Source organism: Cuculus canorus, chromosome 6, assembly GCF_017976375.1.
Source record: "Cuculus canorus isolate bCucCan1 chromosome 6, bCucCan1.pri, whole genome shotgun sequence".
Lineage (NCBI taxonomy): Eukaryota > Metazoa > Chordata > Aves > Cuculiformes > Cuculidae > Cuculus > Cuculus canorus.
The window spans coordinates 26,173,636-26,317,814 of NC_071406.1; the positions used below are offsets into that span (position 1 = coordinate 26,173,636).

General features: G+C 40.8%; 1 protein-coding gene across 1 annotated transcript; it reads left to right on the forward strand.

Moving 5' to 3' along the window:
• The first annotated feature begins 6,756 nt into the window (after positions 1–6,756).
• UBE2E3 (ubiquitin conjugating enzyme E2 E3) lies at positions 6,757–65,537 on the forward strand. Its single transcript, XM_054070362.1, has 6 exons — positions 6,757–6,977; positions 8,028–8,230; positions 10,363–10,413; positions 59,963–60,095; positions 61,862–62,009; positions 63,063–65,537. The coding sequence occupies exons 2-6, from the start codon at positions 8,037–8,039 to the stop codon at positions 63,158–63,160; spliced, it is 624 nt and encodes a 207-aa protein (XP_053926337.1). The 5' UTR covers positions 6,757–6,977; positions 8,028–8,036; the 3' UTR covers positions 63,161–65,537.
• Positions 65,538–144,179: the final 78,642 nt, after the last annotated feature.

Genomic DNA, 144,179 nt, shown 5'->3' on the forward strand with positions numbered 1-144,179 from the left:
GCTACTTGAAGAGAGTCATATCTTTACAACACACAGATGGGGCTGATAAAAACTACTGCAACACTAAAAGCAGCTCATTTCTACTTCTGCACCACTTCACCACTCAAACAGTTCAGGGAACCCTTTCAACACGCTCAATGACAAGCATAAACCCTCTACCCACCCTGCAGGCCTCTATTCAGTCTAGTCCTTGAGTTTTTCCCGTGTATCCTCAGGCCCTGGCTTTCCAACCTGGATGGCTTTAGCTACAATTATTTAAGATAGCAACACCCAGGCTCTCCGCACAACTGCTGTAGCAGTGGAGGTAACACAGCATATACGTGAAAGCAATTCAGCCAGAGCTGTCCTCCCCTTTCAGCCCTCACCACTACCATGGAGATCCATTCCTGAGAAACATTTGCTCCTGCTGCAACTGCTATGGGAACAACTCCCATTGACCATGACACAAGAGAGATTGTTGGGAGTGGCAACACCTATTCCTATTGCAGAGACTGTCCAGCATGCTCAGGAGCCCAGGCTGTGGAAGACAGCCCTGTCCAGTTATTTCCAGTGGCGATTTATCACGATCAGGCCCTGACCCGATCTCATGCCTTTGTGGGAGGTTAGGGCTCCTACAGCAGGAAGGGAGTGCATAAACGCAGACAGTAAAGTTCTTGGTCAGAAAGCAAGATGCCACAAGGTTGCTCCACAGGACTCTTTCGTAACCCTGATCTTTATATGCCAAAAAAGGCATTGCTCCTTTATTGTAGAACAGGTGACCAAGCTGGCCTTTTACCCAATGCAGACATGAAAATGGGAAATATGTATGGGCTTTACCCCATAATTAGGGTGCATTCAGAAGTGTCATAGGCTTTCCAGGCAGGCAGGTGTAAAGCACTGTGACTCATCAGCAAAGGGTGTGATGGCTCTTAGGGATTTGGAAGATTTTCTTTAAATGCTGACCGGTTCCTTCCTCCTTGTTGTGATGTCAGAAACAAGAATTTGAAGAGCCTGCTGGAGGCTGATGTGTCAACCCACTGAAAAATCAGATAAAGCTGTTTGTGCTAACTGTAACCAGTCCTAATGATGAAGGAATGATTTCCTGATGAAGGAAATCTTTTACTCATCTAACCCAGGGAAATAGATTAGCCAGACTGTACCAGTAGGGAGCTGTCCAGGATCCTTTTGTTTCAGTAACACCCTCAGGATGGGCCAATTTAGTCATGCAAATTTTAATTATTTGGGGTTTTTTTAAATCCACCAATCACCTTATGAACAATGCCTGCCCCATGTGTTTGTTTTTTGGTCAAGTGAGTTTGGTTTTATAATTATCTTGCCTTCTTCTAGCTGGCACGAAAGAGGATACTAGCTCTATTACTACCAGCCCATTAACTTTCTGCTTTCACTCCAATGGTACAGACTGGTCTTTCAGAGCCAAAGGTTTTACAGAGCCAAAGTCTTCCAATCAAAGCAGCCTGGAAATTCCACTAATATATATGCTTCTGTATATACATATAGATAATTTAATCTGAGATGGTTTAGGGGTAGAATAGCTCTATTTGTAGCAGGGAAAGTAGATGCTTACCAGGCCTCCAACTTTGTTCACTACAAGAGCCACTACTTTCACAGCAGAATATCATGCACAGAGAATGACAGCGGTGTGACATTCTCACACTGAAAATTTTCAGAGAATGATGGTCTGCCAGGGCCGTATCTGTAGGGTCAAGCTCTCTCTCTAACTTATGATTTACACAATATACTGTCAAATATACACCATAAAATCGCTTTATGCAGTTCATGAAGTTGCTTATAGACCTACTGCTCTCACACTTCGCTACAGTTAAAAGTCTGGCAGTATTTGCTAACAGTATTTGCATTTTACTCTACTAGGGTCAGACCTTCATGATACCATACAGAAAATCAAGCTGAAACTACCCACATATATACATGAAAGATATTTTTTCAATTAAAATTTTAAGGAAAAAAACTTATCTTCATGACACTGCTTGCAGATGAATACTCACTGAAATAATGCTTTTTTATAGATGGAAACGTTTACGAAATACAACTTACTATTGTCTGGTAGATAGACCAATCCCACCCAATTTTTCTCTATTTAATTTTTCTTACTTTTCTTATAGTTTTCCAAGTAAAATGAAACTACAGAGGTTACAAACTGGCTCATACAAGCTGCTTTCAACCAAAAAAAAAAAGTATGGATTTTTTTTAAAGCAGTAATACTAACTTGATATGCACAGACACTGGATTCATACAAATGACTGCAGGAACTCCAAAGGGGCCATTATGTTTTCTTCTTGCATCAATAACCCACGCACAAGGAAAGAATTTATACAGCAGAATACAAGGACTTCATGAGAACACTGAAAGAAAAATAATTCCACATGACTTTGTGCTTCAAAAACATGGATTTACCTGTCATGGTTTTTAAGTGCCTAATGCTAATCTGCCCATTAAAAACCAGTACCCAACTCATCATTTAGGCTGTCAGTGTGTAAAAAACAACTGTCAAATGCAATGTACACTGTAAACTAGAACTCACTACCTACTTCATAGGATTATGATGAAGATTAATTAATATCTGTAGTACTTTAATGTATATTAATATACATTAATGTAATGTATATTAAATATTTTTCTATGGATTTAGACACAGCAGCGTTCGAGTCCCTGGCTAGGTAGCTAACTTACTCCTGTGTTAAAATACAGTTGCTAAAACTCTCCTATGCACCCTGAGTTCCAGGCCTCATGACAGTCTGCATTAGAGCAGACTCAGGACTATTGCTGAGCTACAACAGCCTCCAAAAAGTAGTTCTTCACAGAACAACTGAAGCACAGCAGTGTTCTGGCTCTTGCCTTCATCTCTTCTGCCCAGAACCCCACTCCCCTCCTTCCTCCACCTTATTGCTGTGCCAGGATTTGTAAAGTGGCAATACAAAAGCAACAGATGGGCTAAACATCAGCTGTCAAAGGGATCGAAGAAGTCCTAACGGTTGGTTCCTGCCCACTGCCACACTTACTTTCTATCTCAGTTTAAGGACAAATAGAAATACCTATGCTTTTCTTGTAAATTCTTGAGGATACAAATTAATTGAAAAATAGTAGGAACATTGTTCTCTAGGGCCTTAGTGTTCCTTCATAAACCCATAGCATCACAAGGTCAAAATAATCCTATTTATGGTAGTGCTTTAAAGTTTAAAGCACAACTGCAATGTGAATAGCTGCAGTTACCGATTCCGCAGCAGGTTTCCTGCACTCTCTTCTGTACGTCACTACATCTCTTCCTGGCCTAAGGTTTTTGCCTAACTTACTTTCCTAGCAATCTCTGTTAAAATTGTGTATTATCTTGGGAAAAGACACGGTAGATATTTCTACATGGTCTACCTCACATTAGTAGCATTAGTTGCTACTATAACACTAAATACCAATAAAAATACAATATAAGTTTTACCCCATCTACTTTTAAAAGAAATATTTTTATCATTTTCTGGTTCTGCAGTTTGTGCCCATCCAACTGTGGCGTTGCAGCAGAGCTACCACAGGTGCTTTAGCAACACAGCCTGGTATGGGAACACAGGTAGAACAGAGAGATGCACTGCCAGGTGGAAATACATTTACTGTCAGGAAACAATGATTTTGTGATAAAGAAGATGCACTATAGGACTGTAAACTTTAAGTAGTCCTTTCAATTGAACTGGTCTTAATCATGAAATATGTGTGCTGGCATTATTTTACCACCTGTACACTCTTAAAATGGTAAGGGCAAGGACATCAAGCAATGATTTTTCCAACCCTCATAGTTTTTTTGTGAGAAGCGAATAATGCCTTTCACCCTAGTTCTGGTGCCAGACATCAAGTTGTTTGCAATCACAGCGTTTCATGTCAGATGGAGGAGACTGAACTCTGAGTTCCTAAACCTAGAAAAGTATTTTCAGATGTCTGTGCAGCCCAAAGCAGCTGTTAAATCTCTGCCCACTGACAATAACTTCATACTTATGCTCTGACACAACATGGATGGAGACATACCCAAAAAGATACTGGACTGCTGAAAAAAACATCAGTTGCCCTTGTGAGCAAGTTGTGGGGAAAAGCAAAACAAAACAAGCAAACAACCCAAAACACAAAGGCAGCTGATTGGGGAAAAATAATGCAGGCCTCAGCCACTTCTGAGTGCCCAAGACTGTTCAGACAAGTCTTAACCCTCCTTAGGAAGGCTCTGCACTTCAAAATACCAGCTGCACGCTGCACTTTCCCAGCTCAAGTACCTAATAAACTGTCAGAGAAAAAGCGTTCATGATGGGTATATCAGTTAAAACTACACTGATGCCAAATCACAAGGGATATGAAAAGCCAGAGAGATCATGATATGCAGCTCTGCAACAATGGCTATTAAAAATGGCACTTCTCCCTCTCTTTCAAACTGTACCATACCTCCCAGCACAGTACTTTTGCTGTGGTTTACAACATAACAAACATACTCAAGCAAAGTACAACCTCTAAAGAAGAAAGTGACATCCTTTGAGACCTGATGCCAAATAAAGGAATATTCATTCAAAAAACCATCTGTTATATCCTCGCGTTGGTGTAGTGAATCTGTTTTAATAAGGTACAAAAGGCTGGGGGAAAAAAAATACAGGCTGGCTTTTCAATTAGTCTCTGCTAAATAGGCTTTCTTTATTTTCACTTTGTATCTTGAAAGCCACAGAAGCCACACAATGCATAGTAGCTGACATGGTGTGCAACCCTTGATGGATCTACTTACTTCTATTCTGTAGATGCACACCCTCCTAGTACTTTCTTTTTTTTATGACCTATGCGTTAATTTTCACCTGAAATAAAATATAAATTTAAACACTGTATCCTGACTTCGAAAGCTCCAGCAAGCTTCATTTTGAGCTTCATCAACAGAATAGCGAAGAAAAAAAAAAAAAAAAGGCTCTCTGATAGATTTTTGATATTGCCATGCTTCCCTTTTACTAATTATGCTCAGATCACTCATCATGCCAGATACTGTTTATGCTAGGAATCTTCTACAGCACACCTCAGGGGCAAATTGCCTGTAGTGGTGATCTGGCAATTCTCTATAGCCTACTTTAACAAACCAAAAAAACTCTAGTACTCGTCTACATCACACTATCCCACTCTGTCACCAAATCTTCACTATACTTTTCAATTGAGCTAACTTCAGCTACCCAGAGAAAGGTATTCCTCGGCACACCAGCTGCTTATTCCTTCTAGAGCACAATACGCACTCTAACCCCTCGATGCTGCACAAGCTAAGAAAACACAGTAGTTTTAAGTCATTAGGCTGTTGATAATGAAAGCCCTTGAGGTAAAAGCCATCCAGGCGAAAGCCCTTCTGCTGGACAGCAACATTAGCCTCAGATTTCACATAAATTGCACGAACATTTACAGTAATCGTTAATCCCTTCCCTGCTGAAGCCAGTTATCTATAACCCCATCCACTTTTCACAGCCAGCATAAATGTTCTTTTAAGAGAGGATTTTTTTGCCAGTATGACCAGGCTCTAAGTTTGGAAACTTTCAGATCGCTTTGCCACACGGCATGCAGCATGGAAAGCTGTTCAAGTACACACCGGAATGGTGCATTCATCGCAGGCCAGAAATTAACCTACATCCCACACCACCTTCTGTGACACCTACTGCAACCACCATTGATTACGCCCTTCGCACTTTTCAGCTTTCAGAATTTGGTACGTTGGCAGCTTTTGGAATGTGGCACGCTGGTGCCTCGTGGGATAACTCCTGTTTCTAATCCTGCACCAGGCACGGTGAGGCAATGGGGTGCAGCACGGTGTTTGTGATGCCGGCTCTCGGGTACAGTGGGTTCCTGTGCCTCATGCAGGGCTTGGCTGGGGGGGACAGCAGGGTGGCCGCCCCACCTCCCGGGGAGACACCACACCAGACACTGGAGTTTCATACAATCACAGAATCGCTAGGTTGGAAAACACCTCTTGGATCATTGGGTCCAACCGTTCCTATCCATCACTAAACCATGTCCCTGAGCACGTCGTCTGTCCGTCTTTTAAGTACATCCAGGGATGGTGACTCCACCCGCTTCCTGGGCAGCCTCTGCCACTGCCCCATGACCCCTTCTGTCAAAAAGTTTATTCTGATGTCCGTTCCGACTCTCCCCTGGCGCAGCTCGAGGCCATTCCCCCTTGTCCTGTCCCCGGCCACTCCGGAGAGGAGGCCAACACCCGCCTCTCTACAATAACCTTTCAGGCAGTTGGAGAGAGCAATGAGGTTTCCCCTTTCTTCAGTCCCCGCAGTCAAAGATGTGCCAAGGGCGGCAGTGTTTTTTGGAGGGCACTGCATGAGGAAGGCTTCGGCGTGGCGAGAAGAACCAGGGCCGCTGGCGGGCGGCGCCTGCCTGGCCTCGACGCTGGGGCGGGAGGTGCGAGGCGAGGCACGAGGCCGCGGGCCGCCCCGCTTTGTCCTTGCCCGGCCCGGAGCGCGCGCACAGACACCCCCCCACCCCGGGGCCGCGGCGGGAGAGCGCGTGCGCGCGTGCGCTCGGCCCGCGGCGGGAAGGGGGGCGCGGGAGCGCGCCGGCGCGGGAGCGAGCGCCCCCTCTCCCCGCTCACTGGGGCCGCGGGAGGCCGGGGGCAGCCGGGGCGCCCGCCCCCTCCTCCATCCCGCGCCGGCGCGTGCCCGCCGCACCCCCCCCCCCCCCCCCACACACACACTCCTCATCCCATCGCCCCGGGCCGCCGCGGGAGCCCGCGCCGCAGAGCCGCGCCCGCCAGCGCCACCCGGCGGCCGCGGGGCCGCACCGCGCCTCCCCCCGTCCCCCCCTGCTCCGGCTCTCAATGTTCCACACCGCCCGGCCACAGAGCCGCCGCCGCCGCCGTAGAGCCCCCCGGCCGCCTCCGTCCCCTCCTCGGGCGCCGCGGGCCCGGCCCGGCCCCCCGCCATCCCGGCCCTCCGACCCAGCAGCGGGACAGGACGCGGGCGAAGGTAAAGGGAGCGGCGGGCGAGGCGGCTGGCGCGGCGGCTGGGCGAGCGCGGTGGGGGGGGGGCGGGGAGGAGGCGGGGGGGGTGTGGGGGGAGGCTGGGAGAGGAGCTTTGTTCTTGTTTTCGGCGCTCGCTGCCTGCCGGCGGCCGGGGGCGCGGAGCCGGCCCGAGTTCACGCCTCACTTGGTGCACACGCACGGGTGCGGGGCCGAGCCGAGCCGAGCCGGGCGCTCCCCACAAAGCGCGGCCGGGCGGGCGCCTCCAGCCCTGCGGCAGCTCCCGCCGCGCCCCCGGGGCAGCCCGGGCCCCCCCCGCCGGCCGAGCCCTGCCCGAGGGGCCGCTCGGACCGTGCCGGTCCCCCCTCCGCGGGGGCCGAGTGCAGCTCTCGCTGCTGGCCGTGTAAATAACCGGGGCTGCTGCTGTGGCTTTAAATGCGTCCTGGGGTTCGTCCCTTTTTTAAGAAGACACCGCCGACCGCAGAAAAAACCCTTCGCCCCCCCCCCCCTCCCCAACCCAGTCCTTTAAACGCACAGAGCGAGTGTACGTTTCCATCTGAAATAAACCCAAGTGTTATTGGCAATATGTTTTCTCGGAGAGAGGGGGAGAGGGGGGGATCTGGCGTTTGGTCCCAATAAAATGCTCTGCTCCAGTGTAAATATTTACAGGGTATTAGTGACTTTTTAAAAAACGTTTTCAGTGAGGTCTGTTATTTACAATGTGTCATAAGTTATTAATGTTCATTGCCTAAGTACCCAGCTAAATCTGTCTCATGCCTTAGAACAAAGTCGACAATTGGCATATTGTTTAAAGTATGAAAAAAATGCGAGTGGGTTTAAAAATCGGGAATATCTGTATTTTCGGAACTGTAAATATTGCTTTGTAGCTGTCAAACTGCAGCCTTTGGGGACCAGACAAAGAAGTATATTTTGGTTAATTTTTCAGTGAAATGGAGTTGTCACTGCCTGAAGTGTTCTCTGGAACTTGGGGAATGGCACGAGAGAATCCTGCCTGTTGGATTAACTCTGCCTCTTTTCTTCTCCTTCCCCCCAAAAGTTCCCCACGATGTCCAGTGATAGGCAGAGGTCAGATGATGAAAGTCCAAGTACCAGCAGCGGTAGTTCAGATGCCGATCAGAGGGATCCACCTGCTCCTGAACCTGAAGAGCAAGAAGAACGAAAACCCTCTGCCACCCAGCAGAAGAAGAACACCAAACTGTCCAGCAAAACTACTGCAAAGCTATCTACTAGTGCAAAAAGGTAAAGGGGACACTATGATGTTCTGTAGTATTTTCGCACAGTATTTTGAGGCGCAGTGCTTGCATTGCGCTTTTCAAAGCAGATAAGTTCTTCTCTTAAAGCTATGTGGAAGAGGTTGAAGCACCAACTTTTGTAGTACAGGAGACTGACAGGCAGTATCTTCATTAATCCAAGTCTTATTGGGGTAATAACTACACAGAGTTGTCACCTATCTCTTGAAGAGTAGTTTGAGGACTTGGTGACTTACAGGCTGGCTGAGATGGTACCCAAATACATTTCATATATGCAGAAGTGTGCGTGAGAGTGTCAGTTTAAGCTATCTTTTTCAGAGCTAGGTTTCCATGCCTGATTGTTATAGGGTGGAGTCTTGGTGTATTTTATTATGGTCCGTAGACTAATGACAAGCAATGCACTTTAATTAAAGAAATCACAAAACCCCAGTGGCTTCTGTGGGCCTTTTGACTACCTTTTCATGTCAATGCACAGGAAAGCCTTTCACACCTTGGACTAATGGGTTCATTCTGCAGTGCTTTCAGGAGAAACTTGGGCAAGTTTTCTCCCTTAAGATTTGCAGATTCAAACCGTGGGTTCTACAGGTAGCCTCTACTTTTAAATATCAAAATCTTCAGAAGCTGAATTTTTGTTTGCATATAAAGTTTCTGGTGGTCCAGCTCTCAAGGCATAGGCTCTGATAATTGCCTGTAAGTTCAGCTGTGTGAAATAAGTTAACTTCAAATCCCTTGATTCCAGTGGTCTTCGGAGATGAAACGTAACTTTCCAGTCATTTCCCTGGAGTTGCTTTTCTTTACAAGTAATCCTGTAATTAGAAAAGGTGTAGAGTAGCCACAGTAACTTCAAGTTTTGCTTATTCAGTGTGAATACTATAGTTCTTACTTTTAGAAACACTTCAGTAATTTTGTGTTGAGCTTAAATTCAGTACGATCTTTTTGAAATGTATTAGAATTGCTGCAGAATATGACTCTGTAGCTTTGATGACTTTTGAGGGTGTTAAACCTTTTGAAGTAGAACTGGCTAAAGAAAGCAAAGTTCTGGAACTATTGTGTAGGCTTACTTATCTTTTTGGAAAAGCCTGAAATGCAGGCTTTTTTGACTAAGTTTTCCCCTCTAATCTCTATTTCACTTAATTATTGCAAGTCTCATTCCATACATTTCAAATCCTTCAGTAGTCTGACTGAACTTATTGGTACTAGTGCAAGGGCATTCAGAGCAGTTCTGTTAGCTCATGTTTTAACACTTGCTTTTCACATGAAATTCAGTCTTGCTCATATGGGTCCTCTTCTGCGGAGAAGTCTTATTTGATATTTTAAAGATGAATTTACTATGCGCCTTTTGAAATTACACCTCTTATGTGTCTGAATAAACTATTAAATTGACGAAAAGTTTTCAGTATTTGTCTTCTAGCTCTTAACACCTGGGGAATGGCTGTAATAGAGTAAAGCCAAGCACAGATTATTTCAAGGTTTTCTATCACTTTTTATCATGTAAATACAGCTACTGTATAAGAAAGACTAGGGGAGAAAAGGCAGCAGAAGGTGTGGAGAAAAGCAAAGTTGATTCAGAGAGATTATTCCAGTAACAGAGACAGCCTGGCAGATCTGCAAATCCACTTTTTAAACACACTGCAGAGTAGTAGGTAAAATATTGTGAAAAGAGCGTGTCTGTGCCAGTGCCGTTCACTCCTTCAGCCTCAGTTACAGGTCTGCAGCGCTGGTTTAAAGTCCTTGTCAAATCTGTCTGTACAAGCGCCCCCCCCCCCCCCCCCCCCCCGGCGCCTCATTTGCATATTAGCTTGAAAAGAAAATCTCTCTGGTAAAAAGTGCTCCGATGTGGAAAAGAGTTACTTTTCTGCATACTTGTGGGAAATCTCTACCCAACTCAGTTGTAAGTGTTCTGTTTATATACAGCGTGGAGCAGGAAAAAGGCTGCAAAGTTTCTCAGCTGTGGGATTTGGGTTATGCCTCTGAGAACAAAGAGGAAGCAGCCATGTTAGCATTACTGAAGGCAAAGCCAATCTTGCATTTAACTGCATGGTGGTAGAGGGCAGTGTAATTCCCCGATTTATTCTATAGACTATCTCAAATGCTTTGTGTCTGTTCTCATTTCACCAACAGAATCCAGAAGGAGCTAGCTGAAATAACCCTTGATCCTCCTCCTAACTGCAGGTATGTAATGGCTTCTTAAATTGTGGATGGTGGTAGGAGATTAACGTGCTCAGGCTAACAAATAGGAAACTTGGTGTTTACAGCCGGTGACTGTTAGACAGAAATTGTGTACAGCAGATTGAACAAACATAGGGGACGTTTGATGTGGAAGTTTGCTATTTTGTCTGCACGTTGGAGGCATAGTCATTAGTGATTAATGTACTTAGTAAAGAGTATTCAGTTTGTTCTTTGAAGCTGGTCACTGCCTTTGTGAAACATTAATTAAATGAACTTCAAAATAAGCCAAAGCTTTCAACTTAATGTCTGCATGTAGTTTGAACTAGATGTTTGAGTGGTAGGTTTATAGAGTTATCGTTTCATTCTGAAGTAAAGGTAAAGAGCCATATGTGATCTTTATGTGCTTTCTCTTAGTTTGTTGCTTAACAGTTAGATAACCTGAAGTATTGCTTTTAAATTTGTGTGTTGGTCATAGCTGTAGTCTCTTGATAGAGAATATTTTTAAGGGAGTTCCCAATATAGCAGACAGTTCTGTTAGGTTTTAGAAAATGAAATTGTAAGGTTGGAAGATTGAGTGATTCGGTCTTGGATAAAGTGACGGTAACTGGACCACTTGATCTGTAGGGAAGTTAAATAGTAGCATAGATAGCTAATTTCTTTAAGTCTTTTGGATGTTTTACCTGTGGTTAAAGGATGCATAAAAATTCTCATTAGCTGTGAGAATCCAGTGTTCAGATTTGCTGTAAAGCTACATTTAAATAATGTTGCTTTCATTTGATGTGTCTCAGTAAGATTTCTGACTGCAATGTATCCTCAGATTAATAGCTTGTGTGTAACAGGGAGCCTTGAATGCGCTTTAAAAAATGGTGGAAGCACTTTCTGATTTTAAGTTGGAATTGTTCGACTTTTTGAGTAATTGGAAAGGTTTGGTGCAGATCTTGTGACTTTAGTAAACTGTGATTTACGCTCTCTGACTAATCTGTGAAAGTGGGTACTAACAGACCTGTGTTTTATTGAATTTGTGGTAGCGGTGTCTTACCCTGAGGACTGTCCTGTAGGTTGCCGATGGTCTAATGTATTTGTATGTAAGGTCAGCGGCTCTTCCTCTTCAGTTGAGGCAAGCTCTGCCCAGACAGCAAATGTCTGTTTGGTTTGGTGTTTTTTTTTGGGGGGGTGTGGTTTTCTTTTGGTTTTAAACAATGGTTTAAATAACTTTCAATAAATTACTGGAATCGTATTCTGTATTAGTCATGCACTTTGTACTTGGACCCTCAAAGGAGATGTGATAGGAGAGAAAGTATTTGTGTACAATAGAACACCAGCACTTTGCCTTATAGTTGCTAAAAAGATAATTGTAGCAGTTTCAGGTACAGCAAGTTACAGCTTGGCTTTTGGAAGAAGAAGCCTCCCCTCTCACACTGTCTGATACTACCTGATATTTAGCTCTTTGTGAAAGCATGTTCCGTTTGTATTAGCACAAGAGTATTGCAAAGAATTTTTTTTGTGAGCTGGTACTATCAGGTGCCCAGGGACAGTACTGACAATGATGAACAACCCTCCCATCCCCCCAACGTGTCTAAAAATATTCAAGTTTCTCTCCTACAGAGCATAGGGGAAAAGATTATTTTTTTTGCCAGTAAGGAAGTCAGTGCTTCAGTTCCCATGGCTATTTTTAAGAGGATTTTAACCATTTTACTGAATAACAACTGTATGATTGTGTTTTTACCTATTGCAAGATAAAAAAATATTTACAAGAGATACTAGCTGCTGTAACAGAAATTCTGAGTTTTCTGGATGAACAGTTTGAACAGTTTTAGTGCCCGAAGGATTACCATTACATTGGAATTGACTTGTTAGAAGGACCCTTTCTGGTATCGGGAGGTAAATGCAGTTGTGTTATTTGCAGAGCAGTTGAAGCTTGTAACACACTTTCTTATGGGTTGCAACAGCAAAGATTGGGCAACGACTGACACAGCAGACATTCATTGCTTGCTGTGCAACAAGCAGCAAAGCACTACTTACTACATTTCTTGTGAAAGAAAAAGATTTGTAAAAAAAAATTCATTTAAAGGCTTGTATAACTTGGGCATATTCACATGTGCTTTAAAAGTAAAACCCCTTGTGTCTTAAGTTCTCCTGAAGAGATTTCTTCATGCAGTGTTGTTCCTCCTCCACTAGTAGAGCACACTGTAATCATATGCAGTCTGCATGTTGCAGGCTTCAGAAGAATACAACTGCTGACCCATGCTCTTGGGTATCAATAGTCTTTCTGGTTACTCAATTACATAAGTAATAAAAAGTAAGCAATTTTTAAAATATGATCATGGCAGGTATAAAAATTAAATGTTACTTTAACAGGATACAGTATAAATAGTGACATGTTTAGCTCTCCTGTATCATGTTAAACACTGATGGCTGCTGCCTCTTCTCACCTGTCAGTGTAACTGTGCGAAGAGTTACTCCATGGGAATGATCTGGGGCAGATTTAGAAACTTTAAAATTACACCAATTGGTTGCACTGTGATTCTTGTGCAGAAGAGGGGTAGGTTTCCTTAGCAGTTAAATTTCCCACAGTAACATCTATTGCTATAACATCTGTTTTATAAAAATGCCAGAGCCCCAAGAAAGCCCTGTTCCTGGGTGTGCTGAGGTAGGCCTGTGCTGCACGTCGGCTTCTGTTTTAGGCACTGGGGTAGCATAATGACAGGCACAGTAAAAATATCTAAATAGCAGGTTTTTGCTTGCTTGTCTCAACAGTAGAGATTGATTTCGGATTCTGTTAATTATGAACTGTTCTAACAATGAACTGTTAGAAAAGTTGTATCTTCTTGCATCATGTTGCCATGTTTGTGAGCAGTGAATATGAACTGTATCTTGTGGGTACCATGTATGAAAACTTAATATCTTTATGCTGATAGCTTTACTCTTTAACATACAGTAATAGTCTGTGATTTCCGTGATTTTGGTGTGATTTCAAGAAAAATAGAACGTCAAAACCAATAAAATTAGAGGGACATTAAGTATTGCTTTCTCCTCAAGGCTGGCTACTGTCTAACATGCACTGTCGCACAGATAGGTAAACTAAGGGCACAGGTATCTGATCCTGTTTTTTTCTTGCTTTTGCTGTCTTACCTCAAAGCTGTGCTACTTGGTGCAGTGTGCTGTATTTAATTTCTTTTATGCTTTTAATAGCATGAAGCAAAGCTAAAAAGGTCTCGGTCCTATTGCTTCCAGGCAGCTCAGTTTCAAACCATGGCCAAGCGCTTTATATATACTTCAAGATATGGAACACCACTGTTACACATTCATTCTCAGGAAAATGCTGGAGAGATCTTGCATCTAACACGTGGTAAATCTGGGCTGCCAAGATGCTCTTAAATAGCTCTGACATATCTGGAATAACTATTTTCAGTTCATAGTATAAAACTGTTTAGATCAGAGGTCACCACTCTATAGTTAAGGTTGTATCTGAGGCTGCTGTCCTGACCTGCCCAACTTGGAGGCGATAACTCAGGTGTAGTGGGGCATAGCCAGGTCCAATGCTCATTGTACTTCCTGAATTTTAGAGTTGGCAGAAGTGAGGCTATTTCCAGGGGTACCGTGATTTATAGCAGCTTCCTTTACCTGTTCCTGGCTGCCTTGCTGATCCACCATAGTAAGAATACGTACTTCCCTGTCTTCTTTCCAAACTCCACCTCATTTCAGTTCCAAAATTATTCATTATTCATCTTGGTGGGAAAGTTTTTCAAGTTCAACCCAGTATTAAGTAAGTTTGCAACACCCATGCCAGTTTTGTTTATAGCTTACAACCCATTTTCAACAAATCTGGTTTGGTAGAAACTTTGTAGCAAATGAGAGCAAACACCTATATTAGTATGTCCACTGAGAGCTTAATTCGTGTGGTTTAAAAAACAGATGTGTTAAACTGTGCAAGTGGGAGAATTTAAGCATTTTATAGTCTGTTCTGTCAGTTGGCTTTAATCTCTTCTTTGTTAAATTAATGATCAGATATCTGAAAGCAAGTGATTAGAGAAAAAAAAAGAAAAGGCCATGCAAAACTCATGCCTTAGAGCACTGCTCAGAGAAACAGCTTTCCTCCTTCATAGCTGCTGAGAAATGGGAATTCTTACCAAGGGAGAGCTGCTTGGTCATCCCAAAGGCTTCATGCTCTGTCTGATCCTCTAACTAGTGAATACCTGACCCCATAGGTCTGTTGAAAAGGTTTTCCTTAATAGGGATTATTATCTCAATTACTGTTTATTTTCAGGCCTTGTATACTAATACATACTAATGTGATTTCTTGAGCAATACTACAAAAGGTAGCAGTTGATGATTTTGCTGTTTGTAGCCTCTCCTAGGTGTGCAAGTAAGTTAAAAATTTATGACTGGTTCGTTTTAAAATTACTTATTTTAAAATAACACTCCAAAGGGGTTTTGCTGTACTACAGCATTCTTCTGCTTCCCAAGGACTGCATTTGTCCCTTTCATTACTGCCACATCTTGGGCTAATTCTGCGCTGCAAAGTGTTGCCAACCCAACCCCACAGTCTGGAGTTTGACACAAAGAAAAATGCTTCCAAAACCCTGGCAGATGAATGCTATTACTGGTTTAGTTATGGACCCATGAATCCAGATGTTTGTAACTGTCTCACTGTGGTTATTACCCCATCAGTAGGGAAGCGTTGCACTATGTATTTAAAGCAATAGTGTGAAGGTATTTTTCAGACCAGCAATTTAGGCTTTTTCAGTTGAGCTGTCTGAAACAATGAGGGGCAATGAACAATTGTGCTGGTGGTGCAGGCTCTTCCATGTGAAGATGTAGCACTGGATTGGAGCTAACACAACTGTGTTAGCAAGGAAGGTGCCACAATTAAGCTAGTAGAAGCCTTCTTTTTGTTAACATACTCTATCTACAGTAAGGTTATAGGCAAATGTTTACTGTGCAAACAGTTGTGCCTGTTGAAGATGTTACTCCGCAGCTGTGGTTTGTTCCAGTTCTGCCACGGAGGTGACTATTCCAGTCAGTAAGTGAAGCAGATTCATGTGATTAGTCCATAGTGCTCCCCAGGGAAGGGGGAAAAAAAAATAAAAAAATCATCTAAGTTTGCTTAAACGGTTTAAATATGTGGTTCAAACTAACTCTGCTGGATTTTTCTACCTCCCTTCAGAGCAGGCATTGTTCACACAAATCATTTTGTCAGACACACCAGGATATGAATAAGTCAATCCATTCCTTTGTCTCTCAAATGTTATGTTTCCATCTCTCCTTTGTCAAAGCCAGGCGTTAGTTCTGTTGCTTTTTTGAAATCAGTAGGAGGAAAAACCTTCTGAATGCAGTCAAATACCAGGTCCCTGTACAGTAGCACAAATGTGTGCCCAAGTCTTCCCATGCAGGTTTTTTTTTTCCTGGTCAAGCTGCTGACTTTTCAGATCAGTGGCAGTCCCTCAGTGTTGTGTTTATTACGTTAGTTTCTTGTTAGGCAGACATCTTCATATTGCTAAATACTGACTCTCACTGAGAAAAAAATAAATCAGTTTTGCTGGTTTTCACCTCTGCAGTGGAAACCCCAGCTGTGAACACTAAATAGTTCTCTATAGAAGGAGAAGTTAATTAACGTGTGTAAGAGACAGTATATCAGGAGTAGGTGCAAAAATGCCTGTGCTGAAGCTGAGTGAGCAAAATTTAAAAAACATCATCCAAACTCTACTTGATAAAATATCTTGTGATAATTACATTTTGCTTTCTATTGTTTCTTATTCCCCAGCACTTTCTTACCACCAAGTGCAATAAATGCATGCTACAAGAAAAGAAAGCTGAAGTTTGCAGAGTGGTTCTGAGAACACAAACCCACACAATTATTTCTAACTCCTCCTTCCCTATAAAGAAGTTTGCAGTTGCAGTTACAAAAATACAATGAAGAGAGTTCACAACTCCTGTGAGAACACATGTGAAATAGCTCTTAAGTGAATATTGACATACTACTTTTTAGTGTTGTCCAGCTCTGAACATGGTCCTGTGGTTCCTTCTAAAGCAGTTCCTTCATTGTTAGTCACTAAATGTACATCAGTGCCTCGCAGTGATTTAAAGAAATGATTTTCTAGTAATAGCCTTGATTTATCTAGAATTATTTCTACTAAGTGTTTTTATCCATTCTCATTCTTCCCTCCCACTTTCTTACAAGAAAAGTATAGTCTAGGTCAGAGTAGGAAGGAGTGGTGTAACTTAGCACAGTAATCAGAAGTCTGGTATTTTTGTATTTGAGTCCATTTGTAGTAACAGCCTGATTCTGCCATCTTCATGTGTACAGAGTGTCTTTTACCTTTTTTGCCAGTAGTTAGTGAAACTGCTTAAGGAATAGAGATGAAACAAATTTAGAAAGGCATTTCAATAAAACATTGAGGTGTTAAGGAGAGCTAGAGTGCCCTGTTATTTAACATGCTTTTATTAAAAAAACATGCAAGAGTGAAAGATTGTGTAACTCCTGGATGTTTTGATTTGTGAGAATATTGAAATTACTTTCTTTTCAGCCAAGAGTAGATGACAGATCCGCTAAGTCAAAATGCCTCATTTGTTTTGCATTGTGCTAGTATTGACCTCTTGCTATAAACCAAAGTTTTTTACCAAGCCCCGCAGACTGAATTTCTTGTGCAAGTGATCCAAGTGGCATAATTAAGACAAAGTTGTGTAACACAAATATATCTACTCACGGGAATAGGTTTTCATGCCTACAGATTTGCAGGTTAGGCACTTGTGTAAGCAGTGTCCACAGTGCTGTCGTACATGCTCTTAAATGTATGTGTGTTAGTCAAAAGGTGGTATAAATCTTTCAGCAGTTTTCATTAGCATTACTGTCAAAATGAAAGAAAAGAAATCATGGCTGTCTATCTGGCGTTGTAGGAATAGTTCAAACACTTTTCATTCAGCTACTGGTGTTAGAGAACTGACCCTCATTATGTGTGAGTTTTATCTGGGAACAACAGAAGAGCCTGGACCAGCTTTTTAAACAATTCTTTAAGCATTGTTGTGCAAAAACTTGTAAAAACCACAAAGTAATGTGTCCTTAGACTTAAAGACAAATCTGCTTTTCAGATATTTGTTTGTGTAACTATACAAAGACCCTTCAGGCTCTCTAATGAAACTAATTAAAATATGCTTTTTATGGGCGAGTATGTGTATGTATATATTGTTTTTTTACACTCGCATTGTGCATTGCTCACTACTACCAGCCTGTCATATTTAATTTGTGATGAACAGTATGTATGGCAAAGTCCTAGCAGACTGAATGATTCCTCATTGGACTCATTTTTCTGTGTCCATCAGTTATTTTTCTTTGATTTTATCTTTAATTTTACAGGCTTGGGACACCTCATTTTATTTCAAATTAACATCGGCTAAACTGCATTAAGAAGTTTAGTTGACTACTTCATATAAAACTGATGTGTGGAGATTAGCTGGAGCTGGTGTAACTAGGATCTGCATAGATGTGGAACAGGTAATGCAGACATCATGAAAAATACATCTGGCATATTTTCTGAGTTCAGGGCTAAGTAGGCAGGAACAAGGATATGCAACTGCCATATAGGACAGGAACATACATAACATTAAGCTAGCCAGAAACAATGCTGTAACTTTAAATTGATGCCTTACTTTGAGCCAGTAACTGCTAGTGCTAAATGAGTCCTAGACTGTTTGCATTAATTTGGATTAATTTTCCCTGTGCAGAGAGTGCACTATACTGTTATCTAGTTCAGAACTGTGGCAGAAGTAGTTGTTAATTTTATAGCACTTACTGTAAAACAGACTGGCCGGATCTTTTAGGAACTCAGATACAGATATAGTTGACAGTATTGCGACTACTGTTGTAAGCATCACTTTGAGAAACAAATGAGGGGAGAGCTTGCCTTGATGAAATGACACAGTGACCTGTAGTTACCAGTGGGTCACTTTCAGCGTGGAAGAATTTGTAGAGAGGGTCTGCAGAGGACCATCCTGCAGTTATTAGTAATTGATGTTTTCATTATTGACATGGCCACTGGACTAGAGCATATAAATATTGCATTTGCAGGTATCAGTGAGGAAGAAGGGGTTGTAGGCACGGTGAAGGACAAAACTAGAATACAAAGTGATGCAGGCGAATATAGGAAGTGACCTTAAAAATAGCCTGTAATTTAATAATGGGAACTGCAAGGCACAGCACTTCAGTAGACATAATCAGCTGCACAAATCCATGGGGATAAAAGGACTGGATGAAAGCAGTTCTTCAGACAAGGTGTAGTCCTCCAAGGATCATGTGCTTTCCAGGAATCAACAATATGAGGCCTCAGCAAGAGAACTAAGTAGAACAGCAATCACAACAGGGGGATGTCTTTTCAGGGGAAAAAAAAAAATTAAAAAAAAAAAAATATCCCCAAAAGTGGTGGAAAAAGCCATTGCATTCAGTTCAGCACTAGTAAAGACCAGCTGGGGTGTCTTATCCAATTTTAAACACAGCACTGCAAAGTGTTATGAGGTAGCTGGAAAGAATACAGATTAAAGGAAAGAAAGAATGAATAATCTTTGGATTGCTTTGAAGGAAATGAGGCAATTGTTGCTAGTCCTGTCTGGTGGTTGTGGAAAGCAACTTAAATTGCCATAACAAAGACGTAATTTAGGTGTGAGGAATACCTAACTATCAAGGCAGCATGCGTAAGGAGGTGGTGAATCTGTGTCACCAGACATTTTAAGGACAAAGTTGAGACAGATGACTGGCAGGAGCAGTTTAGATACAGTTGATTCTATCTTTAAGCAGGGGAAGGACTAAGTGACCTCCTGAGGACCTGTTTGACCAAGCTGTCTGTGATAACAGATTTGTATGACAGTGTTACAGAAAGCTCATCAGGAAGTGATTTTCCCTTATTTTAGTCAGAGTTTTGTAGTATTTTCACCCTGGAAAATACACAGGTTCTGTGATTTCAAACAACAGCAGTAACAGCAATTAATAAAAAAGTCATTGGAGGCGCACAGGTTTTGTCCTATTGTCAATTAAAAAAAACCAAACATATTGATTTTTCTGCCGATTTATTTTTTTTTCTCCCTGTTTTGGGTTTGTTTCCATTTTGAGTCTAATCCTAATTTCCTTGAATAAAGTTCTGCTAACTATAAATCAAGTAGGCATGTGTCATCAGTTCTCCAGGGGTATATCAACCTTTGTGAGAAACTAATAGCACTGGTTGTGCAGTAGATCTTGATTTTTGATATATCATATGCTCTGTGCTTGGATGCTCTGCTTTTGTTCCACAGGCTCATAAGTACCTCCAACAATGAGATAAAAGCAAGGGACATTTTTTTCCCTACTTCGTTGAGGCAGTTCCCACTAGATATATAAGCCCTCATGCATCTGTGCGCAACACCCTGAGCGGATCTAAGCACCTTAGAAAACAGGTGTATAGCATCCTGCCTCTGACCATGGATCCTATCTCTAAGCACCCTCTGGAGCCAGGGTTCAGAAGATTGTAGTGAAAATGTAAGCAGCCTGGCAGGTTTCCAGCTGATGAGTTGATGCTGCTATAAACTTCAGTCATTCCTCTCCGAGGCATGCAGAAGGGTGCAGGCACTGGGAAAGCAGCCAACAAAGGCAAAGAGCAGACAGCAGAGCTAAGGGCCAGCCTCAAGGATTCACAACACGATTGTCTTTGAGGTGGCTTCCTCCCTTGCCAGAAATCCTTCCTGTAGCTTCAGTGGCAGGGCTGGAAATCAATGAGCAAATTAAGATAGACATTCAGTGCAAAGCCAGCCTGACTTGTGGATGCTTGATTAGCATAGTCTGAGCAAAGGTAGCCATGCCAAGCACTCAAGCCACCCCATGACTGGATTAGCAGTACAGGGTGCTGCAAAAAGCTGAGGGTTGTCAGTCATATCAGCTCAGTTCCTTGAGCTTGAAGCTACAGTGAGATGGTTTAGGTTTGAATTCGGGTAATCACTTCAGTCTGAAGCCTAGACATGAAATTCACCAAAATATTGAAGACAGAGTAAATCAGTAGAGCATCAGCTGGTCAATTTCCATGGGACAAATGGAAAACAAATGGCAGAGAGAAAGGTTGATGTTTTCCTGTTTGTAAGGCAAAGTTAGCAGCAGAAAGCTGGTTTTGTTTGCATTTTAAGTAAATTATTTAGACTGTAAATGCTTTGAGCAGAGTGAGTTTCGGGGGTGAGGGGAGCATTACAATAGATTAGTAGCTGTACAATAGGAGATATGTTCAGCTGATGGTGATTCTTGCTGAGACACTGCAGTTATTGTAGCAGACAATGGACAGGCAGATTCTTCCCCGCACACAGGCACCTATTCAAACAGACAAAGGACTTGTCTACTGTGCAGTCACTGCCTGAGGTATGCTCATACTTAAACTTTTGTCCTTTCCGCTGGTATCTTAACATCAGAAACCTCATCCGGGCTGAAGGACCAGTGGGAAAAGTGAAGTGGTGCAGGGATAGTTAGTTGACATTGAGCTCTGTGTTATCACTGTACATCAGCCACATCCTAACTTGTTCATACATACCTAGGGCATATCTGTATTTCCCTTAATAGCAATGGCAGAAGCTATGGTGGGATGTTACAGTGGTAATGGGACATTACAGATTTAGTGACACCTCCCTCTACAGATACCTTAAGGGCCAAATCCATTATGCCCAAGCCAAGTTCTGTGTTTCGGACGTCAGCGTCTTGGGGAGAAAAAAAGAGATTTGGTTTAATTTCTAGCCTGTAAAGCAAAAGCAAAGAGAGGTCTTAAGAGACTAAAATAAACTTGTAATGAACTCTGTAACAAACACAATATTCCCATGGAAGCAAATTTAAGTGATCTAAGTTACACAGCACAAGCTACTGCATATTAAGCATAGTCTGAGTGACTAAACAAACTTCTTATACAAAAGGCAGAAATACTGTACAAAGTAAAATTGTACAAGCATGATTAAGCAGTAATTAAATCGGAGAGGGTGATCTTCACCTGATGAACTATTTGAAAAATAGTCTATGGTTGCAAAAGTGTTTTCTTGTCTGGAGTAAATACTTTGTATGATACCCATAAGAATTTTATGCTGCCAGGTAGTGCCTAGCTCCATGTTCCTCTCCCTCCACAGAGTGCTGGGATTGCTGGAGTAGTGTGTATAGTTGAAGTAGCAGCCTGGCCGCATCATTTTCATCATTTTTTTCAGTTTGGTTTGCCTTTTTTTTTTTTTTTTTTGAAGTAAGTGACTGAGAGCCGGAATTGCAGCTGGGCTGCTGATTTATACCAGAGCAAACACACCATAACTCATTTCTTGTAAAAAAAAGAACCAGTTACTAAAGTAAAAGGGACATCACTGAAACAGTGGTAAGAGAGCTGTGATTTGTTTGATAATATATGGTACCAAACCTTAAATAGATCAATGCATGAAGAAATCAATTACTTTCTAGGTTCTCGGAGAACAAATACAGTGAAAGCATTTTTCTTTCAAGTATTTTGGTTGACTATTTTTCATGGTAATACTGCAGGCTAGCACTATTTGAAGCCTTTGTTTTTTGTTAAGCCTGCTTGGGTTTTTTTGTCTTGGGAACAGAAGACACAAAATAATTCTGTCAGTTAGAAGGCAAGCTAACAGTAGTTGCCAGTTGTAGGCTGAGCACTGTGTGGTTCTCCTAGATATGAAGGGCATTTTAGGCCAAGTTCCTGTACAGTGACGCGTGCTATACTGGAAATTAGTGAAGGTCTGGGATGGGGGAAATAGAGAGATGGGAACTGTACTGATCAGATAAATGTTTTGTTATCACTTTATTTTCTTTCTGTGCAAAAAGCAAGCTCTGTAAGAATATGTGTTCAGCTAGACTTCAATAATTCTGATCCAGGGAGAAAGAATTGGGAACTGTTACTTCCTGTGAATTGCACTTGTTAGTCTTTTGTGTGATTTTTCTCTGCTTTACATAAGATGTTTAAATAAAGCTAGGAATAATCTTTTGCTAAAGGTCAAATAAACTTAATTTGGCCTGACATTGTGCAATGGTGGTCCTTAGTGTTCTCTGTAGTGTTTTAGTGGAGGTGAAAAGGAGAAGCTGATTCTGCAAGTTGATAACCAAGGTACAGAAAGACCTGTGACACATTTTGAGCCTGTTTCGTGGAACTATGAGTTTGTAGCAGTAAAGCTGTAGTTACCAAATATGTAAAGTTGTTTTCAGTAATAGATTCTTTTAAAAGGTATTAGAATGGGGGGGGGGGAAGGCAACAGTTGGTTTTAGGTTGTTTTTTTTTCCTTTTTAACAGTTAAAGGGGTAGCTTCTTTAGGCACTTCTCTTTAGGCAGTTGTTAGCTGGAGAGACGGAAAAAGTTTCTTCTTCAGCTAACCTTCGTCACCTTTAGCCTTCCATCCCTTCAGACGCCACCAGTGAGAAATCGCATTACTGTTGGCTTGTTAATACAGTTACCAGGCCTTTTCAGATTCTCCTTAAAGTTTGGGGTTTGTTTTTTTTTAATCTCTTTCCTAAAGGGAATTAGTGACTGTAACGAACTCTTTTATTTGGATTGTGGAGGTTTTCCGGCTCAGTGCTTTGTTTCTTGCAAGGGAGCAGAGAGACCGAGCACATCGGTGCTGTGCCCTGCACCACCAACATCCCGGTTCCTGTGGCCAGGAGTGTTAGCAGAATTGTGCCTGCCAGAAGAATTCAAATGCAGGAGAAATTGATGTAAAATTTTATATTTTTTGTTAAATCTGCATGGTGGCACCTTCCGCTTTGCATGGAGCAGGATTAAATTTTGTGCCTTACATGCTCATATCTGCATTGGAGCTTGATGAGAAAAGTTGAAGCACGTGAAGGATTGAGTTAGGCAGGGGAGATGTGGAGTGGGTCAAACGTGATTCTGGCTGCTTCTGTGAGGTGATCACTAGTGAAGCATTTACATGCTGATATTTTAACTCTCTCACTGAGATTTTGTTAGAAAATTTTGAATTCCCTGTATCTCTATCACATTTAAGCACGGGGAGGGAGTTCTGTAGTCTGAGGCAGATCAAGCTTCGCTAGCCTAGAAATTCTAAGCCTAAATTAAGCTGTCCTTGCAAATATCTAGGCTGTATGTAGCACTGGAAGAATAAATCTTTGAATTTGGGCTCCAGCTTTCTGGTTTCTTGGCTGCACATTTCTTGTGGCTGTGGGCACATTGCTTCATCAAGCTCCCTGGTATGATGCTGCTGACTGAAATAGCCTGAGTTGCGGCAATGTGGTTGGGCTGTCTCCTAGCAAGTTGCTCCCCTTTGACCGGTACCTATACCTTCTGCAGGCTGCTTAAGCACAGGATTGTGCCATTCAGTGAATGAATGTGACTCCTTGTCCTGATGGATGTTATTTAGGCCATTTGCACTGTGTTGTTACCTGAGGAGCAGGCCATGCTTGGTATTTGTGCTGTAAATATCTACTGCCTACTTTTGACATAGACAAGACTGTAAGAGAGGTTTTGGTAACTTGCTGCTTTGTTTTCTGACAAATGTAAATTCGGTGTGCTTAATTTTTCTTTACTCCTGTGTTCAGATTGTGACCTTTGAAGAGGAAATGTAAATAAAATCTCCTATCTGTATTGTCAGACTCAGTTGCTTACACTATTCTTTTTGTTTTTAAACATGGGAATAAGGAAATAGGAGTAACGGCGAATGTGTACCTCTTCCTACACCTGAGATAAACTGAATACCTCCCCTCTATAGTCCTCCATCCAGACTGGGCAACTTTTTAGTAAAAATGACATGTGCCCACCAATGAGGTAGCAGCTACTTTCAGGAGATGAGCAGTGAAGAGTGCTGTTTGAAAAACACTGCTGCACCCATGCAAACATCACTCTGTTTTCCTGCTTCTTGAAAGTGAGTGAAGAAGAATAGGAGAGAATGTATTGCCCCAGGTGTTACTCCAAATCCATTTATGCCCAGAAGCATCCAGGTTTGTTAACTTTGAAAGAGCCATTGACTTTTGAAGGCTGAGGGGGAAAAAAAAGGCAACACTAAATTGTGTAGTGAGCAGTCCATGCAGTGCACTGAAAGTTATTTCTGGCAGTAATTCTGTCGGTCTTTTTTTTCTCAAGTCAGCTGCTGATCACAGAACTGAGGGGTCAGTTCTCATTGATTTTGCAGTAGATGTCATTAGCAGTGAGTGCTTGATGAGCAGTGCCTTTGAGATGCTGTGCTGCAATTGCTTGTGCTTTCCATATGCGACATCTCTGTTCACTACAAAGTCAGCTGGCAGAGTGCACAGCACCGTGAGTCATCCTGACACTGCTGGAGTATGTAACTACGGTCTCTAAGCAAGGTGCAAGCCAGGTCCTGGCTTCTATCCAGTCTGTATGCAGAGGGGGACAGAGAAATAGTGCAGAACAGGACAGAGAAACACAACTTTGCACTCTTCTGCCTTCGGATGGGTGTATAAACTGCAATACTTGGGTGCTGTTTGAAGTTACACCAGCTGCATGTGGTCCAAAGAGGCTGAAATCTCATTTAGGAGTGAATGTGTTTCTGGGGTGCCCTAACTCTGTTCCAGAGACAGCAGTGTGTCACCAGACAAGGGCAGCTCTTTCTTCTGGGGAGGAACAGTGTTGACCCAGCATGCTAGTGCTAATGGTGCAGCCATGCTCTGCGTGTAGTGTGCCTCAAAATGACTGGTAGCGTGCCTCTCACTCTGTTGGTTAGTAGTTTCTTTAATTTCTGTCTGGCCTCTAAAGGTTTGATGTTGGAATCTGGATCACCACTGCAATAAGAATTCTGGGGAAAAAAAATCTTGCTAAGTGAAGTTTCAAAGACAGAAGCTTTACTATGAAACCGTTCTGTTCTCATTTTTTGTGGCTGCAATAAGTTGTTACTGATGTTATTAATTCTTCTGGCTGGTGGAATTAATTTTTTTGTGTATTAGTCTTCATGATGCTGAATGAATTACAGATTTAATTATGGTTCAGGTGCTCAGAGCTTTATTGTTCTAAATGTGAAATATAAAGAAAAAATAAGTTTGAGTTATTTTTTGGCTTATTGAATAAATGTAAACATTGGGAAACTACACCAGCGTATAAATAAAGAGAGGATTTACTTCGCAGAGAATGTTATTATCTATTCCAGGGTATTCTGCTTTGTGGGGAGGATTAGTACTCTGTTCTATACTGGGACATACCTTTTTATAGCTACTACTATATGCAGCAGAAGATTAAAAACTGTTACCAATAATTCATTGTATTTTCAGACAAAGTTTCTTCTGCAATTACAGCTGGTTACTAGTGGCCAGAGGTTGAATGGAGTTAATATAGTCATAACAAGAAACTCTCCCTGATTCCCTGGTAGGTGTATATAAACTACCTACTGCTTGTAATATTCCTCTTCGTCTGTGTTAGTCAGTCTTTCCTTTCCTTTTCTGCCTGGCACAGTTTTATTCACAGTCCTCAAATGTTCTTATACTGCCAAGCTACTTACCTATGTTTGTTTGTTTCTTGTCCCAAAACAGTTTTCCATCATGCTTTCCCTTAATCTTTATGACAGTTTACTTTTTGGATGATACTTAATTCCATGAGAGCTTTTTTCATAAGTGTCTATTCACAATGAGGCTGCAATACAAAATCCATGAAAAGTTCTTTTTCTGCTGAAATTACTTAGGACATTTGGGCAAGGGGCAAGTGTATGAGCTATGCTAATTAACTGGGGCTTACTTCTCTTCATTCCTCTTTTGTTTCCACCTTTTTAGTTACTGCCTTTCTGCTCTGCGTCCCCAAGTCAGAAAAAGCACACCATATCTTTCTCACCTTTCTCAAGAAAACTTGTGTGTATGTGTTTAAATGCTTTTCTGAAGATAGTGTGAATTCGCCCTGTTTCAGCTGCCACTAAACATCACTTAGCAGAGCCTATGGAATAGTATGCCTGTGTAATACTGCTGCAGTATTGGGGATAAAAAAATAAAGACTATGCTTCTTTAATATTTTTCACTATAATAATATGCCATTTATGCATGCAGTTGTATGAAATTTTCAGGTGAAGATCAACTAATTTATTCTTGCAAATGTTACCTTATGTGTTTAATTTGGTGATCAGAAACATTTTTATCATGATTTCTTTTTTCTTTTGGAGGCTGCATAACAGCTACCCTCAGGAGTCTGCTGTTCCTCAGGCAGAAATAACATATTTGATACATCTCCTGAGGAAGCAAACAAAAGTGCATGTTCTGACCTTATCTTTAAGCTTTTCATTTCCTTTACTGATATTTAATGAAGTTACTACTACAATCATTAAAGATAATTTTGTAGAAGTGTATTATGTAATTATTACAGTTTCTTGTTATACTGTTTTTAAAACAAAGTCAAGTATTGATGCTGATTCTTCCTTTTGGCTGAGCATAGCAATGCTGGTTTGCTCCCGTTGTTAGATACGAAGCATGTGTTGGGCATTTGAGTTTGAGGTGGGTAAGGAGTTGGTTTTGGAGAAATCTGCATGATTTAGAGCACTGTAATATTTTTATTTGAGACAAGAAATTAGGTTAAGTTGAAGGGAACCCTTCTTAATTTGTTTATATTTTCCCTCATTTGATGCTCAGTGCAGTGGATAATTTCCAAAAGTTTTGCCACTGTTGCTGGACTCAATTTTGATTTATTGGTATTGACTTTAAGAAGAGCTGTGCAACTGGCTTCCTGATATCACTGATGCTGGTGGCCCTGCAAGCAACTTCCTACAATTTTTTTTAAGATCTCTTGGTAGACTGCAACTTTTGGTTAGGGAAGGTACACGTGCAATTTCTTTATTTGAAAACATCTTTAATGTGGTTAGGAAAAAGATTAGGAAGAAGACTCTTCATAGGGATTTTCCTATTACAGAGCCTAAATTTAGCTTTTTTTTTTATACAAGCTTAATTTTAGATCATGAAGTACCTACACTTTGTGGGAGGTCTGTGAATGAAGGGACTGCAGGCTGAAAACGTATAGGCTTTCAAGTCCTTTATTTGAGAAGGAAATGCAGTTGGTGTCTGCATCATAATTTCATGGAATGCATTTATAGGAGGCTTTATACAGCTGTTGGGTGTTAATTTTAAACTCTTTCTTCATTTGGGTGCATTTGTTCACTTATGTCCTTGGGTTATTTAATAAAACATGCAGGAAAACACTAGAAAAGCTCCTGGACTCTTGTCTTCTGAACAACTATTGCTGTCAGTGTTAAGGTTCTTCATGTCATAAGCAAAACAGTCGTTCTTTACAGCAAAAGTGCGATTCTGAGGAGTTATTTTTCTTTGTGTATTACTATATATTTTTATTTTAAAACTGAATTATATACTTTGGGGCTTTTCCTGGTGTTGAAAGTCCAGTGCAGTGTAATTTCTGGAGATAAGAATGCTACTGTATAAGATCTTTATCAATATAAAAAATATGCAGAGAAACAATTCAAGACAATGCCACATCTCAGGTTCCTGTTGTTTCTCACATAGTCTTTGGGGGCTTCACGCATGTATTTTTGTGTCTGATTGCATGTAACGCTTGCAGTGGTGCAGTGCATTAAACAAGGTTGGCTTTGTACCGCTGAGTTGTAATCAGTCCGATCTCATTATTACTCCTAGATCTTGGTTCACTGTAAGCACACTGTAGATGCTCCCTGTCTAGTGCTCAGGAACTCTTGCCTTGAAAATTGTGTGCCTTTTTAATGTGTCATGGCTCAATTATCACATTTGGTTTTGCCTGCCAAAATAGCCATATATATTGTCTAGCAAGTGACAGCCTGAGCCTTTATCTCTTCCTGGCTGTTTGCCAGCTGTTTAATTGCAGCCCTGTGTTTGCTGTGTGTCACATCTTACGGTGGTCTATTATACCCAGCTAAAACAATATTTTGAAAATGTTTCAAATGTAAACTAATTCTGTGAGACTTTACTTCCTGTTATTTACATGATCTGTTGAGGATGTAATGTAGGTCATTATTTTCCCTACAAATACGATCATTTGTACCTCCAGTTGTCTCCTGAATTTCCAGGGCAGAGAGAAGGCAAGACGGGGATGCAAAAATGCTATCTTGTCCTCTTGAGAGATGTAATTAAAGCTGTACAGTTTTCATGAAATTTTTCATTTGTAGTTTCCGAGGTATTTTTAAAGCCAAATATTCTTTGTTCTACCCTTCAGAAAAAAAAAACAAAAAACCAAGCATATAGAGCTGAGACCTCAGTGGGAGTAGTAAAGCCTGTGGGCCATATTTCTGCTCAAACAGATACTTCAGGTGAAGAGAACATTGGGTTTTGAATGAATGGTGTCCTAGAGAGGCAGAGAATGATGCTGGCACCATACGCAGCATGTTCGATTTGGCAGCTGCCAGCTTTCCATCAGGAAAGACTTAAAGCTCATGTTACTCATGACAGAGCTGAACTGCTGATTTGTGTCCTACAGCCCCACAGTGCTTGGGAGATGGAAACACATGGTGTAAAACCAGGCTGTCAGAAGGCTAAGCGCTCCACAGTGCTTAAGTGTGCAGGGAATCCTTGGACCATTTTACCTGCTCCTTTTTCTACAGCTATTAATCTCTTGCTCACTTGCTCTCTGAAGAGCATATGCCTTCGAGAGTTTCAGCTCCTGGGCAAGATTCCTATCTGGTGGAAACTACTTTAGCCTTGAAAGCAATGAATGTACATTAGCTAACATTATTGGCTGTGTAGATTTTTTCTCAGAAACTTTGCTTTTTCCACTGCTTGAGGAAGAAATCAGAATTTGGTCTATTGCTTTCTTAGTAAGAATAACTTCAACAAGAAAGACATGGAAAAAGACTTGGGAAACAGCTTTGCAGTTTTAGGTCAGAAGAACAGAGAGCAGAGGAGAGCTTAAGAAAGATTCCATTTTTGTGCAAAACACTAGATTTATAATTAATTAGTAGGTGTTGGCTTTTTAAAAAGGAAAGAAAAAGCCTATAGGCTCTTTTCTTCTTAATTGGAGGAGAAGAGATCCCATCTAGCTAAAGCCATCCATGAGTTTTTGCTTGACTAAACTCTTCCCTTTTCCATCAAGGTTTTTGTGTAAGTGCTGTATTTATTAAGTTTTATATTTGAGTTCCTTACATATCCCGAATCACATTCTGGTGAGTCTGGAGACATCGTCGACTCAGTTTTTTAGTATACGAATAAAGTGGGTGCTGAAAGGTAGCCTGACAGAAGTCTTTACTGTGTACGTGCTGCCTGGTTTGATAAGGCAGGTTTGCATGTGTGCTGTTGACATTGAGAGTTTAGGCAGCCCCCTGTTATAGAAGGTTACATGGTAGAAGTTGTTATTTCTGAAGAGTTATTACAACACTCAGTTATAGATATCATCTCATTGAAAACGTTTACTTACATGTCAGATGTGTTCATTGCAAATTAATGGTGGCCTTGGGGAAGTGTTTCTTTACTCTTCAAGGTCTCCTAGTCCCAGGAGTTAAGATAGAAGGAAGTTAAATCCCAGCAGGATTTGCACAAAGGCCAGTGCCAGCAAAGCCATAGTGCCACTTACTGATCACAGCTGAACAATCAGTTTCTGCTAGACAATGTCTGTATGGAGGGGTACAAGATGAGGGCAGGTCACAAGAACGCACAGCCTGTATGCGACTACAGGGCAGTGGAGCCCTGAACGTTGAATAATGAAATACTGATCAAACTGGGGGAAAGCAGTTTGTGCAGCAGGGCTGGGCGAGTGCAGGTCCCTCTGCAGCAGTTGCTGTGGTAAGGTACAACATGGTGCAGCCAAAGTGCAGCACTCTCATGAGCCATGGTGTTTGGAGTGAGTGTGAATGAGCTACAGCACTGCTGTATGAGGGTTTTCCTTGGCTTTCCATGCATGTGTGGATCTCTTGCAAGTCTAGCTACCTATGCTGCCTTTATTCTCAGTTTCTGATTTGTCACATCTTGTCCCACCTTCTCCAGTCTTCACAGCTGTGAAGTGAAATTGATTGGGGCTGAACACTGGCTTTTTTAGAGGAATGTTTGTCTTACACTCGTAGTTACTTTCCTTGGGGATTCAAAAAAAAAGAAAAAACAATACATCCTCTCTAGGAACATGCAGTGTGTTCAGGGTTAAAGCAGACCATGAAAAAGGACACTTCCCTTTCTTGTCAAATTGGCTTTGGTTTCTTAGATCCATCACGCTGGAATGCAGCCCTGTGAAGCCAGTTTTCTTGTAAGGAGGAAGCAGAGCCAATTGATTTAAACTCCTAGTTGTGTCTGCTGGCAATTTCCACCAGAAGTTAATTACAGCTAGCAGCTATCGCCAGCAGATGACCGAGTGAGTGGTTCCACCTCTTAAAAAAGAGAGTTTAAACCTGCACTGAGTTTATTTTTGCCTTGAGATTGTAAAGCCGGGCTAAAATTTTTCAAGCAGATATTTTATATACACCAACAGAAATCTTCAAATATTAGGTAAATTATCACTAAAATACTATCTGTACTAGTAGCAAACCTGGAAGGTAATTTATTGGGATTTGCACTGTATCCCTGTATCATTCCAAGGCTATGTGATGTGTATGTTTAAATTCTGACATGATTAACCTAGTTTGCTTTCTGTGTTGTCAGTTCTGTGAATTACTTTAGGGTAAATTAAATGGTTCAGATGGTTTTGCCAAATTAATGCTGTAGGTTTGAAAATGCTCATAGGTACTGAAAATTTTGCGTCTCTTGAAACTGTAGTTCCACTAACAAGGATTTTTGCAAGAGTGAACCTTTTTAGTAAAGGATGTAGCATGATTTTTTTCAAATACCATCACTAGATGGCGTTGCCTTGTAGTCTAACAATTGAGTGTTAGTTTGAAAATAGCTGAAATTAGTGTAAATCAATAGGAATAATTAAAAAATAAAACTTTCACTGTGTCTGTCTTCATTTTTATCCTTTTGAATCATGCTTCTAATTGTTTAAGAGGAGGCATCTCATTTAAGTGTTACTTCTCCATGTACAGCTCCAAGGCAAACAGTCTGCTGTAGTTTCTGCTGTGGTTCTGCTCTCTTCTTTGGCTTGCTTGAAAACTTCTTGAAGTCACTTTCTGAGGGAATGAGGCTAAGCCAGACCTCGTGTTGCTGCTTCATGCATGGTTCTCTATCTACACAATTAGCCTCTTTTACTTGTATGCTGAAATATTAGCGGAAGGGCTGCTTGGAGGACACTAGATCAGATGCACAACAACAAAAAGCCGTGCCAGTATTACTTTATGGAAAGCTCCTGGGATGGCGTGTTTTTCTAAAGGATGTTGTAGACTGTTATTACAGGCAATGGGAAATCAACCAAAATGTTGTTTGGGGTTTTTATTCTGTTTATTTGTTTTGTGCTTTAGACACCACAAGCTTTCTTTCTGGCTGGTTTCCTCTGTTTTGTTAGTGGTCAGTCATGTTCCTGGCTGCAGCCCTGGCATGATACCACCATGCCTGCATGGAGAGTGTAACCATGCCTGCACACTGTTCTCTGGTAGGCTTTTCCCAGCCAAGGCAAGAGGAAACCTGCCTCTCCTGTCAGCAGCATATTTAGTTAAAGCAGAATGATATCAGGTAGGTGGGTTTATTCAGGGAGGACAGTAAGGAGAAATGATGAACTCAAGCAGCTTTTGTCCAGTGCTTTCTGTTCAGCTGTATCATCTGCTTCTTCTAAAATGTAAGTGGGAGTTTGGCATAACCTACTCTGTTTTCTTGGTTCAGCAGCACTTCTAATTTAAAATGTTCCCTGCTTAAAATTAGAGTGATTTTTTTTTTTATAGTTATTTCTTAACCCATTGCAGTTGTCTTCATCTGTCTACTGAAAACTGAAGAATTGTTATTATCAGGAGTTAGTATAGCTCACTTGTTTGGTTTCTTGGTTTAATTAGTGGTTTTTGTTAATGTCAATTGATAGGCCTGGAATTTTACGTTTTAACGTAGAAAGTGTGCACACCTCTGCTTGCTCTAACGCTACTATTTACAAAACAGTATTTTTTAAATTGTTTTAGTTCTGGGATAATGTTGCTGACTTACATTAACAGCTTAAACACCTATAAAGCAGTACCAGATTTCACAAAAGAATGAGAAATGCAAAAGCCAAGTTAAACAAGCCAACAAACAGTAAGCATATAGCAGAATGTAGTTTGATGACAGCAGGTCGCCAAAACTACTGTCTACTTAAGAGATTTAAAACAAGGTGTTAGACCTTATTTGAACAACTTTCTGACCACCTGTTTCTGTAGATTAATGTAGGGTTTAGTGAAGGCTCACTTTAGAGAAACGGCAAATAAGAACTGGGGGAGAACATGGTTGTTTGAGAACTTCAGTGTGATTGCTGACAGCCTCCTCTTGTGTGCCAGGGAAGTGGCATAAGAATACCATGACAGAAAAACCCTTTATCTTCTTTTGTGTCTATGTGTTTATAGGTCAGAATGAAGGGGAGTAGCTATGAAGTAATCAAATCTGTCATGGGCTAATTTTTATTCATGTAATTGGTAATAAAGGTACAAAATTTGGTACACAAGAGCATTGGTGGGAGAGGTTTACATTCGTTTAAACACCCCATTCACTTAAGCACTGAATCATAGAATCACTAAGTTGGAAAGGACCCACTGGATCATCAAGTCCAACTATTTCTAACAATCCCTAAACCATGCTCCTCAGCACCTCATCCACCTGTCCCTTAAAAACCTCCAGGGAAGGTGACTCAACCACCTCCCTGGGCAGCCTCTGCCAGTGCCCAATGACTCTTTCTGTGAAAATTTTTTTCTGATGTCCAGCCTGAACCTCCCCTGGCGGAGCTTGAGGCCATTCCCCCTTGTCCTGTCCCCTGTCACTTGGGAGAAGAGGCCAACATCCTCCTCTTCACAACCTCCTTTCAGGTAGTTGTAGAGAGCAATAAGGTCTCCCCTCAGCCTCCTCTTCTCCAGGCTAAACACCCCCAGCTCTCTCAGCTGCTCCTCGTAAGACTTGTTCTCCAGTCCCCCCACCAGCTTCATTGCTCTTCTCTGGACACACTCCAGAGCCTCAACATCCTTCCTGTGGTGAGGGGCCCAGAACTGAACACAGGATTCGAGGTGCAGTCTCACCAGTGCTGAGCACAGAGGGAGAATAACCTCCCTGGACCTGCTGGTCACACCGTTTCTGCCATTGGCCTTCTTGGCCACCTGGGCACACTGCTGGCTCATGTTCAGTCACTGCTGACCAACACCCCCAGGTCCTTCTCCTCCAGGCAGCTTTCTAGCCACTCTTCCCCCAGTCTGTAGCACTGCATGGGGAGGACCCGGCATTTGGCCTTGTTAAACCTCATCCCATTGGTCTCAGCCCAGTGGTCCAGCCTGTCCAGATCCCTTTGCAGAGTCTCCCTACCCTCCAGCAGATTCACGCTTCCACCCAGCTTAGTGTCGTCTGCAAACTTGCTGAGGGTGCACTCAATGCCTTTATCCAGGTCATTGATAAAGACATTGAACAAGGCTGGACCCAGTACCAAGCCCTGAGGAACCCCACTTGTAACTGGCCTCCAGCTGGAGTTAACTCCATTTACCACCACACTTTGGGCCCAGCCATCCAAACAGTTTTCAACCCAGGAGAGTGTGTGCATGTCCAGGCCAGAGGCTGACAGTTTCCTAAGCAGAATGCTGTGAGAAACTGTGTCAAAGGCTTTACTGAAGTCCAAGATGAAGCATGTGCTTATCTTCCTCTGAAGTTGGTGTATTTTAAACACATGCAGAAATGCTTTCCTGAGCTGGGGCCTGAGGGAAGGGAATCAGTTAAATAAGGTCAAATGCAGAAGGAAGAGGGGAAAGCATTGTGGCGGTCATGAGTTGGAAATAGCTACTGTGTTCAATATTTGACAGGGTATGCAATGCTAATATTTTTAACAGATCTGAAAGATGTCTGATCCACCAGTGGCTCCACATGAGGTTTAGCCCAGTGTCAGGTCAATGCACTTGGCAAAGGTAGCTTTTCGTGCCTGAGCAGGGTGAAGAGAGGGAAAGCTGGGAAAATTTGACCTGCCTGGTGTCCCCTTGCCTTTGCAAGCTTTCTTGTGGCAGTTTCAGGAATATGCTATTCAAAGGTTATAATATTTCTGCTGCACCTTCATCCCAGTGTACTGTCTGCAAGCAGCAAGATGCGGAAATGTAGTTGTCAGAAACCGCTTCCTATATCACCGTTAGGAAGGACTGTTTTATGAGCATAATGAAAATCAAAGTGCGCATTCAATGCCAGTTTTTTCACCTAATTTTTCGATGACGGCTGAATACTCTTCTAATCCTGTTTATTTGGGAGCATTCAGCACATAATACTAAATGTGCTTGATTTTTTTTTTATTTGCAGGTCACCTTTTAATGGAGCTGTAAAAGTAAGTGTAAACTGCACCTTCTTTTGTCATCAGTAAGTGCTGAAGGGCATAATGCTCAGGGCAGGAGTGTCTCCGGGTTCACATGTGGGAGAAGGGTGGGCAACCCCTAGTGCTACCCAGTAAGTAAGAGGGGTTGGAAGGCAACATGGGCCCTTGTTCATTTGCACTGTTTTTGTACAGGCTTTCTCAATACTGCAGATACCTCGCTTTTGGGGTTTTTTCCTCCCTTGGGAGGCTTGTCATGGGATCCTGTTGTGCTAATCCCAACGCAAACACTTTCAGAAGGACAGTTTTCACTCCGAAGGGTTTACCTGCTGTAGCTGATGGTTCTCCTGCTTGTTTGAGAAAGAAAGCTAGATGGCTTGTCTTGATGACCTCCAGGTCAGATATAATTAGAAAAAAAGAGCTCAGGCTGTTATCCCGCATAAGGAGGTAGCACTTACCTCTTTCAGAGTGTCTTACAGATGATCTTGGTCCTTGATAGAAGTTGATTAAGTACATTTTCCACGTGATGTGGGTAATTCCTGTGGTACCTAACTACAGTGAAGGAAGTATGATCCAGATGCATTCTGCGCATATGCCAGAAATGCAGGTGTGAGCCAGATGAAGTGGTCATAGATCTCGAAGTCCCTTTTTCCCCTGCCTGATTTGCTGCTGTTGCATTTGTTAGCAGAGCACATAAATGGGCAATGACCCAAATAGGTGGGGAAACAGCACCTTGTAAATGCTTTGGGCTGTAATCTGGGTTGGCGGTGGAATAAAATGTTATATCTTGAGTCAGGGGTCTTTCTGAGCAGTCCTCTTCTGTTGCAAGAGCAGCCTATAACCCCTAGCAACTGCTGCTGCAGATCCTTCTCATTCACTCCGATCCTTGACAGCTCCTGTTTGAATAGGCAATGGGAGGAGATGTGCCTTAGGGTGCTTCAGCCCAGAAGATCTGTCCCTTCAGGCATTGGGCAGGAATGGGCAGTATCTGGAAGTGTCTGCCCAGCCGCCAGCGCTCGGTGTATCTGTAGCTGAGTGGCTCTGTGCATCAGTGTTTGAGACACATGGCCTGGGTGCTGAGCAGCATTGTTCCTCTAGTAGTTGTATGATCACTGAAATTAGGATTAAGTTCTCATTTTCAAAAGAAACTTTGTGTGTTTATTTTAAGTCACAAGTTCTTGGGGGAAAAACATTTCACCATGGCATTTCCAGGAGACAGGAAAAAAGGCCAAAAGGAAGCAAATGTAGATTTTAGTGGCTGAGAAGCAAGATTGGGGTTCTGTGTTACAAGTAGCTGCCATAACTGGAGAAGTTGTGTTCCTCCACACAGGCCTGAGCTGTTCAGTGTAGTGTCAGCATTGTAGGAGATCATCTAAGGTAGATCTGATTTGTCATCTCAGTGCCAGGCATGTGAATTTCTTGGTTTGCTTTGAATCAGTTGCAATTAAAATAAACCAAACAACTTTGACTTACTCTCAGTGCCTGAAATGCACCTTTATGAGACTACAGGTGATTTCATTCCACTGCAGTTGTAATTCCACTGCAAAACAGCTTGGATGACATTGATTGGGTCTGTTCTGTAAACATGGAAGAAAGGGTCTGTCTCAATTTGCTGTCTATTCTGGGAGCTGCTCTTCATGTGAACTGGGCTGTGTGGTTTCCAGCAGTAGGAGAGGCAGAGTGGGGCAGGGGCAGCAGCGGTGTGCTTCCCTTCCCATGCGGCTGAGAGAATGGTGAGGATGTAAAGCACACGTGAGCTTCCACGCCTGACAATACACGCTGCAGACTGCCAAAAAGCAAAGCTTCACAGGGGAGTGAATACTGTAAGGAAAAAACAGCTGGCCTGACTTAATCTCAAAGGCCACCTGCTCAGCATGGAAGCGTCCCTGGATCCTTGCAGGGAGCTGTAGGAATACACAAGAGACCAATGCAATCGAGGCAAGATGGCTGGTGCCCCTAAGAGACCCTCTTCCACCAGCTGCGCTCTTGTGGAGAAAGCAACAGGAACAGCCTGGGGCAGGAAGACTGGCAGTTTCTCAGGAGAAGCTCTTTCCTTGCCTTCTGTCTTCTAGTGCTCCAGGAACAATGGTGATACTGAAGTAAAAAGAAAAACGCTTTTTCTTTTTTTTTTTTTTTTAATAAAAGTGAAGTGTTAGGGAAAACAGAAGATTTGACTGGAGCTTGCTTGGATGAAACATCCCTGATTTGTGTGGGGACAGTGATAGGTGTGGGACATTTTGTGTGTAGGGCTGAATAGTGAGGCTTGTGAAAGAGGTTCTCCTCCCCCCTGTTCCCCAGCTTAGAGGACTGTGGATTAGCTTTATTTTTTTCAGACACTGTGTGAATCAATTCTGAAGCAGCAAGACAGCTGTTATCCTTTCCTTGGAGACTGTGAAGTATCAGCATGCCACCAGACCTGCTTATATTACATGTACTAGACACACTCGGTTCCTTTCTTCTGCCTGTTTTTCATCAAAAGATTAGAGCACAGGCTGAAAGAAGAGGGACTTTTAAGGGCAGGGTCCCTTTTCTAATTATGTGTTAGGTGCTTATAATAAACAAATGAGCTGGAGGCTGTCCCTTAAGTTGTCAAATACCTGTTTAAAAACCCACAAAGAAGTGGTAGTGTTCAGTTCCTGGTTTCTTTTGACATTCACTGGTGATCCCGAGCACCTTCTCTGCCTGGAAGCCTGTTGTTAGATCAGGGAGAGATTCTCTCACCCTGTTGGATGTGAGACAGGCAGGGGGAGGATTGCTGTTTCCAGGGAAAGTACATCTCCTTGGCAGTGACCATTTATTTACCTGGGAGAGCCAGGAACAAGCTTGGGTGCCTGCCAGTCCATTCCAAAGCTGTGATTAGGCAAACGCGGGGTACTAGGAGGCAAGGCACCCAGAAAGAGTGTGCAGAGGCACACCTAAAAGACCAGTTTGTCCAGCTATGTCTCCTAGGAGTACTTCGGGCCATCTGAGGCCCAAACACTGCTTTTCAGCTGCTAAGCATGCTACAAGAGCAGCCGTCTACTGCTGAAGGGAAGAGCTGATTTGCATCTTTCTCTCCTGGCAAGATGTGTGCTTTCAGAAGTGAGCTCAGAGAAATACTTCCTAAGCAGTAGGCTTGACAGCTATTTCAGTGGCTGATCAGGACCAAATGAGCATGCTTTCACTTCCAGCTTTGTATGGTGAAAGACGGCCTACCTCTCCAACAGTCTCATCCTCTACATGTTTTCTCTGGCGGGTTCCATCATGGTATCTGTTTGCCTTGCATGTGTTTCATGATCCTGCATTTGGCCAGACAGTGGTAAAAGCAGGCTGGTGCAGGTAGCATGGTTCTGCTCTACTGTTAACTGCAATTGCTGGCTACCCCTGAGGATGACCCATGCTTCACCTTGTTTCCTGACACATTCTCCAGACAACTCGCTTTGCCGCATTGTCCCAGGGTTTCTGGGATCTTTCTTATAACCTTTGACTTTTAGCTCCAGCTTCAGGGTTATTTTTCCTTTTTTAGCTTTTTCAGATAGTCCAGTGGTGGTGCCAGCGTTCTTGGCTGGCTTCCATGTCAGACAGGAATATTAATTGAAATCTCTACTCTTTTCCTTTTGCTGCGGGACAGTCAGGTTGTTGTGCACCTGAAACTCTCACTTCACTGGAGAGACCCCGAGGATGCAGAGAAAGGGCTGAGCAGGGACCTCTGTGTAAGCAGAACAGGAGACAGAGGTGCCCACACAGCTAATAACAGTGACAAATGTTGCAGGAGAAACACCGTATGCATGTTTTTGAATTCAGAGGACAAGGAGGCATTTGCAGAGAAAGGAAAGCAAAGTTCAAGTGTATTTAACATGTATTTGAGTTTAAAAGATCATAAATGTTTATAAACAAATAGATAATTCAAGTTTACTAAAGTACACGTTCAACAAGGAACTGTTGCAGGCTAAGGGGTTTGTGATTGCTGTGTTGATGGAGAGTGGACTTTGGTGAGGCTATTATAGTATTGTCTTGAAGATGCTGCAGTTGCTAACAGGGTGGGGGTGATCCTGTCTGGTCTCAGTGAAGGCAAAAAAAAAGAAATGACAGAAGTTAAGTAAGGAGCTAGTGCCAGCTTGTGGCATTGGATTAGCAGTCTCAAACAACCATACTGATATTGTAGCTTTAAAGTTTTATGAGGGTGAAAAGGAAGATTTCATTCTGTAGACAGGGTAGTGTCAGCCTAAAGAATTAGTTTACTTTTTTATTAGTCATTCTCATTATGGGAATAGGAGAACAAGATTTATATTCTTGTCTCATAAGGCTTATATGGATTGTTTCAGTACTGGGATTCTTAAGCATCTCAAACTAGTGAAAAGATCATTTCAGGGCTCTTGAACTGCCTTATAGCTTGTGATAACAGAAAAGATGTATTTATTTCAGGAAAGATTCTTTAACTGGTAGAAGATTGTGTTCTTGAGCACTGCTAGAGCAATATGCCAGTGGTTGTTACATGCATGTGTAACACAGTAGCTGCATCCGTGGATCTAATCTGTTTACCAAGAAACCCAAAGAATGAGATTGGCGGTTTTGCCTTTGCTCAAAAGAGTAATGAATTAACCAGAAGAGATTTTGCATCTTATGCTAAGAGATTGTATCTGTTTCCAAGAGATGTATCTTATTAGAAGAGATTGTAGAGGTTCTGAGAGACGTTTTTTCTTTAGAACAAATATTAAATCTGAAGAAATTATAAATCAATTTTTATCTAAATCACCGGAGGTCTATTTCATTTTCAATTTTACTGCCTCTTTTTATGCTGTTTATTAATTCATTACTATACTAATTCATTAGCTATACATTATTAATGTTAATTATTGTTAATTGGTAAATCTTAATTATTAATTTTAATTCATTAGCTATATGTTAAACTATTCTTTATAGTTCTGCTATACATTTATAGATAAAAGCACAAGTTGCATTTGAATTAAGTAAATTCATTCTTAGTAGCATTTCTTAGCGTCTAAAACATGATATTGTGTTGTTTAAAGCAGCTCCTTTAACTTCAGTGACATGAGTCAAGCCTCAGATGAGACTGAGAACAGAATTTGTCCAAGGGACTGAGTACACTTGTTCATTTTAATAATACTCTTCATAGCTAGAGCCAGCAAAATATTTTGTATACCGACTAAATGTACTAATCAGAGTATACCCTGCTTATGTCCCCTGAAAAGCTACTGATTAAAGTAGCTTTCCTGAATTTTTTTCCAACTCCTCCATTTACATTTGGGGGAGCATTTATCCAGAAAGCCATTTAAATACAAAAATGTCCAGAGTTTTGGGTCTTCATTGATCTTCATTGCCTCCCTCTCTCCTACACTGTTACACTTTTCTTCGATTTGCAACTAAAAGCCTTTAACAGTTCAAGAGCTTAAACTGCTCATCAGACTGACAGTCAGGGGCTAGCTGTGAAAAACCAGCTCTTCCCACTAGATGCCCCTGGTTCCCCGAGAGCTAGTCAGGGGCTCTGCTACATCTTCAGAGAAGGAGAGAGTAGAAAATCTTCCTGTAATACATTCTGCCTAGGATGTTTCTAACATTATTCTGGGCAATGTAAACGCTATCTCTTTAGGAACAGAAGGTCATACAGGGTATTACGCTGATCTCATTTACCATTTTAAGGCTCCTTTAAGTTGATCGCTTACTGCAGGATTTGTAAAATTTCCCAGATAATAAAACTTAGCCACTGTCTGACTTTCCATAACCACCCGGGAAGTGTTCCTCTCCTTGCTGCTCCTCTCCACCAGTTCCCACAGCGCCGCTGCTCACAGCTCCTCAGCAGCCAAGTGAATTCCCCCTTCAAGTTTGGACCAGAGCATGCGGCTTTTGGTTCATTTTGGACATACTTTTGAACACTGATTTCCTAAGAATCAAGATTGCATCCAGCTGTTCCAGATTATTTAATTTTTTTTCTGAATGTGTGTTTGCTCTGGAACAGCCCCACTGAAAGGAACAGAGGAGTGGGATGTGTCAAGTGTATCCTTGGCGGCTCTGAACAAATCCTTGCCTGGTAACGTCTTTCAGTTTATTGTTCGACAGTGGAGTGGGTTCATTGAAATTTCAATGATTACACTTAGGCTTCAGAAGTTAACTGTGCATCAGCGTGTAGAAGGGAAGTTGAATGTTGTCTTAGAGTCAAATTTCTTGACTTGGTACCATTTGTTGCTGTGTGTGCAGTACTTCTGCCAGGACAAAGACATCTGTATCCTCTCTTCCAAAAGATATTCCCATCTAAGACCAGTAGAGGGTCTAGTATAGAGCACCTCATCCATTCTTTTGGTACAGGCCATGTGAGGGCAGATCCCAGGGCTGAAAGAAAAGTACCGACCACTTTCCTGCCAGATTTATCTTTCCTTAGAATCCCATGTGAATGCCTTATATTGGTTACAATTTCTTGGGATGCAGTGAGTTTGCTGACATAGTCTCATCTACCTCATCAAATAAGCATTATACCCTGCGTTGGTAGAGTTTGGTTTTTTGGTTTATTTTTTTGTATTTCTGAGGGAAGTGTGATTAAAGAAAACAAAAATGTAGAGTTTGGAGGTTTAGTATTGGAGGGTTGGGTCTTTCTTGTTGTAGCTATTGGGTTGTTATTGTTAAAAGTGGCTTTAATATTTATGCGTACTATTCCTGTGCACCACACTCTTGTGGAGTTTTTCTGCTGCTCTTGCTTCTTACTAATTGCTTTTTTCTACTGCTGTAGCCTGATTGTTCTTAAGGATACGATCATAATTCAGTAACTATGCAGAAATCCTTGAGAATAGTTTTTTAGGTTTCAACTGGCTTTCGGATGCTTTTGCCAATGATGGCTTCTGTGGGTGTTTCTGTGCCTCAAGACTGGGATATCTGGCCTCAGGGTGATGAAAAACTTGTTGCCTGTCAGGGAAAGCTGGTTTAGGGTTAAACATGCATTTTGAGTCGAGGTTCTTAGCTAAAGTGAAAGTAAAGTGTTTGACAAAACTGAAGCCAAATAAAGCAAATGTTTCTATTGTTTATATGTTCCAAATTAAAAAGAAAAATGGACAGTTTTATTTATTGAGATAGAAGGATGGTGAGGTGATTTCTTCACAGCTGGAAGCCATTCTCACTCTTGGGGGTCTACAGAATGAATTATTGGATCCTATGTCTTTTTTTTGTGGATATTTGAGTATTGACAGGTGTTCTCTCAAGCTCTGATTTAGCTACAAGTTGCAGAAAAGTAAATGCAGTGTCACCTAGCTGAAAGAATGGAGAAAGCAGGGAAACGGTCTTCTGCTTCACAGGTGTATAAAATGTAATGGTTGGGGGACTGAGAGCAAGCAAGCAAAATCAGAGTGTTTGGCTGAGAATTTACTGTCAAGAAGTCAGGGGGGTTTCTGCTTTAGCGGTTTTCAGCTTTCTTACAAAAAAATGAGGACTCAAATTGCTAAAATCAGAAGGAATGCACCTGTTGCTGCAGCTGCTTGGATAAGTTTAAAAATGCCAAAGCGCAAATCTGAAAGTTTATACATACACAGTTTTTATGTTTAGCATACTTCTTGCAGTATCTCTAAAATTGTGCGTACAACTGTAAAACACTGTATCGTCCTTTTATATTACTATTTCTCAGACTGATGGTGCTGCGTTTTGCCTACATTTTCATTCATAGTTAATATGCCCTGCTGTATTTTCTTTCTTGTACTCTTCTGTTACAACACTGGTATTACTTTGATTATTAATTTTTTTTGAGTATTAATTTTTCTAGGGAAAAAAACCAAACCACCACCACCACCACTCTTCTACAAGACTTTTTCTTTCCTGTCAAGGTTAATAACATGTAATTCATGCAGTGGAACTGTCTTCCCCATAATTGTTTCAGGGGATGCGTTGGGGATGAACTTGGCTCACCATACGAGCCATAGGTGTTCTCTGCTATTTTGGTATTTTTGACTGGCAGGAAGCTGGGTATGAACAGTTTCCTCTGTTAGTTATAGATAGAAGATATTTGTCTTACTGAAAGGTTTCTTTGTTTATAAAGTTGTGGAAAATTATTTAAGATAGAGTGTATAGTCAGATGGTTAAAGGGAACTTCAGGATTTGTAGGAGAGTTTAGAATTAATGTCACCATGTGTAACTTCAAAGTTAGCTTTTCCTAATTTATGAATATTTAATCAATCTCCTCTAATATTTCCATGTCATTCCCCTTTTCTATTTCTGTTCTTCACTATTAAAATATTTTCAGATTAAAAAGAAAGGTTTTTATGGAGAAATAAATGTTGACAGTACAAATCTAAACACTGTTAACAGACCGAAGTATTTCGGGTAACTACAGCAGATTTGCATCGTTATAGTTTTTTGAAATTAACATACGAACAGTATGTACATAGAGACAATGTTTTATCTTCTTTAGGCTTAGTTTATAGTAAAAAGATGATAGATTATTCCTATATTATTATGCAACAGGCATAAACCAGTTAAGGATTATTTTGCCATGCACAGAAAGAGAATAATTGCATTTATTTGACTAGAAATCCAAGAAGAAAAAGTACTCTAGTTTTCAGTAGTTTCTGGTTGTTATGTTGTCTCTCAGGCGTGCTTATAAGAAAAGTTTTATAAAACAAAACTTCTCCAATTTGAATGTGAATCCAGGGTGAATAATTTTACCTGTATTGGAATCAGCAGTGGTGAAAGATTCTTAGGTATTGCTGTCTGTTTTCAGTACATATGAAGCAGATAACTATGCCATTTGTAATTAATAGATCTTTCTTGAGTCTGTTAGATTGTCAAGGAAAATTCATTTTGTCTTCATGAGATGAAGACTGTCTTCATCGTAGGAAGAGTAACAGTTTGAAGGAGTCCTAGGGGCATATTGAAAGGAAGAGGAAGATGGTACCATTGAGACTGGATGAGAGGCATTTGGCTGAGCCGGATGGAGGAGGAGAGGTAGAGCAAATGTAGGCACATTCTGGGAGAACTGCGGCTGGTCTCTGCTAGCTGAATTTTAGCAGAAGACTTATACTTCCCTTTCATTTCTGAATGGGGGTTGAGAAGACTGTGAATGGAGTGGGAAGGTGTAGAAGAGCTTGAAAATTTGACATATGCGGAGGCTGGAAACATACAGTCTCCAGGAGCGGTACATCAGTTTTGTGGACCTAACATCCAAATCAATCGAACAACAAATAGATAACGGTGTGAGGAATTCAGTGTTTGAGAGTTGGGATTTATTTTTCTGTTGGATGCTTTGTGATGCTGAATAGACAGCTATGTTTAGTTTATTTGTCCTTGGCATATTGGGTGTAACATGTTGTTTTGAATGTGGTCCTTATACATACTTGCTTCACCTTGTGTCTTGACTCCATGCTACTCTGCTTGGAGCTGTGCCTAGAGACTATTCGGAAACCAAAATCCAGCCTGCGCCTGTTAGGCACCACTTTGTTGGGAGTGCCAACAAAATTGCTTCCAGGCTCTTAGGTGGATTTGAGGTGGAGCTTGGCTTTCAGAGCATTAGAGATTTTCGAGGCCCAGGTATTTGAGGGATGGCTCCTCTCTGCTCCATACTTGCTGTTTGTGGAGAATCCTTTGTTTTCCAGGGTACATCCCAATGACATTGCTCCTCAGAGCCCATTGAGTTCGCCCTTTTCTGTGCTCCACAAAATTCTTTTCGCATCTGATTGCAGGTCTGGTTAGGATTTCTAACTGCAAATATAATTGAGCTGAATGGATTAGTTTATGACCGTGTAGGCAGTAGATGTTTAAGTGACTAATGTAATTTTGTTTGTAGGGAGGTGTGGCACAGCCACTTAGTTAATCTGAGAAGCACAGAAATGCCAATCTGCAGAGGATATCTAAAGCTTTAAAAATGGAAAGAAAAAAGCTAGGAAGCATCATCAAGAATATATCATCATGATATGCTCCACTTCATATTGCTCATCATTGTCTTTATACCTTCAGTTTTTCAGTGCCTTGTATTAAAGGTGAACTGTGGCTCCTTCCATGGCTCAGATGAGTTGGTGGTTAATGAGGTAGTGCTGGGTGCTGGAGGTCTCTGGGGCAGATCTCTAAGGGGAGGTGCCTGCTCCGAAGTGTTGGAGAGGCACATGGAAGTGTTGTAGATTAAATGTTTTAGAGCTTCTTCGAGCTGGCAAGAGTGTCTGTTCATATTGTATGCAAGAAAAGCATATGGAAAAAGTCAGATAGAAATTATTGGTGTCATCACTTCATCATTGACTCTCAGCAGGAGAATAGCACCAGATTCTGCAGTACTTTCCTTCCTAGAATGTGTTTTAAACAATTTATTGCTTTTAGTCTGATTGGGAAAAATTCCACTTTTGCTGCCTTACCACTGTGGTTTTGGTCTCTGTATGACGTACCCAAATGGACCTCGAGTTTCTCGTTTACATGTAGTTCAGGAGCAGCACAGTATTTCAGGTACTGCCATTGCACTTCTGTAAAGGGGGGGCAACTGTTCTACCCCATTGTCCTGTGTTCTTTTAAATTAATGAGGCTTCTTGCTTCCTTTCCTCTAAAGGCATGAAGGGTATAATGTGGTAGAAGGGTCGAGTCTTCTCTCACTGAGCTTTGCTGCTTGGGAGCTGTGGCCATACTGGTAATGGAGCAATGATGTCATTCTGCACATGCCAGAAAGGAAGCTTCATGTAACCGTAATCCTCCTGGATATGAACACAGACACTAATTATATTTTAGACACTTTTCAGCAACAGAGGCTTTATGGTTAATACAAGTGTTTGTTTGCAAGAGCAGCTCAAATGAAGATTGTGATGTGTCACTTGGTTTGGGGCATAGTTCTATAGTGGCAGTTCCTATATACTTGATGTTTTCTGAACGCTTTTGTGAATACACTCTGCTGAGAACAATATTTTAGGTACTTAAGTTAGTATTTTGGAAGGGAGAAAGGTGGTACTTGTAGCAGATGATCTTCAACCACCAAGAAGTATGGTGTATTTTAGGCTTTCTCTCCAAATGTGGGCATCTAAATACATTTAACATTGAGTGCTGAAAAAGTTTATTTATTTTTACGCCATGTAATCGGCAGGGTAGAATTTGTATAAAATAAAAGTAAAGGTACTGCTTCCAGTTTTAGTCATGACAGAGTTTTTCCAGAGCAGGTGACATCCAGCAGCCTGGGTGAATTGCCTGAGTTGAAAGGTCCTGCTTTGTTTCTTTTGGCCAAAGAGGTTTAGATAAAGCAGCTTTTATGCTTAACAGGACATTCCCACTATACAGCTAGCAAAAAGCAATATGTCACCAATTCCTCTTGGCCCTGGGCATGGGAAACATTTCGTAGGTAGTTCAGTTATTTTTCTTTCCAAGCACATGGTCAGAGCATGACCAGGCATTCGCTTTGCAATCAGTTGTACCTACAGAGATGTTACCAGTCGTCTTCAGTGGTGAGTGGGGTGTCTATATTCCTACTCCATAATAAATCCCTATAGTTACTCAGTATAGATCCCACTGAAATAAGTTAAGGAGAACTGACAGTCGCCTGTGTCAGCAGTGCTGCAGGAGCAGAAGTACTCAACCAACTAACTCTTCACTCTTCATCTTTTTCACTGTATCCCCTGAGAGGAGGCAATGGAAAATCATTTCCATTTATGTAAATTGTAGACTTTAATGCTCATCACTCTGCAGAATATCTCTGCATTGCCCCTAGCAGTTTTTTTAGAGTAAAATTTTGTGGACATAACAGTTGCAAACGAGCAAACATCTGACTTGATCCACTTCTCTTTTCAGCCCCCTCTGAGATTTTCATTTAAGTTGTCCTCAGTAAGTGCAGCATTTGAGTGGCCAGGTGTTTGGCAAAACACAAATAATTTGCAACCATTGTTTCTATTATTTTTTGTAGTTCTAAAATTATTTTAAAGAAACAGCCCAAAGCACTTTTCCCAGAATTTATATATTTTTGCATAAATCTGGAGATGCCTGTACTTCTGCTCAGATTTCCAGAAGTGTGTTTAGTTCATTAGTTTCATGCTGAACTGTTAACATTTTAGGTTGTTTTATTAGGAGAGAACAAAGAACTCCTGGGTTGTTGAAAATTTGTTACACAAAAGGAAGGATAAAAAGGTTCCAGAAGAGATGATGTTAAGCATTGCAAACTGGCTGAAGTTGTGCAGATTGAAAAGATTTACAAGACATCTGGTAATTAACTTCCAGCTCCTATGGAGTCCTGCCCTGTGAAAGCTGTTGCTGCTGCCTGTACTGGAGGGGAAGTGGAAGGGAGTTAAAGCGTAACCCTGAAAAGCTAGATCTTTCAGTTCACAAATTATCAGTGGGCCGTTGAAGAGTCTCCAGGTACCGCTCTGGAAAACTACCTCCTACAAAAAACATTCCCAGCATTTTTGCCTTTGTTGGGGTTGTCTCTTCTGCTGGCATTTGCTTGGTGCAGTGAGGGAGGGGGAACAAGCTATTCAAGAGCTGTTTATGACTTTCTCTGCCTGAGCCAATCTGCCAGTCTGCCCTGCACCAGCCTGCTGTGTTCCCTGGGACTGTGCGTCAACTTGGAATTGCTGGCGTGCGACCAGCTGGTTACCTCCCTCTGCCTGGCCCAAAGTGCCAGTGGTGCTTGGATCTGCTGTTAGACCTGAGCACTTGGTGAGTAACCTTCTCCAGGAAGGTGTGGTAGCACACTTTGGTGCAAGGGACCCAGAGCGAGGCCACGGAGTTTGATCCTTCCTCTATTATTATCATTATTGTTCTTACTATTACTACTGTTATTTTCCAACACTATTTTAAAAATTTCATTAGGGAAATTTTAAACAAGAAAGAAAATTTTCCTTTTGGATTTATTTCAAAAATTGTCTCTCAGGAGAACCTATTTCCACCCTCATCATAGGATAAGGTGTGTTCGTGTGGTTTCTGCAGTTCAGATGTGTGAACCTTCAAGCATTGAAAGGGAATCAGTGAGATCTGGTGCTGTGGTTACTTGTCAGAGACTTGGGAGACTTTGCTTCTGTACCTTGTTCTTTCCCATACCTTAACAGTCACTTTTTGCAAGTCAATGCCCTGTTTCATTTATTTTTCTGTCTGTAAAACAGAATATTGAGATTGTCTTAGACACCTGCACTAAAAATGTTTAAGATCAAAATTATATATTAACTATTACTAGTTGTTGTTGTTGTTGTTACAAATATTTAATCATCTAAACATTGGTAGTCAATCCCAGCAGGCTAACTACTAGGAAAGGTATTTTTCCTTTTAGGTCGGGATCTGTCAAGTACAATGAGCAGGCAGCCTGTCTTAAGTTAATTTTTCTAGCAGTGCCGTACTTTAAAATGAGACGTTTGTAGCAAAGAAATAGCTTTATTGAGATTAGTTATCAGAAAGAACATTATTTTTCCTAGATTGCACATGTAAGCAACTGTGTGGTTAATGTCATTCACTAAACTATAACTGACTGAGAATATGAAGAGAGTAGAGTTATGTATCATTATATAGTATTAGGACATGCTGGAAGGGCTTATACTTTATTTGTATATAACCCAATGATTTTTGCAATGGCAGTCATTAAGCATATTCTTTCTACTGATAAATCATGCTTATAGTCTCAAATAAAACCTGTACACAGTCTGAGCCTTTTCTTCTTGAGATTACAGCCATTCAGTGTCCGTGTTGTAGTGGTATCCAATTCCTGAATGCAGTGCAACTGATGCTGCAGCCTCATCTCTTGGAAGGGATGATTTGGTGCCCAGGAAGAGGTCAGTGCTGTCCATGTGCTTTTGCTTTGCCCCGCCCCAGGGTCTGAGGTGCTGTATCCTTCTGCAGGCAGTAAATTGTCATTTTTCTACCAGCTGCCTACTATTTCTGTTTAATCGTAGTTCTGAACAGTCAGATGAGTAAAAAGATGGAATGAAGTTGCAGTGTATCTTAGACCATTGGTACCAGTGGTTCAAGCTCTACAGCAAAGCTCTGTGCAGGTCACACATTTCTTAGCTCCTCCTTAGTGGTGGCAGAGGGGAGGGGTACAAAGCCCTGCTCCCAAGTAACCCAAACAGCTTCTGCTCCATATATTACAGCTGTCTCCACAGAGAATCTTCATTTAGAAGAGTTCCTCATTAAATTAGCATCATTAGAGGGAGCAATCATTGGGCTGGAGCCGGTTTTTCAATAAACAGATTTTACTGCATGAGACTTGTTTCACTTACATGTTTATTGACTGTTTTTCCCTGGAATGATTATTATTTTCACATTTGTCTTTACTGCACTACACTTTTGCGGAGTAAAAGGAGCTCATATCAGACATTGATTTCGGTATATTTGTATGCACGATGCTTTCTCCGTTCCTTTGAATTTCCGTGCATTTGGAACTAAAGCTGGTATTCACAAGGTTTTTTAATGCTTTTAAATACACAAGTTACATTTTATATCTACTCTGTACCAAGTCTTGCTTCAGCTGTCTCCAATTCTGCATTATACAAAACAGATTCCTATCCTCAGCTGCTTTTATTTTGAAAATCTCCAAATTGTTACATTCAGCTAGTGAAATGTGTGTTATTGGGCTAATGTTTTAGCGCCTGAATCAAATCTGCCTTATGCGTGGTACAGGATAGTTACTGCTTGTAATGTAGGGTCACCATGTGGCTTAAGTACTAAATGGACAGGGTGGAATGGCAAAAGGACAGAGAGAGTATCCTGAGCCTCTACTTTGATAAAAAGGAAACTGCATATTCAGAATTATACTTGCGGAGTGTAGTTCCAGCATGTTTTATGCCAGTTCAGATTGAGCTTCTGCAGACCCCCGCTTGTGCCCTTGGGAGCAGGGCTTTGTACTCTTTTATTGCCTGCTGCAGCTTCCCACTCCTGTTCTTGTGCTGATGCTGGCAGTCTGCAGCCAGCTGCAGCATCCGCGAGCCTGGGTAGCCTGACAGAAACCCTTGGTTACTTCTCAACCCACTCAGCACCACAGGCAATTCAGTATGTCGCAAGCACCACTACAGGTGTCGAGGGAAGGGAAGGAATAAGAGGAGACACGGGTCTGGTTTTTGAGGGTCAGTTGGTTGTGGGACACCACCAGTCAGCTTGCAGTCGGGGCTGTTGGAATGTTTTATACCCCCAAATTTGCTTTATATAGTCAGACTGGCAAGAGCTTATTTGGAGAATTGTTTTATTGTTAAAAGCACAAAGATAAAAAATCTGGTATAAAATAATAGATTAAATATATAAAAATTGTCAGCAATTATAAACTCATGCCCTGCACTGAATGTGAAGCTTGTCATCACTTTGCTTTAAACAGAGTTTAGTGCCTGTAGCGAGAGCTCTGATGATCATTTCAGACCATGAATATTGTGAAAAGTTGCAAATCTCATTTAATTAATCCTCAGTGTAGGAAATTTTGTTAACCAGTGTGGGAACAGAACTAAAGACAGGCCTTCTGAACACTGGACTGTTGTGTTGAACAGGGGTCATGTATTTTGGCTAACTGGATCCATGACCCTTCAAAACAGCTAACTTTTTTCAATTCAGACGAGGTAGCTAGTAACAAAAGCCTTGTAGTGACCCCAGCCATGTTCGGAAAAGAGCTGGACTTGAGAAATCATCTTTATTGTGCTGAAGGTAGGGAAGGTCTTTGTGTATGAACACGGAAAGGTCAATTTTATTTTTGAGAAATGCAGCCTTTTGCTAGTTACAAGTGATTTCTACCAGACTTTTATACTTTTATGGCTTCAAGTTAGGTGTCCAATACGGGGAGCTGTGGCACAGCATGTTCTGTTTTGTTGGGCTGTACAGTGTGGTGTGGAAATGGATGTTGGCAACTAGGAAGAAGTATTTAAAAGTAATAGTAAAATTACATTTGGAAGCAAGCCTGTGCTTGAAGGTTAGGAATGCTGAACCGAGGACTAACTTAGATGATAACAATACAGACTTTTTTTGAGGGAAGATATTCAATGTTTGCTACAGGGCAACATTCAAGAAGTTTGTAGGAAACAGCTGCAAATATGAAACTAATATGCAAGTATTAAAGATCATTAAATCTCTAAATAGGTGCTTATTATTCAGAGTATCGATTTGTTTTAATAGTGGTAGGCGATCTGACCGTCTGGCTGTGTCTTTTCTCCATCACTGTATTGGCAAGCAGTACCTTTGTTCCTGGAGCTGAAAGTGAATTTTTTTAGAGATGGGGGTGGGGTGGGAAGGGAACTTTTAGCTCTGTTGCTGTGAAGTGGTGGAGAAGCCAAATCCTGGACATACGGGAGGAGGATGAGGAGGAGGTTCCACCATGGTAGCACTAGGCACGTTGAGTGTTCATCTTCTTGACAGGTGGATACACCCGCATTTCAGTGAAGGTGACTTCCCAGAAATCCTCTCTTTCGTGGTCCTTCATGAAATACCTGAATAAATCATGTTCACTAAATTGCACTTTCTCCTCTTATGATATTAGAAGAAAGTTCTTTCGCAACATTAACACCATTCAGGAGCTTAATCACAGAGTCTGCTTTGAGGCTTGAATTGTCAGACTGTGGTGACTCTAATTCACTAATGTGCTTTCTGTCTGGAAAAGCTCTGTTCATAGGTGGAGTTCCTTTTATTTTTTTGGCTGAAGACTCATTCATTCAAAACCAAAACATAATCCACAGAGAACAGTGGAAGATTTTTTAATACTTCAGTCAATATTTAAAATTGTCTAATGTGTAGGTATTGGGGCAAATTGATAGCTGGGGACTTCATTGGAACAGCTCTAATTGACTTGCAGGCTTAGTCTGTTGAAAATTTCCCAGTTATTGTTCCTAGGCATGAATCTTTATAAGTTTACTACAGTTTTAAAGCCAGTTGTATTTTTACATAATTTATATCCTTTAGTGAATTTAATTGTTTTAACTGTTCTTTCTTCCTCTTTCCAAAGTACATCCATAAAGGATGTTGGAAGTAATAAATTTTCTTCAGCTTTAAAAGTGTCATTGAAAAATATTGGTAGGAAATCCTAAACTGGATTTCTCGGCGTCACTTAACTTTTTGACATGGAGATTGTGCAGTGAATGATGTAGGTGACCGATGTCTAAAGCACATGGATGCCATAGAACTATTGAATGAGATACTAGTAGCATAATCTCAGTCCAGTGAGTAAGGTGACAGCGTGGGATTTGAGATTTACATTGCAGTCATACTCCACAGCACGTGTTTTCTGGATGACATTAGGCAAACGGACCTGTGTCAGAGTACCTCCATTTTGTGTAGTTCTGGGCAGATGCCTTAAACTATGATTGCATGATTTCTCAGGTATAATGTGATTCTTTCAGTATGGATTGCTAGCATCAGCATGGAGGCTGTAGCACATCAAAGACTAAAATACGTGTGTATCCCAAATGAATTTTGTTTGTGTTTGGCAGTTGAGAAAGATCCCCTCTCATGGAAGAAAAGTAAAGTTTGTAATCAGTAATTTAGGGTGGAAGGAAAGTGTGAACTGTATACCTGGTAGACAAATTTCTTTGAGACATTGATTTGGCCTTAGTGCAAATAGGGCTTTATACCAACAGCAAGAAAATAGCGAATGTTTTGCCACTTGTACTATTAAGTGTTTCAACACTGATGTCAGGGAGCTGGTCTTTTATTTTATCCTAAATTATGGCTTTGCTTTGTTATTATGAACATGGTGAAGTAGCAGGAAATGTTTCCTTTTACTGGCTGTCTTGCTGTGAATTTTAATAACGAGTATGGATATTTTTTTCTAGTTGTGGCATGTGAAGGGGACTTCTATGCAGATTTCAAGAAATATAAAATAAACCAAATGTTCTGCATGAATTTTCTTCATGGTTGTGAGTCCTGTGGCTTCTCTTGCTTTCAAAAACGATTCATGTTTGGTAAACTTTCTGTGTATTGCCTTGGTAGTATATATTTACAAATCCTCTGTCAAGAGCATAGACAGAAAAAATCTCATGTGGTTTGTTACCTGGTTTAAATACAATATTTCTGTTGTAATTTTGCAAACTGCAGTCAGGATTAGTTATTTTTCAAAAGATAAATTACAGGAATTCTGCTTCTGTAATCAGCTATAGTTGTTCTGAGCATACTTCTTACAGCAGCAAAAAAGGTCCTAGGTACTAGCAGGAATACAAAGATGAAAGTAATGTTGAGCTATTGTAGCAATAAACTAATTTAATGGGGTGTTTTGGCAATGGAAAAACTATCAGCTTTCCAAAGTACCCTTCTTGGGTTATCTACATATACAGGTTTGATGGAATTACCAAATGATTTGTTATTCAGCTTCCTTTAGAAGCAACAGTGTATATTCTTCTACTACTGGCAAGTTAAGTGCTGGAGCTTTTAATCATCTAAAACACTACAATCTGGCATCTTTCTCTTTAAGTGTAATTAATAGCAGATCTGAATTGGTGTGATTCCCCTAATGGTGCAATTTGACGTGAACCACACAGTTACGTTTCTCAGCCAGACCATGCCATCTAAAGTTTATGCCCTCTTCATGCTGGCTGCAGGAGGACAAATGATACCTGATTAAGCATAAAGCTGGGTGTTACAAAGCTAATCCATTGATGTTTTCAGAACATGTACGGTTTGGCCAACTTAGTTTACGTTGGATCAGCACTTCGCTTTGAGTAGCCATGCTGCTTTTGATCTGGTAGGAGGAGCTCTTAAGTTGGATTTACTGTTGCGTCAAACCATGGCCTCAGGCACAAGTTCTGCACTGCTTTAAAATGAGCTGAATTAGCAGGGGATCTATAAGTTAAAATTAGGCCTTTTTTTTAGCAGTAATTTCTAGATTTGGTCTCAAGGGCATGATAGACTTTTAAGGAAGTGATAGAAGCAAAGGTTTGTACAGTGAGCTAGACTCCATGTATCCTCAGTTACACAGAGCCTCTGTGAATCTGCTAGAAGCAGTAAATAACCTTTTTCAGCAAACAGATGTAGCAGATAGTTCAGTGGCAGGTAAAATAAGAACAGTTGTAGCTGTATAAAGAACACGATAGACCGAAACATTTTTTTTTGTGACAAATTGCACATAACCTGGAAACCTTAATAATAGTGAGTACCTTACCAAAAAGTGTTTTCAGCACAGGTTTGATATATTGCTGTATACAATCCACATGTGTTCACCCATAGAAGAATGCTATAATCTAAAAATCAGGGCTACTCTTGAGGCTCTTGCCCCTGAAACCGGTATCCTTTCTGTGTATGGAGATGCGCTACCCAGATTCTGTAAGGAGAGGTGCTTAGGCAGTGGTAGTGATAATATGAACACTGAGAATAAGTACTCCAGAAAGCCCTATAAACGAGGCATTGAAAAATAAAGAAAATGGAAATTGGTGTCCATGCTTATTAGTTTTTAAAGGTCACAGGACTGAAAGCCACAAGTGTTTGTCTTTTGATTAATGTTCATTTTGTTTCTTGTGCTCTATAACCAAAAATACAGGAGTGCTTCCATAACTGGGAAAAGAAGTTTAAGAAAAAAAGGTAATGGATAAACCATCTTCAAAATACTGCAAATATCAAAGCAGAAGAATAATCTGAGCATCTTTTCATTCTCATGCTTAAAATTAAAGAAAACTACTGGTAGGTCATTTGTGCTCTCTCCAGGCTTCACAGAGCAACACTGAACTAACTTTCAGACAGCTTGCAGCAGGCAGGTCCTTTAGTTCCTTATGAATTTTTTCTTATTTTTTTTTTTTTAATTAACAGTGTGTATCTGTATCTAAATAAAAAGCTGCTGTGCTACAAAGCAGCATAAGAATACAGAGCTAGATAACCCTTTCTAACTTCATGGAGGGCGAGGAGGATTTTCTAAAGTACTGAGCTCAGAGGCTTGAGTTAGGAGCCAAGCTCCCCACGCAATCAGTAAGATACACTACATGATAGGTATGAGACCCACCTCTGCGATACATAGAAGTTACTTGGGCCCAGGTCTTTTTCCTTCCATTGGAGATGAGTTCCTCAAGCTCAGAAGCTTAGGCGGTGAGACAGGTAGACTCGCTACGCATGGGATCTGTGTATTTGTGTGAATTGTATGTGCTGGTGGAGGGTCTGTTACAGCCTTGTTAACCTCTAGTGGCAAGGTGCTGAAGGAGAACATCATCCAGCAGCTTTAGCTGAGACATCGCTGTCCAAAACAAAGCCTTTCGTGCTGGTAATATGCTGAGTGTCTTTGTTACAGCAGTATTTTGTAAAGCTCCATTTCTGAAGCTGTGTTGTAGATTTTGCAAAAACTTGCTGTGTAGCTTTATGAAGTGAATTTTTCGAGCGTGAGGTTCTGGAACATATTTTAAGGGCATTAATTCTTCCTTTCTTTGGTACCTCGAGTTGAATTAAGAAACATAAAAAAATATTTTTTTCTCCTTTCTTTTAAAAATTACAATTATACTAGTGTGACAGCATCACTGTGGTTGATCAATCTCTGAAGAGCTTTGGGAGTTTTATTTTAGCTGAATCTCATCTAGAGATAAAAATCTGGGGAGGCTGGAGGGGGCTCTTTCCTTAAGTAACTCTCTCACTTCAGGTATTCTGTTTTGTTTGTTAGCTGTTGCCTTTGTGATACCTGCCTGAGTATGAGACCTAAGGATGGGGCATTTGGAAGGAGAATGTAGGAAAATATCCTACCACTTAAATCTGTTCTATGAAGGCACCCTCAGTGGGCATCTGAGAATGTAGACTGGTATCTTTAGTGTTATAGTACCAATGGCTTTTATTTTTTAGACTGTTTTAGAGTCTGACAGACATCACTGTCAAGAAGCTTCCTAAAAAATGGCTGGGTTTTTTCCACCTTCAGTTGCAGCCTGTTACACACTCAAATTGTTTCTCATAAGAATGCATAACAGAGTTAACACCATTTCCAGCTAAATTACATTTTCCTTCACCCTTTTTCTTCATGATTATCACAGTCTCAGTACTATGAAGTTGCATTCTGTCGCCAAATTTAGAGCCCTGTGTTTCAGAGAAGTGCTGTTGACAGGAGAAGCACATTTAGCAAGTGCAGAAAGCAGCATGCTACCAGCATCATGTAGATTGGAAATTTCTTGTCCTAGTTTCTCATCCTGCAGCTATTTCCATATGGGCAGCTTTAATGCATTTTGATGTAGTGAATTGTAACAAATGCTGAATTCTCATTTCTGTAACCACTGCGTCAGGACTCTAGCAGACTTCTTGCTGGTGTGAATGCACTGCATCTGTGTGAAAGCTCATAACACTGTGCTGGAAAAGCTGTTCTTCATCGTCATGAAACCTGAGAACCAGGGTTCAGCAGAGTTAAGTTTAAAGGACCTGATGTGACCCCATGGGTCCCTAGGGTTTAACCTCACATCTTCTCAGATTCACCATCTGAAGTCACACTTGTAAATTAAATCTGTTCAGCAGACTAGCTTGGCTGGAGCGTGGTTATAAATCCTTTGTCTTATCTGGATCAGGTACATATGCCTCTGTGAAGTGGCATAATGAATATTTACTTAGGAATCAGATGTAACAGCTTTGTTCTATCAATTTATCTAATTTATTTAAAAAAAAAATCCCTCTTTTATGTATGGAGTAAAACCCCCTCAGTTTTGCAAAGACTATTTTGTCATTTCAATAAATTTGTTTTGTTATTTTGTCTGAGATATTTTTAGTCCATATTTAAAAAAAACTATTCAAATGGCTCTTATATTGACAATATGCTGGTGGTGCCTTTACTGAGATTGTGATGTTCTGTAAGCTAATTTAGGAGGGCAGCAGGCTGGTCACAATGAACTGCTGTGGAGCCAACACACTGAACTTGTCAGCAGATCTGTCACTCCATCAGGGTTTTGTGTGTTAAGGACAGAATGGAGGAGGATTTTGTGTCCATATGGATTCCATGGGGGAAGTAGAAGGAGCTGGATCTTTCAGTGATGAAAAAAGGAAAGGGAAGAAAACCATGGAAATCTCCCCTGGTAGCACTCTGCCTGGATATTCTGTCCAGCGTGGCACGCAGCAAGAGAGGTTGTCACTCACCACAGCTGTTAAGGTTTAAGGTGAGATGCCAAATCCAATGTTTGCAATAGGAGAGTGAGTCTCCTGAATAGCAGGAGCACTTCCGGGAGTAAAGAGCTCAAGTACGGCCCCTAGAAGCATCTCCCATGTCAACCTTTTTAGTGCCTAACAGAAGGAGGAGAGCATTTCTTCTGGGTGTATCAATAAAATACGAAATTGCAGACACAGTAGAGCTTCCTTATTCCCAGTTTTCAGCCTGGGTTTTTTGCTGTCTTCTGTGGCAATGGAGACATTAGTTTTGCAGCAGGGAAGTGACAGTTCCCTCCTTGAGGCTTTATGCAGCACTAGGGCAGTGCTCCTCAGTGACAGAAAAGGCAGTGACTCCAGCAGGGCTCTCCACTCGCTCACAGTCCTGTACACAATGGCAGCATTGTCTGGGACACGACTGCACTTTCTGCTCTTCTCTGCAGTCTCCAAGCACGTGTAACCCCACTGTCCTGTCCTTATGGAAATCGCTGCAGAGGCTGCTGTGAATAGGTCTGGTATGTTTTGCTGAGCATTAGAGAGTGTGAGTTTGTTTACTTCCAAAAAAGATTACCTCAGTAGGTATACAGAAGCAAAAGGAGGGTATGGGTGGCTGAGGGTGACCCCAGTGGAAATACACAGGTGGTAGAAGCCAAGTGTGATGTCTCGCCTCTGCTCTTTAATCTCGCATCTCCTTACGCTAATAAAGTAGTAATGGTGGGGATTTTCAGGGGGCTAATGAAGCAGGGGTGTCTTTTACATCACTTGGAAGTGAGACACTGCTTAGACTGTTAAATAGAAATTTCACAAAGCTCAATCAGTTGTAATGAAATTGTTTGATTTAACCGTTTTCTCCTTTATCTGAGTGTGATTATTGTTACAGCTTTGTATTACTTTTGACATTACAGCAGTCTTTTCTCAGCAGTAGGGGAGAGGTTTTGAACACCTTCCTCTTACAAGGTTAGGAATTCCCCTTCTAATGTTATAGCCCGATCCTTTCATATATTGCTAGCAGTAGCACAGAAGAGGATAGCAGCTATAATAGGCAGAGTGTTATTGCACTGAGCTTCTGGCTACTCGCTGATAGATGCCCTTGCTCTGACTCAGTGAGTGGTTACTAGATAGTTTGGTATCAGGCTGGTGCCACACTTAATCATGGCTGATTTATTAGGCTGAAATATGTCACTAATTTAATTCAGCTATTTCATTAACATAGTCGAATTGTATCCAGATGTTAGAGGCACATGAAAGAAAGGTACCTGACACACAAGGCAAGAGTGCTAACCTCTGCATTAAACTATAAAACCTTTATTAGGACATCTAATGTTGAAATTGAATTGTTCCATGGAAATTTGGTTTCCAAGCACAATACTAATTAGCTATAAGCTTGATGAATATCAAGGATTAATTGAAACATTTCAGTGGCTTGTGCGGGTTTTAAATATTGTCATTGTTGCCCTAATATTTTGAGTTCTTACACTAATTGCTTTTGAGAGACCATGAATGGAATTATCTTCTGGAGTGACTGAGGGTACGAACGGTTCATTACATCACCAAAAGTGGACATCCTTGCCTCTGGATTTCCTTTTTTACTCCTAAATGTCTACTTTTTTTTTTTTTTTCCCCCCACTTTCATGCATGCATTGCAAATAGAAAGTTAAGATCAGTGATTTTTAGATCCTACTTTATTTTGAGAGCACTTCTAGTTTTTCTTTCTTAGGTGAACTCTGGAGGCCATTGTTACCTATTTCCATTTTGACAACAGGAAAATAGCTACAGCTCCATCAAATAATTTTTTGTTTTAATTAAATAGGATGTCAGCCAAAATCCATGATTATTTTGTCCTGTTATTGAAAGGCCTGCAATAGTTTAAACATTTGGTACACAAAAAGTCTGCAAGATAATAAACATGTTGGGAAATTATTAATTGAAAGTGAATTCGTAATCAAAATCAGCTTTTGGTTGTTTCTCGAATATGATCTTAATGTAAAAATAGCTTAATTTTTGTTGCAGACTGCTTATATTCCTTGTCTCAGATGACTGTTTCCACATGTTTGGCTACATAGTAAGGAAGACTGTCCAACATGCCATGTTATAGACTGCAGACATATGTATGACAAATACTTGAGGTGACATGACATAGAAGGAACCATAATATGTGGAGGGTTTGTAGAGAGAGGGGCTTCTCTGAGTGCTCAGCAATGCCAGAAACCACAAATTCCCAGGCCACAGCTTAGTGCCGTGCCCTGTCGCTTCCTTCATGTGCAATCACATATGACGGTCCTCGGTGCCCATTCCTTGGGACCAGAGGGAGAAGGATGGGGATACTTCACCATGTGTTTGCAAGATGTAGGTGGTGCCTGGGAGGCTTCTGAGTTTGGGAGAATTGAAAGAAACTTTTACAGTGCCGTGTTATTGACTTGTCTGTGATGAATCCACTGTGCCTGGGTGAGCTCAGCAGTGTTGTGTTCCATTGCAGTCAGTTTGGATGTCAGTGATTCAGATTCAGGACTTTTTGTGGGTGTTAGATTAGTTATTACCCTGAGTTTTACTTAGAGAAATCAGATTGTGCTTTGATTTTGTTTTTTTGGGGGGGATTAGATGGTTACTGTGTGGTAATAGCATTAAACATGATGTCTCAGAAATGGAGAAAATGCTTGTTCATTACCCTTCTTTCAAAGCTTTACTTTAATGATTTATTATGCAATAACCCTTCCCCAAGTGAGAAATGTGTTCAGTATTCTGCTTATTAAAATAAGCTATTTTTGGTTAGTAGTCTCAATGCTGACTGCCTGGAGGCTTAACTCAAAAATATCCTGAAGAAAACAGCTATTTGGATTAACAGTCCTGTAAGAAGCTCAATTCCAGGTTGCTTGATTCTGTCCCTCTGATCCCCAGTTTTCCTGCCCAAGGATGTAACATTTCACTTCAGCTTGTGGAACCAGTGGCAATGAGTGTGTATCAATATACATGTAAACCACATTTTGTTAGAAGATATGATCCGCTTAATACCTGGAGAAGATGAATGTGGTCAAGATAGACAAGTCCTTCTGTGTACAGATATGATGTCATTGGAAGGACATAGTACAGAAGTTGAGAGCAACTACATTCTCAAGAAAGCAGATCTGGGGGTGTGTTTCAGACAGTGACAGTCCAGTAGTTCACAGTCAATCTGTTTCATTGCTCTACATCCAGAGGGACAGCAGACTGTCCAACTTTCGTGCCTGTTTAAAACACTGAGCCCAACAAAATCAGTTGGAAATTAGGCAGATGTTAAAGACAGGCAAGCGTTTCATATTAAGCAAAATTAATCTAGAAGAAAATGCATAAAATGCCTCTCTCAAAGATCCACCTGACTCTTCCTTTCTGTCTCCTCTTCTTTTACACAGTGCCGGTCCTAAAGGGGATAACATTTATGAATGGAGGTCTACTATACTTGGACCTCCAGGTTCTGTATATGAAGGAGGTGTTTTTTTCCTGGATATCACGTTTTCATCTGACTATCCATTCAAGCCACCAAAGGTAAGGCTAAGAGGTTTACTGTGTTTATCATTTTTTCACATGTGAGAAGAATGCAACTTGCAGTGAGTGCTCATCGCTTTCCGAATATCAGATTTGTTTGTGGTCTCTTGAAAACTGCAAGGTCCAAAATCTTGGCTTGCAATCTCAGAAAAATCTGGTGTCTAATTTATTTCCCAATTACCAGTCAATACTGATTTCCAAGCTTTACCAAGCAATAAATGAGATAATTCTGATCAAGAGTTAAGATTCAAGAGGCTTTAATTTTAATACAAGACAGTACAAGACATTCTTACGTCTCCTTTTTTGCATTCTAGCTACTAATATATATATATATAAAATAAACATTTTTCTGTTATGAAACAGATTCTATATTACATACTTTCATGTAATAACAAAAAATAACAGAAAATAACAGAAAGATAAAATAAGTTTAGATACACCAGTGGAGTGCTATATTGTGACTTCAAATTAGGCAAATTACTGTGATAATTTCCATTACCATAAAATATCAACCTGTTTACTACTGGCAAGTTCATCAACCTTGTCTGGTAAAATTTTAAAGCCAAACATATTTTTGTTAAATGACATTAATCTTAATTTGTACTAAAATTTCATTTCCTTGCTCAGAAATGGTAGAAACACTTGAGAAATCATAATTGACGAACGGATATCAAAGTTGTTAAAGATTGTTCCCTTTCCCCCTACCTTAATGTCTAATTACAACTGTTGACAAGGTCACCAGAAATTACACTGCTGACATTCTCAAAGACTGAATACATTCTACCACTCCATGTTTCTACAACTTGTGGCTTTTGTGGCTACAACATTACTACTACAAATCAGATATTGTTTTTTATTCCCAGAAGGATTACAGCATATAGAATAATATACCCTGTATGTATTTCACACTTCTCTGAAACCCACAAAACTTAATATTCTATGAGCTAAGATAGTTATAATGATGTGATGCAAAGTTTTAGACAAATGCCTCATGAAAATCGTGTGGATTTTTTTTAAGAGTGTAATCATTTTTTAATTTTCAGTACTCTCAGAAAACATAATGGATTTTTTCCCTCTCCATCAGTATTTAAAAGAAAATTTTCCTCATCCTCTCATGCTTTATTTAACTAAAGCACTTAAATACTTCTAACTTTTTACCTGTGCGGAATAATTTAAAAAGCAGAAGGGTGTTTGTTAGTGTGATAACATTGTTTTGGATGTATATTTTATCCTGCGTAATGAAGGGTGAGGCAAAGATTACATCGCTGACTTGAACAAGAGTAATGCAGTACTCCAATTTTAAGTACTAATTTTCATGGTCTATATTTAAGTTTTTTAAAGAAAGGAAAACATCACTAATATGGCACAGGCAGCCAAATTCTGTCAACTTCTTCCCATTCAGAAACTGCAGGAAAGATATGTTTGTCATTAGATCATTCTTGACATGCAGTGTGTTCATTAAATAGCATCCAGTATTACAAAGTAGGTCCTAATTTTTGTGAGTACCAGACAGAGGGTATGTGTGCGAGCAGTTTGTGCATCAAGGGTCTCCACGGTAGGCCTCTTAAAAGTAGCCATGAATACAGTAAACAGGAACTCTTCTCTGAAATCATTGTGGTTTGGAAAACAAGCAGAGAGAAACTGCCTCCACAGAAGCTCTGCAGAACTGGGAATACCCCAGGCACTGCTGCCACTCAGAGACAAGGGATAACATCCCTGGGCAACACAGAATGACTCTCTTTCTGTCTCTTATGCTCCGATTCTAGGTTACTTTCCGTACCAGAATTTATCACTGCAACATCAACAGTCAGGGAGTCATCTGTCTGGATATCCTGAAGGACAACTGGAGCCCTGCTTTGACTATTTCAAAGGTTCTGCTGTCTATTTGTTCTCTTCTGACAGACTGCAACCCAGGTAAGGAGCTGATAGTTTACTGAGCATCCACTCTTGGTCATTTGACTTGGTTGCCATGGAATTCAATTTGTATATTTGATTGCCTGCAAATTAAATAAAAATCACTATTTTAAAAATTGGAAATGAAACGCTCCTCCTTTTGGATGTGGTCCCACATTCATTTCTGTGCCACAGCAGAAAGTAAATAGCATTAGGCCCTTCCTTTCCCAAAGTATGGTGGAGAAAATAAGCGGATGTAATTGAGGATCTGCATTGCAGGAGCTCCAGCAAGCAAATGGTCAATCCAGGAAAGCAACAAAATTCTCTTGAGTTATAAACTCATAAATCCTGCAGGTCAGAAGAGGCTACAGGAAGCCCCTTCTTTTAAGACAGCAATATAAATGTTTAATCTTGCAAATGTGAAGGAGATTACGTTCAGAGAGATTCTTACCTTTTTCGAAGAGAGTTCCTTGTTCCTCTTGGGAGGGGAGGAACTCCACTGGCAACAGTACAGTTTCTCAGCAACAACTGTGACCAGTGTCATTAGGCAATGAATGCTAGTTGCCTGTGGTCAGGGCAGGAACTGAGCAGTAGAGATAAGAAGGCAGTTATTTACAGAAGACTGGTAATGGTCAGGGAGAAATGGATTAACCTCTTCGATACAATAGTTTGATGACTCTTGAAGCAAACTGGATCTCCTTGGTGCATGTCCGATAGTGCTGATAACCCTTGCATGCACTAGTCTTGTCCAGCACTGGGACCGGAGTGCACCAGCCCGTGCTCGCTGAATGTCCCCTGCACCCAGCAGCCCTTCCAAAGGGGTGAAAGTAGGGTACCAGGCTGGGGCAAGATCTATTAATATGCAGATAACCACAACAGATTTTTCTGATTTATTTTTCTGTCCTTTCTGGAAATGTTGTCTCGTATTATAAGAGCCTGACTACATCTCACTGCATTTTCTGGCCTGACAAAGGCTATATTTTGGAATAGTTCTGTATTTTAAATCTGTGCTTATTGTTTGGGTTTTTTTTATTGTGGACTGGTTTCTAGTGCATCTTCTCCTGTCTTTTGCAGCTGACCCTCTGGTTGGAAGCATAGCCACTCAGTACCTGACCAACAGAGCAGAACATGACAGGATAGCCAGACAGTGGACCAAGAGATATGCAACATAAATGACAAACTACTTGTGCAGTGTGAAGGTGCAGAAGGCAGCTTTGCAGTGTGCAACAAATCTTTATAGCCTTTACAATACGGACTTCTGTGTATATGTTATACTGATTCTACTCTGCTTTTATCCTTTTGAAGACTGGGATACTGCCCCCCAAAAAAGGTAAATGCTATCAAGAGTAGAAATTTGTAGCTGTAGATTAGTTATGTTTAAAATGCCTACTTGCAAGTCTTGCTTCTTTGGGATATCAAAATGTATTTTGTGATGTACTAAGGATACTGTTCCTGAAGTCAACCAAATATTATAGTGCATTTTAGCCTAATTCATTATCTGTATGAAGTTATTAAAGGTAGCTGTAGATTACTAGGAATTATGTCATTTGTATTAAACCCAGATCTATTTCCAATATGTGGTACATGCTGTTGTGAAAACTGTTTTAACTTTTACCTTTGTCAGTTTGTAATGAAAGGATTTCCTTTTTCCCTTTGTAGCTCAGAGAGCACCCAGTGTATCATCTCAAACACAATAAACATGTTCCCTAAGGAGTAGTTTCTTTGTTTTCCTATTTTAAATTAATATTTGAATAAATTTAATTATAGTAACAAGGCAGGGCCAATGTATCACAGATCCCTGTGGATAATCTTTAATTTAATATACATAAGCAAAGGCTTGCTATTAAATGTTTAATGCACACCTGTGGATTGTTTAAGTTTTCCCTGTTTTGTTTATAACAGAACAAGTATCATTTCTACAGTTTCCTTAAATTTTATACTGTTCAGCTCTTTCTCACTTTGGAATGAGAGCATTACGTGTGCTTACTCCAGAAGTTAATGTAACTGGTTGCTTCAGGGCCAGTCCTGCTCTCGTAACAGACGGCCTGAGTCTTGCTGCTATTTTTTTGCAGGACAAAGGTCAAGTTACAGATAGTCTGGTGCTTCTGTTTCTGAGTAAAGCAAGTCAGACTTGCTGATCTAGAGAACTACAGTTATCCATTGAAAATGGTCTTCCAAAGCATGATTGAACACTGTATCATCTGTCTAGAAAAGAGAGGAGTACAATAAATTTAATCAGATTTTTATGACATAAAAACAGTGCTGGGGGAAATGAACATTTGTTAGTGAAAATGGAATCTGTAAAACTTTGGGACTACGTTTTCCCCCCCCTTCGCTTTCTGGCTTGGAAATTTTCTAACAGCTGTAAAGTAAGGAAGATACAACTTTATAGTACATACAGTTTAAAAAGTAGAGTCACTAGTAGTTTTATAATTTAAGCCTTTATAGGCTGCCAGTCACAATACTAGTTATAAACAAAAAGATACTTGATCCCTTTAAATGATTTTTAAAATTACACTTAATATTAAACTTTCCAGCCTCCCTTGCTACCTGGTGGTTTTGGAGTTAATGTAGCACTTCCATCAATAAAATGCTCTGCTCATTTAATAAATGAAAACTGAATGTTAAGTTTAAATATTAAAGCAATAGAAAAATTGTTAAAGATGTAGATCGAAACTTAGCCATCGCTATGTAGGTCCTTGGTTTTTGTATCACAACCTTTGACCATGAGTTGTCCACCCTACTTTAAATATTTCTACAGATTCCTGAAGGTGGCTTGAAGAACTGTGTATCCCAAGTATCTCAACCTAGAAGCCAGTCTCTCTCAGTAGCTACAAGATAGCTTTAGAGTTCAAGTTATAAAGTGCAAAAGGGAATGAGAAACAGGGGATCTGGCAGATGGTTATGCCTAAGTCAGGTAACAAACTAATGCCAGGAGATGAAGTGCTGGAAATCACTGCAGAAGGTGACCAGAGTTTCTCATTATGTCATTGGACGTGTGAGAAATAGCACAGATTGGCAAAGAAACAAGGGGCTATCACATCCGGGCTGGACATCTCAAGTCTGCTCACTGCTGACTGTTAGTGCACTCGTGGGTGACACAGTGCTCGTACACCACTCCAGAGACTTCCCAGTGAAGAGCAAACGACGTATTTCACACGTTAGCTGTGTTGCCTACAGAATTTACAGATATTTATATCATATAAGATTATGGTATAAAAATACAGGTTTTAATCCTAATTTTAATGTATTTTGATTTTATATTGTACCTACAACTTCAGATACCTAGGTGTACAAGTGGGATGCCTTGTTAGTGTTGCCCCATCTTGCCTTCCTTGCAATTGGATCCTTTACACTGAATTCCCATCCTTCTTTTTTTTTTGTTGTTGGTTTGTCATGATTCTGTTCTTTTTTAATGTAGGTTTTTTGTGTGTAAATTTTATATTTACTGAAGTAAAGGTTGTTTTTGTGTAAACATTTAAACTTTAAAAAAGAAAAGAAGCTAATTTTGTTTCTCAAGTTCTCTCTGCTAAACCATGCAGTAGAAAGAAATTTGTATTGTTAAATAAATCAATTAGTTGTTAAATGAGAATGTGTGTCTGTTTTCGTGGGGTGGGGAGAAATCCCTACTGGAAATGCATCCAAACTACCGGTTGCAAAGAACATCTGGTGTTTTTAAACTACTTCCTTCCTGGCTGTACTGGGGTGAATACCAGACACTACCAAAGCACAGCACTGATCCTATTTTACAGTTTTAATTTGCATTTCCATCTCTCTCTTACCAATCATTGGTCTCTGTATTTGGGGAAAAAGTGAACTGAGATTATATTTTTATAAAAAGGCCAGCTAACAATATCCCTCTTCCTCTTCATTTTAGATGGATTTTCCTTGTTCTACTGTCTTTGGGATTTGAGTGGGAAACACAGCTGTCTGGGAAGGTGCCTGAATCTCCTGACAGGAGGGGTGCTTGCATGGGAAGTGGCTATCTCAGCCTTTGAGCTGTGACACTGCTGAGGAACATGGAGGGCCAAACCAAACAGGCAAACACAGTCACATCTCTCTGCTTTTCAGATGAGGCGATAGCTACATTCAGGGCCAATTCTTCGTCATCTCAAATGAGAAAGGATGGGTGAATTATAAACATATTAAATATAAATATATTCAATACAACAGAAAGGCAAATATTTATCAGCCTTGTTATTTCTGTACCAACATGTACTTGGTGAGCTACCTCATGTTCTGTGATTCCTTAGCAATGTGTGGAGCACCTTACGCGGAGACAGTCTTGCTGACCTCTACGGTATTGCTTACGGATTAATGCCGACTAGCTATTGTTCAAAGTCTTTAGCCAGGAAGGATGAGGGAGTCATATGGGGCTAGAAAGCAAGACTGCAGCGTGTCCTGAGGCATGGGCCAGGCTTGCACAGCCTCATAAGGAAAGCAGGAACTGAAGCAGGTCTGGTTAGTGCTCTGCTCCCTCCCTGCTTCTTTGGGGGGGAAAACAAAACTGCCACACTTTGCTGCAGACCAGTTCATGCTCTGTATCAGCTTATTTGTGGCCATAGGTATGGCAGAAAGTGCGACCAAGTTGCTCCCTTTCTTCACCTTCATGCGTGAACCAGATTTGTGGCCGCACAGCAACATTCCCACCTGCCTGCACCATGATGGGAGAGTTGCAGAGCCTGGGGCTTCATCCCAGCTGGGTGCAGCTCTGAGCTACAGAGCAGCCCTGGCTGACCCTCTGCTACTGCTGCCACAACTTACCCACAGCCCTGCCTGGGTCACCACAGCGCTATGGGGGAGGAAGCCGGGAACCGCCACAACTTCTGCATTGATCTCGTGGTCTTCTGCCCCTGGGGTTTTGTCTGTGTGTGGGCAGGAAGCAAACGAAGGACTCCTGATGCCAAGCAAAAGAGTGAATTCATCGTTCCTACACTTTCTTCAGCAAAACTAAGCATTAGATATGTGAAAGAAGGAAGGCCTGTGCAGACATCCTGAACTAAAACAGCTTCAAAGAACAGAGGCAGTAGCGTGACTAAAATGAGATTTGATCCAGCCTTAAGCCAGCATTGTATTTCTGCAGCCCGTGCTATAGCCAGGGAAACAGATGCATTCAAGAACTCCGTGCTGTTTCATGTACAGTTTCCCTTCAACCTCTGGGCGTGGGTACCACTTGCATTTGTATTGCATGGTAACTTCCAAGAATGAACCACCTCTGCATTCCCTCACTAACCAACTCGACTGCAAGTGCCCAGAGAGGTTCCCAAGACAAGAGGAGAGATCATGTAATGGAGCATGTGTTTCAAAGGGAGGGAGACAACAGCGCAGCTGCTTGTACTGCTGCTTGACCTTCCTGATGTTGATGATAATTAGGCACGTTCAGCTGTAGCTTAGGTGGAGGAGCAGACAATGTGCTTGAAGATAATTGCTGCAGTGTTTGCAGCGCATAGGGGCTCTTGCATTTTTTATTTTTAAAGTGGGAAACCAGCTTCAGCTTCGCTTCCCCCACCAGTCTGTGTGCATGTCTCTGGAGTACAGTTACCACTGCCTGTGTTGCTGGGGAGAACAGAAAGCATCCAACAAACTAGGAACAATTTGGTGGATCCTTACAAATAAAAATTGCCAGTAACAAATAGAATAAGAGATATAGCATGAAAAATACACATACCTCATCACCTCACGGTGATTACATCTGAGCACAGGCTCTGCATCTGTAGGCATGTAAAATGTGGTGGGACCATATGCGTGGATAACAACTGCGTATAGCTCTCTCTCTTCCATTATCACTTCTGCTCTTCTGCAAGTGATGTGGACAGCCCTATCTGTTTATGTAGTGTTTCCAAGTACTGAGAAGCATTTTGTAACTTGGTTGTCCAAGATAAACCTATGTTTAAACTGTCCTGAATTGTAACCCTCCACAAAATCCTTTGACTGTGAATGCTATGGACTGTATGAAAAATCACTTGCTTTTTTATGGGATTATTTCATGTAACCTGCTGTGTGAACACTTCATTTTATGTCTCCTAATTTGTTACTGTGAGAAATAATGAATAATGTCATTTCTTCTGCTCCTTGACCGCATTTATGATTTTATGTACCATCTTTATTGTCAGCCTCTAGTAACCTCTTTTTTCCAGGCTAAAAAGTCCTCATTTATTTAATCCCTCCCTGAATGGAAGACACTTTGATTATCCTCCATCACCCTTGTCTGTACATTTGTGTAATTCTGCTCCAGCTAATATTAAGGAATGAGAGCTGCGTGCTGTACACAAAAGGTGAACTCACAATTCATCTGGAAAAATGCTTTCTGGTTTGGACTTCTGGCCTAGTAATCTGTAATAGTGTGCCTTTTTGACCATTGCTTATTGCTTATCTGATGTCTTCGTTAAGCACTGTTCAGAGATGCTGGGATCTCTTTTCTGAGCGATAGCTAATTTAACCTTCTATGTTGCTCTAAGACATTGGTCTTCCCCCATATCCACCGCTTTATATTTATCATCACTAAATTAATCTGTGATGTTATCTCCCAGTTCTCAGTATCATGAAATCCTTTATGGCTCCTGGCAGTCAGTTCTAGTTCACTCTGCCTTGAATACTGACTCTGTGTGTGCCGCATACACGAGGAATGGGAAGTAACAGCAAAAGTAATAGCAAAGTGCACCGGACAGGCCTGTCTGCCGAGAAGTGATGGGTCCCCAAGGACAGATTATCAGCTGGCTTCTGAATGGCACAAATGAAAGCAGCTGCCAACTGTTTTCATCAGTCTGGGCTTTGTCTCCCTCTACAGAACAAATGTCAGGTCATTATTTAAAGAGGAGCTCAGCATGAGTAAATTTTCCAGAGTGCTGAATGAGCTGTCATCCTGGAGATTAGTTTTCCGGGATATCATGTAGGTAGACAGGGGTGAATCGCAAATCCTGCAGGAGACCATTCCTCTGAATGTAGCAATTGGATGTATCTCTGAAGGATAGGGTTGGGTTAGAAATCTGCAGTCTAGTGTTCATTCACGCAGCCATGCAGCGATAGTGGGGCTGGAGATGCCGAGGCAATAAATAGAAGCAAAATGAAGCTGTCAGAGCACAGCAATGCATGATGGCAGTTCTTACACCAAGGAAGGCAGCTTCTTGCAAGCACAGAAGCCTATGCTTGTGTTTATGTATTCCAGCATTTTAAATCTGAGTATATTTGTGAAAATTTGAACCAAGCTGGGGCTCTCTTGACTGCATGCTAAATAAAGTGTTACCAGTACTTACATTTCCTAATTTATAAGCAGTGGAATTAAAGTGACAAATTCTTTCAAACCTGTCAGTTTCTGAAGGGAAGTATTAAGTGCTCTATGCTTTCCTGCCCTTGCCCGGGCTTCTCTCTTAGCAGTGAATCTAATGTGCTGTCATTTCACTGCTGGAATGATTAGTTATAATGGACAAGCAACATTTTTCATTCTATTCACTTCTGAGTGTTGCTGTTTTCAGACTAGGTTTCTCTGTAAGTATGAACTTAATGAAGAACTAAAAACATTAAGGTATCATTTAAGCTTCATTCACTGATTCAGTTGATATTTTGCTGTAAAATTACCTGAATTATCTTTCTTAATCTGAGCGAGTAAGGATTAAATTACATAGTAGTTCTTCTGGAAGATTATGCTGTTTAATAGGGGCTCTGTTACCCAGTCCAGCACATTGTTGGGCTGGAACTCGATGATCTTTAAGGTCTCTTCCAACCCAAACTATTCTATGATTCTATGGTTACACAGGTAAATCACAGACTTTATTAGTTTTGCTTTGCCTGTTGCGTAATATTTAATCCAAGCATTTATAAATTAGGATATGGAATGAACAAAAAAGAGGAAGTACCGTGGAGTTTTGCTTCAGTGAGGAAGAAGGAAACCAGAAACTGTCACACGTATCCAAAGCATTCAATGTTTGAACTCTGCATTAGAACTCTGCATTAAGGACAAACTAAAGTCAGGACAAATCAGACCAAATTCTGACCCTTCCGGCTCAGCTCATTTCCTGCATTTCCACGAGGAAATATTCTTTTCCATAAGGAAAGTAAAATAAAATAAACAGCCCCCCAAAACCCACCTGAGCAGTTTTCCCTCGGGCGGACCGCCGATCCCCAGCCGGTGCCTCCTCCCCGGGGCGCTCTCGCTCCCCCGCGCGGGGCGGCCCCGGCGGGTCCCGGCGGCTCCGGAGCCGCTCAGGGGGAGCCGCGCGGGTGCGGGGCGCGCTGAGCCCGCTGGGTGTCGCTGTGAGACCGGGGGCTGCGCCGGGGAGGGCGGCAGTCAGAGAGGCGCTGGGTGGAAGGGTCCTGAAACATCGTCCAGTTCTGACACCTCCCACCGGACCGGGCTGCCCAAGGCCCCGTGCGGCCTGGCCTTGAACGGCTCGAGGGATGGGGCAGCCACAGCTCCCCTGGGCAACCTCTGCCAGTGCCTCACCACCCTCATGGTGAAGAAATTCCTCCTTACGTCTAGTCTAAATCTGCCCCTCTGCAGTTTATACCGGTTCCCCCTGGGCCTATCACTACAAGCCTTTGTGAACAGCCCCTCCCCAGCTTTCTTGTAGCCCCTTCAGGTCGCTATAAGATCTCCCCTGTGCCTTCTCCAGACTGAACAACCCCAACTCAGCCTGTCCTCATATGGGAGGTGCTGCAGCCCTCCGATCATCTTTGTAGCCTCCTCGGGACCTGTCCCAACAGCTCCATATCCTTTTTACGTTGAGGATTCCAAAACTGGACACAGTAGTCCAGATGAGGTCTCACAGGAGAGGAATAGAGGGGCAGAATCCCCTCCCTCACCCTGCTGGCCACACTGCTTTTGATGCAGCCCAGGATGCAGTTGGCCTTCTGGGCTGTGAGAACACATTGCCGGCTCATAGAATCGTAGAATCATAGGATTACCAGCTTGGAAAGGACCCACCGGATCATGAAGTCCAACCATTCCTAACACTCCCTAAGCCATGCCCCTAAGCACTTCATCCAACCATTCCTTAAACACCTCCGGGGAAGGTGACTCTACCACCTCCCTGGGCGGCCTCTGCCACTGCCCAATGACTCATATGGAGCTTCTCATCAATCAGCAGCCCCAAGTCTTTCTCTGCAGGGCTGCTCTCAATCACATTATCCCCCATCCTGTATTGAAACCAGGGACTGCCCCGACCCAGGGATGTGGCTCTCCTGCCAAGGGTGGTGGCTCAGGGCCCCTCAGCCGGCAGAACGAGGGGGACACCTGCCCTCTCACACCTGCTGCCCTCCAGGGACAGACGAGTCAGGAGCTGCGACAAGTTCGCCGAGCCCGCTGCTGCCTGCCTGGCACTCAACCTCTCCCAAGTTCATTAAGCTCCCTTCAGCATTGCCAAATTAAATATCACTCCCATAAGCCAAACAGCTCAAGAGGGATGTGAAACATTGGTCAGTGCCTCCCAGCCTACATGTTCATCCTAGCTGAGCATCTTTTTTTCTCACCAAGAGAGACCATATATTTAGAGTAGTGCTGCTGCACTCAGATGACACGGCTTCCAAAGAAGAGGCAATAAAGAAAATAAATATGGAACTTAAAAAGAGATATTTTCAACTACCTTTCAAAGCTAAATCTCTGCAGATGGATATTTAGTCCAGATGAACTGAAATATCATGTTCCATTTCTATTTTCTTTATTAGATTAAATATTAGGCTCCTGACACTGGAAAGTCCTTTCTCCAAATTTTCGGACAAGCCATATTCATTCACAAGTTCCACTCTGAAAACTGACCTTGCAGACGGCTGATTTTCTTTCAGTGAGAAAGGATCCTGATGTCACTGCTTCCTTTTCTCCTTCACACGGTCTGTTCTGCACTCAGGTCTTCGAGGACTTTACCCAAACCCATGGCAATTGTGGGGGGCCACCAGTCTGCAAGCCAGCAAGTCTTTTCCTGGCCCTTGCCTTGTATTTTGCCCCTTGAAACATCGTACACTGGGTAAAGCTGACAGAGGTGAGTTGTGACTTTCTCAGCCTTTCAGCTTTGGTGACACACTTGTCTACTCAGCCACACTGCACTAATGTGACTCCTTCTACCTCTCCAGCAGTATTTCCCCAGTTTGACAAATGGAGTGGTACTGGTCTGGCACTGTCTGCTTGAAAACGATGTATGAATAAATACTTAAAATTTACCAAACTGCTAGTGATTTTCAAAGGATTTAATTGAGTGATATAGGCAGCCATTGATTTTTCAGGCCTCAGCCTATGCGGTAATTCAGACACTCCTCAAAGGAAGTCACACGCAAATGGATGTAGACATCATTCGAAGCAAGGACTGCGCAATCCACAAATGTCAGGTATTGTATTTGCCTTATTAACTTACAAGAGGGAGAGGTAGTGAAGCTGTGAAATAGCATTTGTCTTAAGACATTTCCTGGGGTAGGGTTTTTATTAAAGACATTTACAGAACCATAAACTGCAAAGGGGGATGGTTCATGCAAATTGCTGAGATTTATGCTTTCAACGCGGCCTAGGACTGTGAATGTGCTGGAAATCCTACAAAACTGGTGCCAAGTCCCACAGACTGCATTGAGAGGAACCAATACTTCCTGGCTGCAGATTTTTTTAAAACATTTAACAATTTAAACACTCAGCAGCAGTGCTTGGAAAGCTGCTTAAAAATGACCAGGCATTTTCCAGTCAGGCTAGATTTCAGGTTGGGAGTTTGGCACAGGACATCATTGTGGGGAGCTCTTGTGGCACTAAGCCTTCACCCCAGGCACTTCATGACTCATCTGCCCCGTTTAGAGGGAACTACAAAGAGAGGAGGTACATTTTGTGACTCAATCCAATTTATTTGTGTGACATCAGTCATGCACAGCTAAAGAACATTTGGCACACAGTAAAGTAAAAACAAGAATCAACTTAGAAGCTTATTTGAGAGCATAGCATAGAATCATAGAACTATAGAATGATAGAATAGTTAGGGTTGGAAGGGACCTTAAAGATCATCCAGTTCCAGCCCCCCAGCCATGGGCAGGGACATCCCACTAAAGCAGACTGCCCATGGCCCCCTCTAGCCTGGCCTTGAACACCTCCAGGGATGGGGCAGCCACAACTTCTGTTGGCAACCCATTCCAGTGTCTCACAAGCAGCCAGATAGTCCTTGGTATTCAACTCCCAGCTTTTCAGAAGGATCTGCATTGCGCTGAGACTTAAGCCTTTGGGAAACATAAAGGTCTGGAGAAGGGAAGGTGTAAAAGTCTTCACAGATACTACCTGCTCTGATCTGCTAGAGCTGACTTTTACTGTGAGGATCTGGCTGTCTTTTGGAATCCAAGACTTTAATTTTCTTTGTTTTCATTGCAGATAACTGAGGGAGCTAGTTAAGTCTTTTCAGGTCTTGTCCTCATTTTATTTTTCTGCCATAAGTTTACAGTAGTTCTTGCCTTCCTACTTCTGTTGCCATACCACTGACTTTGCCATTCCTGCCCATTGTTAGAGACACACTGAGAAAACAGATTTGGGAGCTGCTTCTGCTGGTTTAAGAACAAGCAAGTTACTGTAGCAAGCGCCGAGCAGGCTGAAAACAGCAGATGAGTACACCTTTTTTGTGGCATTTATACTGCGCACCCGTAAAAAAGATTTTTCTCCTGAGACCACATCCTTCCAAACCTTGCTACTGCTTTCTTTTCCTTCCACTTTAAGGGTTTTGAAAGAAGAGGTAATTTCCTTCAATATATTACTATGAAAAACTGGCTAATGTGAATCTAGGGGTTCAGTCTTGAATTAATATAAGGTTAACACTCATGGCAGCTGAGTGAGGGGGAAGCAGAAGCGGCTCTGGCTTATGCAGGCTTGCAGAAGGTCCCTGGAGGCCAGCACACTGGCAAGAATTATTGCCTGAAGGGCAATTACATTGGCAAGCATCAGCTGGAGCACTGTGCACCCTACTTTCTCACCTCATCATGCCAATTCATGCCGCCAGCTTTGTTCTGACACCCATCCTCTGTCACAGGCGCTGGTGGCAAGGAGCCAGCTATGCTCAGCGTGGGGTTTCTGTTCCTCAGAGAGCCAGTAACCGAAGGTCAGCTCAGCCTACCGCTGCGGCTGCATAAAGCCGACACAATGCAAAGGGCAGAAATAAAGCCAGGCTGAATAAAACTCAAAAGCTTGGACCAGCCTAAAGGACTTCCTTGGTAAACAAGAGGAGCAAGACAGTAGGAGTGAAGAAAACAAAACTGACATGCTGGAGGAAGGCCTGGCTGGTGGCAAATGAACAGATGGATGGCTCTACTTATCCTCCTTCTAGGAACAGGGATGGTAATTCAACGGTGAGACAAAAGATGTGGACAGGAAGGTGCAGATTTCTCCATCCTGCCTGCCATGCCTGCTGCCTTCTGTGATGGCCCTGTTCCCATTGGCCTTTACTGCTTTGAAAGCGTTGGGGTTAGGGATGGGCTTGGGAGACAGACAGAGCCTGGCACTGGGTTGGAGTGCTGCTGGACAGATGGCACCAAGGGAGAGGCTGCGCTGCCTGCAGACTGGTCCCCAGAGGTTTATCTTCCAGGCTATGGTTGGAGGTCCCAGCGTCAGCCCCAAACAAGGATGAGGGTTAGGGATGAAGCTGGTTCTGAAACTGTGGAACTAATTGCACATTTTATTTAATAAAATAATAAATTATGTGAAGACTGGAAGCCAGAGACTGAGCAGCTACAGAAAACACCCATACGTGAAAAAGAGAAGCACTGCAGCCCTACTCATTGCAGACAATTTGCAACTTTTGTAGATCTACCCTGTAATCAGCTCCAAAATACACTTCTGTTCATCATTCATACTGGAGCTGCAGAAACCAAGACATTTGGAACAAGACAATGTAGAAGCCTGTTAACAGTACACCAGGAGTACATTCAAAGGAATAAAATCATTATAAGCAGACTGGAAATTATCTAAAGCAGCCTGTTAATAGTATGCTAGGAATACATTCAAAGGAGCAAAATCATTATAAACAGACTAAGAAGTATCTAAAGAAACCTGTTTCTATTGAGAAAGTGCATTGGATCTCAGAGCAAAGCTCTTATCAGGAAAAAATTTTGAAAACATGAAAAAAGAAGGTAGCTGTAAGATCAGGGAAGCTATTAAAAGCTAGTAAGCAATAGAAGGCTTAATACCAAAGGAGAAAAGTTTGCTGCTGATTCATAATTATTCAAATTAGTTATGAGGCAAGCCAACTGTAAAGAACTATGAAAATAACTTACAATGACCAGGATTTAACACAGCCAATAAAATTCAATATATTTAAATGTAAAGGGATAAGCAGGAGGGAAGGAGTCTAACTTCATTCACATGATAGGATCTGAGCTGCTGCTTGCCATCCAAGATTAGTGCCTGGGACAGATTGCTCCCTTGTCTTGTCCAGTGCCAGGATGAAGCAAGGACAGACCACTTTCAAAACAAACTCAAGAAAATAAATATTCCTCAAAGCATGGAGGAAGCATATGAGGAAATTCCTCCAGGATGTTGTTGGGAATGCTGGAAATCTATGTCAGATTAGAAAAGGTCAAACAACAACAACAATCAAGTCTTCCCTGACACCCGCTTCTGGTTATGGCAGCTTTGAACCAGAGAACATTTTGGGCTTTTTTCAGCAAAAGTATTCATGTGAGCTGTGACTACTTACCTGACTTTTCCTCGTAGTTAAGGCTGGGCAGCTGCCATCAACTGCTGCCATACGCCCACCGGTTCAACTCAGAGTAAAACCTAGAGGAAGAGAAGCGACAGATCAGACCCAAGACCTGAGATTTATGTCACTTAGGATTTTATTGCAAAACTGGGAATTAACTTCTTTATCTCTCTGACCTCCTCAAATGATGAAACAAGGAGGGAAGGATTTTTAATCCTACTAATTTTCTCCTGGCTATTGAAGGTAAAACTGGGCCTCAGGCTGTATGTTAACATCAGCAAGAGGGCATTTGAAATCAAGTCATATGTTGGTAACAGATTGATATCATAAACTTTTGGAATATAAATTGGAAAATTTTTGCTTAAATATTCTCCTTCAGACTCTTCCAAGGATCCTATAGATGTATCTGTATTGCTATATTTTGCTAACCTTAGTGTGACAAATATGGCAATATCATTTGGAATTGAAAAGACTTGTATTTCCCCGGAAACATCTACTGCCAGCCAAGAAAAATAAAGACAATGGCCTAAATAACGAGATCTTCCCAAACACTAAGTCAGCATGATGTGAAGTTGTGATTCCTGACACCCAGCTCCAGGCAGGGCTATTCTGGCCTGCCTCTGAAAAGGGAAATGGAAAAAAAAGATCTTTCAGTGGGGAAGTTGCCAGCAGCTGCAGGCTGATGCAAAGGGTGACTCAGAGGCGGTGGCTGCAGCAAGCTGGCTCTGGTTCCCTACAGAAATGAGTTCCCAGGAGACTGAGACCTGAAAAGTTTCTCAAAGCTTCATTGGTCCTGTGTGAGACACCAAGAGCAGAGCAGCATGCTGAATAAACATTTCTCCTCCTTGCACAAGAGGGTGCAGACAGCCCCAACCCCACTGTGCCTGGCCTTGCAGCTGGCTGGAGCTCACCAGCCTCAGTGCAGGTGCCCTGTGGTGAGGTGGGCTCACTCAGAGATGCGTAGGGATGCACAAGTCCCACTGAGGAGACTGATCACACAAAATGGAGCTGCTCTGTGGCCCTGGACAGTTTCTCATTGTACTCTGCACTCTGGCAGTATCATTGGATCCATCCTTCCTTCCTTCCTTCCTTCCTTCCTTCCTTCCTTCCTTCCTTCCTTCCTTCCTTCCTTCCTTCCTTCCTTCCTTCCTTCCTTCCTTCCTTCCTTCCTTCCTTCCTTCCTTCCTTCCTTCCTCCTGTCATGTAATTTAGAGATATGTGTTTTTTAAGTTTTCCATCCCCCCTGTGTTCTTCACATTGCTGTCATCAAATTATCCTATGTGTCAGGAGACTAATTTTGCACTTCACTTCTTGACAGAAAGGTGAATGCCACAATTTTAACTAAATTTCAAATCCTTTTTGTGGGCAAAACTTCTGCCAACATCAGGAGAAGCTCTGCTCAAGTCATACACCCTAAATAAAGCTCTTTTTTTATGGTGATTTAACAATACCACCATTTAGTCTACATCCCTAAATGATGACACACCATTTACTGGCAATTTGCTTGGACTCTATATCTTTTCCAAGTGCCTGCAGCTTTAAGAAAAGAATGCTCTGTTTTGGAGGAATTCCACCTTTGCTGGAACGGTAAAGAAAAAACAAAGTGGTAAGAACAGAAAAACAAAGGGGTTTGCTTTTACACATACGTAAAGCCCAGATGCCTTTCACAACCAGATGCCTTTCACAAGTGATTCGAACATCACCATTCTTACTCTTCTGTGGGCTCTCCACCAGCTGCACTGAAACCAACACATAGTGCACTGGTGCAGATGTGAGGAATCAGACCCTACAATCACTCAAAACATGTCAGGAATCACATTGTTCAATCACCATTAGAAGCCCCACCACCCTGCTCTGTCCCATGCATCCAGACAGCTACTACTGTACGCTGAGGACTGAGGACTGTCCCTACCATGAGCTGTAATTTCCAGCTCTCTAACAGCTGAGAAATGAACTACAAAGCAACCCAACTCATTAAACCATCAGACAAGGAGTATAGGGAAAAAAAAAGATCTAGGTTTGTGCAGCTGCGTTACACTACATCAGCTCAGTTTGGGTTCAAACAGGTGCCAGAGCTCACGCACAGGCATGGTGATACTGCACAGCCATGAGCAGGGGTGGAGATGCAGAAACAAGGAGGATGAGAAGATTTCTGCCCTTCTCACTGGCAGCAAAATTATCAGCCCTCTTTCCCTGCAAACTGCTTAGCTACCTGCTTAAGTCTAAATTCGTCCTATACTGGGGCCTGTAAGATGTCCGGAATGGAGACTCTGTCTTCAGACCTGATGGTGCTCTGCACTTAACTATAAATTGCAGGAGACTTCTTTCCCTTTAATGTTGCTTTCTAGTGATTTTTCAGTTGCATTAAATTACTAAAAAAACCCCAGCCTTGGAAATCTGGCATAGGTAGATCTTCCTGACTAAGCATCAGGCATGTAATATTAAATATTACATTATCTCCACTCCCTTAACAGATAAGTCCATTATCTCCTGTCAGTGGCCAGTCAATTTTCCTCTCTATTGAATGCTTCCGTTTCATGACTGAGCAACACATGCCAGACAAGGCATTTCTTGGACTTTATTTATTACCTGTCTGTGGTGCTTGAACTCTCTCATGATTTAGACTACATGACTCATAAATGCACTCCAGAAACATACTGAAACAAGCCACTTTTCTCTCCAAATACAAAACCTGTTATATTTCACTATTTCTATATTCCTAATGTTTAGTGTTTATTCTTATTCAGACACAGAGTGATGCCAGCAGTGCTTACTGCTGACTACAGAAATTGCATGCATTTTTCTTTCTGGACTTCGGTAGGTTTATATGAAAACACAGCTACATATTTTCTTTAGGCTGTGAATTGCATATTCTTTGACAGCATCAAACATTATTCTGTGTTAAACCTATAGCCTAGAGAATGACTAGCAGCACTGGCTCCCATCTATTTTAGCTTTATTTATGTCTCTATTACTCAAAAGTGGATTTAGACGTGTACCTGCAGTACATGTACAGCCATGATTTCTCACTCTTGTGGGTGGAAAATATTTTCAGTGTCCATTGCTCACATCACTTCTACACGTTGGATAGCAAGTTCCAGTGGACAGAGATCAGCGACACATGCTACACCTCCTTGGGTTCAAATGTTCACTTTTTTTCCCCCTCTTTGCCTGGGGACCACAGTGCCAGATCCTCCAGCCTCCAGTGCAGGCTAGCAGGTACTGTGGTGACATTGACAGAGATGCTCAGCACTGGGATACGAGAGAGAGGGTTTCCTCTGGACACAGTGTTGTGATTTAGTTAGGCTTTTCACAAAAAAAAAAAAAATTACACTCAGGTGCTGTATGTTCAGTTTGGGAAGCGAAGTGCTGTGGGAGCTGAGGAGACAGGAATGGGAGAACATAGAAATCAGTAGCCATTAAGGACTTTTGCAAACAGGCATTGATGTGGTTTCAGATTCTGGGAGGACTTATCACGTGGATAAGAAATATTAATAAAGTACTATCTGGGCCCTTGCCTAAGATTTAGAGTACAGGCTTTCCCAAATTTCACATTAACATATTTTTTTTCTTAGTTCTGCATAATCTAGCTCCAAATGATTGTATATGAGGTCCTGCTCCAGTCTACTTTTTTTCAGATCCATTCACACCAGCTAAACTGGGCAATGGTTTGGTCAGTTTGGGTTTTTGAAATCAAACAACTGAAAATCCTGCTGAGCGTGTCTTCTGCCCCAGAGCCAACTCATTGCTAATTGGCACAAATCACAGGGACATAACCTTGGAAAATAATGCTGATGCACAGTGCATTTCAAAACAGTATTCAGCATTACAATGTGATTTGTAAATTGTTATAAATATTCTTTTGCACAAGAGAAGCATAGCTAAGCAGAGAACCTTATCTAATCCTGTTTTATGCCACATGCCATATTAAATGTATCAACTGCTGTCATACAGGATCCAGATGTAAACATGCTGTTGAATCAACAGCTGTGAATTTTTTCAACCATGCCACGGAATCTTGATATTAAAAAAATTGTCCAGGCATAATGTCCAACAGAAGAGAATTTAAGCTTTGATTGCCCTCTGCCTCTGCTGCACCAATGTGAACAATGGGCTTTCCATTTCAGAATTTCTTTTAATCCCAAGAAGGAATAAGGAGTTGAAATTTTGAAAGTTGTGGAATGGAAAAATCCATGCGCTTTGTGAACACCAAGGGAATTTATTTGGGCTTATACTGAGATAAGATCAGAGGGGTTTGTTTTGATGTTACCGTTTGCATGTCTGTCTTCCAGAGCACCACTATCAGCATCGGAATGAGCAGACAGAACAAAGTGGCTTCACCTGGCCAAGAGTATAGAGGGGATTTCTTAATTATTTCTGTGAAAGATAATATTAATGAACGTCATGTGTTCTTGCAAAACTTTTGATTACATCAAACCCACATTTCCTGTACGAGGGAACAAGAATTAAGTTTTCTTCAGAATGTTAAGACAGGGATTATTGCATTGTGCAGGGATGGTCAGAGGCAAAATGTTTTGCAGATCTTGCAGACAATGCAAAATTAGAATAAACACCATAGCCCCACTATTTTTTTCCTTATAAGCATATGTCACCTTGTAGGGCGTTTCCCTTCACTACCGTTTTGTTCTTATTCACACCTATGTGAAACTAGAGTCACTTCCACCAAGCCGTTCTGCTTTTTTCATTTTTCTGCCCGTGAATTTCTGATTTCCACTCTTTACATTTTGCACTTACCTACTTCTTTAATCCCACTTCTAGAGTACTCCTTTCAGTCATGCTTCAGTTTCACTGGGGATTTTCATATCCTTCTATTTCAATTAAAAAGAAAATGCCCTTCTCTTTTTCTGTTTCACTATTAGTGTTGATTTCATAGCTATGCTTTGGAATAAGATGCTTTTCATCATTCTTTTTAGACAAAGGGAGAACATAATTTCAAACAGTAAGCAGAGGCAGGCCCTGGTCTGTGGGGGCTGAGGATCCCTGCTTAATGCACCCGGAAGGAGATCATGGGATGGGAAGTGGGCAGACAATATAGGACCATGCATGAAAGTAGCACTATCCATTCACAGATTGTTTATGTATAAGCTAATCCAATCATGCGGAGACGCGTGTGTTAATAAAGGGTATAAGAGGCGCGTGTAAGCTCAAGTGTGCTCCCGCCAGCCATGTAACTTCAATAAAGAAACTTGCTTCCACATCACCGTGTCGTGTCTCATCAGCGACACTGGTCTACTGCTTATTTGAGAGACCATTAAACCTTCCTGAGGGAAAAAGACCCTCCCTGTCTCTACCAAATCAAACATGCAAAAGAGTTTTATTTTCTTTATAGGCTTCTTATGTCCAACTCCTATCTCCCCTCATCAGATGGTGGCTCGCGCCATAGTGACCTGTCAGTCACGGTCTCCACTCTGCATTCCTTGCTGGGCAGAGCATAGCCCCAGCAAACACCTCCAGGCCATCTTCTGAGCTCTCCCTGTGCATGAAGCTCCTTGGGGAGATCCACGAGTGCCCCTCATCCTTCACCTGAGCCTTTACCAACACCACTTCCAAGAAGGAAGTAACAAGCACACATGTAGAGTTAATAGCTGTCTCTTATCTACTTTGTGCCCTTTTGTTGGATCCACTTTTCATGGTGCAGCTCTGATTTTCAACATAAGCTTTTCCAGCTTTTGGGGACAGTTTTTTGGGAGAGGAGATTTTATTTTTTTTTTAAACTATATGTATGAATAAAGTGTGGGATAGCTGTATTCTGGGCCTTGGAGAAGATGAATCCCACAGTTACAGGATAATCTCCTCCCTCATCTTTGCTATCTTTGGTTGTCTGAACAAATGCAGCTCTGAAGCAGTGAAAATGCTGTGACATCTCACTTGGGAGTGAAGTTTTCAGTACCTCTAGCTATTTCATTGATTGTGATTCTCAAAGTATCATATTTCCACTGGATTCCACAGGAAAAAAAGGTGTACAGCCCTTTGAAAGTAAGGCCTTGTGCCATTCAATGACCTACTTCTTTAACTCCCTCTTTCAACAATGGCAGTACTGCCGCTGTCACGCTGGTTTGTACCTATGCAAAGTCCTTTCCTAATCTAGAGAAAAAAGGATACAGCATGAAAAAGCAAACTATTGATAGCAACATCTTTGAAAATAAAGCGATTCTTGGCTTTGGGCATAGGCATGTATATCACCATTCCTCTCCACTCGAGTGAGCAGAGGTATCTCTTACCTACTAAATATTTACGGTTGAGGCACGCTGGCATTTATGGCAGTCATTTGTGTACATAGAGTTTGGGAAACAAACATCTTGAAGCACATGAAGCAAGAGTAGTGCAGTTTGAAGATCAGACTGTAGTCAGAAGTTATTGTCTCTGTATTTGCTGTTTAGACTAGCAAAAAACGGAAAAAAAAAGACTGAAAAAAAGAGCACAGAAATGCCCCTTCTGAAGAACTGTCTGGAGATTTGCTTCCACAAAACACAATCCAGAATTCTCTGCAGCCCTCCAAGCTCTTTTCCCTTGTCAACCTTAGGTTTACAACTAGTCCCCCAACAGGAAAAACATAACCCACTTAGTGATCAGTAATCTCCTTCCTTCCGCCACCTCACCCAGCTTCAGCATCACTCGGCCTTTTGTTGTGGTTTGAGCTAAATTAGAGTGAGTTTTGTGACTAACTCAGTCACTGTAAGTAACTTTATTCCCTGAAAGCTAACTGCATGTTTTTGAGACAGTGTTCTTCTCTAAAGTGATAATGCAGGGCATTGGTATGCAAAAAGGCCAATGCTTATGATTATTCCTGTAGCAATCAAGGCCATCTTCAGCTGTCGGAAAAGGGTCATGAGGAGGCGTGAATAGGGCAGGTGAGCCTAAATTGACCAACAGAGTATTCCATCCCATACATGTCATACTCAGTATGAAATTGAGAGATCACGAGGGTCTCAGCCCTTTTCTGCAATGGCTGATGTCCAGTGAGGACCTCATCTATGTGATTGCTCCTGATCCCAGATCCGTGCATTCCTGAATCCAGTTCCTGAGCCCAGCTCCCTGCTAGCTGTGGACCTATTCCCTCGGGTCTGTTCTGCAGCATTTGTAGTGACATTTGGTCATCGAGGGGTGGGGTGAGGGTGCAATCTCATCTATTTGTGTGTATTTTATTACTTTCTAATTAATTTCACTGTTGTTATTATTATTACATTAAAGCTGTAGCTTTAGTTTCCTACCTGCAAGTCTTTCATTTTCCTTTCCCTAGGATAGAGAGTTGGGACTGTAACTGCATGGTTTTAGCTGCTGAAATTTAGCTGGGCTGGGGCTAAACCCGTGCCACCTTCTTAAAGCCAAAATGAGAGAAAAAATCTTCTCCCCATCCATTTCGCCAGCAGTACCCGGCGAGAGCTGTGCAGGAGGGCACCCCACTGCCCCCCACACCCGTGGGGCTGCCCTGGGCTGCACACCCAAGAGGGTGGTGGAGTGGACAAGGACTGGGGGATTGGACAGGATTGACAAGAGCTAGAGTTGCACAGGAGTGGGTGTGATGGACAAGGGCTGGGGTTGCACAGGAGCAGATGCAGTGGCCAAGGCTGGGGTTGTCCAGGGGTGGATGCTGTGGCCAAGGCTGGGGTTGTCCAGGAGCGGATGCAGTGGCCAAGGCTGGGGTTGTCCAGGAGCGGATGCTGTGGCCAAGGCTGGGGTTGTCCAGGAGCGGATGCAGTGGACCAGGCTGGGGTTGCCCAGGAGCGGATGCAGTGGACCAGGCTGGGTTTGTCCAGGAGCGGATGCAGTGGACCAGGCTGGGGTTGCCCAGGAGCGGATGCAGTGGACCAGGCTGGGTTTGTCCAGGAGCGGATGCAGTGGACCAGGCTGGGGTTGCCCAGAAGCGGATGCAGTGGACCAGGCTGGGTTTGTCCGGGGTGGATGCTGTGGCCAAGGCTGGGGTTGCCCAGAAGCGGATGCAGTGGACCAGGCTGGGGTTGCCCGGGAGTGGATGCAGTGGACCAGGCTGGGGTTGCCCAGAAGCGGATGCAGTGGACCAGGCTGGGGTTGCCCGGGAGTGGATGCAGTGGACCAGGCTGGGGTTGCCCAGAAGCGGATGCAGTGGACCAGGCTGGGGTTGCCCAGGAGTGGATGCAGTGGACCAGGCTGGGGTTGCCCAGGAGCGGATGCAGTGGCCAAGGCTGGAGCTGCCGAGCACGTGCGAGGGCTGGGGTGGGTGCGGGGGCGCAGCGCTGCCGCTGGGTGGCGCTGCCGCGGCGCGGGGGGCGCTCGGCGGAGCCTCCCGAAGGTGCGGGGTCCGTGCCGGGGGGCGGGTGTGGCCGTGCGGCTCAGCGGGAAGCGCGTCCGCTCTGTGATACCGTGTCGGTTCAGCCGGAACCCAGGGAATCGCCGGTAATCCTGCCGTTCCGTGCTTTGGTATTGCCTGCCTGTATTGACATGTTTTCCCGTCAGTCAAAAGTGCTTCCCTGTAATCAGAGAGAGACGGCTTTCTTTTCAAACCGATCTTGGCTTTCATTCTAAATAGGTTTGGCAACAGATGGCAATTTTTATCAGATGATAATGTCATAGAACACTAGAATCGTGGAGTGTCCCAAGTTACAGGGGACCCACGAGGCTCATCAAGTCCAACTCCTGTCCCTGCATAGGACAACCCCAAAATGCACATAATGTGTCTGACAGCCTTGGTCAAACGCATCTTGAATGTAGTCAGGTTTGGTGCCATAGTTGCTTTCCCTGGGAGCCTGTTCCAGTGCTCCACCACCCTCTGGGTGAAGAGCTTTCTCCTAATACCCAAGCCAACCCTCTCCCAGCACATCTTCCTTCCATTCCCTTGAGTCCTATTGCTGGTTGCCAGAGATCAGCACCTGCTCCTCCTCCCCTTGAGGAGACTGTGATGAGGTCTCCCCTGAGTCTCTTCTCCGTGCTGAACAGACCGAGTGACTTTGACCACTCCTCATACAGCTTCCCCTCCAAACCCTTCACCAGTTTGAATAGAGTCACAGAAACATGGAATGGTTGGAGCTGAAGGGTCCTCTGGAGCTGGTCCAGTCCCAGTCCTGGCCAGAGCTGGGTCATCTGGAGCTGGCTGCTCACTGCCCTGTCTGGTCAGGCATCGGGCGTCTCCAGGGATGGCAACTTCACAACAACTCTGGGCAGCTGTGCCAATGTTCAACCACCCTCCTGGATGAAGGTTTTCTGTTACTTTTAAGGGGAGTTTCTTGTGTTGAAGTATTTCTAATGATGTTGCTGAAACATGTTGCTTTCAAACATCAGAAGAGTGTCAGATGGAAGAGGATGTTCACATCTTGAAAAATGCAGTCTTGATTCACTCACTGATACTGAGTGATATACAAAAGCTGGACTACTGATAGCTCTTAAAATTGGATGTGGTATATTTATTCAACTGTTCTTTATGTACAAGGGTCAAGTGGAGGATATTTTCTTTACTGTATTTTCTAGCCTTTATACAACTCCCAATGCTTCCCAGCAGCTTGAAATGTTCTTTAAGTGAGATGCTGTCTCTGTTGTTATCAGACCATTACTCTATCATTCTGTCATAGTGGCTACTGAATAATTCCAACACTCCTGACACCACTCTACAAATATAAAGGTAATACTTCATAACATCGAAGTGTCAAATCCTGTAAACTTGCCGCTTGCATGACATTCTGTTTCTTTTTTTCCACTAAAGAATTCTTAAAAGTTTGAGAAAGAAAATACATTATTTCCTTCCGCCAAACCAGCAGAAGTTGTCTGGTTTACCACTAAGTAAAAGTGAACAGCTCTCAACTAGTTCAAAGGCCCTTAATTTTCCATTTTGATCCCTCCTACACCGTTTTATCTCAGGGACACCTGTTCCTGATTTACACTAACAGCCCGGCAGAAGGATCAGAACCCCTAATTCCACAAGAGCGGCTGTGGCTCGGCTGTGTCCAGCCACAGCTGCCCTAACGCACAGAGTCAAGTGCATCTCATTTCTTTGTTTTACAGGGCAGGATAACAAAGCTTTCCTGAACAGCAGTATTTAAAGCAAGTGAACTATGTGAAATCTCTCCCCTCAACTGCTATTACACAGCTTGCAACCTTTCATTCAGGAGATTAAGTTTCCATCTCTTCACATTATCTCTTTGTAATTGGAAAACTTTCATTTTGACAGAGACAATGTGGCAGCCTCCCTGCGAGCCTCGCTACAAGCCAATGCTGAGTGCCATCTGGAGAACCGATGCCGAAGTCAAGCAACAACATCCTGTCATATTTTATCCGGAACTTTGCAACAGAACAACTAATAACATCTTAAGCTTCATTTGTCTGGCGCTCTTGTGCTCTTGGCAGAGGTCGTAACCAGTAGTGGCTTTGCTGATTTGCTGCATCAAAACTAATTAGGTTACAGTGCTCACTGACAGAGCCTCTCATGATGGCATAAAAGCCTCCGGCTTTAACTTCATTCATTACGCCAAAGTAAAGTTTAAAATTCATAAAACTTGCACCTGTATCAGCTTCCCAGACTTAAATTTAACATCTATTAATGGTGCTCGTTTATCTTGACAGAGCCATCAGCCCCTTAACTTAATTTTTCCTTTCCTTCTTTAAAAGTGCTTCTGGTAAGAAGTGGGGCTCTGGGCATGGAAACGGATGCCTGACATTGCAGATGCAGATTTCCAAGTCTGTCCCCTTTAGTTTCTGCATTCTTTACAGCAACAAGAATGACCCAAACCGACTCAGTGTGTTTTGTACTGATGTAAACTTGGCGTAGGTGACCTTTTTACCGTGCTTAAAGGAAATCTCTTCTTTTACCAGACGCTTTCACAGTTTGTCTTTCTGAATGAGTCAGTTTTTAAAATCTGAGTAAAACCAAGATAACCGTTGCAAAAGGTTAAAATTAGGGCAATGCTTAGGGTAAAAGCCAGGGCACATCTTAACGGCTCTTACTACAAGTGAGAAACCAGCAGGAAAAAAGATTTCTGTCTGCACAGAGAGGAAAAAAAGAGAAGTAAGGCTTAACAGTTTCCTGCTTAAATGTTGTAAAACATGTCAGCAGGGGGCTGTGGCAGTAAGAAGAATTGTGCTTTCTCACAGCAGGAAAGTGGCACTTCTGTAGACTGGCTACATTGATTATCAAGATGAGGCTGTCTTAAAGAGCAAGCACAGCACTTAAATGTCTTATAATGTGTGGAAGAATCATTGAATAAGATTAAATAAGACAACACTGTGCATTTGCTCTAAGACTTTCCACCTGCTGCTGTTTGCAGGGGTTACAGTAGTGGTGAGAGCTCATGAAACTTTCTTCCTTGCTGTTGTCCAGTGAAAATATCAGCTGAATTCTAGGGATGGCTGTCAGTTTTGCACTGCGTTTTGCAGAGAGCCTGGATTTTATTGGACATTAATGTCAGATCACCAGTTTTTGAAAAAGATGTCAGGAGCATGTGAGAATGAGGGTTAAATGCATATTATTTATTTGATTAATTCTTCCTATGCTCAAAGTGATTACCCTGCTGTTATTTAATACTCTTGCATTTCCTGTGTATGGAGTTTCTAGTGCTCTTATTTGAGATAAAGGCTTTGAATTACATTAAATTATGAATTCCAGTTCAGAGCATTGTAAATAACACTGCTCCTTTAGACTTGCCTGATTCCTCTTGAAAGATAATACTCTATCAAATCTTCTCACACTTTCTGTCTGATTTAATGGTTTTTGTGCATTATAAAAAAAAAAGTATGGAAAAAATTTGAGCAATGCACATCCATTTCAGTGTCATAAATTGGAACATATGTTGTTCACCCCCAGGAGCATTTCCAGCTGGGAGTTGTATCTTCCTAAACATGGATGTACATCCATGGTTGTGACAAATCGTGTGAATGAGTCATATATGACAATGGACAGATGTGAAGAAATCGGACTGGAATATTGTGTTCGTATTGGTATACTTAATTAACTGAAGAGACTGGATATTTTACAGAGAAAAGTTACTACATGATTAATTATCTGGACGGATTGCTTTCAAAAGAAGACTAACCTAAGCAAAATCTGTAGGTTGACAATGCAGCTTTTAAGGAGATTATAGCTGCCCGAGTCAACAGATATTTCAGGAGGTTATGATCCCCAGCACACCATGCATGTGTACACATTTATTGCTTTGCAACCTTTATTTCAGATTCCTTTTGATAACAAAGTTAATCATGTGGATAAATACGTGCAGGACTACAGCCTTAATGATGGAGAGAAATTAGTTAGCATGTCATACACTACTCCAATTAAGAAGTAGAAATTAAAGGAAAGAAAATTAAGACTGAAAATCAATTCTTTGTCACAGAAGATGTCAGAGTAGGAACTGTTTTCCATGGCTGATGAATGAAGTTTCATTGTTTGGGTCTTAAAACCAACAGAAAGCAACCAACTTATTAATAAAAACAGAAGAGCAACCGTCATGCAACCTCTAGCTGTAACCTCTGCTGCCATGTGTGTGTCTCCAAATTGATGTTTTGAAGTGATCAGAACAAAAGAAATATTTTTTTATATGTGCTTGACAGGAGCTATGGGTACAGATCATTTAGGTTTTTAGGAATATATATGTGATGTTATGTAGCCACAGGGCAGTAGAGCAGATAGCACTTCTGATTTGGGAACTTAGCACGAGTGAGTAATCCCCCCTGTCCCTAGGTTTAGATATTTTTTTATTATCCTTTGATTTAGGGAACTTAAAATTCTAAGACTACTCTCTTGGGACAGAAAAATGAGCTTGGAGAGAGCATCATGGACAAATCATTAGTCCCTGATTTGCATAAGAGCAGTAATATAACTGAGGAGTCAGGAAAAAAAAATAAAAAAGACTTGACTCTTGTGTACTTATTTTGTGGGGTTTTAAAAACAAAGTTTTAGATAGGAATGATGCAACACAAACGAAAACTGTGCATACAGCTGAAATTTTGAAAATATGCTTTCAGAAGACATGTATTTCATTTCCTATTTTTCTTACACTGCTCAGCTGAAATATGATCTTTAGAAGTGCTTAAGTTGGGGAAAAGGGTGTTGCCTAAGTTGTCTTACCACATTAAAGGAATCTGTTGTGACAAAACATAACGAAGGCTGGGTAAGGCTACTGCCCATCGCTCACACCTGCTTCCAGTACGGAAATGCTGCGAGGACCATGTGTTACAGCTGCTCTGTCCTATGAGGTAGCTTAAAGAGGGACATAAACCAGCCATAAATTCACCACAAAGAATCCCCTGCTGTAGGGGAATGCTGCTGGCTATAAATGTGCCAGAGCCAATCTGTGCGGAGACATAAGAGCGTGTTGGAAAAGAAGGAGCAGGACTGAGGTGCAGTGGGATTATGCACCCCATCTCCACTGCTGTGTGGGCACCAGGGCGCTCCTGCCGCCAGCACACGTGGGACTGTGCCCTAACACATCCCACCCAGAGCTGCCCTCTGCTCTCTGGTGAGGACAAGAGTGACCATGGGCGGGAATGGCCTTCTGCAAGACTAAAGGTGCGAAAACTGAGTCTCCTACTCCATCTGCATTTTCCCTTGCGTTCTCATGTTACACAAGAATGACTCTTCCCATCATTTAGGCAGTTTATGTCAATGGTGTGTAGCAAAACTCACTTCTTTCAATGTCTTTATAATGCCCAGGTTTTCAGTAGCATGATTTAAGCCCTGTAAATTTGTAGCAAAGCTGAGTTCTTCAGATCATTGTCCTTCATGGTGGAGGATTAATTATTGATTCAGTTCTAACATACATCTTCAGAGTAAAAAATCCCTAAAGATTAAGAAGATGGCAGTAGTTAAATAGGGTACCACAAATTGGATCCAGAGAACAGTAGCTGTCACTGAAAGAATAGCACAGGGCAATCAAAATGGTACTGAGAAGAGAAGCTGTGATTTGGACTTCAGGATTTGGGGATGGAGATCATCAGGTTCTCTCCAAGACAGCTGTAGTCACCGTCTGTTTCTTGTTTTGCGAAGTTGCTTCACCACAGTTGGAGATGGGTGTTGAAGGGACGTCACCGGCACTCAGCCTCTCTGTCAACAGTGGAACTGTTGCTAGTGTTGTGCAAACTTGATTTGGCCTCTGAGCATGAGAAATCATGTTTGTTCTACATGGATAATTTTCAGTATATTTATCTGCCTTCTAAAGTCTGTGTCGATAGCATTTTGTCGAAAGATATCCTTGAAAGTGGGCATGACAGAGAATTACTGGACAATACAGGGTTCAGTGCTTGAGCAAGAGAGGCTCTCATGATTCCACCAACTTCATGGCATGCTCATACAAGCTGGATGAATACTGGAGTTTCATGCTTCTCACAGGACCTAGTTCTGAATGCAGTGTTTTCTAAACCCACTCAGCTGACACCGTTATACTCTGAAGAATGTATTAACACTCTATTTAACTGCAACATATTTTGTCTGCAAATGCATTTGTTCCATAGTCTGTTGACTTGGCTTAGCATCTTGTCAGCAGTGTTTGGAGTTCCATGTTTTCCCATGCTCAGTGAGCACAAGCTTTTCTTTTAGCCTGCGTGTTGCAGGGGTAATGCTCGGTTAGAAATGGACAATGCTCCCGCAGCCTGAGTAAGGAGAGGCAGCTCAGATTGCTAACAGTGCCAGAAATATAGAGATATATGTGCTACATATCTTCTCCTGTAGGATTTAAAGAGACCTGAAATAAGCATCAGCCAATCCAACCTCTGTTGCTTTGAGGGAATGAGTTGCCTCCATCTGTCTTTATGCTCCAAACAGAGAGCGCTGCAGCCTGTACGACTTAGCTGACTCAGGTCCTTTGGCTTAAAAAGGAGAGCCAGGTGCTTGGTGAAGGGAGGTTTTTTTAGCCTCTGACATTTCTAATAGAGGCCCAGTTTCTAATAAAGACCCAGCCTTGCAGAGGTTTTGTTTGTCGAAACCCTCCTGTTGGGAGCTGGAGTACAGCTCCCTCTCTGCCCATATAACCAACGGTTATTCTTATCAGGTGCAAGCATTAGTTCCTATATTTTGCAGTGCAATATGCTACATTCACAGAGACCTTCCTCTGAGCGGGGGGGGGGGGGGGGGGGGGGGGGGCAAAGGAAAGGGCATTTTCTCTTTCTTTCTCCCTCCCAATTAATTTAAAAAGTAACTTGCTTCCTTATTTAGACTTCAGTTCATTTTATCTGCTCTCCCTCTCTGGAATTAGTTGATAAGTCCTAAAAGTAAAGGCCACTGTGAATTTTGCTAGTCGTCTTTCTACCTGTGTGAGAGAAAGCAGGAGAGAGACGCAGGTCTGAAGTTTTCAGTTTCTCCTTCAATTTTTTCTTGTCCTGAGGAAGAAGAATCAGAAGACTAGACTCAATCAATCTATCTTAGGTGTACGCTGAGGAATTATCTCATAGGCAAATCCATGCTAGACCTACTTAAATGCCCTTTATGTTGAGGAATAAAGTTGCAGCCTGCTGCTTAAAGATTTATCCGTGATAGGCTTAATTCCCTTAGTGTCCCTCTAACACAGGAGCGCACTGACAAAAATATGGGAGGAAGCCACATATTTTGCCTTCAGATGGCAAGTGTAAATGTCATCATAGCAACACAGGAAATCAGAATCCTACTATATAAAGGAGGTGAGGGGGAGGTGGAATAAGGGAGGGAGGGGAAATTAAGAATTTACAGAACACACAAATATTATCAGTTCTAGGATAAGAACAGAAATTAGCCATGCGACATCTTCAGCTAGTTGCAGGAAAGTTTGTGTCTGAAACACTAGCAATTCCAATGAGCTAGGTAACATATCTAAACAAATCCTGTGACAGAAAAGTTGATAAAGCAGGGGTCAAACAGGTGTATTAGGAAAAAAGAGACTGATAACTTACAGTATCTTCTGGTTTTATAAGCAGCTCGTGACATCCCTCAGCATCAAGAATTGAAAGATTCCACTGAAACTGCTAGATATTAGATATTATAAAGACAGAGAGCTAGGAAGGCAGATCTTAATATACCCATCTCACTCTAGCCCCTTTTGTTGCGGAGCCTCTTCTTTTGCTTGCGTCTTCTCTAGTGATGCAAAAGATGGCTCATTCTGGTTTCCCAAAGGTTGAGATTTTAGTAGTTCTGTCATAAAACTGCATAAAAAACACTAAGGAAGACCAGGAAGGAACAATTAAATAAATACACTTGTAACAACTTTAAAAATATTCTGACAATTTCGTTCTCATACAATAACCAAAGCTGTATTTGTTTCCAAAATACGGTTTGAAGCATGTTACTACTTTAAATGTTTTATGTTCATCTGTTTGTGTAGGTGGTGCATCAGGACACTGCGGTCTTGAGTATCTGCTGTTGACAAACGTGAGGAGACAAGAAAAAGCCCATGGCCCTTTGGTGATTGACAGGTTCAGTCACTTAAATGCTGAGCCCAAAGCTGAGGCCTGAGCCGGGTCGGCTTCACTCTGCTTCACAGAGCTACGTGAATGCCATTGGAAACTTTTTGCATTTTATCTTGTCATTTAAAACTATTGTCTATCTGAGGATGATTCATTTCCAGGACTTTATATAACATTCAAAGTACTGTGAAGGAAATATTTTTAATGCAGTTTGCTTTAGCATCACAGAGCAAGAAGAATGTCTTAACTTTCTTTCTCCCGTTCCTGTAGCCTATACGATAGATACAGATCATGCTATTCAAGTGGGAACAGAAGGCTGTGTTTTCATTTGGAGTTGACAAGTGGCACATCATTTCCAGATTTAAGAAAGTGAAAAGCTATATAAAGATAGAAAAAATTCTGTCTGCCATATTTATAAGAATAAAATGCTGTTGTTAACTGCCTTGAAAACAAAGTGAAAGAAATGTCTGTGTAAAGAAATCTTTAAGTTAGCTTTTACATCTGCCTGTATTCTGTCTTCCTGATGGATTTCTGCAGGTCATAGATCCTTTTAAAACAACAATAATTGTAAAAGTGTCTGAAAGGCTCACAAAAATCTCTCTAGACCCTCTTCTCCTCCTTCTGCACAAAGACTTGTCTCCCCTTAAGTAACAGATAATGGCAAAAGTAGGGAAACAGTTGCCGGCAGACAGGGTACTGCAGGTGTTCTGGCTAGAACACCTGTTTGCAAGAATTGGCTGAAGATGGTGATGGCTAGAGATCAAAAAAGTAATACTGGAGCAAAATGAACACAATGAAAATCAAGTGCAAAAAGTAATGGCACAGGGATCTTCTCAGTCCCTTTCATAAACATGGCAATGGTTGTAAAACTGTATGTTATGTGAGAAGACGGGACATCTGTTCACCTATCAGGAAAGAACTGTTGCCAGGTCCATACAAAGTCAAGAATTTGCTGTCTCTCCCTTTGTTTCCTATGTAAACAAATCCATTTTTCAGTAGCAGCAAAATAAGTTGAAGTAATTATTTTTTACTTAACAATTATATGGTATGCCCAGACATAAGTTTGTAATCCTGTCCTGGATCATAAACACAAAATAGATGTTAGTGCCTCATGCACCCGCCGTGAGCCACCGCACCCTTCAGAGCACCTCATGTGCTGCATGCAGTGGTGGTGAATGCAAGCAAGCTGCTCTTTTCCTGGGAAGCATGCAGGCCTAGTGATGGAATGGGTGCTGCTGATCTAAGCTAGTCTTTATGGCAGAATACAGCCCTGGAAAACCTTTCTTTCCTAAGTCACCTCATCACAACAATATTAGTGGGTGTCCAGGTCAATCCTAATTGAAGTTCTGTACATATAAATAAGCTGTAACCAGTGCTCTCGCGCTCTCTCTCTCTCTCTCTCTCTCACCAAGACGCTCCTGTTTTGGAACTCCTGACTTGTAGTTCTTTCTAATGAGAAACCCCTTCAGGTATGTGCAGACCTGGAGCATCTTGGGTTGGTTCCTGCCCAGGGAAATTAGAAATGATGCCTCACAGCCACGAGACGAGGCTTTCTGACACTTTCATAGGTAGAGGAAAAAAACAACAAAGCAACAAAACAACTTTCTGCCGCTCCCTCTGCTCTAGCCTCAGATTCTCTCACTCAATTTGTTGTTTTCCATTTAAATATCGAGCAAGGCTATGAGTAAGGTATTTAATCTGAACTGTTTAGTTCCCCAGATCTTACAGTGTTGAACCTTGCAATTGCAAATTGCAACCGGAGTTTGAATCGTTTTATTCTTAATTCTGAATTAAGGGAAGCACGTTATTTTAAAAGCTCTTTAAAACAAAGAAGGGGTTTCTTTTAAAAGCAGTAGAAATGGAATTATACTAATCTAAATTGTTATTTAAGAATGTCACCTTGGGTTCCCAACCTACAGCCACACGTAGAGAGGTCTCTGTGACAGGTATGTAAGGATCGCAGAAATCACAGCTATATGTGTGTGTTTACGGCTTTGGAAATATGCTCACGTCAAGGGAACCTGTCATTTCAAGAAACTCCATTTAAAAATGTTTCTAAAATTGTTAAGAAAACTAATCTTTAAGGCAGAATTGTGAGGCTGAAGCAGGGAAAGAAATGTGAAATTGTTCTATACAGCCCCCTGTGGAGGGGAGAATTCCCAGGCAATGGAAAGCAAATGCATTTTAATGCTGCTTATTGCTTCTGGCAAATAAGTGCTCTGGCCACTGGAGCAGACTGTGCTGTCTGTACTCCGAGTTGCCTTGTGGCCCCACAGTCCGTCTGGAGTCCCGGTGCAGCAGAGAGAGCATGAAACCATTGGGGGATTTGTATGAAGCGGAGGGAAGAGCTGTGGAGGAGCTACAGCAGTGTTTGCATCTCGGCAGCTCCTGCAGCCCCCAGCCAGCCTCGCTAGGCAGAATGAGCAAGAGATCTACTCCTGCCCCATTAGCTACATAAGTCTTAATCGCTTTTTCTTGCAGAGATACCAAATATATTTGTGAACAGCGTGTTTGGATTCTTACATGCAAATGTACAAATGTACATGTGATTCCTTTATGAAATATGCAAGATACGATGTGCTGGGCTATGATCGGATCTGTGTGTGTATTTGAAAGCCTTTTCCATGCTTTGGTTCGGGTACTGAACATTTCTGACAGTTTGTTTGAGGTAAACAGAGCCAATCTGTCAGCGTGATTCACTACCAGCACATCTGATAAGTATGACTTAACTTGCAGCAGGCTTGTATGTTTTTAAAGCACTTGCCTGCTTTACAGTTAGCAAATTACTGTGGGGCAAAGCAAACACAGAAGAGATAACAAAAGGAATGATGGATTTGATCACATTACAGAGGAAGCGGGATGATGAAGAGATGGCTTTACCTAGCTCAGACACCTGGAAAGCAGTGTGTGTGTCTCAGCTGCGTCAGAAGTGTGATCCAGAAGCCCCATGCTGTGCACAGGCACTGTAACAAGAGACTGTCAGCACATACTGTCCCACATTCCCTTTTATATGGATTTCCCTGATTAAGTTTCTGTTTTGACAGCTTTTGAACAGTAACACCTTTCCCTTTCTGCCTCTGAATTTCCTCCCTTGAAAGGTGCAAATTACGATTTTACTGTGGCCTGTTAGAGGTGCAAATAAGCACAACACAGCCAAACTGGGACAGTCTTGAAGTAGTAAAATATCGGGGCTGAATCGTGTTGAAAGATAATATGTATATATTGATGAGCTGTGGCTAAATGGTGAGAAATATATGTGTGAATTTTTTCAGGTAGTGTGAAGTTCTGCATTTGCACAGGCTGGGAACTTGGTAACGCTAAAGGTGGAGAAGGCACAAGCAGCACAAGGTTCGTTAAATTCTAGGAATGATGCAGCTTTTGGTGGCAATTGCTACATGCAAATAATGTTGTGTTCTTGCTTCACTCAGCTAAGGCCAAGTAAATGCCTCACAGTGTAAAAGGTATAACTCTCGTTATTTGCTTCTGAACTTACTTTGACTTCTCATTCTTAGTATTATAGAAATTCTGTGACTGAGTCAAGCAGCACCACTTGTACCTGCTGTTATATGGAACAGAAAACCACTTCCTTGACCACAACTTATCACTAGCTGTTTATCACAAGCGCACATAGATCTACCATTACCATACTGCAAATTCTTGGTGATAAAGGCAGAAAAAGAGAAGCAGAACAACATTTTCTTCTATATTTTCTTTAAAGACAATCATGTAAATAGGCTAAAAGAAATCTATGAGTCTGTGCATCTTTCCTTCTGTGTATTCAAATCATCAAAACTACGTTGATACTGGTGAGAATTCAATAAGAACCCATATATTCTCATCTGTGCTAATTTAGACAAACAGTCCAACACAACTCATTCAGTTACATGTTATGGATGCTATTTTCACTCGCAAGGAGACAGAAAAAAAATCACCTTTCAGGGTAAAACTCTTGATTTTTAGCTGCAAGTGAAAGAAAATATTTGTTTTGGATGGAGAGGAGCATCTCTTCTATTTCCAGAGTAAGAACAGCAGGAGTTTCTTTTGGTACAGAGTTAAAAAGGGCCATTTCACCTACACCTTGAAAAAGTAGAGCCTTTCTGTAATGTGCCAGCTGACAAAGCTGAAGGAATCTTGGTTGAAAAGGAGAGCTAATCAACTGTCATTTTAATGTTTTTCAAATCACTGGAGTATGTGCTTCACTATGATTTTTATTGGAAATTTTAGCACCTTATTAGCACATCTGAAAGAATTGTAAAAACTAAATGAAAATGGACAAAACTGCAGGCATATGAACCTTTCTTTAGGTATAGTTTAACCTCAGCTTGTGTGCTTGAACACAGACTGGTCTGTTTTCACTTGCTGATTTCGGTTTGGTCTAACAAGACATACTGGATCTGCCTGCAAAAAAACCCTGCTTCTCCTCAAATAACACACTATCATGGCTGATTTAACACCAGGAGTTTTATTACAGGGCTATAAAGTCTTTTCTGTGGCACTGGGATGTCTTTTTTCCCCTTCTAGTGTGAAGCTTATGGGGCTGAGGCTGAGTTAATTGTATGTAGGAGCCTGTTAAGTTTCCGGTGTAATGATGCAGGAGCGTCTTCACAAGGTAAAGCTTTCACTTGAAGCTTAGCAAAATAAAAATGTGAGTGGAGAAAACAAAATCCACACTGTGTATTTTAAGAGTTCCTTCCCACTTCTAGTATATACATGATATATAAGATATATTAGGCTTTCATTTAAAAGAAGGGTGTGTTTTTAGCATTTACAGCCACAAATATATCCCAGCAAAAATATATTACTATTTACTTCCATCATTTAATTCAACCTTTTGCGACAGTTCTGGGTACCCCTATATCCAGTTATTTCAGTGAGATGTGAGCTTCAGTGGCTAGCTGGGATCCTTCAGGTATTCTTAAGATTCGCGCTTCTTTTTGTCTTCAAAATGCTGAATGGAAAAATGAGCACCAAGTTATGTTTAGAATCCAAGTTTTAAACCCCAAATAATGTAAAATAAATGAATGAAAAGTTATCATTTTAACAGTGTATATTTAATAGTATCAATTTAACATTACTATAGCAGAAGTCCAATAAGAAAAAATATCTCCTTCTGCAGAAACGTGAACTCATACATGTGCAATGTAGCCAAATGAACAGTTTGCAGTAGGAAGCCTCAAATATACCAAATCTTTTAATTCAACAAAGGAATACTTCTGATTTTTTCTTTTCCCTTGCTTGCTTAATAAACTTCAGCTTCTCACGTCATAGATATTAGACAAAAGTGGGGTGAAATAGTTGGTGGTTTGCTAAGGATGCTTTTCTGTGCGCAGAGATGTCCCAGCTGACACTTTTTCATGGACAAGGGTCCAAATTCTGCTGGTCCCCCTGGCTTGGAAACATTTATTTAACTCTTTTCTTCATTTTCTCTGTCTTGAGTGAGCTACTTCTGCAGCCTGACACGCGCATTCGGTGCCATCAGGTTACAGAGCATCACATGATGTAATACCTTTTGGCACATCCAGATGTAACGTGATGCACATGTCACAAGAAATAAAACAAAGTAGAGGCATTTAATTTTTGTTCTCCTCAATGGACTTATAAATATCCACAGGTGGTTGACTGTTTTCTTATATAAGCCCCCATTCTTGCTAGGGGCATAGAGCAGCTGAGAATAGCCATGAGCGACGGCAGGCTGCAGGACATCCCGTATCTGCTGTATTTTTGCAGTAATAACTTTTGTCCAACCCACCAAGACCTGTCACACGTATTTAACTGGCTGCTGCACGGTTGTATGCATTGCATTAGGCTGAAGTTGCACTCGATGATTTTTCCTCCTTTATGTTCCTGATGCAGAAGTCAGACAGGACATGTCAGGCTGGTGTTAAACTCCCCTCCAAAGAGAGCCATGGCTGCAGGAAGGTCAAGCAGAAACTGCCACCGCTGGCACCTGCAGAGGAGTTGCTGCTGCTGCCCTTGCTGGATGCAACGACACCTTTGGGCACCTCCGTAGCTCACTTGGGATAGGAGTAGGAAAGGAGGCACCAGGCAGGCACTATTTAGTTCTCTGTTGTTTGTGCCATCCCAAGCAATAAAGATGTCGTCTCAGCACTCCGTGTCACTTCCTGGCACGTAGCAAAATCAACAAGAGAGTGTTAAGATGGAAAAACCTTTAAGCACCTTTTTCATTCAGGTACAAAGCATTACTTAAAGCTGCAAGCTAGACATGAGAACTGCCAGATAGATGCACGGTAGTATTATTCTCTTTAGTAAAAAAAGTGAGACAAGATAAACCTTTGTCAGTATTTGAAGCTGATTTCTTTACAAGTGCTGGCAATATAAAAAGATAATTACGTAAAGGGTAAATTGACTATATTTGTCGCTTATGGAACACAACAAAATTCTGAGGGAAGGAGGAGGTTTTCTTCAGCTTTGAAGGCAGATAGCACAATGAACAGCGTGACTGGTAGCCAAATGATTTCTGCCACTTTCCTTTCCCCCTCTGCATACTGAGATACAAAGTTGAATTTATCAGCAAGTGAAACTGACAATTTTTGTTCTTAGTCCGACAGCTGCGCTGAAGCAGAACACAGTGGGAAAGCGGTCCCTGCCACAGCTGTGTGCCTCCTCCAGCAGTCTCCAGTAATCTCAGTAGTACCTTTCCACGCAAACCGACAAATGTCACACTTTTGACTTAAATATGTATAGATGCGGTAAGAAAGACTGTTATTAGAATTTTTCAGGCAGAAGGTTTGCCTGCTAATGCAGTTTCCTGCTGTTGGTGCAAACAGACAGTGCTGCTGGGACAGACACCAGGACAGTGTCATTCATGTGATCAATACCGTGCCTGAATCATATGGAAACTATTTTTTTTTTAGGTTGTGGTTTTGTTGTTTGCTTTGTTTTAAAGGCAGAAAGAGGCAAACATATTAATTACTATACAATAAACGACATGTGCTCAACAGTGCAGATGTAAGGAGGATCTTTTTTATTGCAACAAGTGATACTTCAGTGTTGTAACCTGGATCCAGTTGTTATTAAATTTTACAGTTTATCCTTCAGCAATAACTCAGTCACTTAAACTAGAGACAAAGGGTAAGATTTTCACTGGGGCTGAGATTCCAAGTTGTGATTCTAGGCTGAGAGCTGAGGGTTGTAAGTTACTGCATATCAAAGAGCTTAGGGGTTTTGAAAGGTTTTTTCAAAAGCCTTTTCTTCTCTCTTTTATTCCACATGGAAAGTCTTGTTATTTGTTTGAATGATTCTTTTTTTAAAGCTCTGTTTTCCTGGGACTTGCCTGGTGGCTGATTTTCAGGTAAATTTTGCTTTCAGCTTGGTGTTTTAATGAACATCATGAGCCATTGCTGTAGAGATGTTAAACCACAGTGATTCAGAATAGAAGATAGCTTCTTATCCTAACCACTTCTCTCAAACAGGTTTGGATATTTTTCTGGGAAACACAAATCACTTGATCTGTTTGGTCTTTGCACATTCGGGAAAAAAATGTGCATACACACGCATATGTTGTATTTTCTAAGTATTCATTCTAAGTAAATGCTGTGCCCTGTGTGTTTGCATGTTCCTGAGCAAAGGGCATTGCCCTGAGGTTAATGGACTCTTGAGTCTTTCCCTCAGATGTAATCGGCGCCACTTTGCAGGGAGAAGTGGTGCTCTTCTCTGGAGTTTGGATAGCTGATCTGCTTGCTCATCACTCCTGCTGCTTTGTGGTGCCAAGCTTATCTGTACACCTAAACTCATCTGTATGGGCACATGGAAACAAACATGTTTTAATTTCTCGGTGCTGGCAGGTTTGCACACACACAGGTATGTGCTCACAAAAGAAGCCCTAATGTGGTTAACATAACATTTAACAAGAGGCATAGGGAGTCTCTGTCAGTCATTTCCATGTTCCCGTGCCTCTGGTCTGCTGCTGATTTGAGCTAGGTAAACAATTTTATTCTGCATGATTAAATGTTTCAATGATACTGCAGGGGAAGGAAGTAAAAAAAATATATGATTTGAAGATAATTTTCATAATAAATTCAAACCACCCCAACTAGTTCCAATGGAGACAGAAAACTGGTGGATGGAAATGCTGTGATCAGTATCAAAGCCTGGTAAGCGACCCATAGGCACAGGAAAAATTACCCAACTAAATATAAAACTTTGGAAACAAAATTTTGGAAACACACAGGACAAGGACAATTCCTGCAGAAAGGATTTTCTTTTTATACAGGAAGTAGCATTAGCCTGCAAATGTCTGCTCTGCTCTCAGAGATGTTTCCCATATGGATCTGAAGATATTTTCATTTCCATATGTCCTGAGATAATTCTTCAGCCTCTGATCCTGCAGCAATCCAGGATACCAGATACAACACAGCCAAATGTCAGACGGGATGTTTATACATTTCTGTCTTTTGAAATGCTTCAAAAGAACTTTTATCTAACAATTCAAATGTATTCCCTTTCTCCCAATGCATTTCCATTTAATTTAGCTTACTAACTTCTTTCTGGATTAAAGTACAGTCTACATTACTCAAGGAAATATATCAAAGCTCATAAATGAAATTTCATTAAATTTATGCTTTCAAAAGTGTATCAACCTTTGTGATTTTGGCAGGAAATTTATTATCTTAAATAATCTTTGAACACTTTTTAAGAGAACTACATTTTGGATGACAAAACATGAACACCAGTCCTTCAGTCTTTGGTCATGAGGAAGATGATCTTCACAAGATTGTAAATGAGATCAATGCCTGTAAAAATTCACTGTGCTTCATCTATAGATCTAATATGAGTTGGTAAATTATTTTGAATAAATGTGCAAAAATGCTCACAATAAAAAAATGTGAACACAAAAAGATGTGCAATTGTAGTTCATAAATGGAAAAAGATATTGTCTTCTTTCAAAAAGATGTTCTAGGCTAATATCAAATTTGCTAGTTTGGTAACAGATCTGAGCTATTCTGGGGCTCTGTTTTAAGAAAAGGGTTTTATATTTTAAGGGACAGTGTCACAGCTGTTGGGATTAAAAATTAAAACTCTTCTAGAGGTAGCCTTGGCAGTATGAATAACGAGAATCAGAAAGATGAGGTGGTCATAATCCGAGACCTCTTGATAGTCATACTGTCAAGAGGAAAATGTGGCATTTAAACAAATGGACAGGAACAATTACTGTGATGAACTTCCCATTAGGCAGCTGTGGAAGCCGCGTGGCCAGCGCATGGTGTAAAAAGATTAATTTTGATTATGAGCAAACAAAATCAAAGCACACTCCAACATAAGAATTAACATTAGACGGCTATACAGCACAGATGTTTTCCAATACTGAAACCTGGAGGAAGCTCTTCCTTTCACCAGAGTTCCTTTCAAGAATGTACAGATCATCCTCAGGCAATGAGACATTCACACCTGTAAAGAAATCAGCACAAAACCTAATAATTAAGTGGACGTAATTCAGACATTGAAATAAAATGCTAATAAAATTCTCCACTAAACAAGGAGTGACCTTCTCATCAATCTGTGCTCTTTTAGAAGGAATTAGAGCATGTCCAAATGTTTCCTGGAACCTTTGCCTGCTTCATATGCTGTTTTGTACTTTGAGAGGAGCCTATCATCTCCACTGCCTTCTTATTTATCCAGTCATTGATCAAAGGAGAGCAGTAACTAAACAAAAAAAAATTCATTTTTCAGTCATTGTTGAGTTTATTCATTTATTTTTTGTCTCGAGCTTGAGATGTCTTTTTAAAAATATGTTTTAAAATATGTTTGTTTTTTAAAGGAGGGATGCTGCAGATGTATTGGCCCCAGTGCTGATTCCTCTCCAAGCACAGAGAAGCCTCAGGGATGTAAATGGAAAAGGCTTCTCCTGTATATAGAAGCATCTGGTTTCTCCACAGATTCCCAAGGCAGTTCTGTGTATGGCCCTGGAGGTATCCTTGATTCTGTTGTGTGATTAAACCACAGATGGTTGTCTGGGTTCCTTTATCCTCCCAGTTACCATTTCTGTTAGTGTATCCCAGATTCTGAGAAACTGAAACACTCGTAAAACAAGTTGCAGTTCAATTTGCTTTCAAGGTATCTATTTTGTTAATACAAGTAGAACAAATAAACTAAAGACTGAATTTATATTCTTCTTAACAGGATTTCAGGAGCTGAACCACTGAGGCCAAAGGAACTGGTGCTACATTTTGCACATGAAAGAGATGACGTCAGCCAGGAAAGCTGAGCCATGTTCATGTTCCAGTTGTGCACGTTTCCCTCTGGGTCAGGTATTTGACATTCCCTGTCCAAACTGCTGTGCAGAAGACCTAGGGTACTTTTGGTTCACAAATGGAATCATAGAATCACTAGGTTGGAAAAGACCTCTTGGATCATCAAGTCCAACCATTCCTATCTGCTACTAAAACATGTCCCTGAACACCTCATCCACCCGTCCTTTAAATAACTCCAGGGATGGGGAGCCCTCCCTGGGCAGCCTCTGCCAGTGCCCAATGACTCTTTCCGTGAAAATTTTTTTCCTGATGTCCAGTCTGAACCTCCCCTGGCGGAGCTTGAGGCCATTCCCCCTTGTCCTGTCCCCTGTCACTTGGGAGACGAGGCCAACATCCTCCTCTCCACAACCTCCTTTCAGGTAGCTGTAGAGAGCAATAAGGTCTCCCCTCAGCCTCCTCTTCTCCAGGCTAAACACCCCCAGCTCTCTCAGCCGCTCCTCGTAAGACTTGTTCTCCAGCCCCCTCACTAGCTTTGTTGCTCTTCTCTGGACACGCTCCAGAGCCTCAACATCTTTCCTGTGGTGAGGGGCCCAGAACTGAACACAGGATTCGAGGTGCAGTCTCACCAGTGCTGAGCACAGAGGAAGAATAACCTCCCTGGACCTACGGGTGACCCCATTTCTGATACAAGCCAAGATGCCATTGGCCTTCTTGGGCACACTGCTGGCTCATGTTCAGTCACTGCCGACCAGCACCCCCAGGTCCTTCTCCTCCGTGCAGCTCTCCAGCCACTCTTCCCCCAGTCTGTAGTGCTGCATGGGGTTGTTGTGCCCCAAGTGCAGGACCCGGCATTTGGCCTTGTTAATCCTCATGCCATTGGCCTCAGCCCCGCGGTCCAGCCTGTCCAGATCCCTTTGAACAGCCTCCCTAACCTCAAGCAGATCGACACTTCCACCTACCTAGCATAGTAGCTAGTTGTACCTCTGCAATTCCAGGGTCTCAGTCTTCATCAAGACTGTGGTAAAGGCTAAAGAAAGGGAGAAGTTCAAGTTGACAAAAGGCAGATGGACTTTTTCAAAACCTCAGGAAATATGTGTTTGCTTTTTTTGCCATGCTTCAACTTGCAGCACTGAGGTGGCTCTTCAACAAGAAGCTTAACACATTCATTATACTATTGTGCAGTGTACTGGTAAACATGCAGAGAAATGCTATCTGTTCAATCTGTGTGGGCTTTCAAAACTTGTGTAATACTTGGTAGAAATAACTGAACTGAATAAAGATTAATTATTTGTACTGCAGGAAAACAAAGCAAGACTCACAGCAGCTGTTTTGATCTTGGTAGTAAAAGCAGAAGAGTTTGTGCAAATGCTCCAGTCTTGGGAGCCATAGAGATGGAAGTATCAGAGGAAATAACAATACACGGGTTTACATATTTTCTTCTCAATAATCAGAGCTGCAGTAGCACTTAATTTTCTGTCCATCACACTTTTCTTTCACCACTGTTCCCGGTAGTGCATCAATACCATTGCTTTCTCTCTTCTGTTAGCTGGCAACACTGTACAGTAATGTAGAAGTGCTGACGTAGATCCATTGTCCAAAAAGATAATCTTGATAATGAACCTTCCAGTGAAAAGGACACCAGCATTCTGTCTTCTGCATTGGGTTCACATCTCAGCTAAAGAAGTAGGTTGGGGGTGTCTTGTTGTGGTCTGCTTGAGCAAGTAGGAGAGAAGCAGCTTGCTCTTGCTGAAACACACAGGAAAAAAATTCTGAATAACATAGATAGCATTTGTTTCATGGGTCTGGGTAAAACTATCAATATCAGGAACCTCCAAATGGTGGCATGTGTTGGTCTGGAAATGTACGTATGAATGACTATTAATTTCTCTAATATAGGAGGTTAATAGGTGTATTCTTATCTTCCTGTAAGCAGACAGGGGGCAATTAAGTAATCAGAAAAATATAATTCCCTACTGGAACAAGGCTCAATTAATTGTTCTTTTCTTATCTACAGTAACTTAGAATTCATGAAAATTATCTATTCTGCCCTTTTATGCTGATACAGCTTCTCATGATTTCCCATTTGAAGGCATCTGAGAAAAAGTATATTTTAATTCAAGATATTTGAAGGTGATGATCTTTGTTAACTCCAGCCTCCAGGAGAGGGAGGAATTGTAAAAACAAGAAACGTATGGAAGAATTCACAACAAGAAAACAGTAGGAGAGTAGGAAGTGGTGTAGGAAGAGCAGAAGGAGGAAGATTAGGAGGAGGAAGGACAGCTGATCCTTGCCAGTGGGTAGAAATGATTGCCATGCTCTCATCTTGGTCCAAGTTCCTATTTCACTCGTATGATGACTTCTCACACACTCTCTGTTTTATTTGCACATTCTGTAAATAGAAACAGCATTTAACTGACTTGTGTGAAAATGTTAAAGAAAAAATATCTGATCTCCACTTTCTTTTTTGAGGTGAATTTTCAAAACAGGCTATAGAAGTTTTAATGCCAGTGCCTGCCATCACAGTGTACAGAAAAGTTAAAGTAGTGTACTAAGTAACATGACTAATATCTACCATATGCTGTTCATTTATTTGTCATTCTCTCTCTAATGGAAAAAAAAATAGTACTTGGAAGTTTTATTTTTTTTGTTCTTTTTAAATAAAACAAGTCTCTTCTACTGCATCTATATGAGAGGACACAGGCCTCAGTGCTGCCCTTTTCACTTGAGATGAAAGCAGAGATGTCTGCAGTGGCTTTTCTGCTTGGTGCATATTTGGTCTCTAAACCAGGATTGCTCCAGAGCAGCTCTGCCTTCTGCATAGGTGAACTTTTGCCCTATGATAGGGATTTTGTCTGTCGGCCTCAAACCTCTTCCTGAGTTTTACAGAGAGGAAAAGAAGGTGGAGATGGGGTGATGGGGTCACTGGGAGATGAGTGGTTAGGGAACCATGCTCCTATGCTCTTTATCAATGTTTCTTAAAGACTCATAGTTTCATGGTCAGATGTGTTGCTATCTTCCATGCAGTGAGAGAAGACACATATCCAAGATGAAGCCACCAATCGTCAGGGTGGGACATAGTTCCCTACCAGTCAAAGACAGCAGAAAGTTTTACTTCAATAACTTCTACAGTAGTGGATTTAACCATTTACTTATATGTGTGTTTCATTGAAAGGACTACATCACATCTGCACACTCTTCAAGTATTTCCTTCACAGATCAGCTTCATCTCTCTTCCTCAGGTTCATTTTCAAGCAGCACTTTTTTTTTGCCCATTTTCCAGTCTTTTCCAAACACTGAGACTGACTGTGATTGTTGGTGCATGGGTATATGTGATATCTTTATCTCAAATTGTGTTTACATGAATATCACCAATGCTCGCTGTCATGGCATTGAAGAGCTGTCTTAGGGGCTGCTCGAAGATGCTGATTCAAACTGGAGAGCACACTGATCATTGTAAAGCTTTGTGAAAACACTCATGCCACTAGAGTTAGCGGTGGGTGAACAGTATACTGAACAAAGCAATGCTTAAGTCACCTGCAACTACTTAAAATTGGTTTGCTTATTGCATAGATTTAGATAAAGGATTATTAAGAGTGAAATGAAGCATAGAACATAGCCTTGGAAAACAATTAACTGTGAAGTATTTCAGAAACTTCCCTGCTACTAACTCAAAGGCATTTACATTTCTGAAAATGTAATTTTGATTTTCCTTGTAATCTAAGGATCAGCTGTGTCAATGGCTTTGAAAATCTAATTAATGTAAAACAATATTTAGTTAATTCAGATTTTAACACTTTTGCATGTTGTCTCTGAGATGCTACTGAGATAGTAGCTGTAATTTGAGAGTTGCTGTTTTTCAAACAAGAGGAGTATTAGTCCGCCTTGGTTAGCTTGTCCATTGGAAAAGTTTCATTTTTCCTGTGGTGTCCTGGATAGTCCTTGTTTACTCTCTGCCTAACTTAGAAACATCATCAAGCTCTCAGCAACGATGTAGCTGGCACCCTCTTCCAGAGTAGTGCCTTTCATTGATGAGTCTTCATGTTGTGGTTTATAGAAACATACATATGTCTTCATGTTTGTCATTTAGTTGAATTACTTCTCTTTACTTAGTAAAAGGCTCAGGTGATGAGTAGGAAGTGTGAGAGTCCTGAGGGCTCCTCCATATCTTTGAAGTGCCTCCTTATACAGTTTTGGTGAGTGGGAAATGTTTCTCAGCAGGAGGAGGGAGGTTTCGTCTGAAACCCAGTGAGACCTATGACCGTTCTATGCAGAAAACCCTTATTGTCACTCAGAGTCAGGCTGCCAGAGTCAAATTAGCCCAGAGCAGGACTCCAGCCATCATGTCTGTTTGAAAGGTTTTACAGGAAACTTAACAAAACCCTTGCTTAAAATTTTCTGCTGGTTTCGTGGGGAAAATAATTTCATTCTGCTTGATCCCACTCCTCACTCAGAGTCTTTCACTTGGGAGATGCCCAGATCTCCCTGACAGGGAAGCAGTAATGCAGCAGAGGTGGATGGGCTGGAAGACACCCTTTCCATGTTTGTCCCCGTTGGATAAACCTGCCTGATACTATTATTTCCTCACAAGAATGCATGATCTTTTTCTATTCACCGTGTTGACATCAGCTCTCAAACAAAACCACTCACAGTGAGCAATTACTAGCTATTTTTTATTATATATTATTGTACAGTTCAGAGCTAAACCTACAGGAGAGAGCACAGGCCACACCTGAAATGATACATCATTACATGTAATGACTTCCAGAAATTAGTGATTCCTAGAAAAAATTAACCAGCATGCCGGATTTTCAGCTGTTTGGATCCATGCATGTTGTCTGTGATGTGTTGGCTAGTCAACGACTGAAGAGTAGTAGTAAAAAATCTACATGCCTTTTAAAGATAACACATTAGAAGGCATTTTAATTTATGAGAAAAGATCATGCATTTTAGAATCATAGAATAATTAAGGTTGGGAAAGACCTCTAAGATCATCCAGTCCAACACCACTATGCCTACTAAACCATGTCACAAAGCGCCACGTCTAAATGTTTTAATGCTTTCTTAAATAAGCATCCTATAATTAGGTGAGTTAATATAATGCAATGCAGTGGAACAAAAATCTTTAAATGATGTTCTGAGGCTCCTAGCCAAAGTCTAATGGCATAGGTTATATCTATTTTTATGTCAGAAATGACTAACAGCTCAGTTCATCTCTTTCTCAGCTGTAGTTGTGCAGCTGAATGTGGAAAAAACAGATGTTCACAATATGAAAACTTCCTCTGATAGTTCATGAACTCACAAATGTGTATGGTAGGAGAGTAGCCCGTTTCTATCACAAGTGCTGTCAAATACAGCTTAAGATCCAGGACAGAAAGTGGTTTGCTGCAGAACAGTTCTTGAGGCACTTCCCAGGACACAGACAAATCCCATATAGGGTCATATTTTTTCATTGACATTGAAGCTGTCATGTGTTTGGTTTACAAAAATGTATGTGTAAATGCCAGTTTTTCATACACACATCGCTAAAACATCTATGAGGGTTTTGTTAAAAAACTCAATTGGATTATGCAATTATTAGAGTTACTATTATTATTATTAAAGGTTTATGGGGATAGGACTAGCGGGAATGGGTACAAACTAGAGAGGGGCAGATTTAGACTAGACATCAGGAAGAATTTCTTCACTATGAGAGTGATGAGGCGCTGGCACAGGTTGCCCAAAGAAGCTGTGGCTGCCCCTACCCTGGAGGTGTTCAAGGTCAGGTTTAAATGGGGCTTTGGTCAGCCTGGTCTAATGAGCGGTGTCTCTGCCCATGGCAGGTGGATGGAACAAGATGATCTTTAAGGTCCCTTCCAACCCTAACTATTCCATGATTCTATGATTATGGCTCACTTGCAGCAAACAAAGTTGGAATAAATATGACTTCCTTTCCAAATCTTTACATACGCTGCCTTTTTGATACTGTGATCAATTGTGTGTAATGTTCAGTGATCTGAAAGTTCACAAAAATGAGGTGCTAACAGTGGCACAGTGTCTAACATCAGCTTGCAATTCGCAAGCATTGGATCATTACACTTCCCACAGATGTTACTTTTCTAATTTGAAAGTTAAAAAACACAACAGAGATGATCTCTATTAAAGGGATTTTCTAGTACTGAAGAGTGTAAAGTAAAGTGTATTTGCACAGAAACTTTTCCAATGTAATATTTGAGTGATTCCACCACAGCTATATCAGAGACCTGCTTGGGCAAGAGTGGTGGGGCTCCTGCCTTGTTGCCTGTGCCTTGCTACACATTCCTTGTTGCTTCCAGCAGCACCAACATTGGGTATCCCCAGTTCTGTCATCACAAGGGGACCACAGGTATGCAGTCTGAACCGAAGCCCGTCTGCCTTGCTTTCCAAGACCCTGCATCCTCTCCAGGGCATGCCAGTCTCCTGGGCACGCAGTTATTCCCCTGCCAGACTCTCTGGATGTGCTTCGTGCTACTTTAGGTTTCGTGCCACAGATATCCAACTTCCCTGTCCCAAAGACTTTACCTTGGGTTACAATCACAACATGCTAGTGACTGTGACTGTAACAAGGCTTTGACTGAAGAGTACAGACACAGTTAAGCTTCCATTGGACCCAAAAGATGATTTGGATTCTTTCTGTACTTTTGCAAGTTTAATTTTTCAGGAAAGTTGAGTGAAACAGGGTTTTTTTGTTTGGTTTTTTGGTTTGGTTTTTTTTTGACTGTAGTAGTTTTTCCAGGTTTGTTCCAAGTCGTTTGGAATCTCTTCACTTTTGCAGAAATTTCCTCAAGTTACTTCAACCTCAAAACTTTGTATATGATGGAGGGAGCACTGGGCCAGGGTCTGTCCCGTTCTCTGGTCTCGCCCCCATCTGTCTATTGCTTGTTGTCATGGGAAAGGCAGTGCAGAATGGCTCAAAGTCTGTCCAACCTACTGGTTGTTTTTCAATCAAGCACATGAAACTTCCTGCTCATTTGTGTCTCTTTAATTATTATTCACCACATCTGCCATTCTCACTGGTTTCAGCATTATCAACACTTTAATGAGCTCTCTAGCAGGGAATGTTATAACATGGGGAAAAAGACCAACATCTTAGTAACATTCTTGCATACTCAGTTCAGAACCACCTTCTGGGAAAACTACTTGGCCTCACACAGGAATAAGTAATCTACAAAGTTTGGATACATTTTTGTCCCTCAATTGAGTTGGTTAAAAGTGGCGTTTCACAATGGCGTCTACTACCAAGGCAGATTTATGTCAGTATAAAACTAGAATGAACTTAAAAATAAATGGATAAAATACTTAAACAATTTCCAACCCAAACTAACGTCTGTTACTATTTAATATTATTAAATGAAACTGAGACGGACAAGTTTTAAACTTATGTTTTACACAATGCACAAAGTACTGCTTTGAGATAAATTTTGATTACAAACAGCATGATTTCTGCTTCCATAATTGCACAGCTGACCAGGCTTGTGGTCTATTGTGTATTTTATATTGGTCTTCAAAATTTTTCGAATTGGGTAATTGCTACTTTATCATGTAGACAAAGTAGCCTTAAAAGGATTGTAATTACATCATTATCATCCACAGTGGACTATAGAAGAGCTATTACGGAATGAATAGTCAGTGTTTCGACCTAAGTATCTATGGGTGCTCCTTTATTTACAGAGAACAAAAAGAAAACCCAGAAGTTTTAATGTTTATTTGCTCTCTGGCAGCCTAACAGCTATTTAAGTGGGTGTGAGTTTAAAAGAACCCCAGGCGGCAGGGCATTGATTTCCCTGCATGGCTGTCTTTTAATCCCTGTAGCTTTTCTCTGGGAACTAGAGAAACAGGGTCTTGTTCTCCACCCACATTATATTAGTAATTGTCAGAATAAGAAATTTTGCAAATTAAACCAACAAGAACCCAAGCTGAAATAAAATTCTGACAAAAGCTCAGTAAATCGCACAGTGTAATCTTCCAAATTACGAGGCACAGATTTTATGTCCATTTATGAAATCATTCCTTGTCTAATCCCACAATGAATGAACAAAAGATCATTTTGTGTTTCCTGCATATTCTGAGCCAAGATGCATTGAGATCTATGCACACACGTATATATACTGTCTAACATGCGAAGAAAATGAGGAAACAGAGACATATTTACCCCAAGAATAAGAAAAGACAGCATTTGTTTTATTGGGAGAATTAAAAATATATTAAAAATTATATTTTAAAAAATCTATGGAGCATGAAAACATGATATAAGAAGCTAGAAATATAGCAAGCTGGAAAATGTTAAAAGTAGCAGAAACAAGAATTTCTCAAAGCAGACAGGAAAACCTATTAACAATGACCCAAGAAAAGCAGATCTTGATGAATCATTCCCTTCTATATAAGGAAAGAGATCGATACAGCCCTCCTGACGCTAAGAGAAATCTTAGACACAAACGTTTTGAAACCAGCTAGTCTAAATAACCTCTAGGAAAGAGGTGTTTAGCCTGGAGAAGAGGGTGTTTAGCCTGGAGAAGAGGAGGCTGAGGGGAGACCTTATCGCTCTCTGCAACTGCCTGAAAGGAGGTTGTGGAGAGGAGGGAGCTGGCCTCTTCTCCCAAGTGACAGGGGACAGGACAAGGGGGAATGGCCTGAAGCTCCGCCAGGGGAGGTTCAGGCTGGATAAAAGAAAAAAATTCTTCACAGTAAGAGTCATTGGGCACTGGCAGAGGCTGCCCAGGGAGGTGGTGGAGTCACCTTCCCTGGAGGTGTTTAAGGAAAGCATTTATGAAGTGCTTAGGGACATGGTTTAAGGGAGTGTTAGGAATGGTTGGACTCGATGATCCAGTGGGTCCTTTCCAACCTGGTGATTCTATGATTCTATGACTTAGGAGTGCAGCCCCAGAGTGTGGGGTACCTCAGTAGCCATTGTGGCAGGTCTCACTCCTTCTCTTCCTACGCTGTTGCTCTCCTCCCCGTCTCTGCTCCTGCCTCTCAGTTCTGCACAGCCCCTGACACTCACATTCTCCTAGAAGCCACTTCCAACAGTACTGCAGAAAACTGCCTACTTTGCGTTTTTGCAAGGCTAGTTTTGTGCTGGGTTAGTGAGCTGCTGCAACACACGGCAGTTCAGAAGAACATCATAGCTGGCATCATGTAAATAATGAATGTTAGCAGATGGGATTGTGGAGGAAAAGGATTTGGAGGGAGGAGACTGAAATTGCTGTCTTTCAGCAGCAGTGGCTGGTTGGAATCCAGTGACCCTCCCTCGCTTTCTTCTCCTGCAGCTTCACCCTTGTTAAGAAGCACCTCAACCATATGCTGCACTACCCAAGAGGCACTGCTGCGGGGAAAGGACTGCAAGATGGGGGTTGTGTGTCTCTCACATGGCTTGCAGACACTGATTTCCAAAATTGCTCGTCCAGCATCACCAGAGGAGTAAATTGAGCAATTATTCAACATGAAGATCCACGGAAAAGGATCCAAGACTCACTGCTCACGCAGGTCTGCACTTGGTCATAGACCGTGCCCCTTCAGGCCTTGCTTTCACTGAAAGGCAGTCAGATATTGTACCTAGGGAGAGAGGGGACCTGGGTGAGAGAAATGATTTGCAGACCTCTATTGGGCTTCCCATTCCTCTTCTTTTTGTGCATTATATTTAATGAAGGCTGGTTGTTTAAATCCTCTCAAACAGACATTCATCAATGCTGACTAAATTCAGTGTTAGCAAACACATTAGTCAGCTGTGCTGTCTCCTGCTGAAGGATGTTCAGCTCTTCCTTTTCTCTCCCACCTTCTCTGATCTGATAGCTAATTGTTGCAGATGGCTTTTTCTCATGAGAGAATATATATAGGGAATCCTTGTGGTTACAATGAGCCACTAATTTCATAGCAGCTTTAAGACTGAAACGTTGGAATCACCTAACCAGGATGTGGAGGGAGCATCACCATACTAATAGGTAGAGGCTCAAAGCAAAAAGAGGAGCCTTCTTTAGTCTTCTGGAAATTTTCCATATTGTCCCATTACTTCAAAACCCTGATTTAATCCACTGAAAAACTTTAAAATGTGGTTGATAAAAGTAACTACATAAATGTCATAAGCTTTAGGCAGACATTTGGCATACTGTTTCTGCTGACAGCTATTTGTTTAGATTTGTCTTATAAAACCATCTAATACATGATTTATTGATATGGTGCAGCGTTAACTTTTCAGCTGGGACTTGAGCAGAAGGTTTTGTGCAGGGTTTACAGGGATTTGAAGCCATTCCTGGCAGTACTGAATATTCACATCAGCGACTGGAAAGTGCACATAAAGCTATGGTGAATAAAATTTACGGATGACCCAAAAATAGTCAGAGTGGTGAACTTACCAAGGGCAGGACGGATTGGCTGAAGCAAAGTGTATTCAGACAGAGCTAAATGTATAATATACGTAGAGACAATGAATGCAAACCACATGCCCAGCATAAGGGACTATATTTCGGAAAGCAATGAATTTCAAGAAGAAGTAGGGTCAAAGTAGACAACCAAACAACCCTTCTGCTGCCATCAAATATGTATGTGTAAGGTAAGAATGAGACAGAAAGAATTTTAATGCTCAATCTCTCGCTGACAAGGACGATAGGGAAGCAAACAAAAAAAAATGTTTTTGAATGAGAGAGGCAAAGAATTCAGTCTGTTCAGTGGAAAGAGGTGATTTGAATACCATGTACAAATAGCCACAACGTACAAAGAAGAAATACAAACTGTGGATTCTTTAACTTAGTGGGAAAAACCATAACAAGAACCAGTGCCTGGAAGCAGAAGCCAGATAAATTAAAATGAGGCATGCTAAATGAACCTTAAATGAACATTAGAAGTTATTAGATGAACCGCTAGCATTAGTTGCTTTTGGAGTTCATGTACTTATAGTCACACATTTCCTTCAAATAAAGAATCTATGATCTTCAGTAAGATCGGTTTTAATTAAATGCAAGTTACATATTAGTAATTCCAAAACCATCAGGTTAAGAGATGTTTATCAAGTCATAAGACAGCAGTATCTGATGGTACTTTCTGCTTTAAAATCCATGAACAGACAGACAAAGTTGAACTCAGAGGCTTGCTTGTTAAAAATTCTACTTCCTAATAATTTTTACTTCCTTCATTTTGAAGTATTTTCCCCAGAGTGTCTGAACTGACACAGCCAAATATCTTTGAAAGAGATACAGAAATCTGAATATTATAACAAACATGTAAGCACAGAAAAAAAAATCTTGCATGTCTCAAGATCTAGACTTCATTACACGATCTTTACAGAAGGAATGATATAGGAAGTGTGGCTTTGCAGTCATTGATTCTGCATTTTTATGGCTTGCCACACATACAGAAACTTCTCTGGAAGGTAAAGTACCCTCACTGATTCATTCTAAACGTTTCCTCAAGTTGTAGGCCTTATCTGCATTTACATATTACTTCTGAAAGGAAAGAATATAGAAGTGTGAATTTTAATAAAATATTTATTACATTCAACATTTCAGGTACTGTAATACTTGTTCGTACAAAATGGCATGATTTATGTATGCACTTCCCTGTGAAGAACAGAAGAAGTGGGACAGAGGCAATGCTGTAGCATCTCTCCAGCACCAGAAAAATTGCTTGTTTCCTTCCCTCTAGGCAGGGCTGCCCACTCAAGCTTCCTGTGGCAACCTCACCTGTTCCTACTTTGTCCAAAATATCCACAAGCATTCAAAGGCTCCCCTTTCAAGTGAGTTTTGAAATTCCTCATCAGAGGGTCAAGTGTTTTTCCTAATCTATCCTGTCTACATCTCAGTACAGGCTGACTCACACTCTCCTGTTTGAAATCGGTCTTCTGCCATTACCATCTGCTTCAATATTGCTTTATTCTGCTTCATAAATACAAAAGAGAAAAAAAATAACCCAAAAAATAACTCTAAATGTGAGAGAGATTGTTCTAATATTATGTTATGGGACTGATCATCACATGTTTACTTGAAGTAGAAATTTAGGGCCACTGTGACTTCCTCTATCGAACCAATCATTTTCAGGATGAGCCCTAATGTAACTGGCAATAGAATATGAACTGGCGTATTAATTTGTATAGGCAATTGATTCAAATACATTCTAAGATACAGTTTACTGCCTTGCTGTTCTAAACGGTCTATACTTTGTCTATACCACCTTCATAAGTATAGACTTTCTGTTCCCTAGATGCACATTAATGCTAAAACAGTTAGCGGCATAATTCCATTATAAACACATGTTGGAGGATGTTTCTGTTTGGGGTCATTGATTTCCTCGGGGCCAGGAACTCAGTGTTAATGAGAGCTTCACATCTGGCATTACTGTTGAACATCATTGTTGATGTGGAGGTTTCCCTGTCCCCTTGATTCTTGACAGGCAACCTGGGGTGAGGGCTGGTGCCAGCAGCCAGGAATCTCACAGGGAGTTTTCAGACAGCATTAAACATTGCTCGACTGAAGAACAAATCTGTGGGCATGGAATTGTGATATACAAACAGTTTGTGAACCCAGAGTTGAGTTTCATGGGTTGTCATTCCATGTCACTTCAAAATTAGGATAGAAAAGTAATCACTAAAACAGCTAGTTAATACATAAAATAGATGATAGCGTCATTCATAAGTGACATGCAATCACAAGTGATAATTTATATGCAAGGCTCTTGGGCAACAGGAATCCAAATCTACTACTCCCAAACTTGCTTGCAGTATGACACAGTTGTTGACAGAAGGAAATAGAAGAGCTTTTGCTTCCTTTTTTGTTTATTTCTTGCTTCTGAGTACTGATCTTCCCAAAGATGTCTTTCACACTGGTTTTAGTACTATTTGTAAACATCTGAATTTATTGGAAATTGTTGTTTTGTTATTTTGTTGTTTTGTTATTGTTTGTAATTGCGTAGATTTAGCATTAAAGGCAGAATAAAGCAGTTTGGTTTCCATGCACAGTAGTCCAGATCGATTGTTTTCACACATGATTCATGTGTAGTCCTGTTCCTATGAATGACATTAATTTTATTTATCCTACACACGCTCTAAAAGAGCATTTTAAGAGCACTGAGGAAATTGTCATTAGGGGATTACTAATCAAGTAGAAGAATCAGATTTTCTAATTATAGAAAGGGAAAACCTTTCAGGATGGTCATATTAGTGATTTCCAGGAGGCCCTGCAAGTATTTCTGTTCAGGATGGGAAAAGATTAAAATGTGATTTGCATGACTGATGATAAACCTATCTTGTAGTCTTGTAAATGAATTGCTGCCTCACAGGCACTTCATGTTATGAAAACATTTCACATTCAACTGGAATAATTGTGCATTTAACTTCAAAGTTACAACCTGCCTCGGGTATTAATTTGTCAGGTCCACACTGGAACTGTAGAAATGTCAAAAGAATTGGCTCAGGATGGACTTATCATGTGCCGCAATCTTATTCTATCTTCTCTGCAGTCTCTACTGCAGATACTAAATCAAAATTTCTCATGGCTCAGGTAAACTCAAGTACTTGACAGTCATGGGTGAATGTTTAGTCTGCTTGAGCGAGACTTCTGGGTAGTATAATAAAATGAGAGGCTATTATGTTGTATCACTGCAAGCTTGCTCTATTGCTTTTAAATTGGTTTTGTATGCACAAATAGCTATGGACCTGGGATATGTTCCTCATACAGATAGTTATTTAATCTCTTTTAAATTAAAAGAAGGCTGTGAAGTTGGTTTTAGTTTTGAATCACTGCAGTAATGAATGATTGCAAAGAGATAACGGCCCTAGTAAAACACGCATAAGTGATGCCCAAGTGAATTCATTCACTGACTGTACAACATTCCTGCTGGTTATGGAACCATTTGGCATTAAGATCATCATTGCTTTATAGAATCTGCTGAGAAATTGAATATAGAGTTTATGCCAGTTTCAGATGAGTGTGATTCAAAATCTGTGAGAAAGCCCTCACTGTTTTCCATTTTGTTTTTCTTTAATAGCAGTGATCAGAGTCAGACGATGATGTGTGGGGCAGGTTAAACAAAGAAAACTTAGATAAAACTAATGAAGTTACATAGAATCTGGGGACAACCTGCTTGAAATTGCTGAAGGCTTCACCTTTCATGAGGTTAAAGCAGTTATTTCTTCATCTGGCAGGAACTATTTCACAAAGACAAAGCCTTTACAAATAAAATTTATCAGCTCAAGCAATGCCTTGGTTTGTGCATTAATGAGTCTTTTGATCACAATAAAATCCTGATTTTGTCTCATGTCCTTTGCTACTGAAATAAATTGCCTGAATAAAATACCTGCAGAGAACTGATACGAAAATCAATCACCAAGTAGTAGTTTATTCTCAAAATTTACTAAAATCTTTCCTCTTGGAATTTGGTAAATTATAATTTCAAATATGTCATTACCTTAGAAATTATGAGGACAAGGGAACTGCGGTTAACTTTAATTCTTATTTAATCTCTTAAGACTGTTATTCTGTTTATTCTTTTTATTTACACCACCATTGCTTCAAAATTATTCGATTTGTTCAGTCTTTCAATTTTCTAATTTACATGTGACATTTAATAAAATGAACACTTTTTTAGCTTTCCCAAATTAGATTCCAAGGGGGAAAAGATGTGTTTGTAATTCAAATCTAGTATTTCTGATGTTTTTCTATATACCTCCTCATAACGTCTTGATATTATGCTTGAGATGGCTCTGAAATATCTGTGGGCTAAATAACTCTGAAAACATACATTAAACAGGAAACTGGTGCTATCATCATTATTGGAGTAAAATGTTCTTGTTAAATCTTTCCAATAAATCAGTCAATGAGGCGGTTATTTCATTTCTATGATCTAATGTCTTCTGCTACTTTTAATTAAAAATGTGTCTAATCATGTAAACATTATTATGAGCAAAATATTTCCTACTTATGTGGTTTTAAGTGTCAGCAAACACATTTGGAAGTTTGCTTAATAGATAATAGATGTAGTGTCCAATTTTGCAAAGAACAAAAATAAAGACAGCAAATTTCAGGAGAAGGAGGGAGTGTTGTGTTTATTTGAAGCAGTCTGTAGAGGTGATGGGTAACACCATGAAGTCTTCATTTAACGACCAACAGTAGACCATTAATGTAATAAGGCAAGTCCTCTCAGAGAAGACATACTGAAATTTCAAGTGACCCAATTTCTGTGTTTCCAGCACTGTCTATAAAAAAAGCACATAACAAAACCTGCAATATATGGTGGTATCTAACAATTACATTTGCACAGAACCGAGCAGCTGTCACTCACGTAACACAAAGACAGAGGACAACGCAGACTTCCCTCAAGGCTGACTCACCGCTGTAGCCTCTGTTCAGCCATGCGGATGTACTGAAATGTGTTAATCTGGGGGTGTGTTCCAGTGGGACATTAAGAAATCAAATGAAGGTAAAGAAACTTTTTTTTTTTTTTTGCCAAAATTGATGTGCAACAGAGCCTCAACTCCCTGCTGTTTCCCAGAACCATGGCAGCAGCTGGATAAATGCTGAGATTGGCTCAAGGTGAGGGTCCAAAGTAAGATGTTATATCTACCCCGAGCAATTCACTGTGGTACAGAGACATCAGCAGCAGAAGTGGGGCTGTAGGGGTGGGTGGAATGGTGACCTGGTGAAGACAACAGCCAATACTGACACTGATTTCTAGAGGGCTGAATTTCTTTCTCTACATTGGAGTGATTGAGGTGTTAGAAAAGTTGAATTTGCTGCTGGAAGAAAAGCTGGATCTTCTCAGATGCTGCGTTAACCAGCCTGCTGATGCCACTGCTAAGGTTTCTTTCTCTTTGCTGTAAGGATGAACATTGTGAGGCTGAGAGGGGACGCAGAGGCTGCCTCTTGTCAAGAAACAGCAATAAAATTACATCAAAATGATCTTTCATCTGGAAGACCCACCTCACCATGGATGGAGGCATGGATCCATCTTGCTCGGCATCTGGCTTTTAGAGCAAGTGCTGAAATCAGGCTTTGAGTTGCCCTATGTTCTCCATATAGCTAATACAAGAGAGGCATGTCCACAGAGTGATTTAGCTAGTCCATAAATTTAGCTAATCCAAATCCAAGAAACTCTCGTGTTCAGTAAAGTTACATTCCTGTAGGTCACAAAGAAGCCAGGATTTAAAAAATGATTTTATAAAATCAGGTTCCTAAATATCATTTCAACTTTTTCTCCTGTTCTTTTTACAAAGTCTCCCTGAAGTCAGTGTTTTATATGTGATATCTTTTATCAGCTAAGTATAACATATTTGGTACCCCTGAAAATTTGCCATAGGAGCATCAGTTATGTTCTATCAATAATTTGATAAATATTTTTAATGGACTATTCAACAGATATTATTCCATTATTATATTCCATGACAGTCATTCTTTCACTCTCCTGCAGAGAAAATCTTATCTCGTTAGCTAATCTTCATTATGCAAAATTGCTGGATTCTCAGTCCACAAATTAGAGGGGAGTAGTAAGAATAATAACAGGATGAACCTAGTAGAAATCATAAAATTTTCATTTAGATATTATTTAGATTGCATAGTGACTAACTGCACAATAGTGGCACTGCGCAAATGATATTTAATGTTTAACTAGATTATTAGCTATTATGAAATCTCAATTTTAGATAGTAAAGCTCAGTGTTTGAGAGCATCTTCTAAAATGCCATTTGATAACCTGCAATTTTATTCCTAAATTAATAATGTATGAGCACTGTTTTCTAGAAAAGAAAAGGAGCTTTGTTCAAAGTTCTGATAGCAGCAAGTTGTCATGAATGTTGTCAGGCTTAAAGCACGTAACTTTGTCAAACAGAAAGTAAAACCCTGTTGTTACTGCTCTGTACAGCAATGTCACAATGGGAACCTCTGTTTAGAGAAAGGCATCTCCAGGGCACCAAAATCACTTTATTCATCAACATCAAAGTGAACTTACATTTAATTTAGAGGCTTGTTTATTTTCTAGAACCACTGCTAATCTGTTTCTATGGGATTATTCTCCTGTAGAGTGGTTTCTGCCTACACTACATATCAGTTACATTTGTGTTCACTGTAAGGCTCACAGGGAAAGGGTTCGGAAGTCTTGGGCTTTGCAGGCAAAAACTGAAATAAATTCTTAGGTGTGACATTGACATCCACCTTTTAATATAAAATTTCAGCTTCTCTGCGGTTCCTGAGGAGTGAGTGCTCTTTTGACCGAGTGGTGAAAGTTCCGGTAGTTATGCCTGTTTGTAACAGGAGCCACCAAGGTGTTCCGCCCAAACAATCCCTATCAGGCCACTAAGGCAGTCAACAGCTCAGCTTCCATAGGGCACTGGTTTAGGATTTAGATTGTGTGCTTGTGGGTATTTGCTTGAGATGCAGACTTCACGTTTGGCATCTTTGGCTTTTATATCTCCCAAGTTCAAATGCACTGGCTTTAAAATTAGCATCATTTGCACTAGACACTCTAAGTGTATCCCTGTGAGTAGCACCAACAATATGAATATTTTGAATGTTTTACAGGGTGTTTTTCAGGGCACGGTCCTTCCTGGATAAACTGAAGCACAACCTTACACCAAATGTGATTTGTTTTCAGTCAAAGTGCACAGAAATCATGGACATGCTGTCATTTGCTGAAATGAAGTCTCATTTCAGCAGGGAGTTAAACAAGACTATGAACAGTACACTCCAAAGTTATCCTGTAGGCATGTCAGGTATGTACTTGACAAAATTCTTACAGTAGAGAATCATAAACTTTATTCAAAAATCTATGGAAAAGTATCACATTGTGGATTGTGGATAGGGGTTATTTAGGGAACGGGACTTGAGCAACCAAAAATCTCATTAGGTTACTCCTATTGTTTCCCATGCAGAATCAATGCAAAATTAAAGGATGATGCCAGATCTAAACTGCTTCAACAACGACAATAAGGCACCAGAAATACAGACAGCACTGCATTCATTATGATTTTAAATACAAGTACTACACTATTTGTAAGTTTATACTTCTGTAAATATATTCAAGACTACTAACTACTAATTATATATACAATTGTTTTTACCTATTGGCTTCTTGAAAATAAAACAGAACTGCATGTATTAGTAAGAAGCCGTTAAGATGAAAACCAGAACATCATAGTTTTTTATTTTTGTATCATGCTATAAGTGCTTCCTTGAAGTAAGCTTATAAACATCCGACTATGTGTATTCTTAATCGGTAATTGTGCCTTCAGTGCTTTCAGCTGTTAATATATAGATTTCCTAGGAACTGTTACTTGAGTAAATTGCCATATTTAGCAGTCTTACCCCCTCAGATCCTTTTTCAAGCCATGGGGATTATTTCTTGCTGTGCTAAGGCAGCAGGACTTTCTCTCTTAATTCTTATCATTCCATTAAGTAAGCCCACTGAGCAAATAGCTGTTATTATAGTAGTATAGATTTTCGTTTGCTCCATTAGAGTGAAAATAAGGTTGATAATTGACCAATATCTTATAGCATTTATCCAGTGTCTTAATTTAATGCAATCCCTATTCAGGTGTTCTGTTTGTTGCCTATAAATACTAAAAAGTTATCGAGTCCATGTCAGTAAGAAGTTCTGGTTAAGCAGGAATGAACCACATGGGTTGTGACTTATTAGTCAGCACAGAATAACTGCCCTCCAAAGGAGAGTCTGGTTCTTACTCTCAATGTTTCAATTTGTCGGAGTCATCTCTACTCTAATTTCTTTTATATATTCTTACATTACTGATCACTCCATGATTTTAAGACAGAATTTTAAAAGGACTCAGATAAGTGCACGTACCCAAATCCAACTGATTTAGCACTACACTGGTAAGATTTTTCATGCACTGGAATTTTCCTTGCTTTTCTTAAGTCATGAAAAAATGATCACTTCTGGTAGTAAAAGCCAGCTAGCATGAATCTGTCTTTTTTTCACCTCAATATCTAGACTTTCCAGAAGAAAGAGGAGGAAATCCTATTTATTCTGAATATAGTTGAATAGGCACCACGGCCTTCCACTGCAGTTACTGCAGTGCAGAGTGAAATTCCCTGTCAGCATTCCTCACTTAAGACAGAGTTCTGAATAAGATCCTGCTACCACAAGGGCTGTTTCCCTATATAAATTCAGCTGCTAGGGAGGATTAACATTTTTAATTGCAGTATCTGCACCATCTTTTCAATATGAGGCCATATCTATCCCTTTCCTGATGAGCTGTCTGGGCAAACTTCTGCAATGTTCGTTTTCAAAGTCTCGTCTTGATTCAGATAGCATCCTGCGGAAGGGAGGATGCTGCCTTTGTGATGTGCTCTTTAGAAATTCAAAGATAATCAGCATGGTGGAAAAGGCATGTACTTTAGAAGACAAGAGAAAGTTAAAACAAAAATCAAGCCCTTAGCATTATTTAAGTCATCATGATCTTTATTAAAGCTTTAGAGTTTGGGACCTGAAGTGTAATGCTTTTGGTTTATATCTAAAGGAATAGGAAAGGAACAATAAAAAAAGCAGAACTATAGGAATTATTATTAAGAAATGGACAGCGTCAAAATAAGGGTAAGAAAAGGAGCCAATTTCACAAGAAAATACAGGCAAACACCGGAAAAGCAAGGGATATTTACTTTTACATCGCATACACAGAAGACATAGGAATTTTTTTTCACAGTCCAAGTTAATGGTCACTTCCCAAAAATATCCAGCTTTTCAGTTTTCACATCACAGCTTCACTCAATCTGAGAACAGATTGAGCTCACCTTGACTCTTTGTTTAAGAAAGAAATAGAGGTTGGCAATATGGTTTATGTTTTCACCTCCCATAAGTAGTTTGGTCCTGTGTTGTTCTTGCTGTAGCTGTGTTTTGATCAAGGGACGTTTTCCTATTAAGTCCAGCATAAAAGACCCACAGAGACTCTATGAGTTGAAAATCTCAGACTCCTGATGAAAATCTTTCATTAGTTTTCCATAAAGCAATTTTAAAGTAATGAGTTTATTTATGTTCAAGGAATAAGGAAAAACAACTCAGAGAAAAGGAATATGTGTTATGGTATTTGTGAAAGCAATTTAGCTTTTGCTTTTACACGTCTTAAGTTCTTATCTTCTCTCATGATCAAGGTAGCTCCCCTAGATAGGACTGAGTGTGACAAGATGTTAAGTCCCTTTTCATATCCTGATCATGTGGTATTCTTTCATAATTTTTCTTCTTTTTTCTCTTTTTTTTCCCTCCTTTTATTTTCTTTTTCTTTTTTTTTTTTTTTAAGTGCTTCAGTTTCCTTAGTATTTATAGTTCCCACATTCAGATATGGGAAGAAACTAAAGCCACATCCTTTTGCTGCTCTGCAAGGACTTCAAGGTCTTTCTCAAAACAGAGAGTAGTTTGTATTTTTCCAGCCAACATTTTCATTTTTCAACATGGGAATTCCTGCTATGAAGGAATGGCTTGTGTAAGGAAACACCAAAGCACATGTTCAGCTCATTAGGAGTGTAGGAGTGTAGTTTGTAGTACTAAGTTGATATTGCTGTAGATTACCATCCTTTGGGATATTATTGACTAATTCATGAGGTATGAAAAATAACAATAGCCATTTCTGCATAAGGTAAACCGTGAGTTGCATATGGAAATAAGGATAACAATTTTTACATACCTCCCCACCTCACAGCCTTACCATGTAATCCTAACACAATAAATAGCTAAGAATTACATTGCATTTGCAACACTTTTAATTCTGTTCTCTTGGCATTGCCTCTGGGCTTTTAGAGTGTTTTTTCTTTGGTTTTTGAGGTTTTTTTTTCTTCCCCTCTCCCAACCAAAAAGTGCCGTGGAATCTTTTTGAACACTAAATGTTGATAATTCCCTATTTTCCGTACAATGACCAAAGGCAGACAAAAAGTACGGTGGAGAACTACGCGAAGCAATACCTCAATGCTTATGTTTGGTGGACGCAGTTTTGCTTGCCCTTCAGCATTACAGGGAAAATGATGTGAATGGCGTTGGAGAAGGAATGGGCTAAGGCTGACGGCAGCAGCAGGTCTCTGCCAAACTGCATCGTCCTGCAGCAGCATATGCCTGAGCCCTTGCACTGCTCACAGGGGCAAATCAAAAATCTACAAGTGATTTCACCCAGTTCACCTTTACATGTAATTTGTGATTGGAAAGTCAAGCTCCAAACTTCTGACACAATGCTGTACACAGTGTAAAATTTTGTCTGGACTATTGTAACAATATGATTGACAAGGTCAGAGGTTCTCATCCTGTGGATTGTAAGACCCAAGGTGATGAGAAACAGCTTCATAGGGAGTCAAACAGTATTTTATACCAGAGTGATTTAGCAGCAGACCAGTTTTTCCAAGGTAGAGGAGTAAAAGCAAGTCCTAACTAGTGGTTGCAAGTGACTCCTGTACCACCAGACCAGCCAATGCCATAACTGCTGAAGGCTGAGCAGTTCCTACAGACAACTACAAGGCTGAAGAGGATTAAGAGAAAATATGCAAAATCAGGCACAGGTTTTCTTCCCTCCTCCCTCAGGAGCTCAACTGATGTAGTGATGTCAGGTTTCGGTCATAATGGTGACCTAACAGAGGGTCACCATCACCTTCTAATACTTGAAAAATCTTGATCTAAAGCAATCTTGTCTGACTGTGCAGAAAACCTTGCCCACTGCTTTTCTATCTGCAATCTAGTTGACATTTCCATTCAGGAATATTTGCGTTAGGCAAGGAATCTGAGATCAATTAATGGTTTTTAACATGTCAAACTCAGAGATAAACAGCAGAGATTTGTGAACTCCTTGTTAGATACCACGAGAGCTAAAAGCAGAAAAGAATTCTTGTAAATGTTCTGATGAAAAACTATTATTTAAAACTTTTACAATCCATTTGTTTTAAGTGTAAGAAGTTTACATAGCTTGTGGGAAATCAGTTTTTGGGAAATTAAATGTCTATGTCTATAGTTCTTTTATCTCATTTCTCTGTCTTCCCAAGCAACCAATAAAATAAAAAAAGAAATGCCTATAAAAATAGCTGTTAGAACTAGTAAAATTACTTATTTACTTATACAAGATTCTTCATCCCAGGATTTTTTTTTCTGTAACATGTAGTGTGCAGTATGCACTATCGTGTCTTCTTCCCCTTGGTGGTGGGAAGGCGTCTCATCAAGTTCAGAAAGATCATGAGCTAACTATTTTAAAGGATGGCATTGTTTTCACACAAAAAGCATTGAAACCATATGGCCTTTACTTTTTTCTTGTCTTCTGCTTTCATCTAACAGATATTTATGTTTGAAAGTACTGGAAAGCATTTAGCTTCTGAATCTATCCTTACCTTTTGGCACTCTTCTTAATTTTCAAGTTTTTACATCAATGATAGAAGTATTTCAGCATGGAAGTATTTTTCCCTATCTCATATCCACCTCCCAGTTCAAGTGTCCAGTGGTATTGAGGAAACAGAGCAAGCTGAGGACTCTCTGAAAAGACGTAGTTTTGTCTAAAAGATTTTAAGCCCCTGTTTTTTTGTGAACCAGTGCATGGAAACAAACTTTCAAAATACATGCATGATTTTACTAGGAATTATGAAGTAAAAAACAGTTAAAATTGACTGTTGGATGGCAAAATATCTGAAAATTAAATTTATCTGGAATCGTTCTGCACTTGAGATAATTGAAAGCTTTTATGAATAAACACATTCAGCGTACCTTGGTATGTGCATGCAATAACTGCAGTTCATCTGAAGAATGAGAGTTACGCTGGTCTTGTTTACTTGCAAATCTGATGTGTAATCAGTTTTTTCAGAGGCTGAAACATGGCCGATGGCACATCCCATATTTTCTGAGCCAGCACGTCCTTGTGTGACGTGTCCCAGGGGACACGATGACTTGCACTTCAGGTCGCATGTAGATGAAGCAGATTCCCTTGCCCCAAGCAGAGTTAATCTCATCTCACTTGCTGTCTGTGACATTGTATAGGTTAAAAGAAGTTTGAGGCATGGGCAGTGAATGAGCACCTTTAGGAATCTTGAGTTGAACCATGACCCTCTTTGTGCAGATGAACGCTTAGCTGTATATTCCACCTGCCTCTGTGTCGTGGTTAAACCCCAGCCATCAACTAAGCACCACAGAAACAGCAGCAATGCCCTGGCCATATGAGCCAAATTCGTAGTCATGCTTCGTTAGGGAGCTGTGAAGGGGCAAGAATAAGATAGTCCATGATTTCTTATTTTGTTCATTGCATTTGCCTCGTCAGTATGCACACAACAATCCCCATTTGTGCCCTGAAGTATGAAGCTCCTTCTCTACCAGTTATTCCCTTGTCTTCAGAAACTTTTTTTTCCTCTAAGTTTCTCTGCATGTGTCACAGACAATTTTGTGAATGTCAGTGGCTTAATTTTGGTATTAAATCCAGGGAATGTAGTATGTCATGATTCATCCCAGATCCGAAGAGGTCACAGGCCACCCAGCAGCAAGAGTGAGAGTTTTCAGGGGAAGTAAGGCACATCAGACAAACGAGCCAAGAAGACTTGGCAAAGCATTTGTCCAGTGGCTTAGATAACTGTTGCCTAGCAAGGAGTCACTCTGGCTAACCAGAAAGTCACATGTAAGGATGAGTACACGTGGAGACAATTATTTGTGATTATTTCTAGTTTCAAAGGGGGTCAGGAAGTTACTTTTGTGCATCTTCTGTCTGCACAGCTCTGACTTCTGACCTTTTAAAGATGTTTACCCACCACCAATTGCATACTTTGTCTTTATTTACTTTTGAAATTGTAGTGGCTTTCCCTGACACTGGGAAAAGCTAGTTTCTTTCTTATGACAGATTGCAGCAGAAGAAAGTTTATTCCAGGTGTTCAGTCAAGATTCAGTGCCCCTGTTACTGCCGGTGCCATAATAAGTAGCCTTAATGTTCTTTTCCAGCCAAAATGTTTCTATGATGAGCCTTGTCAGCTCTTAGAGGATTTTGAGCGGCTCTCTGGTGCTGGTGGTGTGAAACAGGACCACTGCACTGGACTTGCCTCTTCATTGGCAAGAGACACCTACGTTAGTCTACCTGGTATTGAGACCGGTCTTTGTCATGCAAATACAAAATGAGAGTACTTAAATAAATCAAAGAGCCTAAAAATGAATTAATATATTTAGGAGTATTACATGTTGATCTCCAGAGAAAGACATGAATGTCAAAGAACTGAGCTCTAGAGAAAATTTTTTTTCCAAGAATTGGCTTTAAAGGAACTATATGAAACATATTGATAGTAGAATACAATGAATGAAAATAGTCTACTGCTAACCTATAAGATACGCGTAGGTATATATAATGCTAAGAAAGAAGACAAGCGGCCAGTCTCTTGGAAGTAAATCTCAGCTAAACCTCAAAAGTTAAACCACAAAGGCTGAGAATGTCTTTACATCTGCAAATGGAAAGCTCAGCATGGGCGTGAGGTCAGTGTTGGAAAACACCAGTCTATCAGCCACCTGTCTTTACAGAGATTATATCTGAGATATAGACTAATTTTTTTCACTCTGAGGTTACCTGAATCATTGTGGTCTTGTTCCCTCCCATCAATATTTACAACGTGTAGTAAAAAAACCCTGTGCATATGGCCATTCCTTTGATTCCTTTTCCTTCAAAATCTCCCTTTGGGGCAAATGGAGATAAAACCTCTCATATTCTCATATAAAGGCCTAGAAAGTGCTACCACATTCCCCTAGACTGTCTTTTTATATGGTACCTACTCGCTCTTACGGTTACAAGCTGTGTTTAGTTTGTACAGTGTCTTCCATACAGGGATCTTGGCTTACCTCTTGTTCTGTCACAAGAAATGAAACAGTAAGTGTACCTTCTTCTGGCTCTGTTCTGGCGCCAAGGCTGGAGCTGTGCACCCACCCATCAGCTACATGGCTGTCAGGTTAAGCAACTCATGTCATGAGACCAGATTTGATCCCATGGTATAAGTACATATTGCATAGATATTGCCCTACTATGTATTTCTTTCCTGTCTGACTCTTGCCAAGTGATTTGAAGTGTCTAAATCTTGATTCAACTGAGAAAGTAACACAGAGTCTGTGAAGATGTGAATGTCTGTGTTCAACAGGTGCCTTTCTGGAGCTTTACTCAGAGGGCCACTGGAACTTCCATGTAGAACCAAATGGCCTCAAACTGGCTAAAAGATGCCAGTTAAAGACGCTGCCTTGGAATACAGAGCCAAAACATTTCCACAGTAAAGAGAAAAATAAATAAATCACTAACAGTTTGACAGGCTTTTTGAAACTCTTTCCATATAAAGCTGTTTTTCAATCTGTCATCAGTCTGCAGTAACCCTATGAAGAAAAACAGAGCTTTAGTATCAGTTTGGATGTCAGATCCAGTTGTAAAAAGCTGATAAAAAGATGCAAAGCCAAATTTGAAAGATCTTGATTTCATATTCCTGGAAAAGGATGCATTGGCAGAGACACGAACAGAAGTTTTAAGTTATACAAAGAGACTTGCCTAAAACATGTTTACGCTTCTTTGACCAGTCTTTGGAGCTTGAATTATCATATCTTTTTGCCTGAGTTGCAAGGTTTGCTTTCACAGTATGAGAGCTCTCAATCTGCTGCTGGCATAGTTAAGTTCACAAGCATTTGCAGATCTCAGTTGAACGTATCCTGACCAATCCTCTCCTGCTACAATAATGAAGAATTTCAATAAGTAAACACTGGGAAATTCTAATAACTAGCGATTAAAAAACTTGAGGGGCTTTAAAAGCCCATCTTGGAGCCTTCTGTTAGGGACATACTCCAAAGGTTACCATAAGAGCTTTGGTAGAGTTTTTCTATGATCATTTCATGTTGCTGTTGCCTGCCCACAGTTCTATCCTCTCAAATTAAATTGATTCCTCTTTTTTTCTGATCACACTTCCTTCTGCTTCCAGGATCACCAGACACACTCTTCTTTTTCTTCCTACAGGACATTCCTTTCTTTTTTCTTTCTTTTTTTTTTTCTTTTCCTGCAGTTCATAGATAAAAGAGCCGGAAGGAAAAAGAACTTTTTGTCATGTGGGATAGATTGTTAGAAATACAATTAGTTTTCAAGCCATCTCCAGTGATGTCAGTGGCAGAAGAGGATACAGATTTGTCTCCATTTTCTCTGATGCCATCATTTTCCCAGAGATTCCTTGGGTTTCTGGGTAGCAACTTTGAACTGGCTAATGATTCAACCCGGTCACAAATACACATATTAACAAGAGAGAGCAGCAGAATGCCTCTACACTGTTACACACGATACTACTGAACCCTTGGCTACCGTCTGAAATCCATTTCATGGTAATTATTTTAATCTGTGCTGGAAGCTACTTCTCATCTTCAAAGCTAGGGGTCTCATAGCAGGCTTTTGTAAGTATGAGTGTAAAATTCTGGACTCTGCCTGTGCTATAAGGGCAAAGAATAAAAAAAACTTTTTCTTGCATAAAGTGCTGTGTTTACTCTAGTAATGTATATAGGAAATGCGTTAAAGCTACGATCACTTATTTGTAAAACATTCCACAGTGTTTCCAGGTAAGTTAAAAGTTGAACAATGTTGAATATGATCCTCTTTATGCTAGAGATTGTTATCTTCCAAAATACTGATGCAACAGTAGCTTTAACAAAGAGACAGCTAAATTTTGGCTAAAAGCTCAAAGGCAATTTACAAATCTTCTGTGTACTTTTTTTTGTGGATATGAGTGTCTCTAGGGAAATTCTAGAAGTCTAAGAAGACTTTCAGATTACAATGGCAAATCCTTTATAATGTTATCAGTTAGTTTTAAAAAATTGCAATGCCTGGAAATTTTGATGATGTCTTTTAATTTAGTCCACGTAAACAAACTAAAAGCTAATTCTGATATTGGTCACATTTTGTTTGAGAGGCTATCAGTATTTATACTCAGGTATTACATCTCTGATATTACACTGCTCTTGGAGTACAGGCCTCACAGATTCTATTTCAGCATCAGGTTTTGGAAAAATTGCTCTTCACAGGACCTATATCTACAAAAGCTTAAACACAAGTCATTCAGTTTATGTGAAAGTATTTGAGACTAGGGATTTCCCCGTAATTTGGAGGTTTGTCTCAGCAAACCTCCAAAATAAGAAGTAAAAAGCCTCATAAAAATTTGGAAACTCATTAAAACATTTGGCATTTATACAATATCCAAATATGTTACTAAGAAAACATATGAAAGATTATTTTCAGTCTCTATTGAGATTAAAATGAGCCATATCACAGGGAACATGCAGAGAGCCATGTTCAGTGGTAACAGATCATGCAGAAGTCTTTCTCTGGTGTTTCCATTAACACACTGAGCTTCACAACCAGATACGAGCCTTGGGGTATCATAAATGTATCACAGCTGCTGGTAGACTTTAAATTTTAAGCATTAATATGTGGGGAATCACAAAGACAACGAAAAGATGATTAACACGAGGGTTCAGATGTTTTGCTCAGACGGACGATACACCTGTTTTCTTTCATTCAGTCATTATAATATAGCATCTATTTAAAAGATTGTCATGATGTCTGAACACTTTCTAAAAAGGATGACATAAAACCAGATTTCTGATGGATTTTGGCTCTTTGAAACAGGACAACAGGAACTTGGGTGAAAGAAGTTGTTAGACATTTAAGTGTATTGTATTTCAGATTCAAATTGGGTAACTGTATCTCCAGCTCCATTCATAATTAAAGGATTAAGTTAATATTTTACCTTCACTGAAAAAGTATTGTCAAAGGGGTTTTGTAAGTTTGGACAGTTTCCTTGGTTAGATGGCTTTGAAGGTATAATGTCTTTTGCAGCCTGCTCTGAAGAGAAATGCATCCTTCTGCGTGTAAGAAGGGCAAACACTGATGTATGAGGCACACTGGGCTGCTGAACCTGTTCAAAGTCTGTATCCCACTTCCCTCCACGTTATGAGCTGCCCCTGAGTCTGTGTTTGCAATAGAAACAGTCCTTTGGCAGACTACAAACCATTTCATGTTTGAGAAATGTTGTCATGCAAAGCAGCATTGGTCAATGGATCTTGTTTATATACGATAAGGTCAAGGTTTTGAGTAAGCTATTTCTATGGATATCTGAAATTGTAATGTCAGGAGCCTTAATATTCAAGAATTTTGTCAGTAATATAAATACTCGTGCTTGCACTTCAGAGTACAAAGGAACTGCTGAACAACAGCAGCAGGGAAAATGTTTCTGGACAATGTAATGAGGACTGCAAGCTTTCCTGTGCATTCTCTTAAAGCAAGTATTATTGTAGTATTGAAATTATTAATTTCTTTAATTATTCATGTTACATTACTACTATAAAATTTTGTAAGATCTGGAAATAACAACTACATGGTGACAGAAAATAAGATAATTTCACAGAGTGTTAGACTCTTAAGACTTCAGAGTGGCATTATCAACTGTCTCTTTGTAAATGGAAGCTGGCGGAAGTGAAGAAGCATAATTCATATATGTTGGATTTCTTCCCAGTTCCTAATTTTCCGTTACTATTGAGTCTGTGGGAACTGGTCTCAATCCATTTCCCATGATATTTAAAGAACTGTCTTAAATAAAGATAGGTTTGTGACTACATATTAAGACGAACATAGAAAAAGAAGGTGCCCCACAAGAGATCGAATCCCAATCTTTTGTGCCTTGATTGGTGTATAAATTTTGGAGGGTTCAGGCTTGTTCTTCTGCAGCCACTCTCCACATAGGGATCCATGGAAATGCAGCATTAGATACTGTCGTAGCTTTACATAAACACTGAGAAACTCCCTACAAAGACCTGCAGAATAAGAAAAACCAAAGAGATGAGGATCTGTCCTTAAGACAGCCAGAGGGCAGAGAAATGGCCACAGTGCACATATTGCCCTTCAAAATATGTTCTTTTTACAATCTAAGCCTGTAGCATATTTCTGCCATCCAGTGATGACTTCTGGAAACAGAAGCAGGAAGAAAGCTTTGTAATGACCACATTGCACCTTCAGTGCTGCTCTCCAGGCTATGCTTACATCCCGCATTGGCTTTATTTCAATGGAATCATAATAGCAAGGGTGCTTGCAGTATCTGAAAGCTTTCAATATCTGGCGAGCTGTGCCACGAATCTTTCTGCTGTCACAGGGAGCACCACACTAGAATTGCACAAAGGTACTATAAGGTTCCACTCAAATAGCCCATAAGAATGTACGCAGTTATTATAAAAAAGAAAATGCAAAAAATGCAGATCTTCTCCCTGCCTGCTCAGCTGAGGAGAAATTAGAAACTTGGATCTGATGGTTCTGAATGAACTTTATATACAATTTTCTTTATATGCAATTGACCAAAGGAGAAGCCATGAAATTGAGTACTTTACAGCTGCTGAAGTTGTTCTTGGCTAAATCAATAGTCTAACCTATAGTCTTTGCTACATTTGTCACTGCATGTATAAAAGAATGCTAGGGATATGTCCTAGACCCAAGAAATGGTGTCATGCTTACCAGCTCAAGCTGATTTTGTTATTGCTGTTTCTTTTCTTCCTTTATTTTTTTTTAAAATACATAATAGCAAATGGAATACGAGATGAGGCCCTCAGAGACAAAGCTGCAGTCTGGGACTGGGAATGATGGGTTTGAAAGTAACATCTTCAGCGTACCCAGAATGGAGAAGCAGATTCTCTGAGCTGTGCTTTTCTTTTCCAGAGGTATTTATCATCAGAATCAGAGAGCAAAGTGAACATATGATAACTAATGAGCTGCAAAATACAGCACGCCAAGTAGAAAAAAGGAGAAAAGAAGCTGTGTGAAGATCAAACTGCTTTTCTGGAACACTTCCTGCTGTTTCAGTATCCCTTATTTTTACACTGGTATATTAGCTATGACTGCATGAGTCAAAACGTCTGGCAGCTCTTATGCCAAGAGAATTACAAGTGGTTGTATGGAAAAAAAAATACTGTTCCTTTCCTGTTGGTGCTTTTTATTTTTACTAGTAAAAGCAGCAGCAACAGTACCATGAAATACTTCCCTCATGCAAGAAATTTCCAAGGTAACAGTGAAACAGAGAGCAGCCTGAATGTATAGTCCTTATAGTGGCAAAATCTCTGGTTCAAGTCAAAGAGCTTTACCCTGCAAACGGACGGCAGAACCTGCCAGTAGAACTGTAGCCCTGAGTGCGAGCAATGAGCAGTGCGTTTGGAAAGCAATTGGTTTTCACAGGGAGTGCTACCCAGAATGAGAGACCTTACATTTAGGTTGACAGTAATCTACCTGATTTGCAGACACTGTGCTACAATGATATCTGTCAGTGGCAGTGGAGGAATACCTGGTATTCCAAGCAATTTATTGTAATAGATATAACCTGTTCCTTGTAACTGCTCACCACCCTTCCATCTGCTGAACATTTGGAAGAGACAGTTTCCATCCAAATTGGATCAGATACTAACTACACTGACACAAATAAAACGTGAAAGCCAGCTATTCCTGCTTGGCAAAATTTGTCCTAGACAAAGCTTAAAACCATCTTCCACTTACGACATTTGACACGCTCTATTTGTTCTAGCAAAATAGGTCCTGTGTAACAAAATAGAGAATTTGGTAAAGGCTATTTTTCTACTATTCAAACCCAAGAGGGCTCTGATTTCTCAAAGCTAAGAAAATCTTGAAATTGTGATTCCTTTCAGTGAGAAAACAATATAAATATTAATGATAATAGCAAGGAAGTATTTACAGTATTGCAAAAGATGTATTTTAGTCTTTAGCAAATTTTACTGTGCTCTGCAGAAATTTTCTGCTGTCCCACTGTACTTTAGCCTCTGAGAATCAGTTTTTGCAGCCGAGGTTTAAAGTAACATAGTAATTTTAAGTTCGGGTTTTGCAGAATGCAGACAGTGCCAAGATGCTTCTCGACACACTCCAGTTCATCTATCTTTCTTCTAAATGCTGGTTTACATAAGTAAACTTCAGTTCATGAACTTTTGGTCTCTGTCTAGGTTATAATTGTTAGGAAGAAGACTTGTGAAATGGAAACCAGAAGAGTCACAAAAGAAGAGTTCACAAAAAAGCTTCCTAAGCCTCCTCCGACAATGCAAAGACTGAGTTTTTCTTTTATTTTTTTCTTTCTGCACCATATAAGGTAGCCCTGAAAAGTACCTGTAGGGTGCAGCTTGTCACACACTGCCATTCCTCAGGGTGAAAATCCCAGCTTTTAAGAGACTTTGAGATTTTTAGATTTTTTTATCTTTTATAAATAAAGATACAGTAATAACAGTACTCGTATTTAGGTTCTACAAGGAATGAGAACTAAAGGCTCTCTTTTTCCCAATGAGGATGCACATTTACCTCCTTTTTTTAAAAAATAAAAATTCCCTGACAGCCTTTTCTTTTCTAGCTCAGTCTCTTCCTTTTCATTGAAAACGTGATCCTGTTATATGCCACTCATACACTCTTTAGTATTTCTGCAAATACCACAGAATCACAGAATGGTTGGGGTTGGAAGGGACCTCTGGAGGTCATCCAGTCCAAGCTCCCTGCTAAAGCAGGTTCACCTAGAGCAAGCTGCTGCAAAGGAACACCTCCAAGCAGGTTTTGACTATCTCCAGAGGAGACTCCATAGCCTCTCTGGGCAGCCTGTTCTGGTGCTCTTTCACTCTCACAGTGAAGACTTTTTTCCTCATGTTAGGGTGGAACTTCCTGTACTCCAGTTTGTGCCTGTTGCCCTTTGTCCTGTTGCTGGGCACCATTAAGAAAGGTCTGGCCCCATCCTCTTGACACCTGTCCCTTAGATATTTATAAGCATTAATAAGGTCCCCTCTCAGTCTTCTCCAGGCTAAACAGAGCTCACTCGCTCTCTCCTCATAAGAGAGATGCACCAGTCCCCAATCATCTTCATGGCCCTCACTGGACTCTCTCAGGAGGTCCTTCTTTTCTTGATCAGGAGAGCCCAGAAGTGGACACAGGACTCCAGATGGGCCTGGCTAGGGCAGAGTAGAAGAGAATAGCCTCCCTTCACCACATTCTTCTTGGTGTGCCCAACAATACCATGGGCCTTCTTGGCCATGAAGGCACATTGCTGGCTCATACAGCTTGTCACCCACCAGAATTCCTAGGTTCTCCTCAGAGCTGCTTTCCAGCAGGTCATTCCCTAAGCTGCACTGGTGCACGGGATTATTCCTTGGCAGGTGCAGAACTCTACACTTGCCTTCACTGAGTTTCATTAGGTTTCTCTGTGTCCAACTTTCCAGCCTGTCCAGGTCTCATTGAATGGCAGCACAGCCTTCTGGTGTATCAGCCACTCTTTCCAGTTTTGTATCATTGGCAGACTTCCTGAGAGTACACTCTGTCGCCTCATCCAGGTCATTGATGAATATGTTGAACGAGACTGGGCACAGTACCGACCTGTGGGGAGCAATGTGGCCGCAGGCTTCCAACCAGACTCTGTGCCACTGATCACAACCCTCTGAGCTCTGCCGTGCAGCCAGTTCCCAACACACCTCACTGTCCACTCATCTAACCCGTACTTCCTAAGCTTACATATGAGGATGTTATGGGAGACAGTGTCGAAAGCCTTGCTGAAGTCAAGGTAGACAATGTCCACAGTTCTCCCCTTACCTACCTGGGTAGTTAGGGCATTATAGGTGGTTACCACATTGGGCAAGCATGATTCCCCCTTAGTGAATCCATTTTGACCACTCCTGAAAACCTTGTTTTCCTCCAGATGCTTGGAAAAAACATCCAGAACAGACTGTTCCATCACCTTTCCAGGTATGGCTCCAGACAAACTCTTTCAAATTGATGCTGTGACTTTAAAAAACAACTGTACATTTCATTGCAGTACAGACCTGATGCATTTTTGCTCTTTCATTCAGTTTTAATGAAAAAAAATATTTTGAACAGTAATATCTGGTGATGCTTGTGTCTCAGCTGGGATATATCTCACTGAAAGCATCTATTGTCTAGTAATGACTAACAAGTATAAATCTTTATATACTTTCTCATGACTCAGTACCACAAGCTATCAAATTCTGATACATTTCTTTTGCCCCGCACAGTAGAATTGGAAGTTCTTTGTACACTGCTAGGCAAAATGGTTTTTGCTTGTTTTCTATGCACCTTCTTAATGCTATAGTAGAGGATGAGATTTGGGATTGGCTTGTGATGTTTTCTTGGTTTTATAAGTAACTGGCACTGCAAGTTTTCTGTGGCAAGCAGTTTTCACTCCACTTTTATTTACTTTGTTCTTTTTTCAGACCAGATGTCATTACTAATGTCTAATTACCAGATATTCATAAAAAGCCAGAAAGCTTTCTTAATCCATCTGAAGACACTGACCAAAGAGAGTGTGCTATGCTACTAAATATTCAGAAGAGTACAGAATTACAGTCTCATATTTTCACTTTTTCAGACCCACACTGATCTTGCGTGAAATTCTAAAATTCACTGACTTGTGGCTACTGTGTTGTACCCCCTGGTACTTTCCAAGGATGCCTAGAATCAATTTAAACATCCACTATTCACTCATTTCTTTCAGCAGTATTTGGTGTCTTAAGAGTATAATTCCAGAATTGTTCAAGCTGTCTTTTTCATTTTTTCCCTGTGATAATGAATATTTGTATTTTGAGTCATTCATTCAGCTCTTAAATTTTTAAAAGATGAATACATTTTTTGTGCTTGTATTTTAAAACACTTGTGTTTTAAAATATTCCATAAACCAAATAATTATGTGCAGAAATTCTTGGTTTTTAATCCCAAGGGATTACAAGGTGGAGATACAAAATTAACTCTTCAACAGGACACAGAAAAAAGACAGAACTCTTGGTAGTTTATGTCATCCACCAAGAAGCAGTGAAATATCATTTCTTTGTAATAAGTATTTCTCCAGCAATGTTCCAGGTCTTCGTTAACAGTTCTGTGATAAGACATGACCCTAAGAAGGGCTCTTTCATATCCCACAACTGTCTGAAGAGCAACGAGGGTGGGAGTTGCTGGGAGCGCAAATGCCATTTCAACTGCATCCACTGGTTTCTTTGGGGTAATTATTCTGGTGCGCTATTTAAGCCACAGTAGTTTGTTCCCAGTTAATTCTCAGTTCTCGACTGAGACTTTTCTCTGTTACTTTCATGAAATAAATTCTTCACGTGGAAAGAAACAAGGGAGGTGGGTGCATTCTTTCAAAATGATACAAGCATACTGCAAAACAGATAAGCTTTGGGAAGTCCAGCAGTTATCCATTTCCCTGTCTGGGTCATTTCTGAGGTAGACCAACTGTTTGACAAACCATTACACTTTCTTCTTTATTTATATAGAGTATAAAAACAGTGGAATGAGGGCCACTAGTATGATTCTTAAATCAAATTAAGGATTTAGTTGGAACATAGAATCCTAAAAAAAAGTCACAAGGAGCGTATTGAGGCAAAGGTGAGAACAAAAAAGTTAAAGATACTATGAATATATTCAGCTTAATAGAGTTGTTAAAAACTTGGACTTGGTTATTGCACTGTAAAAATATGTTAGGAGGTACACAGTAATTTTTCCACATAATTTTTATGTGAGAATAAGATTATAAAGAATATGGCTTATCCTAGAATAAAATTATTGAATACTTGTGGAAATATTTCACAGTGAAAAAGAAGAAGTGAGTATTTCAGAATTAAATGTACAGAAGAAAAAGGTATAAGTTCTAAGGCAGGCTCATTCCATTCATACTGTTTTGTGCTTAACATGATAGTTGATTTCTTCAATCTGTTTCCATAAAAAGTAATTGCTCTAAAGAGGCTACAACTTCTCAGTGTTCAGCTGACACTGTTATGACACAGCACAACCATATTGTTGCAAAGACAAAATATCATTGCCTCAATATTCTCATGTGTGTGGTCTATTTATTGTCAGTTCACCATTGTATTAAATGAATTTAGCAAACTGATTGTATAGCAAAAAAAAGCTGTTCCTTTTTTTGAGTAAATTGTTCAACAGTTCATGTAGCCACTTTATGAGCAATTTTAATTCCGGGCTTTATGGCAATTGCTGCAATTTCACTTAGACTAACGTCTCGCATTTATGCAAGTTTACACACTTCACTTTATACAAGTTATAAGGCTGCCAGACAGCGCACTCTAGACTTGTTTCAGGTTCACCTCAAAAAGACCATCAGTTGAGTCCACTCCCAGCGTGGTTGCATGTTACCAAAGGACAAACTGCAACAAAAAGCAAAATGTTCACATTTACTTTAAATTATCCTCACAGTGAAACTTGTTTCAAACAGGAGATTGATGAATACTTTTTCCTGAAATGTTTTTCACCCCAAATTACCATTTTGAGTTTAGAAAAGCATTTGCTGAATTCATTTTAATTGTTTTCAGTGAAGAAAAACAGACCTGCAAAACAATGTTGAAACCTCTTGCTGCAAAATTTAAAAGCAAATCACTTCCACTTATCGAAACAGCTTTTCTTGTAGAAACTGATTTCCATGTAAAAACAGATTTATCCTGTTAACCTGTAAAGACCTGAAAACATGAAACAAAGTATTCTATTTAGATATGACTGAAGTATTTTTCTGTATATAACATTGGGTTTTCAGGTTTTTATTCAGTTATTCCTAGGGCTCTGATTCTAACTATTTGCTTTTGTTTCTCATGTTGTTTGGAAGCAAGAGGTAGAAAAGAACAGAAGAGAATACAAGAGAAAGAACCATTATTAAAAGGAAAAAGCATGTTGATGTGATGGAGGAGGTAGATCAGAGAATTCTGCCACCAGCTGATACATAAGCAAATGCTACTGGAGAACGTGAAAAAAAATTGTCTGGTTTATTGACCAGTCCATTATCTACCTAAGAGTAGAGATAAATTGTCTACTGAAGAGGAAAGTCAGATTAGTTAGCAAATACCACTTTTTCCTCCCTATGCTCGGTTCGCAATGTGTCACCCCTCCATGGCTGTATCTCCATCATAAAAGTCCATTATTAGGGCAAACAGAAACTCTTTTGGCTATGATACAATTTAGATTAGTCACCAACATAAATTTGCTTTCAAGCAGAATGAATCTGAAGATGAAACAGTTATATGTAAGCAACAAATATGTCCCCGTGCAACAATTTTGAACGGCAAACAGTTTGGCTGCTGCAAGATCAGGAGGAAGGACACATGGGATCTTTACGGAGGCTTCCAGGAAGACCAACAGCACCTCCAGCTCCTGGACAGGCAGTAGTCAGGCAAGATACCACCGAGAGGTAAGGAGTAGCATCTCTTCATTTTAGTTCTCTCAGTCCTGCTGAGTTCCCACAAATATATTTACCCCGGGTGGTAAGAGAACAAAATATTGCAAACAACTCAGCATGCCACATTGTTGCCATCATCCCCAATCAGAGCAAGGTTCATCATCTCCACAGGGCCTCTTGCCTTTTTGAGATTGCTTGGACTCCAGCTTCAGCCCTCTGTGATCCTCACCACCCTGCAATGCTCTTCGTCAGGGGAAAACCGGGACTGGGGCTAAGCAACTTGAAATCAGTCTTTAGAAAGAGGAGTGGAGCAGGGCCAGGACCTAGCTGCTTATGTAGTACTGGCTAAGGCAGTGCAGCATCTGCATTTTCCTTAAATTATGGCATAAGGAAAAGTCCTTTCATAGCTTAATCAGCTGAAAAAAAAAAAAAAAAAGAAAAAGAAAAAAAAAAAGAAAAGAAACAATAGCGTGACATTTTCTGATCAGATATTTTTCCCACTTTTCCAAAAGACAGTGTCCATCTGTTTTAGCATCTGCTTGGTGTAGTTCAGAATCCTTCTAAAAACAACAAATACGCAAAACGGCTTCACTGCCTTCAAAATGTCAGTATCTAAGAATTTCCTGGGGAAAAAAAAGTTGCACGTGTCTCTGCCTGTTTAAATGCAATATGCAATTTTCATTTATTTCAGCAGATTTGAGAAAGATATTTCACTAAAAATGTTGATGTTTCCAAGCACAAGGATTCTTAAAAAGTGCAAAAATTTGCCTTGCTTTAGACTAAAGGCATTGACCTTTTGTTGCTCTTTCTTTGGAGCCCTTACAGAGGGAGCAGGCTCTGTCCTCAAAAGGAGTTATCACTTACAGGACGAAACATTTGATGGAAAATGTATTTTTTAAGAAATAAATCTATCTGTACAAGTTCTGTTCCCATGTTTCTCACTATCTAACAGGAGAACGTGGAAAGATGTTGGTTGCAAAAGAATTCTGCTGGCCATTGTTCCCTTTCTCTGAGTGCTAACAGGCAATACACCATTTTATTGTGTTCTGTCTTCCCCAGATATGCAAAGCAGATGCTTTGGTCCTGCCTAAATACTTGAAAACAGTAGATTTTCCTGTAGTTTCCACTAAAACTTCCTGCAGGGTACTCTTTGGATCACATTTTTACCCTCAGGTTTGCTGCTTCCATGGTTCCAATGATCTAGGACACTTCAGAAAAGAAATTTGATATCAATATTCATAAAATAATTCAAGTTGAAGGAGATCTTTGGAGGTCATTCAATGGCTCCACCTCATTAATCAACTCACATATTATGTTTATGAAAGAACTTTATCTCAGTGATCATAACCTGATGGGGAATCAGATACGTGCCTGCCTGGCACACAAACGCTTCTGCTGAGTGCTACACTTATGAGTTCTCTTGGTTTTTCCGTGCACATTTTAGACTATTTTGTCAGATTGACTTTATCTCTAAATCATAGTTCATTGAAAAAATATTGTCACTTGATATGACAAAAGAATAGCACCATAATAAATCAGTTGGGACAAAAGAAGTGGAAAAGTATACACTGAGATAAAAAACTACCTTAGTTTGGGATGTCTTTTCAGTTTTGCTGATTGCTTGGCTCTGTACTGAATTTCGGAAAGCTCTAAAATTATTGCATCTTATATTCCATAATCTCCTTTCTATGTGGGCTGACCCTCCCTCTGCCCTGCACGTTATTGATTCCAAATATGACCTTCCAGCTCATGTTTCTGTTGTTCCATGTTGTCAGTCTGTTATTACATGCTGGAATGAGGACGAGTGATTTACATGCAGCTTTCCCGAAAGCATCAGCCAGTGTCTGACGGATATTACTAGCATGAGGTAACCTAACTGATAGGACATTATCAAAGCAACTGGAGGATCTTTTCCCTGTGGGACCCCGATGAGATTCCATGTGAACCAGACAATATTACGTGTACAAAAGGCTACTTGTACTCAAAATATATAACAAATCTATTTCTAATCAGAATAATGCCCACAGCCATGTTACCTGGGGGTTCAGACGTAAGGAATAAGGCATTATTCCATTGCCCGTGTTAACGTTGAGGTAACTGCCCATTTTATTGAGTAGCAGTGGCTGTTGTTTAGCACATGGCAGCAGCAAAGGCTTCAGTTTTTCTTCTAGTTTTGCCACCATATGAGGACTGCAAATAGGGAAAAGTTGTTAATGTAGGTATACTGACATCTGCATTGGTAAGCAACGAAGTCCAATTTATCCCACCTATTTCTGTTCCTTCCTTCCTTTACCACACAGTTAATGTTTTTGCTGGTTCTGATTACTATTTGTAAATTTCCATGAAAATTGGCAGATTTTTTTTAAAAAGGGGGTTGGAAATAGCAAGAGATGACAGCAACCGGTGACTGATACATGAATTATTTTAACAATAAATCCTACAGACAAATGTCAGGGTAGAAATCAAAGCAGGATGAGAAGCATCTTGATGCCTTAAGAGAGAGATGAAATACAGTGAAATGAAATACAGACGACATACATCCAAAACCAAATACATCTAATGGTTGACCTTATTTATGTAAAGAATGACATTTCTATGGCAAAGGTAATAGAATTTAAATTATTATCTTTAAACAGCAGTAATTACAGAGTAGGAGGCTACAGCAGCCTTCTGCAGAAATAGATGGATATATAGCATGATTTAGTGATGGAAAAGCCTCCATTCAGTACATAATTCTCATCAGATTTTCTTTGTCTGAAAGCAGTGTTATATCTTCTTCATCAGACTGGCTAAAATGGATTGAATTAAAATGTTATCTATAAGTAAGTTAAACCTTTTCCTGTTATTCATTCTATCAATGGAATCCTTACATGACAAGGGGAAGAGGGGGGAAACAGTTTATCTGATAAAATCAGCACAATCAGTGATTTCAACTTGAAATTATTATTTTTTTCACTAGTATGTTTAAAACATGAGTTGTGTTAAGATTTCCAAATTATTTTCGGCTGTATGGCCAGAAGAATTGAAACAATGGATTATACTTGCTTTTACAAGTCTACAAGAGCTGATCTACACATAGATTTTGGTAAGAAACACAAGGAGAAATTTTAGTGCAGGTTTAGTTACAATGATATGAAATACTTATTTACTGTGATATAAGATATATTCTTTCTCTTTTTGTCTGATAAATTCTATGGAAGCTGGGCTCCTAATCCAGGTTGATTTGGAATTGACTTTGTAATTGAATAACACATTTGTGAGAAAAGCCCCAAGAAAAAGGAAATATACTTTTTAAAGAATATCAAAGTGAAAACCTCAAACCAGGAAACTGGAGAGCAGATGGAGTTGTAAATGTAAAATGTGTTTCTTATGCAGGTGACAAGGAGGCTGAATCCATATATCAGATATACAGGTATTGTACACACATTTTTACAAAAGGTCCAATTTCTGAATATTAGTGAGTATAGAGATACTTCCTTTCTTTTTAACACACATTTCTGACAATGGAAATAGAAATAAACTCTCTATGACAGGTCAAATTCTACAGTCACAGGAGCAGTTATATTTATTTCCTACACACTTACATTAGCTTTTACTTAGGAGCACTCTCAAAGCCATTCCTGTGAGTTGCTGAACGCAGCAAAGAGTTTGCATTTGGAGGGGACTTGCAGCAGTGCATGTCCTGGGGGTGGTTGCCCCCACATGACACTGTTGTTGAATCGTGACTTAGAGATCTGTATGTGTGAGTAAGGACAGAATACTGCTCAGGTGATTGAACTGATGAAGTGTCTCAAAGCTTTCCTTGTTAGGAGAAGCTCCAAGACTGCTTTTAAATTAAGCTACTCTTCACCAACAGGTTTAATTAATCTGGTAACAGGGCCGAGGGAGAAAATAGGGAATATGTTCGACTTTTTCTTTCAAGCTCCTACTAATAATAAGAATAAATCAAGGAAACTACAACAGGCTGCCAGGTTTGTTTATCCTGTAGCACTGCATACTGGTCTTTGTAACGTCTGGGAACTGCTGCTTCTGTATCCCAAGTATGCAATTCTGAATATTGTCTGAGTTGTTTAAAGGGATCTTAAATACAGGAAAATATCTTTTAGTGTATTTAGGCCTAAGCATAGATGAAGTATAATGAGCAATCTGTTAAATGTTAATATAATTTATCCTTTCTTAATTTACAAATGTGACATATTGCTTGTATTTAGTGTTAATCTCTTCTAGACACTCATTTGTTTTGACCTATGTCCGTAATATATTATGTACCTTGAGATATTTATCTTGTCACTTTGAAACAAGATTACAATTAATATGACACACATGAGTTTAAATTAGTACTCCAACTAGAGATGTGTGAGTAATGAATTAGCCACAGTCTTGAACTGATGGCAGACAGTTTAAATTGCCTGCCTCTTTCTGATGCATGATCTGGAATCACTAAATATGTACCCGATCTTAAGTCAACATATTTTTTAGTGACTGAGCAATAGTCTTTAAACACCTTTTTTTCTAAAGGAAAATAACCAAAAAAATTAGTTTGGGACTAAGTCAGATGCCTGACTGCGAACAATTCTTCCACAGATTTGTTTTATCACACCACATTTGGTTTGCTATTGTAAGGTCAAGCCTAAAAAGTTAAGTTGTTGCCTATAGGAAGCAGAACTGTAATTGTGATATCATTACAAGTATTGAATTGTGGATAATACTTGATATTTGTACTTGTCAGTTGTCTGGTTTTTGACAAGTGGAGGCAGTTTTGATGGGCTTCCTGTGGTCCTTGTGTTTTTTATCCTGTTATCCAATTTTCTGCTGCACTGCTTTCCTTCTGTCACACTGACTGCTAGCCAGCCTTGCCTTCTTTACTGGAAGGACATACAAAGCTTTTCGCTATAGTGGACAGAAATAAAAGAAGAGGCAGTAATGGGGCTGAATTTTGATAAGTACCTTATGTCCCCTGTCCAGGGTAAATCATACATGATCTATGTATCACCTGAAGGTCTTTCAAATATTACAGAACAAGAAAAAATTACAGAGTATGTGTATATAAAAAAAAATTACTTTCAAAAATCAATAATACCTGAAAAGAGAGAAAATAGTCCCTGATTTTAAGGGTTGTTTGTGGATGACAGGGAGACACTGAAGTTTAGTGACCCTGTATTCTTTGAAAAACTCAGAAGCAAAAAAACCTCAATCAGCCCATAAGCCACAATGTAAGTCCTAATATACAGTAAGTGAATACTGCCCAAAAAATCCCACCCTATATTCATGTTATAAAATCCAATAGCCTCTGGGTATTAATTTCCACTAACTTCTCTTTTTTTTTTGAAACTGTTGTTTGGCATGAACAAGATTGAATGTATATGAGCTTTATACTCTGCTGATGTTTGTATGGTGATTTAATCTGGTTTAGATATACCTTGTGCAAAACTGACTGTCTCTGCTCATAGGCACATTTTCTCCTAGTCACTGGAAACAAATGCAAGCATTGAGTAGGCCTTGACTTATTGGATGAACCCCTGGCTTTTTGTTATACTTGATGCCAAAATTACTTGTCTGTTTAAAAACTCCGCCCCTCATAAACTTAAGAACATAAGGATAATGATGTAGGCAAGACATCAAGATGTCTGAACTGAGTTCTTTGAGTTCCTACACCCAGGTTTGTGCTTCATTTGGACTCCATCACAAGGTTAGGAGAAGTTTGTAGCAGCCAAGCCGCCTTTCGCCATGCCCCGGCCTCTTTGGCAAGGACCTGGAAAGCAGACGAGAGGGGAGTGGCAGCACACATTCATCAGGTTCCCAGTCTGGACAATCAGCAGCCTAGGGCAGTTGGTGTCCTTGGGG

What these genes read in the sequence shown, in the direction of transcription:
- UBE2E3 (XM_054070362.1), top strand. Translation starts at nt 8,037, where the DNA reads ATGTCCAGTGATAGGCAGAGGTCAGATGATGAAAGTCCAAGTACCAGC. An exon ending in CTATCTACTAGTGCAAAAAG is followed by an intron (nt 8,231 to 10,362) that starts GTAAAGGGGACA and finishes TTTCACCAACAG; the next exon opens with AATCCAGAAGGAGCTAGCTG. An exon ending in GATCCTCCTCCTAACTGCAG is followed by an intron (nt 10,414 to 59,962) that starts GTATGTAATGGC and finishes TCTTTTACACAG; the next exon opens with TGCCGGTCCTAAAGGGGATA.